The 143,635-nt window shown below is 40.4% G+C and overlaps 3 protein-coding genes across 6 annotated transcripts; 2 read left to right on the top strand and 1 right to left on the bottom strand.

Annotated features, from left to right (window-relative positions):
* The first annotated feature begins 836 nt into the window (after positions 1-836).
* TENT4B (terminal nucleotidyltransferase 4B) lies at positions 837-40,222 on the top strand. The gene is given in 14 exon segments (XM_054296354.1): positions 837-1,039; positions 1,041-1,096; positions 1,099-1,471; positions 21,891-22,014; positions 27,142-27,188; positions 29,946-30,066; positions 31,068-31,175; positions 33,124-33,252; positions 34,530-34,743; positions 35,103-35,229; positions 35,340-35,443; positions 36,922-37,109; positions 37,681-37,845; positions 39,040-40,222. Coding segments are annotated over 14 exon segments (2,040 nt in total). The 5' UTR covers positions 837-935; the 3' UTR covers positions 39,220-40,222.
* An 11,792-nt stretch (positions 40,223-52,014) lies between these two features.
* Positions 52,015-111,118, top strand: ADCY7 (adenylate cyclase 7). 3 transcript variants are annotated; one of them, XM_054296254.1, is made up of 28 exons: positions 52,015-52,082; positions 69,886-70,038; positions 79,042-79,586; positions 81,443-81,643; positions 83,677-83,838; positions 84,599-84,748; positions 87,001-87,149; positions 87,447-87,558; positions 89,866-89,993; positions 90,212-90,370; positions 94,188-94,320; positions 95,578-95,763; positions 96,989-97,032; positions 97,621-97,701; positions 98,623-98,695; positions 99,497-99,594; positions 100,234-100,318; positions 101,911-102,048; positions 103,183-103,245; positions 103,929-103,967; positions 105,252-105,409; positions 106,515-106,596; positions 107,155-107,310; positions 107,969-108,115; positions 108,555-108,662; positions 109,416-109,530; positions 110,051-110,175; positions 110,293-111,118. In XM_054296254.1, exons 3-28 carry the CDS (start codon positions 79,416-79,418, stop codon positions 110,437-110,439), a joined length of 3,210 nt encoding a protein of 1,069 aa, XP_054152229.1. In that variant the 5' UTR covers positions 52,015-52,082; positions 69,886-70,038; positions 79,042-79,415; the 3' UTR covers positions 110,440-111,118. The 3 variants fall into 3 exon arrangements, with proteins under 3 accessions (XP_054152229.1, XP_054152231.1, XP_054152230.1); XM_054296256.1 differs by lacking the exon at positions 83,677-83,838; XM_054296255.1 differs by lacking the exon at positions 69,886-70,038 and having other exon boundaries at positions 52,022-52,082.
* A 3,161-nt stretch (positions 111,119-114,279) lies between these two features.
* On the bottom strand, positions 114,280-127,742 carry BRD7 (bromodomain containing 7). 2 transcript variants are annotated; one of them, XM_054296306.1, is made up of 17 exons: positions 127,646-127,742; positions 127,094-127,302; positions 126,560-126,689; positions 126,125-126,182; positions 124,870-125,014; positions 123,623-123,733; positions 123,113-123,297; positions 122,224-122,347; positions 121,531-121,606; positions 120,909-121,016; positions 120,156-120,288; positions 119,284-119,395; positions 118,119-118,175; positions 117,208-117,319; positions 116,914-117,057; positions 115,707-115,850; positions 114,280-114,769 (listed from the first exon to the last, which is right to left on the bottom strand). In XM_054296306.1, the coding sequence occupies exons 1-17, from the start codon at positions 127,692-127,694 to the stop codon at positions 114,705-114,707; spliced, it is 1,962 nt and encodes a 653-aa protein (XP_054152281.1). In that variant the 5' UTR covers positions 127,695-127,742; the 3' UTR covers positions 114,280-114,704. The 2 variants fall into 2 exon arrangements, with proteins under 2 accessions (XP_054152281.1, XP_054152283.1); XM_054296308.1 differs by lacking the exon at positions 114,280-114,769 and adding an exon at positions 114,776-114,936.
* Between the last annotated feature and the right edge of the window lie 15,893 nt (positions 127,743-143,635).

The raw sequence follows: 143,635 nt of genomic DNA, 5'->3' as shown, positions 1-143,635 counted from the left end.
GGAAATGGTGCTAAGTCTTCCTTGCAAACTGTTCACTTCGCGGAATGCTTGAAATTGGAATGCGACTTTTTAATTGTAAACCCTCCACCTCCAGCTTCCTAAAGAGAAATCATCTCCCAGGCAATTCTGCAAGTGGGGGAAGCACCAGGCCCTTCGTGCAAAACGCTGGAAACTTTGTAGCTGATATTAAAGATGTTTTAAAGCTGTAGTATGAAAACACTAAAAATAAAACCGAGTCTGACAAGAACTGGTACTACTCACTGTTGCTGTTTGGGGTACTGTGTATGTGATGTATTTTTCCATCTACAAAAAATGCTGCACCTAGGCTGCCTCTGCCTCTCCTGTGGTGCGGAATGAAAGGCAGGAAGACCCTGAAATACCCCTTCGCGTCCGCACAAGAGTTTTGGGGTGGGGAGGGCAGCGGCAGCTCTCGGTCTGCCCACATGGGAACGCTGCTCCGGGAGTGCCCGAGCCGCAGCCCGGCGCGCTGGCAGCGGCGGGGCCGGAGCCGCGGCCGCCCGCGGGGCCGGAACGAGCGCTCGGCCCTGGGAGCGCGGCTGTTGCCCCGTGGGGCGCGGGGCCGCTGCGCGCCGGCGGCGGCCGTGCCGGGACTGGAGCCGGCGGCCCCGGGCCCCGCTCCGCGGCCCGGCCCGGCCCGGGGGCAGCGCGGGGGCGCCGGGGGAGCGGCCGGGGCGCCGCCGCCCCCCGTGCTGCGCGCGGCCCGCGTGCCGGCGGCTCTCCCGGCCCGGCCCCGCCTCGCCGCGCTCGCCAGGAGGGGCGGGGGCTGTGGAGCGACGGCGGCAGCAGCGAGCAGGCAGGCGCGGAGCTGCCCTTCCATAGGAGCCGCCATTAGCGCTGGGACCCGCTGACAGGGTCTCGGCGGCGGCGGCCGGCGCGGCGCGGGGAGCGGATCAGCCGGGGTGGGTCCCCGTTTGATGGATCCCCGGATAGCCTGGTTCCAGCCAGAGCAGCTCGGCCCCTCGAACCGCCTGTGGATGCAGATCTGGGAGACCACGCAGGGGGTCCGCAACCTCTACTTCCAGCAGCAGCAGCAGCAGCAGGAGCAGCAGCAGCAACAGCAGCAGCAGCAGAGCGCCCCCGCCGCGGCCGGCCCGGCCTCCCCGCCCGGCATGTACCGCGCCCCCCGCGCCGACCCCCCGCCCGACTTCCTGCCGCTCGAGAGCGCCAACAACCCGCACAGCCGCGGCCACCGCCAGGCCTCGCCGCCCCCGGGGGCCGCCGCCTGGGCCCGGCCCGCGCGGGGGGCGCCGCCCGCCGCCGCCGCCGCCGCCAGCAACAAGAGGAAGCGCGACAACAAGGCCAGCACCTTCGGGCTCAACTACAGCCTGCTGCTGGGCCGCGCCCCCGCCCCGGCTGACGAGCCGGCCGCCCGCGCCCAGCCCGGCCTGGCCGAGCCGCTCTACACCGGCACCCCCTGGAAGAAGAGGAACTACAGCCAGGGAGTCGTGGGGTGAGCGTCCGCGGGGCGGGCCAGGGGGGCGCCGGACCCGACCGCGCTCGGCCTCCGGAGAAGAAGGAGGAGGAGGAGGCGGGGGCCGCGGTCCTTCCCCGCCCCGGGGCCGCACGCCGGGGCCGGGCAGCGGCCGCCGAGGGGCCGCTGGGCCGCGGCACCTGGGGCGCGGCGCGGGCCCGGCGGGCGGCGCAGGGAGCCGGGCCGGGTCCGCGGGGTTGGACAGGGGCGGCGGGCGGTGGGTGCCGGGCCGGCGCCGCCCGGCCGTGGTGACAGCTACGCCCCGCCGGTGCTCGAGCGGCCTGTGCGGGGCAGCCCCTGCTCCCAGCGTCCCGCCTGCCGGGGCGGCGGCTCCGCGGGGCCGGGGCCACACGCGTGCGGCGGCGGTGCCCGTGTGCATGCTGATGGGGCGGGCACGCCTATCCGCAGGGACCGGGGCCCCGCCGGCCCTCCGCTGTCACCGCCCGTGCACGTGTTACACGCTGCCGGCCGGTGCCGCCGGGCTCCTCGGACACGGCGTTCCGCTGTCAGCGCCGCTTCGCGCTCTGCTCGGCGTTGTCGCTGCTGTAGCGCCGGGTGCTGCCCTCGCTGCTCACGCACGTGCGGCGGCCACAGGCACAGGGCCAGGGCCAGGCACAGGCACAGGGCCGGAGGCAGGCACAGGGCTGGGGACAGACATAGGGACAGGCACAGGGTTGGGGGACAGGCACAGGGCTGGGACAGGCACAGCATCAGGGGACAGACACAGGCACAGGACCGGGACACAGGCACAGGGCTGGGGCACAAGCATAGGACCAGGGGATAGACACAGGCGCAGGGCCGGCCCGCCTGCCCTCTGCAGCGCTGTCAAGCTCACCTCGAACCCTTTGTGCTGCCTGCAGAACAAATGCGTGGTAGGGACTAGAACTTAAAAAAACAATAATCATCTGCTGGTGTCAAAAGAAAGCACACAGACAGGGTAATTTCCCGGGGAGTGTGTTTTCTGAGACCTGACTGAGAAGGTCTGCATGCAGGCAGGCACCTGCTCTCAGAAATAAACTTCCATGCATGTATAGTGTGCAGTGGTTTTTCATGTGGGGTTATTAGTGGTTGTCGTGGATCTCTGGCTATGGAATACATATGCTGATCTGAATATTTTGTCATTAGTGTTTTTGTGTTAGCTTAGGTCTCATCAGCTGGCATTGCATGAGACGGAGGGCAGGCAATCACCTATCTTCTGTTTACCTGAAAACTGGTTTGAGCCCTCCCCTTTTTTGAACACAGTGATGGCTTTTGATATGGGCGATGCCCTGGATAAAGGCCATTTGGTAACATCTGTGGATTTTTTTTTTTTTTGTAAAGTCCACGCTTTTCAAAACATAACCTTTGCCTTGAACCCTTCAGGGTCTGGATGACGGAGGTGTATGGTAAGAGTTGAAGGCCTGGCAGACCTCACTTTAGAAATCAGTGGTGATTTAGTTGCATGAGTTTTTGTGTGCTCAGCTTGTACCTAAGGGTCCTTCAGACCCCTCAGGCAGGAAAGCAACGGCCTCTTTGCCTTCTGAAATTGCTGTTCTGAAAAATTTGTCAAAATGACTATTCAAATTTGCTGATCATTTAGGAAGACTAGTTATTACCACCTCTGGCTACCTGTTTCCTTGCCAGCTCCTGTGTTACCTTTATGCTGGGCTTACAATAATTCATAAAATGACACGGCAGAAGTGTACTATTTTAAGCGTTTTAGTCACTGTACCTTGGAACATTCTGCAAATTTCTTCACACAACTTAAAAGTAATGTGTGTAGAACATACAAATTTATTTAAGTTAGTTTTTGGACTCTGGTTGTATTCTGCCTTGTAACTTATTTACTTGGAGGCTGAGGAACATTTTTAGAAGTGCTTTGCTCTCTCTCTGTCTTGTAAATTTTTTTCTGTATTGAAGATATAGGAAAAGGGTAAATTTCAACAAGAGAGTAATAGTAATAATGGGGTGAAAAAAGACTGAGCTTCAGCAAGAAATTAATCACAATAATAACAACAACTTTGCCAAAGTATTCAAAGTGTTGCTAGAGTTAAATTTTGGTGGAATCAGTTTCAAACTCCAAGTGGTAGGACGTTGTGGAGTTTTTTTTAACAGTATCAAGACATACTCCTATATCTTAGCCTGCCTGTGTATTGACTGTGTAGTTTGTGGCATATATTTACATGACGCTGAGCTTCTGTTTCAGCTATTTCCTTTATTCAAAGCAGAGCAAGGTGGAGTGTCTCTCAAAAACATCCCTTCATTGCTTTTCCTAAATTACTGAAGTTTCTTTTTTAAAGAGTTATAACAAGTGTTAGAGGCAGTTGGCTAACAATCTTGAATGAAAAATTGTGGAAATAATTTCTAAAAGGATCAGAAGCTTCCTAGGAAAGCCTAGAGAATGCCTAGGTCCTGTGAAGGTTGCAGTGTGACTGACTGGCTGCTGGCAGGACTGGGTGAAACCTCCTGGAGCTGAGGTGTGACCTGAGGTGCTGCCTTCTCTCCCACTGCAAGCTTCTCTTTAACAGCTGCCTGTTCTCAGTCTACATCTTGAGACGCTGGGCAGCAAGCATGGATAGAGAGGTTTGTAACCTAGAAAATGAGGTTGTTGCTGAAGTAAATATTTTAAATTCGTTGTTTTCAATGTAAATTTCCAAAATTGTGTTGTAGCAGTTAATGGAAAAAAAAAGATACCAGCATTGCTATGTTATCATTACTTGTGTGTTAACAGGTATCTTTTTGTTCCCTGATTGTTACTATGCAAATTGTGAGAAAGTAGTAATGGCTGTCAGTGCTTTTCCCTATGTATCATCCTGTAATTTTGTTAAATTGATCACTTCAAACTATGACTCTTTGGAATACAACAGAATTGTGGAACAGTCCCACCTTCATGAAGATGAGACCAGATTTGCTGGCAAACACAGTTGAAAGCTGACATGTGGCATTCACATTTCCAGTGCAAGGATGTCACTTGTGTCGATGGCTGTAAAAAAACAGCTCTGAATATGCAATTTTATTGATCAGCTGTCTGGAAAACCACTCCAATAATTTTTAGCAAGTTGAACAGATTTTGTAAATGCTTAACAGTGTGCAACTAGCTGTCTAAAGATTTAGGTAAGGTAAACATGTTGGAATAGAGATTTTGGTTAGAAGCTAAGTAGCTGTTCAGTTAAATCTCTTTTTTTTTTCTGCCAGGTTTGAGAAATATACTCTCTTAGCTCAGGCTATATACACATATAAAGAGATAGTCAAATAATTAAAAAATAACCCACAACAGTATTGGGTTTGGTTTCAAGATAGATTTTTTTCTGAAGTATGCACAATATTCCTAACATTTTCCTGTGCTGAAATACATTCAATACAAGGGAGTTTTTGCTCTCTTGGAGTTAATGGTGCTGTTGTGTACATTGTATTCTGGCTTATCTTTAGTGTTTTTCCTTAGCCTAAGTTCTCAGACTTGCAGTTCTATTAATAATGCAGGTGTTTGCATGACAGGTACTCTACTGTGTTGTGGCACTCTTAACATGGTGATTTGTGAAATATCTCTGTAAATCAGTTGTGTAGTGCTGCCTGCAGGTTGCTTTGCACCAGCTTCCATGTCTCCCATCCTCTGGGGACTGTCATCAGACAGCAGTTCTGAAAAGAGCAGATAATGCAGGATATGAATGAAAAGTTTCACAGCATGAGAATGATGTAACTGTTAACTTAATACATACCTTTAAAGAGTTAAATTGAGTTTGCCTTGGCAGGGTAGTTAGTAGCAAAACTCAAGGATGAAGGAGTATGTGTGGGTTGGGGGTTTTGGACAGGATTCTCTGTGTGTGTGTGTGTATCCCAAGGGCAGCAGTAAATAATGTTGGTAGTGTCACAATTAGAAGGAAAGAAAAAGTATTTGGGATACTGAAATGTCTATTTTACGGCTTTCACCAAGTTTAGGTTGAGCCTGGCTAAAATGTGAGAAAAGAACTGCTGAAACGAGAAACCTTAAGTGCAACAAAACCCAAAAATAAAGACTTGCACTTAAGTTTGGCCTGTTTATTGTAGGTTTTTGCAATTCTTGTGCCAAAGGACAGTTCCCAGGAAGGAGATGTGGATTTGGTACTCTGTAGGGAGCTGTTTTCACAGCAATCTGCAGCTGAAGGCAAGAGCTCAGTTAATGTGTGAGTTTAAGGAGATAAATTTGTGGTGTGCACTGCTGAGGAGAAACATTGATTAGATAGAAAACTGCATTTTGAAATACTGAATGCACTTTTTGATGGAAACTTTGCCGTGAAAGGGAGAGAATCCTGTGACCCCCACAGGAGGGGGTTGCACACAGACGTGCACACACCCCCACGCTGCTGAGGTGGTTGGCACAGACTTGAGCAGACTTCTGCTTGTTTAATAGAAGGGTTCTCAGCATGTTATCCAGGATTGCTGAGGGTACCATGAAATAAAACCATAACTACTTTAGGGAAGAAGATAGCTTAAAGCCATAAGTCTTTGCTACAGAAATTCCATTATGAGTTTTTCATGGGAAGTTTGTCAGCTTCTCAGATCTTTTAGTCTCATTTTTGAAAGAAGCAAAGTGCATTAAGGCAGACACAAACCCATTGTCCCAGGTGTGAGCTGACCAGAGGACATGGAACCATGTTAAGGCAGCTGTCTGCCTGTGATAACTTACCCTGCATGTCCCTGGCTCTGTTTGCTCAGGCCCTTGCCATGGGAGCACGATTTCCATGTGGGCTGGAGCACAGACAGAAAGAGCTGAGGGTGATGTGAGCAGAACAAGTCTGTGAACCTCCAGCAAAATGTAAAACCAGCTGGAATTCCTGACTTGGGGGAAATCCAATCATTTGTGTTGGTTTTCATCATATACTCTTAAGTGCTTAAATCAAATGGAGGGTTTTTGCCTGATTTACTGTTACATTATTTGACACAAAAGCTTAATGAAGGTGAAACAAACAAACAGACTTCTGGTGAAACAGCAAGGTGTGTGCTGTTAGAATAACAGTAATCCTGTTTGAATAGTTGCACGTGTTTTGGATTTGGTGAACTCACGTACATTAAAACATAGGCTGCACTGTGAACATCACATGTAAAAAGGAGTTATTTGGAAAAATCCATAGGCACAAATCTGCTTGCTTCCTGAGAGAGCCTGCTGGAGCAGCACTCTGTGCTGGCTCCGTGGCTGCGAGGTGCAAGCGCAGGGATGTGACTGGAGTGCAGATCCTTTCCTGTGCCCGCCTGATGAGAGCCACTGTCACTCTCTGTCTCGTCCTGAGTCATGCCACAGCACCCTCCTGGCAGTGCCCTTGTGACAGCTTGTGCAGCTCTTGGAGGCAGTCAGCTGTGCTTTATGGAAGTGAAACCAGATATTTCCCACAGCCTCCTGTAGTAAGAAATTACTTCTTTTGGAAGGGCTGGGAGAGAGAAACAGGTTTGCTAGGGATGGAGACGTGGACTGAAGGCAGTTTGATGAAACCTTTTGAGAAATGTATGCTGAATATTATATAACAGTATTACTTGAGGTTGCAGGATTTTGGAATAGAGCCAATATTTTGGCGTGTGTTGTTTAAACAGTTTGAGGAGGACTTCAGAGGCTGCTGATTTCTGCATGTGCAAGGGAACAGCATGTGGATGTATTCCTGTGAAATGTTCTGTTTTCTCCAATTCATATCTTCTGTTTGGGACTTGGATACCTATTTACCTTGGAGTGGCTATATAAGGAACACAAGTTTGGCAGACTTTTTTTTGGTAGATGGAGATGTCTATATTAAGTAATAGGAAGAGTGTGTCATTCCCTCTTGTGTGCTTGCTGATTCCCAAGAGCTGCTGTGTGTTTTATGCAGCAGTATGCATTGAGAAAGGAGGACCTGTTCACCCTGAATCTTTATTAGTGTCATATCAAACCATGTTGGGGTTGTAGCTCTTACTTTTTAATTGTCAAACTGTTAGCATAAGGTCAGTTTTAGGAAGCCAGGTATCATGTTGTCAGTCCCAGGAAGCACAGATAAATGGAGACCTGTATCATGAGAGCACATTATTGCTTTTCTCTCCCCTTCAGTATTTTTTCTGCTATCTCCATATTATACTTTGTTGCTGTCCGTTTCTAATAATTTATTTAAAATTAGAATGTTAAATCTGTTTATCACTTTACGGATTCACTTTGGAAAATTTAAATGTGGTTTTCAGAAGCTGTGTGCATAACTTTGCTATTAAAATGATAGAATAGGCTAAAATAGGAGTACTTAGTATTTCTTTTTATTGATCTCATCATGTGGGGGTTTTGAACACATCTTTCAATATGGTGTATGTGCTCCCAAAATCATGCATATGCCAAAATTTCAGATGACTGTTGCTTCAAAGCTTTTTGTTTATGTTGTATGTGATGTACAACAGTGGTTCCTGTGCTCTCCTTGCTGGATGTTGGAACTGGCAGCAGGAGCAGGATGCAGCCTAGAGCCAGCTTAGGTGTTGTGTTGAGGGAGGGAGTTGTGCTGGTAGCGATAGAGCAACACAACCAGTGCAAATTTTGCATAATACATAAGGTTTGCATATAAGCAAATAAATGCTCTTGCTGTTCTTAGTGGGCAGTTGGAATGCTAATTTATTATTTGAACATGCTGGGAATTCTTAAATTATGAGTGTTTCTCTTTATGAATTATGTTTTTGGACGAACTGCCAAAGAGTGCTCAGAATGTCACGAGTATTTGAGTATTGCTTTCTGTGCCTTTGCCTAGAAATGGGGGCTAAAGGAAATATTTCTATAACCAAGAAAAAGAGAGGAAAACTGCTGAAGTTGATATGAGCTGCAGATGTTTTTCCTAGGCTGCAAATAGCTATAGCAGGAGCAGTTTGAACTTTAATAATTTTGTAACTTTAAGCAATAGATAACGCAGCAGGAATTTTTTTCCAGCAATACTATGAACTTGAGATATCAAAACAGGAGACAGACATAAATTAAGGGAACAGAACTTCTGTTTATAGGTTTGTACAAAACTCTCCTACACATCACTAGAGCCAGTATAAATCTTCCCAGTAACTTTGTATTGGTGATACTGGTGTGTTGTAGCATAGTCATGCAGTCAAGGTGTCAGTATTGCTGCATTCAGTACAGGTTTTCTGATCCTGCCTGTCCCTGATGGTTGTCTTCCTGACCCTTAGAGCTGTGTCACAAAATCTGTGTGACACTGAGCCACACAGATGGTGTCCCTTGGGGCTGCCAAGCTCTCAGGGTGGGTCATGGGTGGGAGGGCAGCTCTGGCACAGCAGCTCAGAGTGAGGGTGAGCTGCTGCCTCACTGAGGCTGGGCTTGTCTTGTGCTGGGATGCAACAGCATTTGTTGATTTTCTTCCTCCTGTAGTAACAATTAAGATTATTTGGCAGCCCTCACTCCAGATCAGCCTCTCTGACAGTCTCATAACATCCTCCATGGTATGACATCTACCTCTGACTTATTCAAAAGTGATGTTCAGTGGAAGAGGCACAGTGTTGCTACAATGCCTTGAGAAGGCTTTATGGTGTGCTATTTTGCATCACCATACTGTATTGCATGCATTGTGCAATTTTTTGTTTTGCATTGCATTTTTTAGGATTTTTACTGGACAGCAATGGTAACAAAGACATAAAATCAAAGTCAGTGTTTGTGCGCCTCCACTCTTCTGTCTTGTCAGTGTGATCTCTTATTGGAGAAATAGCCAACACTGTATTGAAGATGTTAAGACAGCATGGAGGAAATAGTATGGTGATTCTGCAAGTAATAGAATATAACAAGGGACAAATTCAAATATTAAAATCCTCTAGAGCTTCTAAATCAGGGAAATTAGCGAAATTCTATGATAAGTGAGAGGTGTATAGGTGAGTAGCAACATTGGCTCATGACCTTCACTCAGTGTAGATTCACTTTCAGTTACATTTAAGTACACCCATGGAAAGTGTCATATGATTTCTTAACAATTACTTTGTTTATGGATGCAGCAACACCCGAAAGAACTTGCACTAACCTGTCACAAATGTTAAGTATAGAAAAGCCTTTCTTTGAATGTCTTCTAAAATGCAGCATGCAGCAATGTTGTGCTGTAGTTTGAGAGATGACTAAGGTGATGATCTTTCTGTTTGAGTCACGGTGTATGGTCTCAAGACAGGGAGTCCTTAATCAAAGCTTGTTGACCCTGCCTGACCTCTTGATGCTGTGTTTAAGCTAGACTGAGGAAGTGTGATAACTTACTTTCTTAAGCTTTCCTAATTTTCACTGTTAATTTTAGAGCTGTTCACTTCCTATGTTACTTCAGGAACAGCTATATTTTCCTGTGTGCTACAAAAAGCAAGTGGTTTTTGTTCTGGTTTTGAGGGATTTTTTTGTTTGTTTCATTTCAACAGGGTTGTTATAAAAAGTATACTCCTTTTTATGCATTTGCATTCCTCCCCCTTATCCCTCAGTAAGATTTTGGCTTTAATCTAGAGTATGCATATCATTTCTGAAAGTGGTGTGAAGGACTTGTGCCTTGCATCTGGCGTTATCTCTTATGTATTCAGAGGCACTCCTGGTTGGCAAGCTTTGCACAGTTGCCAGTTAAAGTGTTGAGTTAAACATAGTGTGGTGAAGGAACTGTCTTGATCTGAATAATGGTCATGATTGCACATCATAGTCTTAGGTCACAGTACTGAGTCAGGCTGAAAAAAATTAGGTCCTAAGGTTAATTTTATTTAATTTTTGCTTATGCTCAGCCTTCTGGTTGTGCTTCAGCCTCAGTATCTTACACTCATTCATCCATGGGGAATGACTACTGTAGTAGTCATACTTGGCAGGTACTCGCATGAGAAAATTTTCATGTTGATTTTTGCCCTGAAGAACTAGTTTGTTATTGAGCTAAGCAGCTTCTTTAAATGTACCTCTGCTTCCAGCATCAGGTGGAAGAGAAGTTTGCCTCATCAAGCTGTTAGATTGCTTCTTATGGGATAGTTTTTGAGATGAGGCAGAAAGGACAGTACAGTCCTGCTTCTTTTGCTCTCTTGTAATTACTTTGCACCTAGTGGGCATTGTTTTCTGTCTAAATTTGAACTAACCAGTGATCTTCTGAAGCTGCTGTTGTTACAACCTGGACAAAGGTGACAGGGCACACACAGTTGGTAAAAGATAAAGTTTCAATGCCAGTAAGTAACAGTGTCAGCTCCTGGCATAGAAGTACCCAGGAGTAAAGAAGAGAAAAACTGTACTAACAAACTTCCTCCCTTGTTTTTTGTGCAGTGTGGTATTTGCCTGTAGGCAGCAAGTCAGTGAACATTATATGCTGTAATAGTTCACTTCAGCCTTTGCTGCTCTGAAGCAAACCTGCTGCAGGCATGCTGAAATGTGCTCTTTCAGTTGCTATTGATTCTGCTCTTTGTGGAGCTCACAGTGACCCTCTCATACCTCTCTTACAATTGCTCACTGCTGCATCTTCTACTCATTTTTTGGGTACACAGGACACTTCTACATAATCTTCTAATTATTTTTAGAGACTGTTTCCAGCAAGTGAGTCAGATGAATCTTGAGTGTATTTCTGAGAGCTTTGCACAGCCTTTCACTCTACATTTGCTGCTTTTGTTGTTCTGTGCACAGATGTGTCAATGCACATGTGGATGGTGTGAGCAGGTGTGCCAAGTGAGGGATGCCCCATCCTGAAGTGAGTTCCAGTAGTCACCTTTGTGATACTAGGTCTGAGTCATACCATTAAAAGTCCCCTTTTTTCCATCTTGTGCTGATTCTTCTGTCTTCATGTTCAAGCAAATCCCAGCACTTGAGGTAGCTGTGTGAAATCTTTACTGAGTCATTTTTCAGTATGGATTTCTCTTTTAACGTTTTGGACTCATGGGAAGTATTCCAATGCAGTATTTTCTAGTATTTTCTTCTCTACTAAACAACTTCTTGGTAGTTTTCTGACAGATGTACTAGGTGAAGCTTCAGGGGAAATAAAGGAGATAAAACCCCATTATTTGATCCTCAGGGTTAGTCAGGGACCAACTTCTCCAGATACTTGGAAGGATGTGATCTGTCACCTATGTTAGAAGAAGAAGCATTTTTTGCAGTTCATGACATGCAAGCTCTTAAGCATTCATGTTTATCACTGGGCTGATAGAAGTGACCATGGGAAACATTTTTCTGTAATCTGCTTAGGTAGTGTCCTTTTTTGATTGTTATTGTTTGTAGTTTTCCATCCTGTGACAGTAAGCAGAGCAAATGGAGGCTGTTGACTGCAAAATACTTTGCAGTGTTACTGCTCCCAGCCCATGGTGTTTCTGGTACCTGTGCATCCTGCCTTGCAAATAAGAGTATCTGAGGACAAGAGAACAAATCAGAATATGAACAGTTTCTAATATATACTTTTAAGGGAGCATAATACTACATCATGAATCCCAAAATGGATACTGCATTGTTTAATCTGAACATAGTTCACTGTGCACACCCCTACTGTAAAGGTAACAATTCATCAAAATAAAAAGTTACCTGAAATGTTCCTTGCACCTTTACCATAGTGGATGTGATTGTTCCTCCTCTTTCAAAGTGCACTCACTGTAGTTGCTTTTAAGCATTTAGAAGTGAGAGGGGGAGCTGCATCTGTGATTTTAATTTTGCCTATGACAGCAGGGCATCTGAGCTTGTATTGGTACTGTAGGAGAGTGTCGCCAAAGTCACAAGTAATAAACGGGTGATAAACTTGTTTCAAAACAGGTAACTTGGGGTCATTCTTCATTTTGCTCAGGGAATAGAAATTTAACCTACAAACTCAACCTTATGGTTTTAATTGTAATTGTAATAATAGCTTTAGATACTTTCATAAGAAGTTCCGAGGACTTCTGATATAGGAAATGTAGCAAAGTAACTTGGGACTTGGGGCTCAGTTTTGTATTCCTTGAATGTTCCTTGCTGTGCAAAAATCCCTTCTCTTAAAAAAAAAAAAAACAAAACCAAACAAACTAAAAAAGCCACACATCCAAAAGACTGTGAATATAAGATGCTGGAAAGGCTTAGGAATCTGCATTGACTTTCCAGATGGCATACTGGCACTTCAGATTTAATTTGAAAATGTTCTTATGCTGGAGCTGTAAAGTTATTAACGAACTGCAACTGTGGCTAGTTATTGGACTTCATATTTTTATATTAGATTATTTTCAGTTTGATGCCATGTTCCTGAAGGAGAGGTGTTGAGAGTTTTATTCTGTTCTTGGTTCCCCTGCCTCCTGAGCAGTTCCAGAGCAGATTTGCTGCACAGATGGACGTGCAGAGGGTTTCTGGAGCGAGCGGGGCGCGCGCGGGGTGCGGAACTGATCTGTGCAGCCAAGTGAGGGTGGGAGCCCCGACCCCAAACTGCCTTTTGCCTTGGCTTCCAGGTGAGCAGGGTAAGCCTGGCATCATGGTAGTGCCTCTTCCTTGCTGTGGACTTGGTTGGAGTAGACATTGAGAGTGTAAATCTACTGTGATGGAAGGAGACGGAAGTTAATAATTACATTGCTCTCCATTCTTTCATTTAACTAATCTTTCAAGTCAAATAATTTATCAAGTCATAAACAAGAATATTTGCCAGGCAGAACCCACTGTGTGTGTGGAAGTAGAGTTTTCTCCACTCTGTTGTGTGTGAGAAAATCCTGTGCAAGGCTTGCCAGGCTTCCTGTTGGGTGACCTGCTGCTGTGCACATGGTGGCAAAGGTCTGTTGCAGGTTTTTTGCTCCCATCAGAGTTTTCAGGTGGAGGTTTTTTCCCAAGCCTGTTATCCTCCAGCAGTACTCATCAGTCTGCTGGGAGTGTGTTAGTCTCGCCTCTGCCCAGATAGCATGTGGTGCCAGTTATCAGGAGGTCACAGATTGTTTGTTTATGTGATAATATTTACTACACTAACAAGACAGAAGCAATATACTAGAGCTGTATAAAGATCTGTGCTACCTGGCTTTATGGAGACAGACAGAAAGGCAGATTACCTGACCTGCTGTTTCCTTCTGGTTTGGTTTAATGGTAACACCATTGGTGTGATTTGCAAAACTGATGTAATAGACCTTTATTTGTTTTAAAACTCCCTGCTCATACCTGTTGTGCTGATTCAGAGGGGGTCAGAGCTATTGGTGTGTTACAGTAATTTAGTAGTTGTAGCTTTTGTTACAGTTCTAACACAAACCCAAATGTTGCTATTTTACTGGGAAAGGTTAACTAATTAATATTAATTGAACCACTATTGATACTACTTTTACTTGTTAAGCTCTTGTTTTAAAGCAAATTTATAAACTGTTGTTTGGTCTTTCTGAGTGCTTTTTTAAGCAAAGGGAATTGGCAGGCTGAGGAAATCCCAATTCCCCACTGTAGGAAAAAGATACTTTCAAATTCTCTGTTGTTTAAAATATTTGGGAATTTACCTGAAGCTGTAATTCCAGAATATACAAAGTGCATGCTAATACTTGCACTTTAAGACTTTGAAAAAAAAAAAATCTGTATTTTAAATGATGAGTTTGCAAACTGCATAGTCTGTATGTGCAACAGTTCCAGCAGACTAACACTGTTTTGCAAGTGAGCCAAAGAAAAACAGGGTGGCTGTATTTTATAGGAGATGTTAGAATTACTGGTGTGTTTCAAGATAATTAGATATTACTAGAGTTGCACTCTTTGTCATTATGAAATAAATCAGCTTCTTCCCATTGCTGCTCTTCCCACTTCGTTTTTCCTGCACAAAACCTTTTTCTCCTGCTTCATCTTCTTGTTTTGTAAGGACTTTTTCTTTCAGATCAGTTGAGGTAACAGTTCCTCTTTTTTTTTTTTCACTCCTCTGTTAGCAAAATGCATCTTCCATCACCTGAGGGAAGAGAAGCAACAGACTCTCACAGCACTTGCTTACAGAGATGGGAAGGAGGGATGATATGGAGATACTTTCCAGGGAAGAAATAGAAGGTTATTCCCACACATGCAGTGATTCAGCTAGATTGTTTTTATGTACAGTGTGATTGAAAAAAAAAAAAAGGCAGTGGGAAGTAAGGGTATTTCTCAAAACAGTCTTTCCAGTTGGCATTTGATGTTTTTTGCTGGAAATGCTGCAAAAAATAAAGAGCAAGACTGAGGATGCATATGGCATGGATTTAAAAGCCAGCGGATTAGTTGCCGAGTTACACTTCAAATCACTTAGTGGTAGGACTAATTGAAGCATCTGATTTATAATTAAAGTTCAGTAGGATTTTTCCCCCTCTTGAAAGACAAATTTCTGGAGGAAGAATTCTAGTACATCCAAGTGTACTTAGGAAGGCAAAGCACACAGTGAAATTTATAAACAGACAAAAAATGCTCACTTTTACCTTGGTAGGAAAAGGGTCTGTTACATTACTTCTGAGTAAAGAATATGCTTGGGAATTTTAGGCAGAAGTAGCTAAAATCAGTTTAAAAAAGAGAGCTCTCATGCTGATTGAAACAAAGGATCTCTAAAATAAATAAAAAACTGGAAAGATAGAGATACCAGTTTAAATAATTAAAAAGAACTGTCCACATTTCTTCTTTGTCCAGGATTTTTATGTCTCTACTACATTATGCTGTTTCCATAAAGCAGTGCTATTTTAGTGCCTTTTATGATGCAGTTAAACCCATAAGTTAATGTAAAATACAAAACACAGGTAAAAAATACAACATTAATTTGAGGGATTTGGGGGTAGTGAGTGTTGATTGGAGGAAGAAACAGGCTTTCAAATATTTGCACAGTATAGAAAGTGTAGGTCTTGTAGTGTAAATTTAGTGACTTTTTATCCCACAGCATTTGAAGAAACGTGCATAATCAATCCACCATAACTGGTGGAAGTGAGCAAACTATCTCCATGTTTTCAAAACTCAGTATCAGCGTGATCAGATTAATCCCAAAAGACTTTAGTCCTGGAAATAAGATCAGGGTTCCTCAATCATTTACATATTTGTAGAAATTTTGCTCTGCCTTGGTCCTAAAAGGCAATTCTTTGAATTTCACAGCAGATAACAAATGTTAATTAGAAAGGGCAAGCTGGTTTTGGGTAAACCCTGAAAGCTACCAGAGGTGTTTTTCTGGGTGTAGCTGTGCACTTTGAAGTTCTGCTTGCATCTTTCCACCCTTTGCCATCTTGGGGGGCTCAGGCTCCTCCTTGGGCTCCCCACAGCTCTGAGAAGAAGTGGCTGCTTTACCTGAACTGATAAAGGTGGTGGAATTGAGCTTGGCTAACCTTGCCCTGGGTGGATTAGGTTGGTTTGTGTAATCCTGTTATAACAGCCCCTGTGTCTGGGAAGGCAGGCACTGGTAACAAACACCTGGCCTACAATGGACAGGGACAGATATAAACCTCATTTGCCTACCTGTCAGCAAAGGGAAATTCTCCATTTTCATCTTAGAAACTTTACACAGTGGATATCCTGATTTTTAGTGATGTTTTACCCTGATTTTTAGTGATGTTTGGCAATCTTATGGCAGTGGAACACCTGTTTTTTCTACATGTCTGTTTTTAGGTAAACTGTGAAAAGATGGTCTGTGAAGCTGTATTGAAATGGGAGAACTGGAGAAAAAATGTGTGATATCAAAACCCCAGCTGCTTAAGATTTCCTGGTTTTGTCAAGTTGCTATTAGGGACATGTTTTGGGATGTTTGATTTTAAAGTTCCTGTAGGGCATATGTGTCTCAAAATATGGTTACTGTGTAACCTATAATATAGTGATATGGTTCAGTAACTAAGGATATAAAAATTGATAGTTAAAGTCTCTGAGGCTTTTGAAAATTGTTTCCTTTATTATGCATAATTTTATTTTCTTATGAGGACTGATGTGTCAGTCACCATGAAACTTAAGTGCCTATTAAATCACCTGCAAATGCAGTTAAGTGGTTTTTTTTCAGTAGCTTAAGCCAGGAAATATTAAAAGGATTTGTCGGCTATGGAGGCCCAGGTGGTAGGGAAAGGACCTCAGCAGATGCTTCATATTTACAGTTCCCTTCAGGACTCTAATGTTTGGTTTTGCCTGAGTTTGTAGGTGGGAAAATAATTTGTGATCTTTACAGTGTCTGCTGTTGTTCCTACTTCATTATTCAGCACATGTAGATGGTAATAGTAATCTAGAAAATATTTTATTAAACTTGTGGAAGAGCAGTGTTAAAATTGAAGGTTAATTTAGGTAGGTGTTGAATTCCCTAATACAATTGTGAGGGGGAGAGTGAGGATTGGGCTTTCTGTGTCTTTGCCTTAATACAATTGTTGTTCAAAACTATTTCAGAACCAAGTAGGTCATGAATATTAAGGGATAGAGCTTTGTTTAGTTCATGAAACTTATGAAGTTTTGGCAGGATTTACCAGTACCATCTTTTTCTTAGTAAAATTCCTTTGGAGGCTTCAAACTGAAGTTATTCTCTCTCCTGTGCAATGGTAGCTTTCCTTTTGGGAGTGAAGGGATGGATGCAGTTTGGATTCTTAAGTATTGATGCTTTCAGTGGCTAAAATACCTCAGGTTCCTCCTTCACATTCTTCTCCAAAGACAATTGCAATCCTGAAATACTACAGTGTTTCTCCTTGTTTCCTTCAATTTTTAAGGCTTTAAATTGTAGGAGCAATTAAACACTGTCTTTTAGGAATTAATTATCCAAAGAAAACTCAGATATAAAAGGCTCATTTAGTGCTGCAGGACTATGTTGCAAATATCCTTTAAAGTTTAAAGCATAGAGTTTGGGAAGATGAAAGTCACCTGCGTGTTCCTTGCTTGCTTCAGCCCACCATCCATGGAGTTTCTAAATAATTTAGATTTTCATCATTCTGCAAATGAAACTTCCTTCAGAAATCCTGCCAAAACCAAACTGTAGTGCATGAGCACTAGATGATTTCTTTGAGTGTACTTGGTATCCACTGTTTTAAATTATCTTCAGTGATGTTGCAAATAGCCTTTTGTGTGCAAAGGAATATATAAGCCCAAGGCAGAGAAGCTCTTTGGGATGGATGAGCAGAATTTTGAACAGTTGGAGCAGAAGCCATGGGTAACGCCCTGATGAGAGAAATTAGAACATGCATGCCTGCGTAATTTCTCCTGTGAAATGAAGAATAAAGAAGAGCCAGAGGAGAGTGGAAGTATAGCACAATTCCAGAATGTCTAAACCAGGAATTTTTTAACATACAACCAATTATTATGGTTAGTATAATACAGTGTGTTGAAACACAAAGCAACACTTAACTGCTATCCTCTGCTTAAGCAAAATGGGTCAGAATGATCTTCACCTCACTGGCTGCTCTGCTTTAGCAGGGCTGGGCTGTATTTAGCAGGGCTGGGCTCTGCTTTAGCAGGACTGGGCTCAGCTGCTTGGGACAGTGGGGGCTGAGGGAATGGTCTCATTCAGCCCCTGCTGTGTCTGTCGAGCTGTGGGCACTGTGTCAGTCAGGCTGGCTTCCTCCAAGCTGCCAAAATCTGTGAGGACAGTGGGCTGCTCATTTATTCTGCATCTGCATCTGAGTGCAGAGAAGTGACACTTGTAGTATCTCCAGTTGTGTTTCATAGAGTGATGTCCCTCCCAGTGTCACTGTTGGTTCCAGTTCTGGACTTGCAGCAGGAGAGTTGTGCTGGTTTAGGTGTCAGGTAGCTGAAGTGCACACATCAAGTGTAAGTGCTAGGCCACATTATCTGTGTGCTCTGCCTATCAAACATAAATTACATTCTGTTCATACATGATTATTTTTTAACTGATTGCCAGGCTTGCAGCAAGATTCATACTCCAGAACAATGTCTTATGTAAAGGAGTTTGAGATTCCTGAGTTTTACATTTAGAGCCCACAAGTTGTGCTACAAAATAAAGTAAGTTGTGATCAAACTAAGGAAATAATGTAATACACTGTGTTCCATAGTACTTGCTCCTCACAAAAGCTGCAGCTTTTCACCTACCTCACTTGAGTCTCACAGTCTTGTGTTCCTGGTGGGGCTATTTAGTGATGCTACCGTGGGAAGTCATTCTTGTGATTTTGCAGCCGTAGTTTATTTTTTAATGATACATCACTATCCCTCTCAGTGGGACATGAAATTAAATTGAGTGGCTTCTTTATAGTTCTGTTCTCGCTGTGAAATTCTGATGGAATCAGCTTACCAGACTTGAAAACAGGTGTGATGCAGGTAGAACTTTGTTTTAAAACATGTTTAGAGAAAGTGTAAGAGAGGTTTTTATTTTACTTTTCCCCATGTGTTAAGATTTTCTGAAGTACAGGACAAAGATCCACTTGTTTACTCCTATTTGCTGTAACAAAAATGGCAAACTAAAATGGCAAACTTCTCTTGTGCATGGCAGAGAATTCTCTCCATGCATCCTAAGTATGTGTTGGGTGTGCTTCAGTATGACTATAAAGCCGAATGAAATATCTTTCAATAGTGAAATCAGGTTTATTACAGTGTAATTTCTTTCTATAAACAAGTCTCCCTTTAAGGACTTTTATCTGAAATTACTGATGAATGTAATGGTATTAAATAATAAAATACTGTTATGATGCCAAAAAGAACATCTCAGTCTCTTTGATCTTCATTTTGGCTAAATATAGAAAATTTCACTAGAGACTTTTGTAAACAGACTCCATTAATCCTAACAAATTGTTTTGAAAAACAGCAACTGTAATAGATGTTGATTAAGACAGTGAATAACCTTGAGTTTTAATTTTCAATACAGCATGAGTTAACTCCACATTAATTGGAGTCACGCCTCTAAGTCATGTTGTACTGCTCTGAAATCCACGTGTGCCTACTTCTGTTTGTCTTGGCTTTAATTAATCATTCCCTTATTTCTTGGCAGCAGCCTGTTATTGGGCAGGGAAATATGGATCCAGGTGTAGTCTTGAGCCCCTGTAGCTTCTGCCTGCCTTCTGCACACCATGGCTCTGTGCAGCACAGGAGGTCCTGGCAGCAGGAGTCTTGCAGCAGATGAAACACAGATATGTCTGTACTATTTCCAACTGGAGTGCTGACGAGAACTCTCTAGTAGTCTTTAAGCCTTTCTTCTGTCATTGAAAAAGTTCAGATTTCATTTATTTTTCTACAGGTGCAGTGTTTACTAACGTTCTGTGCATGTGTAATGTAGGTTTGTGTGTTTGCACGTAGCTTAATTTTTTGTTTTGCCACAAAGCTTTTCATGACTACCTAAGAATAAGAGGGATCCCGTTCAAAGAAATGCAGACATCTGTTATTTATGTTTAGAAAAAGAAATACATCTGGTTCTGACAACACATCATTATTTTATGTGCTTCTAAAGAATGCAGCAATTGATATAATTATCTGGATTCAGAGTGTCAGTGGAGTTAATAAAGAGCAGTGCCCTGAGAACTGCAGTGTGTGTATGGCTTGGCTCTCTGTGCACTTTGGGGACCTCTTCTCTGATTGCTTTGTTCTTTCAAAGTTCCCTGATGGGACAGGGCAACAATTAACTCCCATAAAGCATGAGCCCAGGAGCAGCTGGGCCCACTAATGATGGGCAGTATAGATTTGTGCTGTGCCATGCATAAATTTCTCCCCAGGGATACTCCCTTGGTATCATCCCAGCCTGTCTCATGCCATTCGGTGCCCTCAGGCAGCGTGGTGTTGCTCCTCGTGGCTCACCGTGCATGTGGGCAGTGAGTCCTTGCTGAAAACACTGCCCCAGAGCAGTTTCAGGTGCCTTGTGGATGTCACCAGTCTGCTCCAGCTGGTCCAGAGGAGCAGAGGCAGAAATGGGGCTGTATTTCTTGATCAGTTCCCCACTGTGCAGCCCCTAAAGACAGACCTGACTCCCAGATCTTCCTGAAGCTGGTGTACCAATTACAGTTGAAACATAATTTCTATTTTCAGGAGTTTAATTATTGGGAATTTGCCCGTTTTCCTTGTTACTTCTGGTCTTGAAAGCTAGATTAATGGTCAAGCATGTGGAAACAAATTAGCAATTCGGTACACGTGGCCTGCAGTGGGGACAGAATGAACTTGGTCATTGAAGTGCTCAACTTGTCCTTTATCACCTACTTCTCACCTGGATCCAGTACTTGCACTGGGAAAATAACTGTGAGAAAGTTTAAATGCCAACACATGGAATAGCAGTGAAGAGTAGAACTGGCTGAGAAGCTGAAGGCAGAGTAGTCAGTCTGGTGTAAGGTTTGGAATGTGCACATTAACTGCAGGATGTAAGCTTCCAAGGAAAGCAAGAAAGCAGCTGTAGGAGGAGGTAAGAGATGTCCTCTGTCAGAGGGGTTTTTCTCTTAGCCCTGTCTGTATAGAGAGTTATGGCAATGGCCACCCCAAGCTGCCAGGCCATTGTGACTGTTCCCCTAACTTGGAGGGGAGGAAGAGAAGCTTGTGTTGTTCATAATACTGCAGTATTGGAAGAACTAAACACAGGTAGTGTGAGTTCTTTGCCTGCTCTGACTCTGTTAAACACAACTGTTGGATATTTTAATCAGTTTTATTGACACCTGTATACAGCTTCCAGTTATTAACATTTGATTTATTTAAGTGTGTGTGCAGTAGGGAAGTATTAGATTCCCCATCTCAGCTAAGGGCTTGGTCTTAATAAATTGCACTCGTCGGGTGGTCCCTCAGAGCTTTAATGAAAGATGCAGTTGTACTTGGTAACTAGAAACAATACATTCTTAAAAGATAACTAGCTATTACTGTAATGGTCATTGCAGAAAACAAATGAAATTAATTTAGTTACTCTGTGGCTGGAATTACATTATTAGTCAAGTTGATGATGTGTTTCTGGTACTACAGAAGCACAGAAATTTGTAGCACTGTATGAAGACATTTTTATTTCAGCTCTCATTACAGGCAAGCTAAACATAACTCACTGACAATGAAAACCACATGTAATATGGTAAATTATATATGGGTTAACTGTCAGTCACTTATTCTCTGAGCAATTGCTACTGCATGTGTACTACATATTTTCTGGGGTTATGGGGGGAGAGTACATTTTTAGTTTATGTGACTTCTATAAGCAGTAAAAGAAGCAGTTTTTCTAGCTCTAGTACTGGCACAATTACTGTCAACTTTTGCAAGCGTGGTACTGAATACAGACTGCTGCCTGAAGCTCCCTGCCTGGTGCCAAGGGGCTGACTAGGAAGTGTTTTTGTGAAGTGTGTACTCAGAGCTACAGCTGCGCTCATGGTTGAAGACTGAACCGTTTCTGTGTTATGCTGGCATTAAAATAGAGTGTGACTTTCAATGTGAATTCAAGGCACTTGGATTTAGATTTGCTTCCATGCTTTTAGCAAATCAAGTGCAATATTGACCTGTTGGCATAAGAAGCTAATTGGAACTAAATGCTACAAAGTGTTGTGAAGGTGGATTTTTTTAATTGCATGCTGCTCTAAAATTGCCCCTTAATGAAATTGAGAACTAGGAGCTTAAAATATTTTTTGTTAGAATAGTTGATATTTCATTTGCATGTGGGTTTTTTCTGATTATTTGTTCTTTCTCTTTTTATTTCTTTCTTAGTCTTCATGAAGAAATCATTGACTTTTATAAGTATATGTCTCCCAGACCTGAAGAAGAGACAATGCGGATGGAAGTGGTGTCCAGAATAGAAAATGTTATCAAAGAGCTCTGGCCTAATGCAGATGTGAGTAGGACACTGTTTTATTTGTTAATATGTAAAAGCAACATTTTGTGCCTCTTTACTTTATGGAATATTGAATATTGCAAATACTGTTTATTTTTCCATGCTAAACATAAAAAGACTTCTGGTGAAATGAGAGGGGTCATCTTTCTTACTCAAATAATGCAGGGTAACATTTTCTATCACACATAGGATCAAAGACAAGTTAGTCCCGCTGTAGTCAAAGAAAAGGCAAAAGGTGTGGCAATGTTCAGTCTCGTGAATATTTATTTGATAAGGTGAATGGAAACGTATCAGACATGCGTGTATGGATGTACTGTGTTTAAAGAAATCTTCTGAAACTCCTGTCTTTAGTAGTAGGGCTTTTAGTTCAAAGACTTGTGATCTTGAATAAATGTGTTAAGGTGGTGTACCAGCAATATCACATTATGTAGACCATGGTATTTTTAATGGACAGTTATACTAAATTGATATATTTTACAAATTAAAAAAACTCAGAAGTCTGTGTTTAGGAAGAAACAAATCTGTAGATCTGTGTGCTGAGCTGTGTAATGCCTCTTTCCGCTGAAGTTTTTGCTAGTGTGTACTCATTCAAAACAAGACCTTCTCCTATGCAGAGCAATGGGGTTTTTTGATAGAGGTTAGATTAAAAAGAAGACAGAGAAGTTGCATTTATAAGTCAGTATGGTTTTATGGGGACACAGTTGGGTTTCTGGCATAATTGAATCTAGTTTAATTATATTCTTCTACTAATATTGTGTTCATTTCCAGAATGTAAATTTCAAGCTGTAGTCATCTATTTGTAGAGAACAGTAGCTGAAAATCAGGGCTTGTTAGCCAGAATAGCAAACCAGATTCAGATAGCAGAATCTCTAGTATAAGGAATGCTCTTTGATCCTGCCACAGTAAAAGAGAGTGTTTTGACATGAGTGACTTAAATCCACTGTTCATTTCAAATCTTCTTAACCTGTTTTTTGGAATGCCTTTTTAGAAATTGGCAGAATATGACAGAATGTGAATTCTGTATAAGTTCTATGTATGGGATGTGTGGGTTTGTGTGTAAAATGTACTCACATTTTCCAAGAGGTTATTGTTATGGACAGTGTATCAGAGAGCATCATATGGAAGGAGCACTCTCCCCTCCGTGATTGCTGCCTTTGCACAGCTGGAGGGAGGTGTTTGAGTCATTACTCCACAGATCTGGCAATTTTCGTTGAGCAAATGCAGTAACCTTTCCATGGGAGCTGTGTAAGGGAGCAGCATGTGCCACAGGTGTTGCACAGCTCTCCTCTAACCCAGTGAGACAGTCAGGTGGACCCTAATCAAGAGCAGGAGTAGTGGTCTGGCAGGCACTAGTGCAGGAAACAGTGTGGGTGCCACACCCTGTGAATGCCTTGGAGGAGAGGATTTCACCAAAACCACTGAGGCTTCAGCCTAGAGATGTTGGAATTTCCTAGGCAAGTTTGTGTGCTGCAAACTTAACTAGGCTAATGGGGTGAATGGATTTATTACCAGGGGATCTCTCTTTGTTACCGCTAGCACTTTGAATGGGGCACAAGAACATACTGCTTCCAGAGATACTCTGTGGGACAGGCTTGATCTGTAAAAGTCCTTTGTATTAAAAGTAACTTTTTATGTACATATATAACATACATGTTTGTGTGTGTGTGTGTAACTTTACATCCTTGAGAAAACAGTCTTCCTTTAAGCTGCTGAAAGTTTTCTGTAGCCACCAGGTATTTAAGGAGGGGAAGCAAATTACGAGTCCTACCACAAGCGACAGCTGACCACTGGGCTTAGCTGTAACGTGACTGAGGGGAAGCACACTGTGTAGTTGAAAAAACAAAGTTCACTTTTCAATTAGTGCCAGTTAAATCTGCCAGGACTGTCTTTCTCCACTGTGCTTGAAAATGTTAGAGAGCGAGAGCGTGCCAGTTCCTTTTTCTCAAGTCAGTAACTGTTCTTCAAAGCCCAACTGCATTTTGTCTGCAGTTGTTACGTTGAGGAAGAATTCTCCTTTTGTATGTCCTTCCGTTTTCTGGAGGCTGAAAGGGAACTGAATTGTGACAGTAGCATTACTGTGGTGTTATTTTTCCAAAACTTATTTTGCCAGATCAGCTTGGGAACTGAACCGCTGAACTCAACTGTGTTCGACTTGGACAGTCTCTTGTAATTTTTCAGTCCTTTGAGTTAATCACTAACCTTTTGACAATCTGTGTTGGTTTAGCTACTTCTAAGATTCAAGTTTTGGGTTCATGCTCTGGGAAGGTGGAGTGTTACCTGGTCCAATGTCCTCAGCTCTAGCTGTAGTGTAAAGTGATGAGTTAATATTTAAGCTGTTCATTTTGAGTCGTTGATACAGCCAGACTAGCTTAAATAAACTTGGAAGTTAAACATACACATTTAGCTTGTAATTTCTCACTAAACACATAGGTAAGACATAAAAAAATATATAAATACATAAAAATCCAATACTAAGAAAAGAAAAATATGGCTTCATGAATTTAAAAATGTACAGAGAATTTACATGTGGAATGTGCCTGAGCACATCCTTTTTTTCCCCCCTCCCCTGTTCCACTTAGGAAAAGGCTGAAAAAGCAGATGGAAGGGGGGTAAAACTAGGTATCCTAAACTGTTACTTTATTTATAGAAGTTAGCAATTGTGTCATTTGCTCTCTTACTCAAGGGAATGTGCTTAGAAGGAAACATTCCTAGTAAGTGAGAACTGTTCTTGGCATCAGCAGGGCTCTGACCATAAGAAACACTTTAATTACGCTGAAACCAAACAACCCAAAACATTTAAATGAAAACTTTTTAAGACAAATATTTTTGACAAGTTCAGTAGGAATATTTGGCTACTAAACAAATAAGTACTTACGCAGTTGAATTTAGGATACATTTGTAATGGTATCCTCAGCTTCATGTCCATGTGACCACATAGATCTGAAAAGAGGGAATGTTACATATTTCACACACTTAAATTATGCAAATACTATGATTGGGAATGAAGGTAGAAAGATGAACTCTATTTAGTTCAACAAACTTCAGAAAATTCTACTGAAAGATGTAGAAGAAAAGGAAATTGAATTTGCTGTGGATTTTTTTGTTGTTGTTTTGACAGAGGGATTTTGGTACCAGAAATTTACCATGCTTTTGTGGGTTTCCAAGTTCTTTTGTGCTTAGTGAGCATATATTTGGACACATACTGTAATTAAAGCTCCTTCAGGAAGTGTGGAATTTATTATGAACAAGTTCACAGAAGTGTGGGATAAACAGTAACAATAACCTAGAGGAGTAGGAGTTATTGGAGTACTGTGAAGACTGAAGTTATCTTATGAGTGCAAATACAGATCTCTGTCCACAAGCAATAAGAACATGATCAGCAGCATTGGCACACCACAAAAACTAATGCTCGCATCTCAAGTCATAATAGTGTTCTGGTTTGGGATGCTTTCAATACATGCATGGCTAGAGAGCTTCAACAATTTAAATTCCAAATTGATAATAAATCAAAATATTTTACAATTTGTGTTCTGATTTCTCCACTCTTCCTCTTTTGTCTTTCCAGTTTTTGTGAGAGAGTGGTTGAAGTGTGGGTGTGGGTTTCTTTTTTAATAGTTCAGTGTTTCTCATACTCCAGATTATTGTAGAAGAGCAGATGTTGTCTCATTCCTTTTGGTAAAGGTCATATATGTTGTATCAGTAAGTTTATGAATACTTTCAGGGTTGTTTATTCAGTAAAGGCTCTCTTTGCTGTTCAGCTGAACACACTATTTTGTTTGATATTGTGAAAGCACATTTCGTTTTTTCCGAACCCATCAGTGGCTGTTTTATTGTGCAAAAGCACTTTTCTTGTGTTTTTGGTGCCTGAATGAATCCTGGTTTGACTGAACCCAGTTTCATAGAGGATACTTTTATTACTACCCTGGATAAACACAGTGATTATTATTATTATTATTATTATTCCATTCTTAGCTTTGTGATGCCTTTATGCTTTTATACAATATTGATGTTCATGCTGTGGCACCTCTCACAGTCTTTGCCAGTTTGAGAAGCTATGAACTGTCAATATTAAGTTGTGTATGTACTTTTTATTTGGCTTGGGGTGAGGGGCTAAGAGGAGTGAAGTGATAAAAAAATAATCAGGAAGAAGCACTCAAACTGCTTCTTAGTCTACTAAACTATTAAGGCACTTGCAAAACATCATCTTTTCTTCCCTTTTTCTTATCCTGAAGGGGAAAAACATAAAAAGTGGGTCATTGACATACAAATAGGTAGCAATCAAGCTGGTGTATGAGACTCATTAAAGCAGAATACTCAAGTCTGTATAAGGTGGCTCCAGGAAACACATCAGAAGAATGGCTGAAAATTAGCCCAAATGTGTAGATATTTTTTACTTTGAAGTCTCCCCAACCTCCCTTTGAGACTCAGCACATGAGTCTGACCTCCCTGCAAGGCTTGGCTAGGTAATAAGAGCGTGGTTTTGGACAGCTTACAGGGGAAGCCTGATGGTTTACACCTCCAGTGCTAGATATTACAGCATAATAAAGTAATTCTGTGGGATGTGAAGTTCTCTGAAACTTCCATTTGTTGTTTAAGCAGAAATAGACAGAGTTGTGGTACTTGCTTTGTAATGCAGAAAAAAAATGGGGCATGATGGAATTGGTTTTTTTTTAAGTATGCAAAGCAATGGAAATATGTTAGACTTCGAAATGCTCAGATACTGAGAGGTATACTTTGAGATGTGAAAACAAAAATCAAATTAAACTGATACTGTTTTTCTTAAATATTCTGCCATCGTTAAGCATTTCAAAATCTTGGATTCTGGGTTTTTGACAAATTTGGTCATGGGAACAATTTTTACATTGCAATGCAGTTGTTTATTAGAAAAGGCAAAGTTATTAATGTTTTATGAGTAAAAACAGTGAGGATCAGCTGTTTGCAGTACATTGAAGGTATGTATGCTTTAACAGATGTGTTCAGTTCCTGTTAGCAATACCAAAATCTACCAATGGAGGGTAGCAATAGCCAGCCTTTACAAGCAGCCTAATAAACTTTGTCTTCTGAAGCCTGAAAAATTTCTTAATTCATCCTATATGTTTTCTCATATATCCTTTTCTTGTGTTTCAGGTGCAGATATTTGGAAGTTTTAAAACTGGTTTATATTTACCTACAAGGTTAGTAATTTTTCAGCATAAATTCCACACAAAAGAAAAGTAACTTGTTGGACCTGTAACCCTGGGGTCATTTATCTGCTCTCCCTGCATCTGTGTTACTTGTGTCAATACTTGCTATGCTGAGCAAGTGTTAAGCTATTAGTTCTCTGCAAAGTGTACAGAAATGCAATAAATAAGACTATTGACTGTAACATGTGTCTATATAGATCTTGCATGTATCAGTAGAAGGTTCTGAAATACCATGTGGTCAGACAAGGCTTGTGTTGGAATTTGGCTTCATTAATGCAAAAAGAAGATGTTGGCCCTAAAAGAAAAGCTAAATTTTATTTCCACAGATGACTAAATTGAAACCTTTAACATAACATTGTTAACATTAGCGCTGAAGAAAAAATATTACAACAGAACTGGGTTTTTTCTTTCAGTCTTCTTTTGTGAAATCTGTACAGTAGTCAACATCTACCTTTTCCAAATGTATTGCTAGTTTTCATAAAGAGCCTTTAAGCAGTGACACTGGTATCTTCTGTGTAGAAATTGTGAGTATTTATGACAACTACATAGAAATGGAGTGAAATGCTTAAATGGTTGTAGGGGATAAACACATTTAAATACCATAAATCTGAGGATAGCTTTTAAACTGAGTTCCATACTTTGGGAACAGGAGGACATCTAGTACTGACTGCAGGTGAGGGATATCCTCCTCATTGTTCCATCTCCATTTGTAAAAGAAAGAACCTGAGAGATGCTTTAGTTCCTGCTTTAGTTTCAGGAGTTGTAAGGAAGTCTAATTTCTCACTTTTTGTTTGTAAAGCCAGAAGTGAGGTGTACAAATACTCAATATTTTCACATTTGGCCTCATTTCTGGCCTTATTAAAATTTATTTTAAATAGGCTTAATTAAATATGATTTGATGCTGGTAATGCTAGAGAGATATTCCTGGTGACTTGATGGATATTTTACTATATTTGCTTGATTGTTTTGAAACAGATATAACAAAAATGTTTTTCTGTTGTCATATACTGCCTTTCTTGAGTATTTGTTTCAGGTGAGGTTTTGGGGGAGAGCAAATGCAGATACTTCAAATGCAGTACATAAACCCACAAAAAACCTTCCTGTGGTAGTGTTTGCCACACTTTCAAAATAGTCATCATGGTCATTAATTCACTGTTGCCTTCTATCAAAGCTTCCTTCTGCCTTAGGTTTTCCCTTCCTTTTCAGTAATAGTTTGTTTAGACCTCAGGCTCTGGGGTTCAGAAAGGTCTGAAGTGTGTTTTTAATGCTGTGTCTCTGTTGGGATTTGCTCTGTATCCATTAGCTGAAGCTGCTGCTGAGGGTTTGGGCACTTTGCTGCTGCATCTCTGTGTCCCTTTGCAGGCAGTGTCTGTGCTCAAGGTGGCAACAGAGCTGCTTTTTCTCTCTTGGTGTGCATCAGGAAAATGTCTCCTGTTTTTAGCTGTCAGCAGTGGGTTTAACAATAATTCAGTTTAGAAGAGACATGTCCAGCAGCATTTCCTGCTCTCCAAGCCAATTTTGAACACCTTTCTGAAAGAGGCAGGTGCTGCCTGTCCTTGTCAGCCCAGCAGTCTGTGGCTGAACTGCTGCTTCAGGACACAGCTCATCTAGTGCAGGTACAGCTTCTTTGGGGTTGTTAAAGCAGTGGTGTTTGTCAGTCAGCAGATCTCTAGGATCTGTTGCAGGGAGAAGTATTTCTTAACTTTTTTGAGTTTTCTGTTACACAGTTTCCCATCTCACTGAAGCACCCTGCTAGCATAACTATAGGGTTACACCCTCACCTCCTCTGTGTTCCTGGCCAAGCAGGGGAATCAAAGGACTTGGGGAGCAAGGAGGGAGAAGCTCAGGATCGCACAGTAGCCCTCAGTGGCTCAGATGTGACACCAGCCACCTTTTGAGTTTGAGTTCAGGGATTGTATTAGGGTGTCAGCTTCCTGTGTAATGAAATGGTTTTGTGTGTGCCTAGGGAGGAAGGGTAGTAGGATGGAGACACCCCTTCAAAGAGCTGAGTTAATGAGTGAAGTTAATTAGTGGCTTGATCTTATTTAATAGCTTGTTGCTTCCTGAAGTCCAGGTTGCCATGTTTTCTTCTCCCTTGCCTTGTCCCTATTCTTGGTACTACAGGCCAGCAGCTTCCCCTGTGCCCTCTGGTGCTCTGATCATCCAGAAAACCAACTCAGAGATGCAAAGAGGCAGGAAATTACCCCAGAATGTTCTGTGGGTGCTTTAAAGGGGGAGTGAAGAAGGTTTCTGCCAGACCCATTGATAGGTTAAACTGATTTGCTGTGGATTAGAGAAACACCAGACCTGGAGCAAAGGAGGGTCATGCATGTGGGGGTAGAGGATGGGAAACAGGACTTTTCCTTTTGGTGTCAGGCTGTTAAATCAACATTCCTGATGAATACAGCCCAAAGGTGGTGATTCACAACAAGTTCATTTCTTGCTCTGAATCACTCCATTGAAGCTGATCCCTCTCTGCTCACAGTGTGGCCTGAGGAGACTAATTTTAGGTTTTGCAGCCTAATTGATTTATGTTTATCTGTCCCCTCCTCCAAGTAACCTGAAATGGTCTGTATTTCCCCAAGTATAAAAGTTCATCTCCAGCCATTTCCTTGGAAAAATCAGAATTAATTATTTGGTTCAGCTGTGTTCTCTCAGCTTTATTCGAGTTATGTATAGATGTCAATTTTTTGTGTTTTAAGTTTATCATTCTTTTAATTTGAATTAATATATTTTTTTCCTTTTCAGTGATATTGATTTAGTTGTGTTTGGAAAATGGGAGACATTACCTCTTTGGACCCTGGAAGAAGCTCTTAGAAAGCACAATGTAGCAGATGAAAACTCAGTAAAAGTTTTAGATAAAGCAACTGTAAGTTTGGGGGAAGAGGGTATTCCCTTGTTTTAAGCTGAATTTTTAATCAAATAAAGATGTTGGTTAAAAGAATTAATTTTTATAAGCAGTAACTTATTTTGTATATTAAATTTGAAATAGAACATAAAGAACTTTTTTATTTAGTATGATTTTTACTACTAACAAAATAATTGATACTTCAATAACAAAAGCATTTTTTCTGTTGTGGAAATTGTCTGATATTTGATATGCACAACATGTTGCTTTTAAGAGAGATTGGACTAGTCAGTGTTGTGCATTGATGTTTCTAAACCAGGGCATTTCTGGACTGAGTTTTTACATAAGTAATTTTTCTTGCAAGTAGGCAGGTATAATCAGTTTTCACATAGAAGTACTAAGTACAGCATTGTCTAAATAGGTAGTGGTATGTCTTGCAAAAAATAGATAAATTCTATTACAATTTCCTATCTTTTGCTAATTGTAAGAGTATTGGGATATCTAAGTCATAGCTGTTATTAGTAGAGAGAGGAAATTTGATGGTCACTCAGGTGGAGACACATCAGAGTACTCTCCATATCTTGTACTTCTTAATTGAAGTTCATTTTGGTGAGGAAGTGATGACCCCAGTGACATTAGTTGTGTCATTTCTGATGTCTCCAGGACCATTTCTCTGTTTCTCCAGTGTTTGTCTCCCTCTGGTGTCTGTGGTCTCCACCAGAGCTGAGCTGCTGCAACAGCAACTCACCCAAACCAGTCCAAAATAAATCACCTGGAAGGTGAAGCATTAAGTTCTGTTCAGCAGGACAGTAAATTGAAAATAGTGTTTATGAGTTAGAAAAGCCAAGTTTATGTAAACAGATTGGCAAGGCAATGAGTTCATTAATAGAAGTCCTGATTTCACTGCCTACCTCCTCTATAAATTCATAAAAACCTTCAGGTTTGCTAGTGCATATAAGTCATAAATGAAACCAAGTGTGTCTTGGAAATCTGTGTTGACTTATTGTATCTTTCTTTTGCAGGTACCTATTATTAAACTGACAGATTCCTTCACTGAAGTAAAAGTTGATATAAGCTTTAATGTACAGAATGGGGTTAAAGCAGCCCAGCTCATCAAAGATTTTATCAAGGTTAGGCAACACTCTCATGGAACTACACACAGTATTTGATAACTTAATTTTGTTTTCTGTCTTACTTTGATTGCATCCTTACTAGAGATATGCTTTTACTCTGTTGGTTTTTTTTGTCTGATAATGCTGAGGGATAGTCTTAAGTTGTAGATGTATTGCCTTAAAAAGCATGAAGATACTAAAATAGAAGAATAAAATATGGAGTAGTTTTAATGGTACAATGATTAAGAAAAATGCACTATTGCCTGTTTTAAGTGTTCTGCTCCTTTAACTGCAGTTCATTGAGCTCTGCACTTCAGAATTTCAAGATGTGAGATAGTCTTCTCATGAAAGCCTGAAGGTGGTTTTGTGTGTGAAAGCATAGAAAATCAAGTTGCCTGGGTTACTTGTGACCCTCTGGCCTTGGGTCAGGGGGTGAGAGGGGTCTGTGCCCCTGGGGGTGGAGCAGGAGCTGTGTGTGGCAGCAAGGACAAGGCTGCAGCCCTGTGGTACCCCAGCCCAAAGAGCAGAGCAGGTCTGGTGCCAGCAGCTGGGGCAGAGAAGTGGCCAGGGAGGATGTGCAGGCTGTGGGTAGGGTCAGCAGCAGTGTGGGGCAGCATGGACCAGGCTGACAGTGCAGGGCAGCAGCTCTGGAGCAGAGTGGAGGCACTCCCAGCAAGGCTCCCCACATGGTGCTTTCCCACAGGGCTGTTCTCCCTGCAGGCTGAGCCAAGGCTGTGCAGCTGTGCCACACCACAGCTGGCCCTGAGCACGGGCAGCTGAGCAGGAGGTGGCACAGGCTGCTCTGGAGGGTCCTTTGTTTGACTTGGAGAAAACCTGGTGTGTTCTTGCCGAGTGACCTTGTTGGTGTTCATGAGGCACTCTCTAACACTTGCAGGGCATTCTCTTGGGTCTTATTTTGTCCCACATAATTCAGTACCTTTCTGAGATGTCATATTTGGCATTAGGCTTGGAAATGCCTGTTTGTCTTCATCCACGTTGTTTAGGAAATCCGAGGCAGTTGGAGCCTTTATTAAGGGTGTGCAGTTTTCCAAGAAAAATCCCATCTCTAAATTTTGGTATATACTGATATTCAACACTTCAGCTTGTGACTGGAAGTTTTTAATAGTTCAAAATCTTCAGTTAGATAGATAGGGATCTTCAGTTAGATGGGACTCCCAGTACTCACCATAAGGCTCCTGCAGAGAGGTTCTTGGCAAAATTCTTCTTTCCCTTTAATCTTTTTGCAGTCACAGACATAGTGATCCACATTTCGTCTGTGACACTAAGGAGCTTTTTGGCTCTGTGTTGATAAAAGCAGTGATCTTATTAATCCTCTTTGCCCCTCCCCTGTGAGGGGTGTACAGAGTGCAGGCGTAGCCCAGCCTCCACTGCTGTCCCAAAGCAGCCTCTTAGGGGAATCCATGCACATAAACCCTTTAAAGAACCAGTTACCCAAAGGTATTTTGCTTTACTGAAGATGTTATCTGGGTGTACTAATTTGAAGGGCTTTCTTTAATTCTGGGCATCCAAAGTACTTGCAGGACAGAAATCTCAGGGCACTTTGAGCTACCTGTCAATTGTAGCAAGAAGGTTTTGTTACAGATGTCAATATCCCCACAGTTGTTCCTTTGCCATACTTTTCACTTGCATGAGAAAAGTAAGTGTGTATATATATATATATATATATATATATATATATATATATAATTATACTTCTGATTTTACAATGTAATAACTTTTTTCTCTTGTTAATATCTGCCACCAGAGTGAAACAGGTAAAATACCTGTGTTGATTGTGGGCAGGGCATTGGCTCTTCTCCACAGTTACTAAAAATAATAGGTTAGATTAATGATTAGATTAATGATAGTTACCTTAAAGGCAAAATATAATAAAACATGGTTTCAGTATGCTCTCCATTGTATGCATGCATCACAGTATTGTAACAGCTTTGTTTTTCTCTTTCAGAAATATCCTGTGTTACCATTTCTAGTTTTAGTATTGAAACAGTTCCTGTTGCAGAGGGACCTTAATGAAGTATTTACAGGTGGAATTGGTTCTTATAGTCTCTTTTTAATGGCTGTCAGTTTCCTTCAGGTAAGTTCAATGGAATCTGTCAATGCCATTGTGCCTATGGACATCACCTTAAGAAGGAATTTGATCAACCCTCCAGTTTAATAATTTAAGCTATCATTTTTTGGGATTGCACCCCCTTTTCATTTAAAATTAGATATGTCCCATCTGTCTTCTGTTCCTTCTCTGATGCTGATACTTTTGGTACAAAAGGTGTTTAGAACATCTGTTGGTGTACCAATGCCAGGCACTGATATATATGATTTTGATACACATGATATGACGTGTGTCATTCATGGTAAAGCAACTTGAATATTGTATAACTTGCTTGGAACAAGTTCCATAAGGTTGGTGTTAGCTGCAGCTGTCCTTTATAACAGTCCTGATTGGTCTCCAGGTCACACACCCTGTATGTGCTTTCACAAATGCAGTGTAATCTTGGTTCTCTGGGTTACTAAGCTGATATCAAACAAACATCTTTTGCAACTTTCCCTTAAATCTAATAGAACAAAATGCATGAGCTGAATCTATATTGTTGTGCCTGGGAGAGGGAAATACTGAACAAATATGAAGTAGCTGATTTCTGGCTGTATCAGCCCTGTTCTTTTTCCTGAACTACATGTTATACATAACTGTGTTTGCAAGCGTTATGTCCATACTTTTCCAGACTGTAATTCCTCTAAAATCTGAGCCTGGAACTGGAGCTTGGTGTTTGCTGAGTGCCTTTGCAGTTCCCTGCTGAGCACAAAGGAAATAAGGGCAACATGCATATACCAAAATCTCTCCTAATCCATGTTCTTATGTTGAGTAACAGCACTTCCATTTGCTCATTAAAAAGTATTTTTAAAAAAGTTAAATTTCATATCTGTTACAACTCTGAGCTGGTTTTGTCCGCTCAGGCTGCCTCTCAGGCTGTTTCCTTAGCAGTGGAGGGGATCCTGTGTTTAGCTGTGCACATGGGAAGGCTGTATTTGTATTGCAGACCCAGGTTTGTGAGGTACAAATATCTGCTTTTGCACAAGAACCCTGCCATTAGTGCTGGAAGTTCACTTATTGGACTAAAAGTTCAAATGCACAAAGATTAGTGTTTGACAGCCTTTTTTTGAAGAGGTAATTATTTTATAAAAGTTGTCATAGCATCTTATTTATAAGATGCAAAACTGCTTAATCAAGGGAAAATACTTTATTTAGACATATCTGTTTTATGATTTTTTATTACTGTATTTAGACATGTTTTCCATGAAAAAGAGAAGAACTTGAAGTCATAAAAGAATGATTTTTTTTTTCTCTCTTCTTAATAGCTGCATCCCAGGGAAGATGCCTGTATGCCCAATGCCAACTATGGTGTTCTTTTAATAGAGTTTTTTGAATTGTATGGACGTCACTTCAATTATCTGAAGACTGGAATCCGAATAAAGGATGGTGGCTCTTATGTTGCCAAGGATGAAGTGCAGAAAAGCATGTTGGATGGCTACAGACCATCAATGCTCTACATTGAGGATCCATTACAGCCAGGTATCCTCAGAAACCAAAATGGAGTAGCACTACTTTTAAATGTTTAATAAATGCACTGCAGGGGGTTTTTTTCTCTTCATGTATTGCACTTGTACTCAGAGAATTGCTGGTCTGGACTTCTTTCCATTTAAATCTCTGTAGATCTTTTAAGCTGTTTATGCTAAAGAAATATATAAAAAAATACATATACAATTATGTATATGTATCATATTTCTGCTTTATGCTAATCCTGTTCTACAAGAGGTGGCTGCAGTTAGTTGGGACTTAAGGGCAATTTTAAAAACAGATTACTCTCTCGTGCCTGAAAGGTGATAACCATAGTTTCAATCATACTCATTTATTTATATTCTTATTTTAAGGTAATGATGTTGGGAGGAGTTCCTATGGTGCCATGCAAGTGAAGCAGGCTTTTGATTATGCCTATGTTGTTCTGAGCCATGCTGTTTCCCCAATAGCTAAATATTATCCTAACAACGAAACAGAAAGGTAAAATCTCCAAGTCTAAATCTCAAACATTCATTGCTTATATTTTTCTGTGTCTAAAAATTAATTGTGGTGATGGTTTTGTTTTTGTTTTTTTTTTCCCTGGTTTGCAGTATATTAGGGAGAATAATTAGAGTAACACAAGAAGTGGCCACATACAGAGACTGGATATCCAAGCAGTGGGGAATGCAAAGCAGAACAGAATCTTCATGTAATGGTGAGTTCTGACTCAGCAGGGATGAGGGGGAAACTTCCTGCACATTTTGCTTGTGTAGATTTTGTTGTTGCTTTTGCCTCACATAAGTCTGTGTGTGCATCTTACTAGTAGTTTCTTCTTTTTTTTTTCAGCATTCATGTCTTTTCATCCAGAAAAGTCAAATTTGTATAAGACTAAAATGTCCCCATCTTTATTGTACTATAATAGATTTGGTTAGTAGAGAGATCTGTAAAGAGTGCTGCCTTCCACAAAGAGATTTTGGGAAAACTTCCAATTGAAATTACCACATTGTCAGTGTCATGCTTCCTTTGTCCTTTAAATGTGGACAAGGTTTTAACAAGAATTGCTCGGCATGTTAGTTTAAATCTGAATCCTTGAATTCTGCATTTTTAATAGTAATTTTAAAGTCTAACATACGGTATGTGTGAGGAAGAAATACTTAAGCCAGGATTCACTTTGTAAGTGGAATAAGTCTTTTAAACAGAAAAGTCCTGAGATGTCAATCATGATCTTGTTTTTAACAAATGGAAACACAAAATCTAGCCAGAGAACTTGGTGACAATGCCCTTTGGAATCACCTTTAATCCATTGCCCATCTTCTGACTTCAGCAGCCAGTTGCCACCCTCTCTTGGTGCAGGTGTATCTGCTGTCTGGAACTTTTTTAACTAGAATTAATTTTCATGCTCTCCAGTTAATTTTAGAATGTTTCCTGTCAGAAGTGTTCTCTTGTTAGCGATTAATCAGAGAAGATGTTTCAAGGACCCGTTCTTTTGGCTAGGCTGGGATTTTTTTAACTTGTTTTTAGAACTTGTGTGAGTGATTTGTCAGCTGGATGTGCTCTGTGCCATTGGAGCTGTCACCCTGCAGGCCCTGAGCTCCCATCACCTCCCTTTTAGCTGCATTTGTGCACAGACATCATGTAAATCTCTACCTCCTAAGTGTCTTATTTCTGATAAAACAGCAATCAAAAAAGAAAAATAACCTTGTATTAATAACCCTGTAACAGTAAAAGTGGTTGTCTTGTTGATTTAGTTCAGATCTAAATTCCAAGTTTTGTTTTTTTAAGGCAGAGCTTAGTGATATATGAGAGTTCTGTATCTTGAATTTTCAGTATAGGAAATCCTACAAAGCAATGAGGCTTATTTGGAGTTCATCTGATCCTAGAAGCTCCAGCAGAAGAAAAATTGGAGTTGCTGGGTACTGGGCATACAGAATTTAAATCTCTGTATTTGAGTGCTGTTGAAGTGTGGCATGGAACAATCTACAGCAGCACATCTGAACTTTGCTGCTGCCTTCTTCCATATCTTCTGTTCCTAATTTCCATCTCAAACCATGGGCAGTGCTCAGTGCATTAATGTCCACCTGCTACTGTGGATGTAACATGTATTTTGTATCTTTGGGGCTATAGTAAATAACCCCAAGGCAACATGTTTTTGCATTTAAATGTGTGGTGATGCTTCTCTTTTGTTTTTACTAGGTAATGGAGTAACCTTGATAGTAGATACTCAGCAGCTGGACAAATGCAACAATAATCTTGCTGAAGAGAATGAAGCACTGGGAAAACCTAGAAATAAAACTTCAGAAACACTTAGTAAACATTCTTCAAATTCTTCATCAGGTCCTTTATCATCATCATCATCTACATTGTCCAGCTCTAGTGATGTAGTAAGTACTGGAAGTTTTCTGACTCTGCTTTTTAAAATTTCTTTGGGTTTTTCACCCTCTGATTTATATTGTCACAAAATACATTTTGGGAGCTCACAATCCTAGTCAATTAATTCATCCAGAATCCTAACTTGCATAAGATGTTAATTCTTATGCAATTTCTACACATACAAGTTGCAGTGTGTTTTTGACACAATACATGTAGAAAGTGAATATATAGACACAAAGTTTCACTGCCCTCTTTTCTCTGGGAAAACTGTATTTCAAAAGTAAAACAGACTTGTAATCCTAAGCCACATGCTTTAAAAAACAAACAGGCCAAAAGCTTTGAAAAAGATCTTTGTTTGGGAATTTTACTTAAAAGGCAAATCTCAAAACCAGAATCACACATCAATACATCTTTAAATTTGTTTTACTTGATAAGAATTCTGGATTGAAAGAATTTTAATATCTAGTAAAGTAAACAAGTTTTCAGTTTTGTCCACTGTTAACTTTATTTTTAAAAGAAAATTCACTTTTAGAAATACTCACTCTTAAGAAAAGCTCACTAATCCTTTACATTTTCCTGAAGGATTCTGATGGAACACCTTGCAAAACCTCTAAACAGTTGAGTTGTCGTCAGTCTACCACAAACAGAGTGGGGTCACAAGAAGTGTCACTGGAATCCTCCCAGTCAAGTGGGAAAACACAAAATAGCCAAACAGCCAATACATCCAGCAACACGAACAAATCTCAGGTTTGTGAAATGTTTGAAAACAACAACTGTGTAGATTATTTGAATATTACACATATCCTCCATGGAAGGGTAACTTGTTCTGGAAAGGGAGCACTGCATTTTTCACCTCCCTTTTGCCCCATTAAAAATCTCCCAGCGCTGGTTGTATCTAAAGCCACCTGGTCCTCTGTTAAGCTTGCACAGATGAATTTGCAACCGTGGCTTTCCCAACTTTAAAAGAGATGAAGTTGGTCTGACTTGTACACCAAATTTGCCAGAGGTGTTCAGCTGTGTTGCACCCATTTCCTCCTTTGCAAAAAGCACACCAGCCAAGTTTTGATTGCAAAATATGAGAGATGAGGTGTGCCTACACTCAGTGAAAGCAGTTAGCAAAAATGTGTGTTTAAAACTCTGACTGACTGCTCTTTTAGCTGTTGATACTTGTTGCTCTGTCTTCCACTAAGGGAGGTGAAGATTCTTTGTGATAGATGACATTCACCCTCATTTTCCCCTATGGCCAAACATCCTTATGATGACAACTATCAGAACTTACGCATTTAGGAGATTTTCCAACTGAGGAATGCTTCAATATTCTGAAAATATTCTATGCCTCTATATACAGTATACCCTGGATATATGCAGTTTAAATTCTTGCACTTTTTCAGAAATTGGGTCTTTATGTTTGAAACATAGTCCACAACCTTCTGGAATACTTTCCTTGAAAGTAATTCTGAAGACATGCCTCTTATCTGCTGATGATTTGTCTTCTAACAGGACAATTCACACGCCTGGCCTTGGCTGTGCTATGGGTGTGTGTTTGTATTATTGGGCAGTACTAATTCCAGGCTGGAACGTGCATGCCCATGATCTCATCTCTGAAAAGACGGGGTATGTCAGATCATGGGCATGCACAGATTTGAGCAATCTTCCTGTGCTGTCTTGGATTATGGACATTTCTATAAAATACCTTTATACTTTCCAAAATTCCAAGTGCTCTGCCCTTCTTGTTAGGGGCTAGAGATGAACATTTGTTTGCAACCGCCCGGGTGGGAGATTGGCCCTGCAGTGCTGCTGTCCCAGGTTCCCTGTGCCATGGCAGGTTTTCCAGGCTGTTCTCAGGGGTCAGCATGCTGGTTGTGCAGGAGCAGGGCTGTGTGACTGCCATGCCTCATTCCCACTGCAGGGATTGCTGACCATGTTCTCTTTCCTCCGCAGCACGGATCCGCACGGTTATTCCGCTCCTCTAACAAAGGCTTCCAAGGTCCAACAAACTCAAGCCATGGTACCTCAGTCACAAACAAACAGCACCAAGGCAGCAAATCACACCATCAGTTTTTCCACGGCAAAAAGAGGAAACACAAGAGGGATGCAGCTCTGTCAGACCTTTGTAGATAGTTGACTACTTTAAGACTGTTCTTCTGTGTGCAATGATCTCATGCTACAGGATAGTTTGATAGTGACTCCTTGGATCTCTTCTGGAGCTTCAGACTGTTCAGACATAGATTAGCAACTGCATTTTTTTTTCCCAGCTCGCCACGGAACGGAACATGAAGATTGATCACTGCAAAAAAACAAAAAAAAGAAAAAAAAAAGAAAAAAAATGGAAAAAAAAGGAAAAAATTAATTTTTTAAAATGAGGAAAAAGGCTGCTCATTTGATAAGTCATATGCTACAACAGGGTCATTTAGGATATAAAAGCTTGAATGTAAAATAAATGTATTTCCCATCAGCTCATGCTGACCTGTAGAGATAGTACTCAGTGTGTCTAGGGGGTGGTAACAAACAAATAAAACACAAAAAATAGGAAAAAAAAGGCAAAAAATTGTATTTTGAGGGAAACCCAGCCTTTAAAGGTGAAAGTAATTTGTGCATGATTTTTTAATTATTTTTGCATATACTTACCATTTTATTGTGTATATATAGATGACCATATAGGAAAACTGACATTTGTAATAGTGGATTTGTTAATACTTTTTACATAACATTACTGTTTAAATTGTAAACATAAATTTTTTCTCAGGATTAGTTTGGAAAATAATCTGAATTGTCATCTTAACATCCATATAAAGAGACATTACTAGTTGTATTGCTCAGATTTTCTTTTCTTGGCATTTGGAAGATCTCATAGAACTTTTGATCTGCAAAAGCTGTTCCTCTGAAAGAAAGGTTTATGGTGACAAATGAAGATTTTCATTTGTATAAAGTGTACATGTACTTTGTGTAGACACTGAGCTTGTCATCTCTGAGAAGTAACCTTCACCTTGTTTTCTAGAGTGCCATCATTTCAGGCAATGGGGTTTTATAGTTGCATCCTTCTCTTCCTCCCCTTAGTGGTCTCTCCTCGACCCTTCCTTCTTTTTTTTAAGGAAAAAAGGAAAAACAAAGGGCCACTCGGGGTTTGGGGGGGTTTTTTTGTTTTTTGGGGGTTTTTTTTTTTTTTTTTGATTGATGGTGATGATTGTTTTCTTTTTTGTTTTCTTTTTTTTGTTTTCTTTTTTTTTTTTTTGTTAAAAAAAGAACTAAACAACAAAAGTCAATTTGTTACAGACATTTGCATTCCTAGGCTGCTTTAATCCCATGCCTCCTTGTTTGTGCCTTTCCTCCCCCTTCCAGGTCTGGGTTTTTTTGTCTTTTATATTTTTGCTAACTCCTGTAGGAGATGATAACTGTTGAAGCTTTAAGTAAATTTTACAATTAAAGTATTTTTTCTCACTCCCCTCTTAGGCATTTTTATATATACACTTAATTATTAAAAACAAAACAATTTAAAATAATGAAATATACTTTATATTGCCTTAAAGACCCAAACCTTTCACATCTCCTAATATTTCTTCATTGACCTAGTTCTCATTTCATTGAAACTCCACGTGTGAGGTTCAGTCACATCACAAGTCTAGGTTGCAGTACCTTTGATGCCATGAATGCGAATGAAATGGAAAATTGCACTCACAGGCATAGTTTGGAACAGGAGTGGGGACACTTCAGTGCTAGAGAGTTAAGTGGCATTTACTTTCACATATTTCTGTAAAGAGGAGAGTCTGTACTTGGCATACCTGGCTGTATTAAATGCAGCAGTTCTGAGATGATGCTTTTATAAAAAGTACTGTTAGCTTTGAGAAACTTTTTATATACATTTACAGAATACTACAGACCAACCTGACCTTTATGGGCACTAATGAGTGCAATGATTTTTAAAGTAAAATGAGACCAGAACCAATGTTGTCACTTAAATTAATAAACATTTTCAATGTGTTAAAGTGTTTTACTTCAAAAAGGAAAGTATATATATATATTCCAAAAATACAGCAAGTCATAACATTTACTCCAACACTAAGCTTACGTGATGTTAATTTGACAATTTTTTTTTAATTTTTAGAGTCATATTTTAATTTGATCAGATAATTTTATCAAGATGTTCAGCTTTTCTTCATAGAAACTAGTGAAAGTTGTACCACATTATGCATAGTCACTATTTATTTTGTTTTAGATTATTGTGAATGTGTAGACTTATGTTCACCGCTTAGGGAACAATTATTTATAAATTATATTAATCCAGTATTGTTAGCTGCTATTAGCAAAACTGTTCCAAAACTTAATACTTGCAAAGATCTGTATCGCATTTACCACACTGAAGTGTTTTTAAAAGAATCACCCTCATTGTTGAAAGCAAATGTACTCCTAGGGTGCAGATATTAGTGTTCCAATAAGCATGTGATAATTTTAAGGTGGTGGTAGCGGGAAGATAATCTTGATTCCATTGGGAATCTTAGGTTTGCCTCAATTTATGGTTTTCATAAATTTAATGGAAAAAAGCTTTTCCTGGACTGCTCAAGTTTCTTTTTGGTAAACAGTATCTTTCTAAAAGAAAAAGAAAAAAAAAAGAAAAAAAAAGAAAAAAAAAAAAAGCATGAAGGAGAAATTGAGGTATTTTACATTGCCTCAAATGACCAGCATTGTATTCATAAAATACTGTATATCTTGCAAAACTTTATTTAAACGGAACAGTTGAACTGTTCGTTTTTCAATCTGAAGTAAAATACTTTCAAGACCTTTTAGTTTGCCTGCTCATTTGTCTTGTACATTTCATCTCTGTATTTGACTCAAGTCTAATTCCTTTTTGAGTTTCAATACTTTTGTGAAGATTTTGTGAATATATGAAAAAAAAAATAAATGTTTAATCTAACTACTGCAGTTTATCACCATTCTTGACACCCTGTCTTCCCCTTCAGAGCACGGTGGAAAGAGTTTCTCAAGTGACATTTTTTGTAGGATCAGGGTCCTTCCCCAGCTGAGTTCTGGGCCCTCTGCCTGGAGTTTGGAAGCTGATTTTGTTCAGGTGGCCCTGGTCTGCTGGTCTTCCTTTCAGGAAAGCTGGAGCAGAGTCTGTAAGCTTGGGAATAAATGGAAGATTATACATGTGTAATGATTTCTTAATGTATGATCTTTGTCTAATTTTCATCCTCAAATACACAGGAAGCTTATGGAAGGATCCATTTGCCTTGTCTTCTGAAATCAGCTGTGGGATGGTGTTGCAGCTGCAGGGCAGCAGCTGCTCAAAGCTGCCATGCTGAGGGGGTTCTGTAGAACTATTCAAGAGTTAATTGGATTTACTGGCAGCTAAAATCCATGTTCAGCAGTTCCTGAAGCACAGCTGATGTTACTGAAGTGTATTCTTGTCCTTCCCTGGGAGACGTGCACATACTGCAGGTTCTGGTACTTTTCCTTCTGGTACTCCACTGCACACCATTGGAAGTACATAAATAATCTGGAATGTTTGTATATTGTCCTGTTTGGCATTAAATTGATTTGCTGAGACTCTTTTAATTAAAAAGAAAATTGATCAAATTGTGTTTATGGTTAAAAATCTTTGTATTTTTTAATTGACAGTCTTCCCCCTTGTGGCAGAAAAGAAGCTGAAATGTAAGTAAATCTGTTTGTGAGACGTGATTTCTATTTTGTCAGAATTTACAGCTCAGGTTTTGAAATACTAAATCCAAACTTGTTTTCCTAGAACTGAATCTTTCGAAAATAATTGTAGTCCAGTGGCTGGTGACAACTTTTTTAATGTCCTTTCAAAATGGACCTTTTCCATTTTATGTTTGGAATCATCATGAGTATATCTTAAATATAAAGTGAGCAGCTGGTTAGAGAATAGTCTTACCTGGAAAATGTATTGTAAATAAATGCAGCTAGCCATTTGACATCTTGATGGATGCTAAAACTCATGATAGATCTTAAAACAGAACGTTTGACTACAACTTTACTTTGTAAAGGGTAAAAGCCATAGGAGATAAAGTGTGCCTTTGTTGGGAATCTTGGCCATGCTCTTGGCAATAGCCAGGTCAGAGGTGGCCTGTTCCATTTGTTCCTTCCTGTAGCAGTGCAGGATATGGATGAAACAAGACTAGAAAAAGAATTTGAATTTTATTTTGCTGTAAGTTAATTGCTGAAAGTTGATGGGATCCTGAAAATCATTTAAGTACACCTATTAGAAGGGGAAGATGAAAAATCTTGGGTGTCCTGTGCATAAAAGCCACTTGGAGGAATGCCATCTTTCTGCTTCCAAGGTGCATGGAAGTGAGGTGCTATGGGGTTCTGGTGGGTCCCTTTGCTCAGGCACTGCCTTGGGATACCAGATGACCTCAGCAGTGAATCTCTTGCAGGTGTCTCTGCTCTGTAGCAGGTCTAAATAGCTCTTGGCATTTGAAACTTGCTGCATTGAGTTTCCTAATCCTTTTTCAACTCTGAGCCCACCCTTTGTTTTTTGGTGCTAAATGTGACATCTTTCAAATGCTGTCCAACAGGTTCTAGGGAAGCACAAAGGGGATGCAGATGATTAGTGCTTTAAGAAGGGTATTTCCTGCTACTATAGCAGCTCTTTAAAGGAAAATAGACCAAAAACCCTTTGATTGAGCAGGCTGAGGTAGGAATACAACCCCTTAGCCCTCACATATCCATATTTGAATTATTCCATGTAAAGTATTTGACAATCTAATGTTGGGATGTGTGGCTGTTTAATGAAGTCCTACTTTCCCATAGTGCAAACCTCTGCCAGAAAAAAAACACTTGACTGTGTGCAAGAGCTGGCTTGTAAAGAATGCATTTGTGTGGTGGTAGAGAAATCTGAGGAACCATGAGTGCAGATTTGGTGAGTGCTTTGCTTGTTTAAAATACATAAAATGCTCTTGTGCGGGTATATGAAAAGACCTTTGCTGCTGTATGAAGCAATGTTTGACTCTTGAGCTTAAAGATCATTAAGCAATCAAATGCTTCTGAATAGCTGCTAGTGAAACTAATCTGCTCTCTGGGCTGCATTTTCCCAGGTCTAAAGTTCATTTGTTGTGCTAGATTTGGTGACAGCGAGATCTGAAAATAATCCTGGTTCAAATTGCTCATTTATGCTGCCTGGCAAAAATATCTGTTCTGAACTTAAAGCTACCATCTTAAAAAAAGCCAAAATCCCCAAACAAATACATCTTCCTGGTTTGTACACAACATATTATTGCACCAGCAGTGTGAAGAAATATTTTTTTAAAAAAATAACATGATGTGGTTGAGGTGAAATGTGCATTAATGGTTGCTGTTTGCATTTCCCTCCTCCTGTGACCTATTTCCAAACAGGACTGTTGCTCATTCTTAGAATAAATAGGAGACTGATTAAGGCTGGGTTGGGGTTTTGTCCCTCTTCACTAAAGTGGATCTTGAATCAAGCTGCTTTGTGGTTGCCTGGTAATCAGTAACTATGAAAAGACATTCTCGGTCAGAAAAATCAATGGCTTACCCAACAGCGGGTAGAAATCTTTCATATTGTCTTCCTTCAATGCATGTTTGCTTTTCCTTTTCAAAATTTTTCATGGCACATGGGAGGAATAACTTATAAAATAATGTATTATTTCTATAAGATTCTTTTCATCCCAAAGTGTCTTACTAACCTGATGTTATGATATCAATTTTATCCATCAATATAATGTCATAAAGCATGATTACTGACAATTTCAACTATGTCTGACCTGCAGTGTGTGCCACCTCCTGAATCACTTCTGTGCAGTGTTTAAGCCACCAACTCCATCTACAAAAGGTAGTTTGAAGGCTCTGGCTGTATAATGTTTTTTGAATGCAAGCAGTAGCACCTTCAGATAGTGGTAACTACACACAGAATCCCACTAATCTAAGGGTAGAACTGAGAAAAAGGAAATTTGTTAATTTGTTGCAAAGAAATATTGGGACAGTGTTAGTAGGGTGGAAGGCCAAGGGGGTAAGGGCAATGCTGGCTCCAAGGGAGAGGCTGCCCTGGCCTTTCCTGTCGTGCCCAGGGGCAGAGACCACACTGCCCTGCACCTGCGCTCCTACACCAAGGGCTTTGTAACTAGTCAGCGCTTCTGAGCTCTCCAGGTGAGTCACGCGTGGTCTGTCAGAAGCAGAACAAACTTCTTGGGGAGTACAGGCAAATACAGACATTGGGAATCCAGAAGCTGAGGCATTAATGTGAAAAATAAACCCAACCTTTGTAGTTACAGAGAACACTGGTCTGGTAATTTTACATTGCATGGACAGTCTGAAAAGAACTAAAAGAACAAACCAAAGCAACACCTAAATCTTTAAATTAATTACTGCACTTAATTTCTATTGAATAAAGTGATATTTCATGGTACAATTTTAGAGGAGAATTTTTAAACTAAAAGCTATAGAAAAGAATAATAAGTCATGAAATAATGCAGTTCTATAGTTTCTGTATTATGTAACTATTTTGCTAATTATTACACTTAGACATAAAAACCCGTCCACAAAAACCCAGTAGTTGTGAACTATAATTACTGTCTTTGGACATTTGTGAAAGTCTAATGTTCTGGTGCTGCTTAGTGAGGGAAAACTATAATAGGCAATTGTGATGAGCTGGTGAAACACTAAAAGGACATAAATTAGGACTGATGTTTATTTCTCAAATGTCATTATTGGAAAGTTGTTAGTTTTCATTTCTTCTTTAGTGTCTTCATCAGTGTCTCAGTTTTTACAGGCTTTTCCTACCGTGGTGCCTCATCTGGCCTGCACAGCACAGCACATCACAGCTGTCCTGTATCCCAAACTGGCTGCTGGCCTCCTGGAAATAAAATTTTATGAGCTGCATGGATTCTTTTTAAAGAACAAAGAGTATCCATTTTGGATACAGTCCTATTTGAAGCTAGCCAGTTTTTTTCCCAGTTCAGTAGTTTATCCACATTGAAAAAATTTTTTGTAATGCCAGTACAACCAACTATCATGTGCACATTCTTAAGCACCAGACAATCCTTACCTCATGGAATTAATCACTGCCCAGCTGATTTCAGTTAATAATGTGTTGTACTGAAAACAAATGTAGTGAAGATGCAGAATGAACAATTTTAATGTTACTATGTAAAAAATTCTAAGATTTTATTGCAAAGGAGAGAAATCTTTGCTGTTGGAAATTTGAGGTTACTCTTCTGCCTTACTCTAAGAATCACCACAGCCTGGTTTTGTTGAATTTAATCGGAGTTCTTCCACTGATTTCAGGATATTAAGAAAGTATTTTCCACTTTAGCCCCTCTCAGGTTTGGGGCAGTTATTATATTGGTTTGTTTGAAAATACCAGCTGCATGGAGGAGAACACACTGTTTCTCAGCATAGAGGAAAAGAAAGGGAGGTCTATGTTTTTCTTTGTATTCTCTTTTTATTTGTATTTTCTTTCTCTTTGTATACTCTTTTAAAATCCCCATTGTGATCTAAATAAACTAATCTTCAAGAAGTAAGCTACTTCCAAAAGGTCAATGAGATAATATGAAAGGCTACATCCTCAGGTAATAGAAATAAATTTTACTTTGTTGGTTTCACTGTAATAGGGCCACATTGATTTAATCAGATGAAGTTTGTCCACACACTTTTAAAATTGATTTGTAACAGGGATGAGAGGGTTTGAGTTTGTTGTGTTGTTTTGTTGTTTTTTGGTTTTTTTGGTAAATCCATGTTTCCTAGTGGATTCTTTTAGAACTTTGTGTTCTACAATTGTATTCCAATTTACGTAAGAGCATTTTCTCCTAGTAATATGCATTGTCCATTTGTTCCTTACTGATTTTTCCAAAGTATTCTTCTTTTCTTTCCAGTATAGAAGTTATACTAATGCAGGTTACTAATGCAGAGATACTGAAAGTGTAAATTGAAAACAGTTAGCTAAATAGTTTTATCATTTACTGTGAACATAAAACGATCTGTTCTTTTCTGTGTTCTTCAATCAATAGCATCTTCCATTTTGTGACAAGCTCCACCTGCAGTGTTAGGGCCCCTAATAGGGAAATGGCTTCTTTTCATTTATTTTCCTTTCTTGTGTAACTTACCAATTAATAAAAAGAGTGACTCCTCAATAAAGACCATCTAACAGTTTTCTAGGAAGCCACAGATTGGGTCCTCTGTCGTTGTTGAGAGTAATTAAATTTCTAGAAGAAAATGTTCCATTTTATTACAGGTCAGCTTCAGTATACAGAAAGATTTAAAGTTCAGGCTGATCTATAGCCCTTGGTTCAGTACAAATCACACCTGCAAGTCAGGTAAAAAGGTTAAAGCAATTAACCAGCCACAGATTGTTCAAGGAATAGTGCATTTTCTTGTTCTGAAAATAGATAGAATCTTAAGCATGAACAGGAGAGGAGATGCAGGTGGTTTTTTGTTTGTTTGTCCAAGAATTCAAACACAACTTCCTAGCCCAGGTTCTGGAGCTGCAAGTGATGGGACTTGTATTCCTAAGTCCTTCAGTTCCTTTAGAAACTCTGCATAGGCTCCTCAGTCACACACTTTTTTGCACTCTTGGTACCTTCCCCAATTATCATTTCCCAGTGCTGTGAGCTTGAGCTAAACTGTTCACTTGAGTCTTTCTTTCTTTGTTGTCCCACTAACTTTAATGAAGGCTGGAGTGCTGGAAAGCACAATCATATTTCCAAGTCAGCCAAGAGTCTTTGACAACTTTAAAACAAATAACAAGAGAGCTGAATAGCTTTCATGTCCCCAGAGAAACATGTACGACATCTATTGCTCTGCTTAGAGAAAGCAGCAAATTATTCCCCAAAGTTTGGTCAATTAATCCAAAAGCCAAAAGTGCAAACCACAATACAGCAGTGAGACTCTGTCTTCTCTTTGGCCAGACTGATGCAGTGAGATTCTCATGCATTTAGCAGCATAAACCTTAGAGTCTTCAGCAATTGATTCTAATATTGCCCTGAAAATAAGGGTGACAGCAATGTAGCAGCTCAAAACAGTGTCCTCCTACATCCTTCCTAAGCATGTCGTGTCTAGCAGGTTGGGATTGCTCTATTATTAGATATCTTTACAGGAAATAGCAAATAATTTACTCAAGTTGTTTGTCTCATTCTCTAAATTGATCAGTGGCCAAAGAGAGTGGAGTGTGTGCGGATGCACACTGGTAAATAGATGCTAAATCTCATCCAAAACAAACAAACAAACAATTTTCTAATAAATACTTCCTACTGTAGAGTTCATTTAAAATATTTCATTTCTGTCTTTCTGAATCAGAATCATGAAACTAGTGATGAAAAACAGAAATTATGGTTGTCTTGGTCACGGTTTCTGGGTATTTGAGGAACTACAAAAAGGCAGCATGGTAAAGCATGCTACCCTACCCATGCTGTCATGTTCCAGGACCTCAAAGGAGTATTTAAAAGGAGTGAATATATTAAAAGTCTACTGCTAATTTTGCAAGTACAACTTCACATATTGTGGTACTTTGTATAATGTCTACCCCACAAAAGAGTCTGCTCTATAATAATTTTCAGATTTTTCCTAAAGGTTTAAAAGAATACTTTCTGAGGTTATAAATATATTTCTGATTTGCTTTTGTCACATATTTATTTGGTCAGCAACCACTTCATGAGTCCTAACTGACTCATTTATGGGAACTACTGAAAATCTGAGTGTTGATACATTTTGCAAATAAAATTATTTAGAACTAAATAAATAATGAACACACAAACTGAAGGCAGGTTCAACCCATGGTGACTTTCTAAGAAAAATGTAAACCCCTCACATGAGAATTATACTTGAAGTTTACTGTGTTTTTCTATCTCTGCTTCTTTTTAAAATTGTGATCTTTCTCTGTCTCATAATGATTCATGACCCTGGATATTGCAGCAATTTAGACTGAAGCACACATCTGAATTGTACAAAACAGGCTCCTGTAATGCTCTTTAACTCACTTCGCAGATACATTTGTTTTAAACATCCTCTCTACAAATAATTTACACAGAAAACTAAAAATTTTGTTTTATTAGATTTTTATCAGAAAATATGTTGCATTTTAACAAAATCTCTAAAAGTATTTATGATATTGTTATCCAGTTAAATCTTGAGAAAGATTGGATTTGTGTGCTTAATACTCTGACTTCATACGCTCAATATGTTCATATCATTGTAGAGCTGTTGGATATTTTCTAAGCAAGAACTTGAAAATAATAAAGGTTGCTTGTCTGTGAAGAAAACTTTCACAGAAGCAAATACAACCCTGTGCTGTACTCAAATTTGGGCATTTCAGAAGGACCTCCAATGAAGGACTACATATCCACAGTATCTGACTTTTACAGCTACCTCATATGCATAGGAAATTTATTTTGGATTAATTTACAAGGGCAAAAAGTTAAGCCACTAAAGGCACAGGTGAGATGGTGACACTGCTCACCCAGGACAGAGCCCCGTGCTGGGTGGTGGCGTTAGCAGTGCACCGGCGCTCTCGGCAGTGCCAGCTGCTCTCCAGTAAGGGGTGGTAGCACCTGCTTGTGAGAGCCACCCTGGCTGTGCCTCGGCTGCCGGCGCTGAGAGAAACCTCAGCAGCACTAAAAAGAGCAGGGGAAGTCTGTATGGAACACGTGCAGGAGGCAGGGAGCTGGATATTCATTTCCATATATATTGGGTTTTTTTCCTTTTTTTTTTTTTTTTTTTTTTTTTTGCTAAAAAGATGTTACAGTAATTGCTGATAGTTTAAGAGTAATCTACACAACAGTGTACATAAAGCACTTGGAATGCTTTGGAGCTGCTGCCATTAAAAAGCCCTACAACGTCAGCAGTCGTGTTGAATCATGCAGGAATTTTAGATCTTACTCTGGGATAGCAAATTCTTTTTGTGGGTATACAGAAATAATGTTAAGCAATCTGTGTACTCGGAAGGTCCACAAAATTCTGATGAAGTGATAAATAGAGTCCATCTGTTCTGAAACTACTCCATTTATGATCTCAGCAGAACAATGTATTTTCCATTTCCTGCAGTTTTTAAAATGTTATTATCTAATCCAACGTCCAGTGAAGACAATTCTTTTAAACAATAATTTTACTGGAAGATCCTTCTTCTTTCCCCTAAGAAATGGTCTAAGCAGCCTGTGTGCTACTTCCATCTGAATGCTCCTCTAATTTCTGAGTGCTTTTGGACGCTAGGTCCAAAACAGGAATGGGAGGACCAAGGTATGATTAGGTACCTAGCCCAAGACTGCACGTAGCAGCGTTGTAGGGCAGGGTTCAGAGGTGCAGAGTCCAGCTCTCCTGCTGCTCAGTCCTGTGCCTCAGGTACGTAACCACTTCTCCAGCTGTATTCTTTATCTATTGTCTCACATAGCTGAAACTGGATTTAAATTCCTTCCCAAAATTCAGCCTGAAATCATCCTAATAGCTGGGCAGTCTCAGACAACATAGCCTTTCCCATTTTCCCAGCAATGTTGGAACAGGAGCTCAGAGAGTCGTGCTTGTGATGTGTGCCCTGAGCTGCTGCTCCCTCTGAGAGTCACCTGCAGCACATCCCTCGGGCCTACGGAGAGGGGAAAGCACCAGCTGGCTGGCAGGGCACAAATACAAACTGTATTTGGTTACTAAGGTATTGCTGCGGTCATGCTACATCCATGGATGACTAACACACGGCTGTGGCTGCAGGTAGCCAGGCACACACCTGCCTGCCATGGGCTGTGTGCGGTTGCCAGTGACTAACAGCTCACCAGATAAGCTTAATCCAAAAATCCATGGAAATCAGCATTTCTTTCTGCTGCCTCCAGTGAGCTTTGCATTGGACTTGAGGTGTGGTGGAGCCAGGCTCCGTCTGAGTTAGCGGCCATATGTTGGAGGCTTGATGCTCTGAGGCATCACTGCCAGCCCGGTGAGGGTCCCAGGGAACAGTCTGGGAGACCCAGTGGGGCACAGGGAGCCCGGGGCTGTGGGGTGGCACAGCCGGGTCCCCCAGTGGAGCACAGGGAGCCCGGGACTGTGGGGTGGCAGTGCCAGGTCCCTCAGTGGGGCACAGGGAGCCCAGGGCTGTGGGGTGGCAGTGCCAGGTCCTTCAGTGGGGCATAGGGAGCCCAGGGCTGTGGGGTGACACGGCCAGGTCCCTCAGTGGGGCACAGGGAGCCCGGGGCTGTGGGGTAACATGGCCAGGTCCCTCAGTGGGGCACAGGCAGCCCGGGGCTGTGGGGTAACATGGCCAGGTCCCTCAGTGGGGCACAGGGAGCCCGGGGCTGTGGGGTAACACGGCCAGGTCCCTCAGTGGGGCACAGGGAGCCCGGGACTGTGGGGTGGCACAGCCGGGTCCCTCAGTGGGGCACAGGGAGCCCGGGGCTGTGGGATGCCGGGTCTGTGGGATGCCACGGCCGCGTCTCTCATGTGCAGCCCGGCCAGGTCCCTGGTTCCCGGGTGCTGAATGCCTGTGACGAGGTGGGGAGCCCTGCCAGAACCACCACGGCAGCGGCCAGATGTAAAAAAGTGGCTGTAAACTTTTGTATTTTTCAGAGTCCCGGGCAGAATTTTGTTTCCACCGCTGCACATCGTGAACGCTGATGGGGGGACACACGGACTCCCAGGCTGCGCGGGACAGAGCGGGGCAGCGCTGAGGGGGGAGCGCTGACGATGGGGGAAGTCCCTCACGATGTGGGGAGCCCCTAACGATCGGGGGAGCCCCGGACGATGTGCGGGAGCCCCTCAGGATGTGAGGAGCCCCTGACGATGTGAGGGAGCCCCGGACGATGTGGGGCAGCCCCTCGGGCCGTGCCCCGGCGGGGCCGGCGGCGCTCCCGGAGTCGGAGGAGAGGCAGAGCAGGAGGGGCGATGCCGCCGCGGTCCCGCCCTCGCCGCGCCGGGGAGGCTCCGCGGGCCCCAGAGACACCTCGGGCGGCGGCGGCAGGAGGAGGAGGAGGAGGAGAAGGAGGAAGAGCAGAGCCCGGTCCAGCCCCAGCCCCGAGCCGCTGCCTGCTGCTCTTCGCCGGCCGCAGGTGAGAGCGCCCCGGGAGTGAGGGCTCGGGGGTCGCGGAGCGCGGCAGGAGGAGCCGAAGGCTCGATAGGTTTCCCGTGTAATGGTTATTTACTACCTCTTATGGCACCACTTGATACACTTGGGAACGGCGAACAAATGTTGAGGCCCGTAAACCTTTTCTCCAAGTTTATTTCGCTCAGAAAAGGCGGATTTAGTAAATCTGCGAGGCCTGAGTATTGGCACATGAATGGAGAAGTTGGGGGTGGTCTTCTACGCTCTAAAGCCAAAAGCTGGCTTGGTTTTAGTAGAGGGAATTTTAGATCTTTTTTGGATTGCACTTTTTAAACACAATAGGGTTTTTAACTGCTGAAGGAGGTACTTAAATACCAGTGAGAACTTGAAATATCAGGAGTTTGCGTTGTTCCTTTTTGCAGAAGTTTGGTTTGTGTCTTGTTTTACTGCTGAATAGGTGAGTTATTTCTAATCTCCATGGGATGTGTTATGGCATTTTTATAACTAGCGTTAATAGAGGGGTTAAAACACTTTAAAACATGTAGTTCAGCATTGGGTCTGTTGCTGGGATCTGATGTTTGCCAGTGGCAGGTGAAGGATATCTGGGACAGGGACATGTCATCACCAGCGACTCAGGACTACACTCAAGTCTGTAAAGCCTGAGACTTCTGTCATAAGCAGTAAGGATGTGGTCAGCACAAGTGCTGAGAACTGGGCAGAGACACTTTGAAACCCTTTTTGGACACACAAAGTAAATATGCAGTGTAGTGTTTGAATTTGGTTCAGCACAGAAATCTGTTTCTCTCCTGTCAAATGTCTTATATTTTATTTATATTGAGAGCCTGACATGCTTGGTTGTGGCCCAAGACAATGCTGTGATAAGTGCTATGCAAATACAAGGTGGGGAAAATCCGCACAAATGTACCCAAAAACTTTGGATTTGATTCTGAAGTGGTTGAGATTTATTATAGGAAATAAAGCATCTAGGCACTGCAATATGAAAATTTCTTCATAGTGGAAAATAGGCTGTAAATGTACCTGCTTCTGGTAGAAATTCATGGTGGAGAAGTTCAAAGGGTGGTGATTTTTTTTGTTTGTTTGGTGGGGAGGTGGGGGGGGTGTTGGCTTTTTTTTTTAATAGGAAAGAGTGCCCTAGGAACTTCTAAAAGGAACTCATCTCAAGGGGGAAAAAAAAGAAGAAGAAAGAAAAAAAGCAAAAACCGGAGAACTTGTTTACTTGATGTCTTTATGTCTAAAAAGGAAAATTACTATAAAGAAATTCTGTAGCTATTATATATTTTGAAGGCTAATAACAACACTTTCCAATACTATTTTAAAGCAGGATTCCAGGACAGCAAGAGAAAAACTCCAGGAGGGTTTAATGCTTGTGTCTAGGTGAAAAATAAATAAATTTTTTGTTTGTTTGTTTAGGTATCCTGATCTTTCAAATCTTAAGTCCTGATCTGGAAGGATTTTCATGATCCTCTGTAGATGGAAAAAGAATTTGTTGAGGTGTTTTTGCAAAAGTGGCCACACCTGGACAGTGTCCCCTCTCCAGAAGTGTGGAACAGACACGGAGGGGCGTGTGGAATACCTCTCTGAAAACAGTAAGCCAGTACGGATTTCTGATGGCCATTATGGCATGTTAGTTCTGCTTCCAGAAGCCATTAGTAACAGCAATTAGGGTCATTGGGGGTTCTTGGGGTTCTTGTAAAGCAGCCATTAAAGTTCTTAAATTTTTCTTAATGAAGCTAATGCCAACGCCGTTAGGAGTAAACAAGGGAGAGGCTTCATTCCCTGATGTGTGTGGGTATTCCCTAATGTGTGTCGGTATTTGTGTCCTCACGGCCGTGCTAAGTGAAAGAGCAGGTGCTGCTGCACAGCTAATTAGGTTAAGGAATAAGCCTAGGGATGATGATCACTGTTTCATGTCAAGGTGGGTGTTTGTGTAATTGCCAGTTGCTCTTAGATTAAAATCATAGAAAGAGACAGTATTCCCCATGGAATTAAAATAAAATCTCTACATTGAAATCTTAGATTTATTCTTGTGTTCCACCTTCGACTTGGGTTTAATGTTACAGAACTTAGCAAAATTACTTGTTGTAACCTATTATGGCATTTGTAAAATATAGGGTGAAATATTTCACCCAGTTATTGTTCCCGCAGTCTTACAGTCTGTGCTGAAGCTACGTTTTATCTTCCTAAGGATAAAAAGGAAAAAGGATCCAGACTACTTGGATTTGTTCCAGATTAATACAATGCACTCAGCATCTGCAAAGCTTCCGTATTGCAAGTGTCATTTGGGATTTTTCTGTATAGAAATACCCACTCTTTTTGTGTAAATCGAGGAGTGTTTTACTGCCCTGGGAGGTCGGGCTGGGGGCTGAGGTGCGCAGGGCCAGCAGAGGGATGGTGGGGATGGTGTCAGGGAGGCTCTGTGGAGCCGCTGTCCCTCGCTGCCCTCCCCTGTTCTTCGCTCTCCGCCACCAGCTGAGCCCGCGGGCAGCTCCGGACACCTGGGCACCGCCACAGCCGTACAGACCTTCCTTCACCCCGCGAGGCTCTCCGGGTGAAAGCCGGCACCTGCCTGAGCCAAAGAGCTTCTCCTTCCCTAGCAAAACCTGTCAATATTCAAATTGTGCAGCGCAGGGTCTAAAACGCCATTTGAGGAGTTAACCGGTTCTGTCAAAGGCTGAATACCTTCTATAAAGAGGGGGATAATCTGTTAAACCAGCATCTGCACAGTTTCAGGATGATTGTTTGCTGAGCTGACAGGATGTTACAGTGTGAAATAGTTTGTAAGCACTGTGCTCAGATCATCTTGTATTACAATAAGGAAGTGTAACTTCTTCCTCAGGCCGTTACAGCAGACTTCACCAACAGTCTGTCTTGTGCTTGCGAAAAAAAAAGAGTTTTATATTTTGCATTTTGAGAATAGTAAAGATATAGATCTTGGATTTCCTCCTACTCTTACAAAACCAGAACATTTTCATCCGGAAGAAAACACTGCCTTAAAAAATTAGGAGTTTTACAACCCTCTTATCTCATAATAAAAATCATTATCATTGTTACCTGCAGAGACTTGGAAATCACTTGAAGTAACTGTTGTTGTTTGTCTTTCACCTCTGGCACCATCCTATCTTCCTGAGGCTCCTCAGACAGGATCCAGGTTCTGTCTCTTGGTGCTGAGCAGCAGGGTGCTCCATATATGCAGGCAGAGGGACAAGCTCCATACATTGGATTTTTCCTTTGGAACTGTTTTTCTTCGCTTAATAATAACATATGACAGCATAAATGTGCTGTAATGATATGATATTTCCTGCACACCATGTGTAGGTTGCTGCTGCTGAACGTTACCTCTTCAGTTAATAAAATGAGGGTGTAAAAGGTGGAATGATTCTGTCTAGATTACTCATAGGTAAACAGCAGAATTTAAATAGAACCTGTGGCTGTTCCTTTTCCCGCCACAGCATTGCTTTACCTCAATACCTTGGAATTATGACATGTCAAAATGTGCCCTTCATCAGCTTTGTTTTGTGTAGTCTCTTTTCAGTAGCACTTTTATAAAAAATAAACAAACCTTCTCCTCTGTAGCAGCCAAGCTGCTGGTTTGACTTCTCCAGCACAGGGCCTGCAGTTCAGAGGCTTCAGGTCTGTTGGTGCTTTAAAGAAGGAACAAAGTCAAAGCTGGCTCTCCTGTGACAGCAGGGCTGTATGCACAGCTTTTCCTAAGAGCTTCCTTCACAGCTAATGGCCAAAATGTTCCTCTCTTAGCAGCTGTTCTGTAATCCTCTTTTCAGCATTTAAAAGTGGCTTCTGGTCTGTAATTAGAGAGAAGGAACCAACAGGGTGTGTTTAGCTTCTGTCTGTGGGCACAAAACTAAAGTGAATAAGCAATGATTCTAGTCAAACACGAAATAACTGAGATTACCGAGGCTGCGCCTGGTGTAAGTCAGAGAAAGGGGACAAGTTTCTTTGAGCAGAGCTGGCTGTTTCTGGCAGCTTCTCCCCCAAGTGCTCCTGTGTGCTGGTTCACGCCGTGTCTGGGTGTTTGCTGTGCTCAGGTTGCTGCTGGAGCCTTCTGGCCAAGGGAAGGGAAGGGAAGGAGGTGAATTTCAGGCTCATTCTCCGGTGTCCTGTGTCCCTTAAGGGCACTGCAGGGCTTTGTCCCACCTCCCGTTCTGTGGGATGCGCAGACAAGTACTGTTTGTCATGCAAGGTGTCATTCAGCACACAACAAGAGGAACGGATTTTTTTGAGGTGTTCAGCAAGAATAGCTGTACTTTTTTCTTTTAATAAAGTTGCCTTGTAAATGGCTTGTTATAAAGCCCCAAGCTTAGTCTCAGAATCAATACAAAAATGCTTTAAAGGGCTTTAATAAAGTTGTCAGGTCTTGAGACTGCATGCTTTATTTCAAGGAAAGAGACAACATAGGTAGACAAATGTAGAAATAGTTTACCTGTGACTGTTTAATTTTGGGTTTAGGTTGTTACTTTTCACTCCATGAATTTTTGTAATGACTAATAGTGATAAGTTAGCATGTCAATGAGTTGAATAACATATTGTAGTATGATGCTCTTCATTTATAATATAGCCTGGGTTTCAATATTTACTTATTTACTTAATGTCCAGTCTGGGACACTCTCTGCTTTATTTATGTAAAAATATGCATTTATTCACGAAGTTTTTGAAAGAACTAGTTGATGATCAAACCATCTAGCAGTGACTAATTACTGGAATACTGTTTTCCATCCATGTAACCAAAATGGTGAGGGAACAAGCATTCCAGTAGGATGACAGAGCACGTGGAAGGGCTGGGCAAGGAGTACAGCTCAGAAGGATCTCACAAAGGTGGATTGGGACAGACTGAGCTCACTGGGGTTTATTTAAACTCAGCTGAAATTAATGGAAGTGGTGATAAAGCCCTGATCACTTAAATGGCAGATATTCTTAGCACCTGGCTCAGGTCAACCTGAGCCCATCTGCTGCGGTGTTTCAGGCAGGACCTGCTTGCTCAAACAAGCTCAGGCTTAGTCAGGCTGTGGGGAAAAACCCAGACTGGGTCAAGTTGAGAGAGGATGAACTTTGTGCTGGAGCTTTTCTGTGTGTCTTTCTCTTTTTCCCTGTTGTTGCTACTGGGCACATAGGGGAATGAATCAAAAAAATAAGTTGCAGTAGCAGAAGAGAATTTTGGTTTCAATTTTCTCATTTGAAAGGAAGTTGGGGTGCTGCTGTCAGAACTTTCTCACTTCCTGACACTCTTTGCCTGACCTGCTGCTCCTCCTCTGCTGGCAGTTCCAGCTGTGAAGATGACAGGTATGTCAATGCCAGGGAAAGAAACATTTCTTTATTTGTGAGAAACATGTTTGTTGCAATAAACTAAGATAACAGAAAATGTGTTAAATATATGTCAGCATTACTAATACATTTTCATCAGGAACTGGGTTTTGAGGTTAATATTTATCTTCCTCTAGATTTGACGTAACTACCAGTCACTTTGTAGTGTTGTGAGCAGATTGAGTTTTGGGGCCCAGTTTTGCTGTCATATGAAGTATCCACCTTGTTAATGATTTTTCTTTTTTTTTTTTTTTTTTTTTCCTAGTAAGGTCTTATGTCTATACAGGAGGGAACAGCCTCTTTTGGGAACATTCTGGGAACTCTAAATCCCTTTCTGATCACTTTTTTTGTTACAGTGACTGATGATTGGGTTTAAAAAGTGGGGTTTTTTCCTAGAAATAGATGACTTTAACTATGAACACAGAAGTAAGCACACTGAAGGCTGTGATTTTTAGGGTGCAGCTAAGCTGGCTCAAGGAGCAGCTGTCACTAAAAGCCAGCAGCTCTGTTCACTTCCTGCCCCTGTGCTTCCACCCCACCCTGGAGTCAGCCCTGGTGCTCATCTGACCTGCTGCAGGGATGATTCATGAAGCTAAATGGACAAAATGCAGGTTTTTTTCATAGGATAAGCATTTTTGAAGTATGATTTTTTTTTTCCTCTGTAGGAACAGAACAACCAGGCAGAGGAAGTGGCCAGAACATATTGTTGAACTTCTAGAGTCAGACAGGGACAATTCCCTTCTCGTCAGTGGTGGCTGTGCTGTGTAATTGAGCTCCTGGTTATGCAAGTAGTAAGTTATACTTCTGAAACATGCTGGAAAAGTGACCTGGACTCTGTTTTGCTTGAAGGTATTGCCAGCTGAATTGTTATCCCAATTTCAGTATTTCTTAAGAGTGAGCTCTGTTCCTCTGTTTTACTTGTACAGCAGGAAATAAACATAAAAATATTTCACTGTAGTACTTTTAAAAAATCATCTTTTTTTTTTTGTCAAGTTCCTGAGGAGTATCCTGTTTTGAAAGTTGTAGTTTTTACTTATTATTTTTAGATTGTTAATTGTAACAATTACAAGCCCCCTCCTCCCTCAGGATGCTGCACTTTTAAAATAAGGCAGAAGATGCTTTGTAGTGCTACAGCAGCAATTGAGCTGATGTATATTGTGATTTGCTTGGGACTGTGCAGTGTTGTGGCACATTAGATAACACAAAATTAATGTTGGAAGGTACTCAAAGCTAGGAGATGCTCTGAGAAAGTGAGAACTTGATTTGAAAGCAGTACAAGCACCATGATTAGCTTTCAAAGAAATAGGAAACCCCAGTGTAGTGACTTGGTAAGAGCAGTTTGATGCAGTTTTTACAGTGCCACAAAAGGCAAAATTCCACACAGGCTGTTTTATTTTCCCCAGTGAGCTGATGTGTTGATCGCTTGCATGTTCAGAGCTCACTGGTGGAGCTGTAGAACACAATTCAGTGACACAGGCTGTCAGTCTGAGCAGAGCTGCATGTGGGTGTTAATTGCTTCTGGTCAGGTGCAGACCAATTATTTAATAATCTTTCTAGATAAAAGAGATCAAATTGCAATTAATGAATAGTATATTGGGAGTACAAAGGGGAAAGTTTTGCTTTTCAAAATTCTGGGCAAATTTAAGCAAGAAATAAGAGTTGCTCTTTTCTGATATTAATTCTGTATTCCATAACCTTTTGTCAAACATGTTTACACAGGGAATTTGGATGTAGTTGTAGCTAAACTGGTTTATCAGAGTAGGATGAAACACTTGTTTTACATGTTGAATTAATTTCTGTCCTGCTTTTGTCCAGGCAGCTGTACGTGGAAATAGATTCTCCTCTACTTATTTTAAACTGGATTGTCTGTGGTTAGGCTTTTCCTGGAGCTCTCTGCTGCCAATAAAAATGTATATATGTAAAGATACATAAACACCTATTGGTATTAATAAAGAAAGCTAAAGCATCAGTTCTGAAGGCCACAGAATCCAAAATATTGTGCTTGTTTTTTATCTTTCTGAATGGCAGCTCCATTGTATTCTGTGTATCAGTATCCCAGGCATCATCCTTTGGGCTTGTGCATTTACAAACAGCCATTTTTTTAAGAAGCAGTAGCCAAAAAAACCCCTGAACAACCAAACTTACTGCTTGCTGTTAAGTCTGAGGAATGTTGGTTGTACAAAGTGTGGGAGCTCTGGGAATTGGTAAGCCATGGATCAGTTGTTGCAGTTTTTACATGCTATAAAAATGTTCTCATTAGAAATGGGTTTTCACAACATGAAAAAAGTGAGATTGGGGGGAGAAGGAAGGGTTTCTTTAAGTGTGCACTGCCCTCACAGAAATGGGATGGGTTGCAGGCAGAGGAGACCTAGTGTTGTTGTATTATTATTGCATAATGATATTCTAGTGGACTTGGGGAGAGCTTTCCCTGACCCAGAGTCAGGCTTGGGTGAGTGCCCTTGATGGGAGGGGACTCTGGAGAGACCAGAAAGAAGAAGGCAGCAAATGTCTTCTGAAACCTGGTGTATTTTAAAAGCACTTCTGAAGCAGCTGCCTAACACATTGGAAATCAGGTTATCCAGAAATACTTTTAAATTGTTGTAACCTGAACTGTGCTGTCAGAGCAGAGGCCTGGCAGTGGGCAGGGGAAGTGTGCCAGTTCTGAGTGGGGAACAACTCCACCACTCTTTCCAGCCTTGTGGTTGAATTTTAATAAGTTCTCTTTTTGTATGCAGCTTAGTGATGCTATCACCCTGATTTGTGCCTTCTTTGCAAGACACCAGCCAGCTGTATTTGTGTCCACCCCATGTGCAAGTGCTTTAAGCACTTCAGGGTTCTGGGTGCTGCCTCTCTGCACTCACTCACTGAGCCTGGACCTTGGGAACAAATGACCTGGATATTAAAATCAGTTCTGACTCTGTCTTTTTGAAGGAAACAAACTTTTCTGGAGTCCCATGAGCTAGAAATACTTAACTCTTGGAGGCATGAGGTAGCTGACAGTCACAAAGACATAGAGCTAGTAGTGGGGGGAATTTTTAGAGAAGTTTTCCAGGTGATACTAGTGACTGCTGTCAGTGCAAAACAAACCATACAGCATGCTGTTTGCTGAATCTTCCCTCTTTGAAGTGTTTAGGATTTGGTCAATGCTTCCCAGGGTTCCCATATCCCTGTTCCTGTACTTGACAGCCCAGCACAGGCTTTTCTTTGCTCTGTGAGAAGGATCAAGCAGCCTTTGATTCCCGTTCCCTGTGCTGCTCTGTGACCCTCTGGCCACTCACAGACCCTCGGGTGGTCTGTTGCATGGTTACTATACAATTTGAGTTCAGACCTGAAAAACTGGTTTTTAAATGCACCACCCACCTGTTCAGCTAGGGAACAGCCAGGGGATTGTGGATGATCTTTGTTGGTGTCTTATTCAGCACAGGAGACTGAGTGCTGCTCCTGCCTCAGAGCAGTGCCATAGCCAGCCCTCCCTGTGTCCCCTGTCACCTGAAGGACTGTTAACTTTTTAAAGAGCTTTAGTAATATCTGGACAAACTTAAGATATGTGACAGCCCCAAGGAATTTGTGATTACAGAGCAGAGCTTCCTCACCTCCCCCAGCAGTGCGCACAGGCTGCCCAGATATCTTCTAACATAAATGTATGTTCTTACACCAGGGGAGCAACATGGTGATTATGGCCACACTCATTTTTAGACAATAACCTGAGAATGGCTGCACAAAATGTTGTCAGGGGGTAAATTAAAATGCCTTAGTTATTACCTGCGTATATGGTTATCCAACATAAGGTAAATGTGAGACAAATTATTCTGCTTTTCTTTAAAGGAAGCTGTGAGTTTGCATATTGGCAGTTACAATGGGAAATTTTACATGCTGTTAATCCTCATGTATTAATTGATCTGCTGATAATTAGTTTGTGTAACTAAGTAGGCAGTTTTCTCTGCCATGGTAGCCTTCAAAAAAGTCTTTGATAATTTGGGCAGATCATTTGTAGCCCACAAACTATATTGTGTACCTTTTTATTGGAAGTAAAATTTGAGTCAGAATGATCTCAAGATGTAGTTTTCTCTAGTTCTAACCTGCTTGGGGTGATTGCTTATATTGCTATAAAGTATTCATTAATTATTTTTTCCTTTCTATGTTGCTATATAGCTAACAGCATGAAACATAGGCTGCAGTGAGTTTTTAATAACATGATGGTAACCTGAGGGGTCATTGCACCTTCCTTGCCAAGCATAGCTTTTGCTTATGAATTGTTTACAAAAAGAAAAAAGGCTTTCAGAACTCTATGCTGATTTCTCACTTGTCTTATGACTTTTTATCACCTTTGACCTAAGGCAAGTTCTCCTCTGCAGTTAAATGCTAAAAGCTTTGCTTAAAGCACAATTTTGTGATTTAGGGTTCACTAAAAAAGTCTACTAACATTAATATTCTGATAAAACACTAATGCTGTGTCAGTGGGCCTAAACATTCTTATAATTGCCTTCCTGTCTTAATGGAGAAGTCAGCAAACTTTTCAAGACTTTCTTAGGACCTTGAGTTTTTTACATATATTTCCCAATAGTTTCAAGCATACTAGTTGAGACAATATATGGTGAAGATGATATTCTCTGTTTCTGGACTGTGCCACAGGGTTTGGTATTGATGCAGCTACCTTGGGTTTGTACTGTAGTTTGCTTGTGCAAGAGACTATTTTCAGGTCAGAACTAGACATACTGCCAGCTCAGAGCCAGAGTACTGACACAAAAATCTGCCTTTATTGATGAACTTCCTGGCTGTTCTTTTGTTTGACTGCTGCCAGAATGAGAATCTGCCTTTTCTTCTTTGGGATTTCTTGACCCTCAGTCTGAGTTTGTTGCTGCGTCATTGACTGAATCATCCCCGTTCCTCAGACTGACCTCCTCCTGATCCTTTCTGCAGGGTCATAAAACCAGGCCAAACTGGGAGAATCACCCAAGGGCTCAGAGCAGGAGCCAAGAGCTGCAGGGGGGAGCCCCTCTGGTACTGGTCTGGCTCTGGGGAGGTCACTCATGCACGGCCCTGTCAGCGTCCCCTGGGAGCCACAGTTTGTGCTAACGTCCACATTCGTCTCAGCCAAAGGAGGAAACGTTAAAGGAAATTGATAAAATCTAACACCACTTAGAAAAATTGATGTGTTACTTACTATATTTGCTGCTATGAATATATGTTTTTACAAAATCTTAAGCTTTGTTTATTATGGCTGATTTGAGTCCTTGCTTTATGTTCACGGTAAGGATTTGTTTCCAGCCATGATGTTGGTAAAGTGGACCTCTAGTATTCATAGTACATGTAAAATCTCTCTTATATGTAGTTTGTTTAATGTGCAGCTTTGATTTTACTTTTACTTTGTTTGTCATCCTGTCTAGGAAATCAGGATTTCATAAGTCAGTGGTGTGGGTGGAGAGTTCAGCGAGTGTAGGTTTCCATGTTCATCATATTTAGACACTAGCCAGTGTCTAAATATAAAACTTGTCTTAATGCTTTCTGAATTTGTGCTTGACGTCTGCAGATGACAGTGTATGGTATGTTTCCTAATGGGACACTTTTTTCTTGTACCCCACTGGTTTTCTTTGAACGTCACTTGAACTTCTGCACATTTCTTGCAGATCTGCTGCCTCCCCCACACACGTTTTTATGAACTCCACCTAAAGCTGGGAGCTTGTGTGAAAGATATAGAAAGCCTTTTTCTATGCTTGTCACTGAACACTTTCAGTGTTTTGTTTCAAAAGACACTTTGAGTGTCTTTTCGTAAAAATGCTGTGGAGCAATTGGTGTTTTGAGACCTAAGTTTTGACTGTTTGCTTATTAATGTCAACTTATTTTATCATCTTGGGTTTCTTTGTGCTTATATATGCTTATAGGTATATTGAGCAATTAGACACTGATGAAATTATTGGTATAGTCCAATGTGTGTGTGCCTGAACAGAGTAACTGCTAGCAGTCATTTTAAGGAGTGGATTTAAACAAAAAACAAAACCTACCAGTCACTTTCACTTACATTTTATTCCTTCTCTTCCTTGTTTTAGGTCTGTACGCTTAGGCTTAGCATGGTGATCAAGTACTAGAAGGTTGGGTGTAAACCATTGTTTTATGATTTAAATGAATGTTACAGCATTTTTATGTCAGTATGTAATACATAGAGTGCCTGGAAATGTAGATTTGCCTGTTTCATGCACAGGTAAGGTCACTGAAGGGTTACATATGATTTTCCCTACCCTGAAACACTTGGATGTTAGTTCCTGGATGAAGTGGGCTGACTCAGTGATAAATATGAATATGGCGTTTGTCATATTGTGCATTATATTGTATGTTAGTGGTTTCTGCTTCATTTGTTGAAATTGATTTATAACCAACAAAAATAAATGAAGTGTTAGTGTGTGGGGTTTGGTTTGTAAATATTTGCAGATTGTGCTACATCAGAAACACTCTAAAAATGTAAATGTTTGGCTTTTTCTTTCTCACTGTGAACTCATGGGTCTTTTGAGGCTGGTAATCAAATGCAAAAAATACTTGGTTTGGAGATTGGCCTCTAGAAGGTGTGCAAGATAAAAAAGCATATTAGAAGCTACAAATTGGTCACAAATGATTGCTGTTTTTTCTGTTTGTATGCTTAACTCACTTCTGTCTAAAAGAGTGAGCTAAACTCTTCCTTTTGGTGTATTTCTTGCCATGCAAAAATTGTAAGTTGGAAGGGAAGAGCATCTTTTTTTTTCTCTGTGTGAAATGACTGCGTTTTTAGGTAGCAGACTTGAAGTGTGTTTACTGGTGGAAGCATAAACCTGGCAGTCAAAAGATGTGAGTGGTGCTCACAGGGTGATTCTAGCAAGTCTGATTTATTTCTGGCTTTTTCATTCTGTGAAATGTTGATAGAAATAAGAGTACATGAGGCCTTATTTACTCATCCTGGAAGCTCCCAGACAAAAGTGGAAAGTGTTCTGGACATTAACAGTAATTTGGCTGCTGGAAGTTGCCCAAAGTACTGGCAGTGTGTTCTTGCTCTTACAGAAAAATAAAGTAGCAGCTCTTCTTTCTCTCCTAAGCGTATTTGTGTCTGGATCCTGCTCAGCAGCCTGTTGTGAAAGTCATCACTTCCAATAGCACCGTGCCCCAGGGACCTCCACAGGGCATTGACGGGCTCAGCACTCACTCAGAGCTGTTGACACTGCTCATCTAGAAAAATGATGCAATTACAGCTCTCCTCCCCACCCTGGGAATGCATCTTGGATCTCCTCATTCAGCTTTCAGAGGTGGGGTGAGCCAATCTGACTGCAGTGAGTCTTCCCTACTTGCATATATTTATCTGTCTCTGTTTTTTACAGTCTTGAATATTTCCTGCAGATCAGACTGTGCATAACTGAACTGTTAATGGCTTTTGTCATGTGTTAAAATAGAGAATTTCAGACCACCCTGACTACTTGCTTGGTGCCAAAGGCATTGAGAGGTCTGTTTTCTCCTGAGGAGCTGATCTCTTCTGTTCCTGGCTCTTGCCTAGCATCTCTCTGGGCTGTTCCTCATCTTGGGGCACATGTGGGAGCACACTTCCTCCCTCTGACTTGGGCTGAGGAGCACATTCCTGCTGTCACCTCGTTGTTCTGCCTCTGCTCTGCAGCCATCTGCTCTCAGCTGTGCTGGCTGAGCTGCCCTCCAAGCTGCTGTGCACCATCACTGTCCCTGTCTGCCTCTTGGGCAGAAAGGAGCAAAACCTAGGAGAGACAAATGGTTATTTTTGTGTTGATCTGTAGTCCTAGAAACAGTGACATGCACATACTGAAAGAATGGTGTGGCAGCAAGATAGGAATAAGTGGTGGGGAGGAAGAGGGAAGAGGAGGAGAAACTTGTTGAGCAAATATTACTGTAGACACCCCAGTTGTGGAGCCAGAAGCAGGATCTGTGATAATTTTATTTCTTTAAAATGAATAGCAAAACTTCCTGTTTCTGTTCATTAAACTGACCTAAACCCTGTGTGTAGGGAGGATGGTGATTTATGAGTAGGTGTGAAGCTGTTTGCAGCTGAGCACATCCCAGACACCTCCTGTTCCACACGTGGGCTCCCCTGTGGGTCAGGTGTGCTGCTCGGGCAGGTACCCAGCTGTACCTGGGCAATAAGGCAGTGTCAGCCACAGCTGCACCTCAGAAACACTGCTGGGGTTTCAGCCACGTGACAGGGATGAAAGGAACCTCGTGATTCCATCCCCTCTTCTGTCACACCATTGCTCAGAGGGGCTGATTCCATTTGCTGCTGAAAAGCTGGTGTTAAGGGATCCCCGGAGGTTCTGTGAGTGAATTTACAGCTCTGGTTGCTGTGTTGTTTCTGTAACCACCATGTCTGACAGTGGGAGCTGAAGCATGGGCATTCTGCTATCCTTAACATTATGCATTCTTATCTAATTATATATTTATTTTTGAAAATATAATGCTATTACACAATAACTTAATTATTATTTTATGTGATATTTAAAGCCCAGCATTGTGCTTCCTGCCACAGCTGAACAGACATTCTCCTCCAGGAATTATATGTTTCTGGAAGCATGAGAATAAAGTCCAGCAAATATTTAAGTGCCAGCAAAGATGTTTGCTACAATAACTTTTTATAGCCCAAAATTATCTGCATCTTATAAGCTTGGAACTATTCCTTGGAAATATTCCTAAAATGTCTTGTGAGTATTCGTTTATTTTGTTTGCACCTTTTGTGGTTGGATATTGGTATTAGGTCAGTTCCTTCAGGAGAGAAGAAAGGGGGTACCACACACTTGGAGTCTGCCAGGAGCAAATCCATAGGAGAGAGGAAAGAAATGAATTTGAGTTCTTTCCTTTAAACACATTAGCTGTCCTTCTCACACAGGGGCTAAGGGCTTCAGAAGATTTTGAGAATTTGTATTTTCACAAGATGGAAATATCGGATTACAAGGGAGGAAAATAGCTCTGGAATTTACTGTGTTTTAACTACAGGATGTGGTTATTGAAATAATGTTCTTGTGCTTTTGGCAATAGTTGACTCTCAGGCCTGCTCTTAAATTGTGCTGAACAACTTCAGTGAGAGTTAGAAGTAATTTTGAATGGCTGACACTAATTAAATGGGTGATTTGTGCTTCTACAGGAGCTCCCTGATGTACCAGGGAGGAATTGACCAGTGAACTCTCAACTCTGGCTCCTCTTCCCAGACCTGCTCCTGACGTGCTTCATACATGGGTTTTGGTTGAGCACTTTCCTTGTGTGTAGCTGCTGGCTTTTTCCTTGGGGCTCTGTGCTCAATGCAAGCTCTGTGAATCATGGCTGTCTTTAGTAAACTACCTGAGGTTGGATCTTTAGGCTATGGCTTATGGCCATTAGTAGTTTGTATTTTGTTGGGGCATAGTATTCATGAAAATTTGTTTTTTCCTTCCTCAGCATCTAAAGATAAACTTGGGATGGATGAGTTGTGTAGCTCAATTACATTTTCATTGAAAGATATTGCTTGTTCTTAGTTTTGAATGGTTACTTCCTGGATTGTAATTTCTCAGTTGTTGGCACTTAAAAAAACCCCTCACTATGCCATTTAATCTGATGGTGAATAGTTGATGTTGCATTATTATTTTGGTACATTTTCTGTCTCCTTTGGTTGATTTAAGTCTCCCTAACATTAATCAAGGACTGTATTTGTTACATACACTACTGTAGTTGTGTACTTCTCTGTATTCTAATACTCCAGACTTCAAACAAAGGAAACATCTGGAAAGTAATAGGGTTGCTACAAAGTAACTAAGTTACCTTTTTTAATACTGTAAAGTTTTGAGGGTTTTTTTCCACTTTTGACCAGTTTTAGCTTGATAAAGTTCAGAAAGTTAAAAAACCAAAAAACCCCAAACCACCAAAACATGGTAAAGCAAATCTGTGCTGCAGGTGCTGCATTGATCCAGCAGCTCAATGCCACACAAAGAACAATTTGGTAGGTGTGAAAGGCAACTGCTGCTGTAGCAGCAAGGTGCAGGGCTCATAATGTAACTGGTTAAATGTTCTTCAGTCAAAATGAAAGCGCCCCACAAGCTGTTGCTAGGGAAATAGGTGCCTGTGGTGAGTGCTGAATGCAGAGAGGCTTGTCTGTCTTGCCGATCAAAAATTGGCTCCAAGTACTTTGTGTATCACTTTACTGCCGGAAACTTGCTGCTTATCAGCAGACTGGTCTGTGCCTCTGAGGAACTTCAGTTACAAACACAGAGAACCTTTTTCTTTTTTAACTCTCTTCTCTTTACATTTTGATGTGAAGTATTTCTCCTGTGCATTATCTTTGTTTATAATGTCTGTGTAGGACAGGAATATCCCCAGGATCTGATCCTGTGGACACTTCTAGGGAGCAGCACCTTCATCCCTCTGTAACTGAAAGGAATCTTGCATATAACTGTTTATTGAGGGCTCTGGACAAAATAATGCTTTTAGACATAGATTTAAAAAATTTAAAAAAAAAAGTCAAAGTCAGTGAAACTTTGTCAGCTTGGTATAGTCATTACATTAATTCTCCAAATCACATTGTAATTCTCTAAGGTGTGTTATAAGTATGAATTACAACTAAGCACCTTCATAAGCATGGGGTGATTTTTAAAAACTGTCACAGTTTTTTTTTTTCTAAAAGCACTCTGATATTTCTGGGATGCTCTAACTATTCAGCATCCTCCCCATGTGCTGCTCTCCAGATGACACAGGTCCATTTCAAAGGAACACAAGGTATCTCTTGTGATTATCAGAGACTCATCCTTAGTGCTGGATATGTGACACAGTGAAAGTAAAGCAGCAGCTCTTTTGGGCATTCCAAATTGTACATGTAACAGGTTTAACAAAGTTTAATTTTTATCTGCTGTCACGCATGCACAGACACAGCAGATTCACATCTGCCTTTTCAGATGAATTCTCTGAGATCTCTTGTGGCTTTTCTTCTCATCTCTCTCCAAGGTTCCCAAAAGCCTTTGTCAGGGTTTTGACCTTTTACATAACAATCTTTTCCATCTTTCACCCAACTTTTGTGAATGCTGATGCATGTAGATCTTGGCTAGGTACAGCTAACTCCTGGCCAAAATCTAATGGAAATGGCCACAGCTGTCCCAGGACTTAGGTGTGGGCTGGACATTTAACCCACTGTGACAGAGTGTAGTGCCTGTTTTGAGTGCTGGTTCAAGTAGTTTGTATATTTTAGCAAAAATTAACAGAAAATGGCAGTAGATTTACTTCAATTCTTTTTGTGTAACAATACTTTGCATCCACTCTAATTTTATGCTGATTATTTGGCAGTTTCCTTTGCCTTCTGCTTTCCAGAGTGGATCCCCAGGGACAGAGCTTTGGGATGAGCAGTGAAGTTGATGCTGATACTGTCTCTTCCCAGCACAGCTATTTCACTTGAATCAGGCTCCTCAGTGCTATCTTAATTCTGATTTCCTGCTCTGGGCCTCTCTTTGGGTCACTGTTCAACATTTCTGTGTAACCATTTACTCCTCTTGGTTTGTGCCCCTGGTGAGCGTGCACTGGATTCCAACAAGGAACAGTGAGGAGCCAGGGCTCCTGCCAGAGCCTGGTACTGTGCTGAGGTGTTGAACTTCTTTGGCATTTTCTCACATCTGAAGAGCTGTTCCCAGAATGTGTATGAAGAGGATAAAGCAGGAAGAGAGTGAGACAAAGCCAGGAGCTGTTATGTGTGATATGAATTCCCCTACCAGATACCTGGTCCACTGGCTTCAAGGATGATACCCAACCATGTCTTTGTCATCTATCTAAATGGAGACACAATTTTCTGCTCACAGCATCCTAGGAATATGCACTTCTGCCCTTTGGTACTCCAAGACAAGCAAACTTAGTGTCAGAATCTCTTCATTTCCACACAAGCACTAGACAAGTCTTTATCCAGAGTTACAAGGTCCAGGGAAGGAATGTTTTCCTGGTGTGCTTTTGGGGTTTTTTTCCAGCTGCTTTCCTGCCATATTGTCATATTTGCTGATCTGCAATATTTTAAATGGTTTTGAATTATATAGTTTTAAATTTAAGTTACCCTTCATGGTGTGTCTTTTTTTAAAATTGCTGCTATTTGATCTTATGTGTAACAAAACTTACTGGAAAAGTAGAACTTTCATTACCTATGATGCTGTGAAAGTTAGTTAAACATTCTTATCCTATTTTTAGCAGAGTTCCCTTTGCTGTCATGCAGGCCTTGCTTGAAAAAATGTTGGGATCAGTTAGCATAAAGACAGTGCCTCTCATCACTCTTGAGCCTTCTTCTCAGAAATTTCCAGCTGTGATTGTTTCAATCAGGTTATATTCATGTCACAATACAGCTAAATACTTTTTCTTCTGCTGATTGTCTGAGTAAAGGTTCATAAAATGTATGATGGAGATGGAGTAGATTATTCTTCCTTTAACTATGAAGGGAAGAAATAAAGCATTACTAATGCCTACAGTGGTCCTTGGAGTAAAGATTCCCTGTCTTGTTGCAGGCTCCCACGTGTGGTACATCAAAAGATTTAGTGTCAAGTATTTAACCTGGGTGGGCTGCACTCACTCTTCTGTAGGAATTTGAAAACGATGGAACAGACCATGATGGAGTGGAGAAATATGGATTTTGCCAATGAATCCTGTGTCCTGTAATGGTAAGCAAACAACAAGCATGGGTTTGTTAGCAGTGGTCCCAGTAAATAAAAGCCTGGATAGTCTGCTGTGCACAGCTCAGCACTGCAGTGCAGGTGGAGATGAGGTGGAAATGCTTTCCCAGTGCTGCTGGGGTGGGTGAACTCCCAGCCCTGGGGCTGGCTGGGCACTGAGCAGGGCAGCCTTCACTCAGCGTTAGAGATGCCTCAGTTTGGAAGGTTCTCCTGTAAACCTCCTGGGGCTGTGAGGCACCAGCTGCAGGCTCTTTTGGGAAGTGACTTCTGCCACATCCTGAAGATTTGCCATGTCTGTGGTATTATTTCAGGTCTGGAATTAACTAGTTCTGCTTTAATACTCATTAACTGGCTTTAGTATCAGCAAATCCAAAGGATAAAGCTGCTTCAGGAGAATTTAATTTGCAAGTGCCTGCTTTGTTTTAGCTGTGCCAGGTGAGATATCCCCGTTTCCCCTGGTGAGTCAGTGCTTTGCATAGTGCAAGTGGCCTCTTGGCATTGGGGATGGCTGTCAAACAATCTTTGGAAATGGCAAGATGAAAGATAAGATGAAACAAGAAGAGTGATAGTGATTAGATCTGTGTTCAGACATTTTAGTATCTTAGTAGACAATCAGAACTTAGTGTGGAAACAAAATTCCATGAGGCATGTTGGCTGTCACTGGACAGCTCTCACTGCTTCCCATGGTTCCCTCTTTGTGATCCAAAGCACCTGACCAGGCCCTTGTGAATGCTTGGCTCCTGTGGCCCTTTGTCTGGGTCAATGAAAAATATGTGTGCAACTCCTAACAATTTTTTAGTGTGTTGCTGTCAAGTGAGACTGAAAAGAGAAGATTTCTGAGGTTTTCAGTCCTTTATTATTGTTTTATTTCAGAATGACTCCACCAAGGACCTTTCCAAAACCAGGTACTGCATTTTGGAACAGTTTTTTAAAAAGAGTTGTGGGTGTTTGACAGCTTTGTGTCCTGAGGTAGGGTATGCCTCTAGAAACAATGCTTCCATCAGAAAAGTCTGTCTCTTTGGTGGTGTTTTTAGTATTTAACCTCCAAGGGAGGGAACTTCCTTATTGCAAGTGTTACTTTTAGTTTATTTGGCTGTGAAGTACGGATGTGGTGGTGTAACAAATGTTGCATGATTAGTTTTGGGGAACATTAAAATTTCCCTGTACTCAATAGTATAGAGAAATAAGATTTTTAAAACAGGTATTTGGTAGGACTTAGTATTGAAGTACTAGTCATTAAATAAAAGGGGATTGGATTTATTGTCATTATTTCTGTCTCCTTACCTTCCCCCTTCTTCCTTAAATTGTATGAAGGCTTTGCTTTAGTAAAGGACATTGTATACATTAACAAAAATATTTGTGCTGCAGCACCACCCTGCAGTGCCCTGCTCCAGGTACTGAGGCACAGTCACATTCTTTCTGTGTCCATCTCTCGGCCTGGGAGAGATGAGGTTGTTAGGGAAGAGGCGAGTGAGCAGAAATTCAGCTAGAAACAACACTATGTTTGGCAAAAACATTTAAGAAAAATACTTGGCTCTGTAAAAATTAGCCTGAGACAAAAAGAAAAATCAAGGAAGCCAAAGTTGTTGTTGATATCAATGCATTGTTTGAATTTCAGATGCCAGTTTGTGTTTCTGTTCACTTCAGTGGGGTGGGAATATTGTAGGGAGGAGAGAGAGGAGCCTCCTTCTCTCTTTCACTGGTTTTAGATGGACCTGACTGAAATGGGAAGTGATTTCTTATCTTACTCAGGGCAGGTGTTATCTTTTTCCTGCCCTGTCCCTGCCATATTGTGATTGCACCTGCTCTGTGCAAATACACTATCTACCCTAGACATGGGTAAATAGCATTGGGTTTCTGTACTGAACTGTGCATTCCCCTCAAATAACTTTGTGGGACAGAAAAAAAAGAAAAAAAAAATAAAAAGAGCAATGTATTATGCCCATTACACTCTTTTTCACAGTGATTTTTTAAAATATTTTGTAATTTTTTCTTTTTGCACATCTGTTGTATCTAGTGATAGAAGATTCCAGTTACAACTTGGTAGTCTGACCCTGCCACATCTCTGCTTCTTGACTGCTTTACTGAAATAGATTATCTGAGGCATATTCAAAATTTTGCCAAACAGGTGACAGAGAATTCACTCTAGGTGTAATGAACTATATTGAGCTTAGAAATCTTGTCAGCCTGAGCTTTTTGTTTGCTATTTGTTATAATTTGTTATACTATTGTTATAATTTGGTAATGCCTGAAAAAAAAAATGTTCACCTTTCTTGAATTTTTGTTTCATTGCTGATTTCAGTAAAGGCTCAGTATTACCTAGTGTGATGCTTTTTTTTATTTCCTTAAAAAATAGATCCTCTGAAAATGTCAGGAGTTTTACTTTCTGTGAAAATCAGGGATATTCTTGTAGAAATTACTGGGGCTTAGACACACAGAGACTCTGTCCCTGTTCCTGTCTTAGCTGAAAATATTTTTCTGCATGGTGTTGAAGTTTAATGGTCTGTGTTTCAGGGTTTTTTTTCCTGCAGTTTATATAGCTCAATATTAGAGGTCTTAGTACTTTGAGTAATGGCACAAGCACACTGCTTTTGATATAACTAAACTAAAATTACTCAGTGAAAAGCTATTCTGGCTTCTGAGGACACTGTGTTCAAAGACATGAATTTTAAATAGATATGAAAACTGAAAGTGTAAGGGGAATATTGACTTTTGCAGTGGTAAGTTCAAGTTTAGATCAGCTAAAGTCAAAAAGTCTATCTGTAAGATCTGACAGGGGGTCAGGAAGTCAAGAAATAATCACACACCTTGGTTTTGAAAGATGCAAAGCACAGCTCAATTCCCTTCTGGTGTGATGTCTCTTTTTACACCCCGGAGTTTGCTGCTTATGAAAACCAGTATTATAAAAGGGCTGCTTCCTCCCCCACCCTGCTGAGCCAGACCCAGCACTTAATTATAAGGCTTAATAGATTTGTTGGTTGAACCATTATGTGTTTTCTCAGTAAAAAGTTCCTTAGAACAGTAGTAAACTCTCCTGTGTAGTTCAGTTGCAGCAGTCTGGTTATATGGACTCTTCTTTGTGTTCTACTGACTTGGTTTGTGAGCTCTTAAATTACCAAAAGGTTTTCTGAACCATATTCTGTCACCATTTTCTGTCCTACCTGGATCAGTAGCACAGAGATTTCTTTCTGTGACTGTAATCTTTTTCTTCAAAGCACATCCTGTAATAACAGTGGTATTTAAAAATGAGCAACAAGCACCCTCCCCCTGCCCCCAGCTTTAGCAGTGGTATTCATGTTCTTTCCTTAGGCTGTGGACCTGTGAGAAGTGATGGGTCAGTTTAAGAGCTCACTGCTGTGCTTGCTTTCCTACTTGTGGTTTGCTCTTCCTTTCCAAACCCAGGGCCAGCTGAGGAGCTCATCTGTGCCTCTGCTACCTGCTGCACTCCCCCACCCCAGAGGGAAGTGTCCTGCCAAAACTGGCTCTCCATGCTGTGTTCGGTGAGTGGGCTCTGCAGAGAGCCCAGCAGGAGCTTGGTGCAGGATGGGGGCTCTGGCTGGGTGAGAGCTCCTCCTCCTCCTCCTCCTCCTCCTCTTCCTCCTCCTCCTCCTCTGCCTGGCCAGGGCTGGCTGGTGGTGCTTATGAAACCACAGCCTCTGTTATTTCACATCTTCCACTTGTACAGGAGACTGAAAAACTCTTTCCAAATGAAACAACTTGTTACTTATTCCTACTTTAAATAGCACTGGAGAGCAAACATTATGAGAAGAAGCAATCGACTGAAATAAGAATGTAAATTTAAAAGTTCAGTTTCCATGCTTTCTTTGCAGCTCATTCAGCACTATCATTGCTGTGGCTTTCAACGTTCAAGGGCAAACCCTAAGTGATGTAGTGTCACTGATTACTCTGATGTGTCAATTTTTTAAAAATGACGGACTAATTTTGTATTGATTTAGTGTTTTAATGTAAATATAGTTCTGGGTGCTGATGTGTTGAAGTGGGTATGCTCACTTTTTGAGAAAATAGAAGGTGAACGTAAGTAAGATTTTTTTTTCTGTATTGCAGAAGAAGCCCTTCAACAATTAAATGTAACTAAGGAAGGTGAAATTTCACATGAAAACTTCAAAATATGTATTAAAAAAGGTTCACCTTTGTAAAGAAACTCACTGCTAGCAGACAGATCATTGAAAGCACACCTGCTCTCCACTCGGTACTTTTGCATGGGTAGAAGAAGCTAAAGTGGCTGCAGGGTAGTGTTTGAAAGCAAAGTCTGAAAGGAAGAAGTGTTGTCTTCAACATGAATGGTATTTCCTGTGGTGTGTGTTTGTATTGCTGAATTTCATTTCCTAGACTGAACTAGTCATGGAGTCCGCTAGACTGAGATTATTTTTGCCTGAGATTCATAATTCATCCACTAATCTCCTTCAATTATTCTATTGCATGTTTATAGATTCCTGATTCCCTTTTAGGATCTGCTAATGGGTAATTACAGTCAGCAATCATTCTTGTCTTGGAAATTGCTAAAGTAATTTCAGAAACATTGTTGTTATTTGTGTGAAACAAAAGATGGAATGGAAATCAAAACTGTACTGTTTGTCTGGTTCTGTATCAGTTAAAGATGAAAAAAGTGTTTCTGCTTTCTTTTATACAGAAGTTTTTGAGAGGAATAAGACAATTTGCATAGATTCATTTGGTTCTTGCTATTAGAGCTTGTTTTAATATTTCAGACACTGCTCTTTGGTAACCAGGCAGCTCTGGGTGATCAGGTCTTGAGCTCTGGGCAAATGAACAGCTAAGAGAAAAAATAAGTTATCCAGATGGTTACTGTGAGTTCACTTGTGAATATATCAGGAGCTTTGAAATTAAAAACAGAACTCCAACATACTTGGATTATGTTTGGAAAGGCTTTAACTTGGTCAGGAGCTGCTGTGAATAATTCTCCTGAGAGAGGGAATAGGATGTGATCGCTGGCTGTCTGTCCAGCCTGGTGTGTGAGTGAGAGGGTGGCAGGAGGGTGCAGAGAGTGAAAGAAGCCATCCCAAGAGCTGTTCTGTTGTTTTCAGTCTGACTTCTGTCATTCTTTCTGTTGCCCCACCGTGCAGTGCTGAGGGGAGGCTGCTCTTTGTGCCAGAGCTCCAGAGATGGGATGTGGGATGTGACTTTGTGCTCTGCTCTCTCCATGTCTTGGATTCTCTCCCCTTTTTCCCTGCCCCAGCTGCCCTCACACTGCTCCATGCAGACAATCTCTGGGGAGGAAGGGGCTGAAATACATCAACACCCTTGGGCTGGTATGTGTTTCTTTACAACACCTGGGCTCTACAGGCTCTGTACAGACCATGCTATTCTGTGGCTGTTGAGCCTTCAGAAAAGGTGTGTGTCTCCAGCCAGGTCTTCTGGAAATGGGTGGATTGACAAAAAGCCTGGTGGACAGTTTTAACTAGCAATGGGAGAATAAAAGAGTCTCAGTCCAAGCCTGGTAGGCTAATGAAATAATAATTGCTTTTTGTATTTTTGTGTCAGTAGGAGACTGGAGAGTTTAGCAGTGCTTGAAAGTTTCCATCTAAGGGGAGGAAAGCACAGGACAATACCTAGATTTGTGGGAGATAGAAATGTTGTCTTTTTTGGTTGCAGGTGAAAGGTGGCTGTGTTTTGTCAGGTCTTGCCCAGCACTTGCCTAGAAGAGGTTCTGGTGCTGAATCTGAGCACATTCTTGTTCCCACTGAAACACAGTAGATTTGGAAGGTAATAGATGTTTTGGTTCATTTTCTGGAAGGTATTCTGTTGTCCATTTTTTTTTTATACCTCTCACATGTCCAGTGTTCTTACATATTCACTGGGGAAAAATTCTTCATGTTAATTGGCTGGCAAATGGCTATGGAGCTCACACAGATGTGACTGAATCATATTGGTGTGTTTGGTGGCTGCTCCCAGAGGCTCTCAGTGCAGTTTCTAACCCTCAGTGCCAGGGCTGCTTCTTATAGGTCCTGACCTGGGTGACAATTCCTTCTCTTTTTCATCCAAACACAATGAAGACTTCTAAAGAAATGAGACTTTTTCCTGATAAGCTGCTGATCAGAGCTCTGTGGCTTTATGGCAACAGCCCAGATCCAGTTCCTATTTGGCTCAGTGTGTTTGCCACTGGTGCTTCTGGGAGTGTTCTTTGGTTTTTGTGGCCTGTTGCTCTTTCAGGGTTACACCTCTCCTGGTGTGTCAAAACAGCAAAACTTCCAGGTACAATGACCAGAAAGAGTAAAAGTGATGCTGTGGTGCACAGTGCTCACATGATCCTTAAATGTATAAAGAGAAGCATGGTGAGTTGATCTTTTTCCCAGTGTGTGATACCACCCATGATAGAATCTTTTTCTCTCTCTCAAATCTACTTTCTACATTTCCAGAAGGTTGATGGAAAAAATTCAAAGGAGGAAAGATACAAAAAGTGGGGACTTTTAAAAAAGGAGGTGGTAGTGGCAGTGGGGCATGGGATGCAAATTGAAAGTAATTTGGAGTGGAATGATTCACCTCAAAGTAGCATTTATGTGGTGCATTATGGGTTCTTGGTAAATCAATAAAGGACTGTTGGGGAGTTTCTTTGCCTGGTAGAGTTCTGAGAAGAAAATTGTATGACCCAGGGGTCATTCATAATTACTTGCAGTGCATATCTACAGAGATCAGCCAGGAAGAAACAAATCAATGAGATATCAATCTCTTTTTAATTAAAATGGCCTAGGCTATTGAAAAGACATGTCTCTTCAATCTACTGTCCTGTAAAACTCTTCAATAATATGCAGAGAGAGTGCCAAGCTGACACTGCACCCATTTTTCATTTTTTGAGCATCAGATAACTGAGCCACAGCCACACAGTATAATCCTGTAGAATAGATGTAGTTCTTGGTACTGTTTTTTCGTTGACATAGTCAGGAGAAATTAGAGAGAGCAAGCTGTGAAGTAATTTTTCCTGGATTTTAATATTAAAGTAGCCCAAGACAGGATAATTTGTTCCACATAATTGTGAATTTATTATTGCTTAGTAATTAATAGTTGTTTTTTGAAAATGGATTCTGCTAATTGGAAAAATAAAGTTCCCTCTCAAAATACACCTTTATCATAAAAATTACCATCAAAATCATATTTCTGCAAGTATATTAAAGAAGATCTTCATTGTTTTTGATTTGAAATACACTTTTAGAAGGAACTAGGACAGCAAGCCCGTCATCTCTTTGATGCAGTTGTTCACATCAGGCAGAGTGAGTTCCTGCACCCCCAGCCCCATGGTAAAGGAATTCCTCAGGATGTTTCGTGAGCTGTCTGCCTCTCTGCTGCATCAGAGGCCAAACCTCCCCACTGTCCTGGAGTGTGTTGTCTTTGTTACTGAAAGACAAATTCAGATTGGAATACTTGCCCCGTGTGCACCTTCTGAGAGTTTCTTCTTCAGGAAAAACTGGCTTACACCCAAGTGAAGTAATAATGCAGTTACCTTTGACTTGGAAAATGCAGTAAAACATGATGCAAATGTTTCAATTTCTTCTTCATCTCCTTTAAGTGTCAGTGGGACACTTTCTGAGATTCACACTTCTTTTCAAGAGCATTATTATGCACATGCAAATGGTGTGAGCACCAAAAGAATTTTTTAAAGTGAAAAATGGAAGGATTTTAATTATGATGAAAAGCTCAGTAATTACCAGTACAGGTGAGATATTAGGTATACCATTAACTATAAATGGGAAACATTCAATTTTATTTGCTTATTATACATATATAGATATTTATATTTTAATACAAATGTCAGTTTATTCTGGGTATTACTGAATAAGAGTGATGCAATATGGGGGTTTTTTGTGATTAATCCAAGTTTGGGGGATGCTCTGGAAAGAAGTTCTAGTTTCTTATTTTGCAAAAGTACACTTTTTTTTTGATCCGCTCTCACTGTTGATATATCTGGTTTTGCCTTCTTGATCATTAATAATTGGATAGGATGTTAATGTTTGGTTCTATTTACCAGAGGCAGAATTGCTCACTATGGTTTCTGAGACTTTTTCCTGCTTTTAGTGTGAAAGCAGCCTGAATGCGTGTGTGCAGTTAAGCATTTGGTTTTTGAAAGTAACTGGCTGGGGTTTGGCTTTTCTGAGGAAAAAAAAAGAAGTGAGGTTTAGTGGGTTCTTTCTCCCTGGAGCAGTGGCCTTGGGCACCATGGTGACAGCAGTCAAGTGGCAAAGAAGCTGTGGTCCTGTTATCAAGTTTTAATAAGGCTTACAAAATCCTGTTTTTCATGCTTCCCTCCATCACATCCCTGTGCTTCTTTTTTATGGCTCTTGGCATTGAATGAACTATATTAATGAACCTATTTGAAAAACACTGGTCATTAGAAATGAACAATACAGTTTATTCCCTAATGTTCATTGTTAGCAGAACACATGTATTGCTTTGGGAACAGTATCACTTAAAGTGGAATGAAATTTACAGATCTAGATACTTAATATCTTTAAAAAAAGTTTAATGAATTTTGGCTTGGACAGCTGTATTCTTTTCTCATTTTTCTATGCCCTAATTAAAGTCTGAAATTAATAAAAGAGGATTTCTTGATTTTTAAGATGCATGTTTTGAGAAAGAATGCCAAGTGTATTGCGATTAAAGATTATATACACACACACACAGATGCACACAACTTCCAAGGAGCTGTGAGCATTCAGTTCCCCAGCACACTCACAGGAGCTGTGTCATTTGCTCAGAAGGAAAAGCCCCATGTAGCACAATTGTACATGGAAATGTTTGAGCTGCCAGGGCAGGGTGAGCAGAGCAGCCCTTGGCGAGTGCTGCCCACGCACGAGGCTCCCGGGCTCCCACCCACCACAGCGCGCTGCTCTTGCTCACTGGCCACAGCATGCAGGTGGAAAGTTCAAGGAAAGTTTAAGGAATAAACTCTTTTTATTCCCTCCCCCCTGGGGAACATTGTGTATGATTAACTATGAATTTACTAATCCTGTCTCTCTGCAGGGTTCATCCAAGGAAGTGAGGCTCAAGCTTATGGAAAGGAGTTTGAGACTTGCAAAGTAATAATTAAAAAAGCCTCATGTCAAAAACACCTGTCAGCACCAATGCAAGTTGATCTGGAGCTTCATGCTTGGTGCTGATGATGAATTGCCTGTGGTTTTGGGGAGGCTAATTCTTGCCTTTGATTGCATTGGGAATCTGAAGCTGCTGCTCATGAGATGTAAAACCAGAGAACGTGGGTTACTCGGTGTGCCTGAAGATCACAGAGGCAGCAGCCAAAGGACAAAACTTCTCTTTGAAGCAGTGGCTTCAGCTGTGTCACTGTGTGCACTGGGAACTGAGAGAAACGGCAGAAATAGCAGCCAGCCTGGGAGAAGATGCCAGCTAAAGGGAAATACTTCTTCAACGAGGGCGATGAGGGCAGGATCTCAGACCCACTCTATGAGAAGTACCGCTACACCAGCCAGCAGCATCCCCTCCTGCTGCTGCTGCTCTTCATTGCCATCCTCTTCTGGGCTACTCTGATCATCATCTTCTTTGTTACTGCTGTGAGTAAACTTCTTTTGTGTGTGTTCAGTGTTTGCAGAGAGGATAAGGAGTCGCTCTGTCAGCACACTGAATCTTTTTGGCTGTGTAATATTTTGAGCCTCATGGTATCAAAGTTGCAGTGCTGAAAGATATCAAGGAACCGTGCATGTATTACTGTGTATGATTTTGAAACGGTGGGAAGAGAGGAGAGATTGTCAGGCACCTGCACAATTACTATAAGGATTGTTTTTCTATTCTATACATCTGTATTGTATGTATGTACATATGTATTGTATTGCATTCTATACATCTGATCTGTATTGAATGCTAGCGTATGATAGTAAGTATTAAAAGGGCTAAGGAAGGAGCAAGAACAGAAGCTAAAATGTCCTGCATTTCCCATATTATGGTGACTTGTTGGTTTTTCGTCAGATTATTCCTGAGGTGGTTCTTTTCTTAAAAGATTTGCAGATGTTATTTCCTTTTTTTAAAGTATTTTTCTTTTTTTTTTTTTGTTAATAAAAGCACAATAGGAACCTCCTAGTACAATGGGTGATCAGTGGAATCAATATTTAGTTAACGAAGAGCGGTGATCCTATAGGCATAGAAAAGATGCAACTTAAAGATTTTTTTTATGTGGTGTAATTTGATTTTTGTAAAGAAATTTGGTGTTGTACAAGCTCAACTGACAGCTGGTAAGAAGAGGAGTTGATTTAAAGATAACATTGTAAAAAGGTAGTAAAGTAGCTGTTATAATGCTTCATTGCCTTTTAACTCTGCTTCCCAAACAGCTTCATGATAAAGGGTCTTCAAGTCTCTCCTTAGCAGCAAATCAAATCTTACCAATTGCACTTGCATCCCTTTTGCCTTTTCTTTCTTAGGGAGGGAAGAAAAGCAGGAACACTGTTTTTAACAATTTATCTTCCATGAAACTTAGAGCACTGTTACACTCCTCTTTAGCAAAGTTTGAACTCTAAATCCATTTCTTTGGACATATCTGCATTATAGACACAGTGTAGTTAGAACTTAGTGGTTTGGGGTTTGCCTTTTAAGCTGCTTTGGAAAACAATAGCAGTGGAACTGGGGTAGTGTTGCAGTAGGACCTGAAATGAACGACACGCACAAGATGAAATGTCCAAAGCAAGAAGAGGGCAGTTTATTTCCAAACTCCTGTATTTATTGACTTTCAAAAGTGACCATGGATTGGGGGATGAAATTGCTGCCTCTCTACTACACTGGTCAAACCAACAGTCCATCAATTTTCTCCTCCTCCAGAAAGGAAAGCAAAAGGATCATTATTTACTTGAAAAGTGCGTGAGAAACTCCATTACAAAAACGTAAACACCGGAAGGCTTAGAAGAACTTAGAAGAAGAGGGACAGGGTAGAATGAGTGGGTATAATAGTATCTATTATATTAGCTCTGTATGTGTGAATATCAGAAAGTGTTCATGCTGCCACAGCTAGTCTATTTAAAAATGCAGGTGAACTTATTTCCGAGGTGTCCAAGCTGTTTCCAGGGCAGTATAGATGCATCTTTCATTGTTCTGAAGGGGACATTTGTAGCAGCTGTAACCCTTTGTTTTGCCTTTGCAGGAAGCTCATTCGCACCTTGCCTTCCTGACTGTCTATAATGGTATTTATTATATTAGCTCTGTAGATGTGAATTCAGAAGGTGTTCATGCTGCCACAGCTAGTCTACTTAAAAATGCAGGTTAACTTATTTCAAAGGTGTCCAAGCTGTTTCCAGGGCAGTATAGATTTTCCTTTTTCTGGAGGGGACATTTGCATTATTCCTTTTTCTGGAGGGGACATTTGCATTATTCCTTGTTCTGAAGGGGACATTTGTGGCAGCTGTGACCCTTGTTTCCCCTGCAGGAGGCTGGCTCCCACCTGCCGTTCCTGGTGGCGGTGTGCGCGGCGCTGGCGGTGTTTGCGCTCACGTACCTGCTGCTGTGCATGGAGTCCCTGCTCCGCCGCTGCCTGGCGCTCTTCGGCCTCGTGGCCTGGCTCTGCTTCCTCACCGTGGGATACGTTTCCCTCTTTGAAACAGGGAGTGACTGCCAGCTGTGGGAGCAGGTGGGTATGCTCTGCTCATTCGGGTACTCGCATGGGGCTGGTGGTCAGCTGTGGATGTTTTTCTGTGCTTCAGTCTTTCAGGATATTGTAACTGTGCTATAACTCTTCTGAGATTTAGGTTAACCTCTAAAAACTGGCTTCACTGATTTGTTGCAGTTATTTTAGTTGGTGTTCTGGATTATAGTGAAAATGTATTCCAGTGAAAAAATTGGATAATTGCATAAACCTATGTGGGAATTGCATCTGTAGTGATGAATTGCATTTTTCTAATTAAATTGGATTTTTATTTAGGATTTTTACTAAATCTTAATTACTATTAATTCATCTCTGATTTGTTTTTGTTTTTTTTTTTTTTGTTAATAATACTTGCTTTGTTAATTTATTTGGGTCAGAGAAGTGTTCAAGAAATGTATAAAGGACTCCAGAGCTGGGTGTGCCCTAGGGAGCAGGTTTTTAAGCCAGTGTGAGAGGTGAAGTGAACAATAAGGATTAATGACACATCCTGGCATTGCTGGGTGTGGCTAAACTTCATTGCTTGCTATCTCTGATCAGAAGATGGGTGATTTCATGAAGCCAAAAATATCATAATTTGTAGGAAACTCCTCCTAAGATCTCATAATGCAAGCAGAAGAGTTTTAAGTAATTTTTATCTTGTTTTATGAACTCTGCCCCTTCCCTTCTTTATTTGAATAATGAAAGATATAAATTATCAGTTAAAGAACCCAAATCTGGTTTGTATTATGGCCTGGATCCAGCACTGTACATTTAGAGTTGCTGTTTGGTATTTTTTAACTTAAGGAAGTGGCTATTACCTTAGGAACCACCCCCCACCCCCAAATGTGTTGATCCTAACTATAAATGCAAATACGTAACAAAGCATGATTTGGTTTTGCTGCTTTCAGTGCTGCAAGCCAATGTGGTGCTGTCATGTGGTAATAATTCATTCATATTGATTTTAAGTCTAAAATATAAGGACGCCCTACTCTGAAAGTGAATAGATTTACTTCAGAATTTCATCTCAAATTATGAATTTATCACTAATTAAAGCTACTGTTTATATGGGGTATGGCTTTTGCTTGTCCATCCTTTTCTTGTGCTTCTAAAACTATCACACAGCATTCAGAATGTTGTGTGATGGGAGTTGCAAATATGGCAGAAAAAAATGTTTTTACTCCAGTTAAAGTAGTAAGATATAGACAGCAAACTTTTATTTGCCTGTTAGTTTGACTGGGACAGCAATAATCAGACAGTCTATTCTGGGAAAATATTTAAAGGCAGACTGGACCTTGAGACTTCCTCGAAGGAAGCTCTTGTCTGGAGTGGCACAATTTAGTTGCTGTGATGCGATGGAGCTGAGCCAGGAATGCTGCAATATATTCCTCTGATCAGGGCTGTTAGTTTCCCTATGTATATAAGCTGACAATAGTAACAAGTCTATAAATATGAATTTAAGTTTTACAAACCTTCCCACTGATCTGGAGCCATTCAGTTGTGCATTTTATAAAAGGTGTGCAGCTAAATATGTGGTTAGTGGTAATAAAGGTTATTCTCTTGTGGGAGGACCAGGAAGTATTGGTTGGATTTTTGGTTTTATCAAACATGAAGCAAATATGCACATGTGACTGGGTGATGTTAAAATTAGAAAAATATCTTCCAACAGGTGAGAAATCTGATTCAGTATTGCTAGCCTTGTAACACACTGTTCCTGATTTGTGAGTACAAAGTGCATCCAAAGTGCATCTCCAGCTGTAAAGGATAAGTTCAGAATAAAGGGCAAGGACAAAAAATTATAGGTGATATGTCACCTTAACTCATCTTGTCTATGAACCCATAGCTGTTAATCCCTCAAAACTCTTAGAACTACCAGTGTCCTTATGGTTTTAACTGTCTTTTGAAACATCAATATCTAATTGTTCAGCCTGAAATTGAGTAAGAATCCCACTGCTTTGCTTCTGTTTCTGTAGTGATTTTTGGCATTTACCTAATAACATGTATGTGTGATTCTTTCTTATTTTTTCTTTTTCTTTCCAAAGGTGCCATTCTTTCTCTTCATAATCTTCACAGTTTATACCATGCTACCTTTTGGGATGAGAGGTGCTGTTATAATTAGTGTTGTTTCTGCTGTCTCCCATATTGTTGTTTTAACTGTGGTAAGTGTAACATCTGAAGGAAATAAGGAACGCGTTCCATTTCAGGTAAGGAAATAGCTTGGTTACATAATGAAATACTCTAGTCAAGCTACTCTTTGCTTTTGGCATAACTATTCTATTAAGAAAAGTTCCATTGATGTTTCAAGTTTATGGATTTGGAGCTTGGGCCCAAAATCCCTTAGGCTTTTTGTAAAATTGCAAATTTTTAATCTACAGGGCAATTTTGTTTTTCTGGTTTAAGTGGAAAAATCAGGGCTGTTAAATTAATTTTTAAACTAAGCTGTTAAAAACATGCCTAGCTTAGTCACAGTCACTCTTCCCAACTTGCTCTCCTTCAGGTGGGTCTACCCACCTCCACCAGGCACTGCCCACAGGGTGGATCACAAGGGCCACTGCTGCCCTGGGGTGTCAGAGGGGCTGGGAGTGCAGCCTGGGAGTTCAGGGCCCCAGCACTCGTCACCAGGGCGTGCTCATTAACAGGAGCCCCCCAGCTCCTGTGTGCCAGGCTCCACACAGCATGCTGATGCAGCAGTTTGTGCACTGCTTTTCCACAAACCAAACACTGGACCTGCAAATAAATGTTGAATGATAGCATAGCATTTTCTGTTTCATTATTGTGACTCTGAAAGTCAGATTGCATCTGCCAGGTCCATCCTGGGTAATAGCAACAATGATTTGTTATGGGATGGGGTAAGAGGAAATGAGACGTGGTCTGGGATTGACTGTGTTTTATGGGACTAATATGTGTGTTGGTGAAGTATCAGTGACTGCCCTGTAGTAGGTAAATATTTTTCTTCTCGTGCAGCTCCTTGCCAATGCTGTAATTTTCCTTTGTGGCAACTTGATGGGTGCATTTCACAAACGCCAAATGCAGGTTGCTTCATGGGATCTGTACAGATACACCTTAAAGTGCATCCAGGTCCGAATGAAACTGAAGATTGAAAAGAGGCAGCAAGTGAGTGAGCTAGCTCATGTTATGAGTTGCTTGTTTTCATTTCCAAAGTCTGCATAAATTCATAAGGTTGGTGACTAATCCATGTTGAAAGGCTTGGTCCAATCTTTGAGATACCCACCTAGTGTCAAATATAAAAGTTGTGCCATTTGTAACAAAAGAAGGAAGTTAAAGGGAGGAAGCTGTTTTCTGGGGCTTGTCTACATGAAAATCACAGTATTTGTAACAGGAATGCAATTGCCAGTCATTTTTAGTTCCTTTTTTCCTAGAATAAACTGTCCCTGGGACTGGCTAAGATAACTTAAGAGGACATATCTTTAATGCCGTGAAATCACTTGTAAGGTAATTCTAACAGTTAGTTTTATGGCTCCCTTGGTCATAATTTTTTGCATTGAATTCTAAAGTATTGTTTGTTCTTATATTTTATTGTCTCACAAACTGCTTTTCCTTTGCTAAAAGGAGAAAATTGGATGTGAAGGGAGAAAAAGAAATAATGTATTAGATTAAAATATTTATTTCCATAAGCTCCAGTGGTATTCAAAGAATAAACAAGCATGAATTTCTTACTGAGGAAGTTTTGTAGAGAGATACCAAAGCTGAAACTGGGGCACCTTTCCTGGTACAAATAGGGTTTAGAAGTGCTCTACAAGGCTGATGTGTATCGTGTTCTCTGCCCACCAGTTATTAGATAAAAAGAAGGGGCTGAGAAGTGACCGCCCTGATCAAACCGGGAAGCAGAAAGTGCCACACTGCTAGTGCGGTCTGTTCTCTGATGCTAATCTTGGGAGATGAAATGACAAATCTGCAGGAAAGCCCTGCCAGAATTTCCCCACGCAGCTGCTGGGGAAGCCTCTGATCACCTTGGGCAGCAGTGTGCTCTCATTTCCTGGGCAATGTGCTCGCTTCCATGGGTGTTCAAGATTTGATTTTGGGATTGTTTGTTTTAATGGTTGCTTGTTTGAAGTGTAAATGTGCTTGAGTCTATGGAGGGCTTTCTTTTCAACCATGTTGCAATTTGTCAGGCAATTCTGAGTATCCTTTCTGCCACCCACTTCTCTGTGAAAAAGATGTGAGAGCTGCAGTTCAGGGTTCCTCACTGCTTCCTTGAACACTGTGGGATGTGTCAGCCTCCCAAAGGCCCTGTTATATTCCCTGGGATTCGGCTGTCAGTTTAAGGTCTTTCCCAGGGCTGACTCTCCTAGTACCAAACAGTAGGTGAGGGAAAGGAGGTATTTCTAGTTCTGGCATCAGTCTCAAGATAAACTGCTGCCCATACCTTGTGCAGACGAGTGCTCGATGCTCAAGGACTGTCTCTTCCCACTGTGATCCCAGGATATTTCTTCTTGGGGGCAGGCACTGGTTAAACAACCCTGGCAGCTCACTGCTGCCTGAACAGGGCTGTTGGGCAGCCAGGGAAAGGGGACAAGGACTTGGTCCCAGGGGACAGCATTTAGCATTTTTCTTGGCTGCAAAATGTGCTAATCTTGCTGTTGATATTGTCTGAAAAAGTTCCTGCTTGTAGCTGCTCCACACAGCATTTCCTCTTCCATCTCTGCGGTGGGAGAGCCCTTCCTCACTCGAAGTATTCTCTTTTTTTGTCATCCTCTTCTGCCCAGCAGCTTACCAGGGTCTTCTTGAAGAATGGGCTTTTGAGTGAGAGCCAGTGTAAAAGGGTGTCCTGAATAGTCAAACAATGGAAGTGGGTTTGGAGGAGTCTGTTTCTCTCAGTTCAAAAGGCTTCATTTCTGTGGCATTGCTTCAGGTTAGCTATAGCAGCATGCAGCTGACACTTTTGTATCTGCTGCTGCTTTTCCAGTATTTGAGAATTTACAGATATTTTAAAAACGGAATAGATTGTTAGGTACAAAACATAAGCTTTTACAGAACTTTTATCAGACAATGCTAACATAACACTGACATCAGGGAACAAAATAAAATGTAATTTATCCAGAAAATGTAGTACTGAATACTGACATTTTGTGTGTGTGTGTGTTTCGTGGTTACAATAGAATGTCACCCCTAGGCCACAAGGAACAAAAGAAAAAATATGCAACATAAATGTGAAATCAATAATTTGGAGAACAGCAATGTAAAAATGTCTTCTGGAAAACCTGACATGCATTACTCAAAAACTATTTGAATAAAGGCATTTTGTTTTGGTTTTTTTAATGCCTTCTTGCAGTCAGTAGAATTCTGCAGTTTCAAACTTACTGTGTTAATAATTTTGCACAATTATTCCTACTCTCACTTTTTAGGAAAATTTGCTTTTATCCATCCTGCCTGCTCATATCTCTATGGAAATGAAGCTGGCAATCATTGAGCGACTGAAGGAAACTAATGATAACAGGCAGATGCATGACAACAACTTCCACAGCCTATATGTAAAAAGGCACCAAAATGTTAGGTAAGTGGAAGCCCCAGAAATTGATATAAACTTCTGATTCGTATCAGTACCTATGGTCCAGTGAAATTAAAATTTGAAGGCAGACTTTGGGGCTGAAGTGAGCTTCTTTCCTGCTGTGGGAAGATAACGTGTGTTGAACTGGTGTGCCGCCTTTTAAATCAGGGGAGATACTTGAACCCTTTTGCTGGAGCTGTTTCCCAAAGAGGAGAGAGAGGTGTTTTCTGTTAAATACATTTCAATAGTTATGCTGACTGTGGAATTGATGTGTCACTTTCCCTGCTTTTTCCTTTTGTTCAGCATTCTTTATGCAGACATTGTAGGATTCACTCGCCTTGCCAGTGACTGCTCTCCTAAGGAACTCGTAGTGATGCTGAATGAACTCTTTGGAAAGTTTGATCAGATTGCAAAGGTAGGTGTACAGTTTGTGCTGCAGGATAAAGGCCTTTGGAAAAAGAAGTCTTTTTGCACAACAGGAGGCAGCTGGGTGTTTGTCAATAAGTCAGGAAGGCAAAACTGCTTTTGCTTTAAAGCTAACTGGAAAAATCACATTAAAACAAAATGTAAATCAAAAATGGGAACTGTAACAAGTTGCTACTGTAATTCCAGTTCTTGGGTGTGGAAGTTTATCTGTATCATTTAGGAAATTGTCTGATGGTGGTAAGTGATTGCAGCAGGGCTGTGGGAGGTTCTGTGTGCAAACTCCACTGAGGAGCTTTGCTGTGTTCAGCTTGCAGGTTTGTTGGACTCCACAAATGGAGAACTCTCAGACACAGATCTAAGTTCATAAATTCAGAGGCATCAGGCAAAGAGTTCTTTAGCTCAGGAGGGAACTAAAGAAGGCTTCCTGTTACTAATGGATACTTACAAAAAAATGTAAGGCTGGGGAGCAGTTTAAAATGGTCCCTGTTAAGACATACCATCAATACTGACCCTTCAGCCTGGCAGGAATTGTTACCACTTCCAGGGGCTGCTTGAGGTTAATTTTTTGTAGCAGTCATCACAAACTCAGGTTTTCTCAGGTTTTTAGTTCTCACATTACAGGGACTGTATCATCTACATGTTTGTGTGTTGTGTTTGTGAAATCCTAAAAATTTGGAAAGTTGGAAAACTCTAAAATTATTAATGTAGCAGAGGAGTGAAATTGTTGTAATTAAACCCTTGTGGATTTTATTGAATAAATTCTTAAATATACCACTGATTAAAACCTGACTAAGATGCTAGTAATATTTTGGCCTAAATTACATGGCTAATTTTTGCATTTATCTGAATTCAGTTGTTGTTAAATGTTTGCGTACTGAGAAATAAGTTATACTATTGCAATTGTATTGTTGTGAAGCAGCTATAAAGACAGAGTAAGTTATGTCATCTTAGTTGCCAAATGGTGAAATTGATTCTAATGCTGAAGTACAAGCTGAGGTTAAACACATTTGGTAAGGCTTTGTAACTGTTTTGCAGACAGAAAAATGGAAAAAAATCTAGATTTTGAGTGATGAGTTTCAATTTCTCACTGCTGTATGCAAATTGCACAGAAATGTCTGGATTTAGTGAGTCAAGGTCTTTTGCAACTCTGTGGTTGAGCTGTGAGAAGAGGTTCCTGCTATTTGTGCTATTTTTGTTCTGCCGGGGAGTATTCTGTCATCTTTTCCACAATGTGCAAATCTTGCAAGCTCCAATTAACCTAATAAAAATTGATGGCTGAGCTGGACACTGAGCTGGATGCTGAAGTGCAGCAGCTCTAATCCAAGGCTGGTTTTCCCTGCTGATCCCTCTGAGCTTGTCACTTGTGGCACTGCTCAAAACCCACTGGGGTGGATTAAGATGTGGAGAATGATGGATGTTCCCTAAGGCTTTAACTGATGAGGGAGAACAGCTCACTTTGGGAAATTGCCACATATTTGGGCTGATTTTGGAGCTGATTTAGGAACTGTGTTCCCACAGCAGATAGTGTTGAACAGCTGGAGCTATTGGCTGGCCCAAATTGAGCCATCTCTGCTTGTCAGTCAAACATTACACAGCCTTGCAGAATTAGTCCTGGCTTGCTTGCAACCTTTGTAGTTAAAATTCTTCAGTAAAGTGTTCACAAAAGACAGTATCAGAGACTTTTTGCTCTCTCCTGCCAGTTATTGGCAGCAGTATCCTCTGTTGCACAGTTAGGAAAATTTTTTTTTGCTACCATTTAGTATTGTGGGTTTTTTATTAACAAAAGCAAACAGTAGTGTGTGCCAGCTTACTGTTCATTCATGTTTGAAATAACAAAAAACCCCAATTTTCATCTGCACAACTACCAGGTTGGGCATCTGAATTTCCAAGTTTTCCCTCAGTGCTGGGTGGTTTTATGACACCTCACACTGTTACTTATGAGGCTGCCATGTAAAAATAGAGGGAAAACTGCCCATAAATCAGATGAAGATTAAAAGATAGATAAGTATATTTCATCTTTTAGATGGTGAATTTTGTGACGGTTTTATTTTATTTATGATTTTTTCAATTTCACACAGTTCCAACAAAAAGGCAAGAAACTAACAAGATGGTTTTATTTCAGAAATGCTTAAAGTGTCATTTTTGTTCTCTCCAGTGAGCAATGTCCAGGCATTCGGACATGGGGCAGAAGAAGAAAGCTTTGTTTCAACAAGGAGTGAATAAAGCCTGACTTTCTGAAACTAGAACCTTTGGAGTTAATTTTTGGTGTAATAAAATGTTTGGTGTAATTTTGCAGGAGAATGAATGCATGAGAATAAAAATCCTGGGCGACTGTTACTACTGTGTGTCAGGCCTGCCTGTGTCCTTACCCGTTCATGCCAGGAACTGTGTTAAAATGGGGCTCGACATGTGTGAAGCAATAAAGTAAGTGTTACACAGAAGGCTGATTAAAATATAGATACTGTGCAGAAATTGAGATTTGAGATATTGAATTAAGTATTTTGTTTTCTTGTCAACATTCAAAGTGTATTTATTAGCTGTAGTTGCATAGTTCTGACCGTAAGTTTTGCACCAAGTGTATGATGAGACAGGAGGAGGAGATGAAATGTCAAAGTCTGCTCTAATCCCCGATGCCTCCCCAGGCAGGTGAGAGAAGCCACGGGCGTGGACATCAACATGAGGGTCGGGATCCACTCCGGGAACGTGCTGTGCGGGGTCATCGGCCTCAGGAAGTGGCAGTACGACGTGTGGTCGCACGACGTGTCCCTGGCCAACCGCATGGAGTCTGCCGGAGTGCCGGGGTGAGCGAGAGCCCTCCGTGCGGGGCCGGGCTCCTTCCGTGCGGGGCTGGGGCCGAGTGTCCCCTCCGTGCGGGGCTGGGGCCGAGTGTCCCCTCCGTGCAGGCCTGGGCTCCTTCCGTGCGGGGCTGGGGCCGAGTGTCCCCTCCGTGCAGGCCTGGGCTCCTTCCGTGCGGGGCTGGGGCCGAGTGTCCCCTCCGTGCAGGCCTGGGCTCCTTCCGTGCGGGGCTGGGGCCGAGTGTCCCCTCCGTGCAGGCCTGGGCTCCTTCCGTGCGGGGCTGGGGCTGGGTGTCCCCTCCGTGCGGGGCTGGGGCCGAGTGTCCCCTCCGTGCGGGGCCGGGCTCCTTCCGTGCCGGGTCCCCTCCGTGCGGGGCTGTCCCCTCCGTGCCCTCTGAGCTGGGCTGGCATGGCCCCGGGTCCATCACTTCCTCACCCGGGGTGGTGGATATAGGACAGATGTGTGCTTAGCAGAGCTGTAAAATGTTCGTATTTTCCGATTGCGTTTTCAGCGAGCTATAAAATTCTATTCTTAGGCAAGAGGCTGCTTATTGACCATCCCTTCATGGGAGAAACGTGTGCATTGTGTTGACTTAGTTAATCCATGCTGTACACAGGGTAATTCTACGTTTGTGAGTTTAGTCAGAGAACAGTTGTGCTCCTTAGGTCAACAAGGCCAAGCTGTCTTTGCCCAGCGTTTCTGCGAATGCATCGATCAGCTCCACTTGATTTATGTCAGCTCTACATTCACCGCTCAAACCTCATAAGCAACTCAGAAATTAAAATGCACCCTGATGGGAGTATCCCAGCAAGGAGAGTGTGGAGCTGTTGTTTGTTGCGCATTTGCCATGGGCAGAAGGAAGGGAAGGGAGTGGTGCTGAATGGGAGGATTGAGGCAGAGCAGGGGTATAACTTACCATGAGCTGCTGCTCAGTGATACAAGGATTGGAGCTGAGGTTGGTCTCTTGTAGTCTTTTTAGGACACTCATTGAACACAACAAATATAAATGTTTTTCAAAACCATCAACATTTTCATTTTCTTTGTTTAGGAAAGTATATTCTTTTCCTGTTTTCTAAGTTAAATTTGAGGATTAGAATTCATCTAATTCATCTAAGAAACCCTCTTTTTTTTTTCTTTCTTATTTCAGTAGATTACACAAAAAAAGGCCAATATAGGACTTTTTCTTTTTTCATTCCCAAATCAGACCATGATTTTTTTTTTGTGTCATGGTAGTCTGTGCAGATTGGTTTCTTTTATTAAGTGTTTCTAACCAGGGACATTATAGCTTTGCTTATTATTTCTATACCTTAGATAGCTTTTAGGTATATGCTTGTAACTTATAACTTAAAAATTAAAGTGGTTTATTAAGTGATAAGAGGTTATGAATATTAAAATACTTTGTTGCATTGGTCACTGAAACAGAAAGCTACTTGGAGCTTGGTGAACAGTTACACCACCAGCCAGGCTGAAGGGTTTACTGTGTTGATTCAGCGTGATTAAACAAGAATACAGAGTTGTAAAGTTTCTTTTGTTGGTAAAACAAACAGCATGACTCTGAATATGGCACAAACCCACACTTTGTTAGTCACGTTTGGGACCTTTGCCTAATCTTGAAAACTCTGATTATTCCTGTATGCTTGTCAGGTTTATAGTTGATAAGCTGCTAAGGAATTAAGCTGGTTTAGTTTGTCATGCTGATTCGGAAACATTTTTCTTATTACTTCCTCTACCTATAGCTGTGTAGTACTCACTCATCTTGAGTTTCAAAGCCGGCCAGGGGAAACATCCTCCACTTCTGGAAGACTGAGCCTGACAGGGTGGAAGGGGTATTATTCACTATGGAAGAGTTGTGTTGTGTTTTTTTTCTACTCTGCAAGGAATTATTTGTTGGGAATTCCTTAGTCCAATGTCAGCTAGTCCTGCTCCTTTGGAAGCAGTTTTGCCATTAGGAGCCAGCCAGAGGTTTTGCTTAAAAAAGGAAGCATATCTACTTTGAGTTTCTGTAAATGAAGGAATTCTAAAGACTTTTGAAGGGAGGGATGCAGGAAAGCTTCTAGCTTTTGAAATATTTAAATATTTGAAATATTTTCTGTCCAGTGTCAGAGTAACCTTGTTCATCTTCCTTGTGATTTTGAAAATTACTTACATTCATAACAGTGTTAATCCACTACTAAAGCAGAAAGGAGTAGCATAAAATCAAAACTAGAAGTGCATTTATGACCATTTCTCTCTGATGTGTAAATGGCTGGAGGCTCAGCACGTGTTATTCTGCTGTCAGCATGGGAGGCTGGCACAGTGTGCTGGGTGTTCTGTCCTGGCACAGCAAGGGCAGCAGCGCGTGCTCCAGCTCGCCTGGGAGAGCAGCTCTTGGTGATGTGCTTATCCTGGAACCCAGGGAGCAATTAGGAACTGCTGAGAGATCACTGGCACCTAACTGGAAGAGAAGTTGGCAGGAAGATCAGAAATGTCCTACACAGTGTGTGGTTTGTGGGAGAGGGGAGAGGAAGCTTGGTAAAATGTAAAATGATAGGTAGTGAACAAATGTGCTGCTTTTTGGAGGAAAGGGAAAAGCACAGGAAACTTGCTGCAGCACGTGGCTGTGTTTTAAGGCTCAGGGCACAGACATCACCCAGAACACCCCAGTCTCTGTGGAAAAAAAATATGCTTTAGAGCAAATATTAAAATTTCAGATTTGAAGGTTCACCTTAACTGCAAAAGTGTATAGTCAAGGTAACAATTAAACTATTTTTGAGAAAACTACCAGTACACAGACAAAGCAGGCACCTTCTGCAATTCAGGTCTTATTGTTGGATTCAAAAGTACTGAGGAAGTTTTTATTCCTCCTTCTTAGAAGCTACAGCCAGTAGTTTTCTGGTCTTGGACACATTATCTTCATGCAAACCAATGTCCAGCTTTAGGAAGGGGAGGTGGATAGAGGAGTGATTCCCTCGCTCTCTGCAGTCAGGCAGCAGTGCTGCACACTGCCAGCTTCCATTCTGGAATTGTGCTTTCCCCAGCCCTGAGCTAATGGGCTGTAGGACAGTGTCTAACCCCTCTGTGCCAAAGAAAAGTGAGAAAAGCATGGGGACATGAACAATGAGAAAGTAGAACTTAAGAAATGCTATTTTATGAACTCCCTTCAGTCTCCTGTTGAGAAATTATATGGAAAGCTATTACTCATAGCTTATGTGGAAATACATGATTTGGGATACTGAGTGAAATAACATGTAAGGGGAAGTGTGAATAGGTACAGAAAAATACTGGCTGCTCTCCTCAGAAGTGCATTGCTGTTGTTGCTGTGTTGCCTTTTCCTTGGATTGTTTCAGTCAGAAAAGGCAGACTTTCAGAATTCTCCTCAGAGTTAACAAAAAACCTTCCCCAGTTTTCTTTTCCCAGACTCTGTGTCTCCCCCCAGCCTCATGCATTTCTAGCACAAAGCAGTCCTTGCTTGTGTTTTGTTCATGAGTTTTCCCTGCAGCTCTCACAACCTGCCTGTGAGCCTGCCTGTCTTGTGAGTCATCAGATCTCCTTTGATCACATTTCTTCTTGTTTCATTTACTTCCCTGCTTATTTCAATTTAATTTTGAACCAATACTATCTCATTATGGGAAGTGTTTTTTAGGGAACTTGCTATGAATGATGTACTGTAGTAAAAGATTGCAAATACAATTTTAAGTACTGGCAGGATTTTTCAGTTGGCTGCCAAAGCAGGAGATGTCTGAAAAGCAGAAATGTCAGCAGGGGCCATTGAAATGTAAATGAAATGCTTAATGTGACCTTTCTGTGAGTGTTTGGGTCTCTTGTTCTTTCTCCCGTTCTCAGCCGTGTGCACATCACTGAAGCAACGTTAAATCACCTAGGCAAGGCTTATGAAGTAGAAGAAGGGAATGGACACCTGAGGGACCCTTACCTTGAATCCATGAATATCAAAACCTACTTAGTGGTTGATCCAAGGGTATGTATTTGTTTTCAAACATATATATTTATTCAAGTGTATACACACATGAGTACATAGGTGCACACAGCTTTTTCATTCAGATGCAGAATTGGAGCATGGTGTGAGTCACCTGAGTAGCTTGGATTTGGGAGTTCAGATCTGAAAGCACATCCTGCTTCTTTATGACATGCCTATTACATTGAAGGTAATAAGTGTTATGCTGAAACCTCTTTTGTGACCCACTTAAAGTAAAAAAACATAGTTGACTATGTATTTTTATGAAGTGTCTCAAAAACCCAGGTCAAAAGATGAGGAATGAAAGAATACCTGTACTGTGTGGCCACTTGCAGATAAAATAGTCCCTGTAAAATAGCATCAGATGTGTTCCTCCCTATCTGAAAAGGAAGATTGACCTTCTGTTCAGAGTGTGAAGTTAGCAACTGTGGGTTGCTCCCTTAGAGCTTGATGACTACAAACACCTGAATTATTGCTATTTTGAACTGGCTTGTGGTTGATGAGTAAAATGTTTCAAATGAAAAAAGAATGCAGATGAGAAACTTCTTTGCTTCCTGATCTCTACAGGAAGGAATAGCATAGAGCCACTTTTAATTAGCAAGAACTCAATCTTATCTTGGCTATATTTTTCATTACTGCAGTCCGCCCCCAGCTACATGCAGCACATATTCTCAGAATGAGGACCTATGAATATTATAATGGTCTCTGCTCCCTTGAAGATACTTGTGAAATGTTAGAGAATTATCAGTCATTGATGTCTTGGTTTATTCTGTAGTTCTGCAAGGGTATTGCTGTACACACTCTCTGTACTGCCTGACTCAGCAGCTGTGACACAGATATAATCTAATGTGGAGTCTGTAATTTGTGGGATCTTCTAACCACTGTTTTGATACACCCCAGCAGCTCAGGAGTTTGGCACCTTTTTCCTCTGCTGTAGTGCTGACTGCAAGGGAACTGTATCTGTTTGTAAGATGCTATGAGTCCTTGCATCACTGTACATAAACCCAGAGTTTTTTGCAGTGTTGCAAGCCAAGTCTGGTGAAGGCAGCTGAAGCAATTAATTTTGTGTGCGCTGTGATTTGCTTTAGCTCACCTTAATTAAATGGGATAAAGGAATTGAGGTTGGCTGACATGTTGCTGATGTGTCCAGAGCCCTCCAAAATGGCGAGATTTGAGTCTTAAACGACTCAACACGCAGAACTTCGGTATTTTGAAATTTGCCTGAATTTCTGTTTTGTCCATGTGTTTTCTTTCTGCCAGTCCAAGCAGTGCCTCTCAAACAGCCACGTCCCCAAGGCGCGGGTGAACGACGGGCTGAAGATGCGCGCCTCGGTGCGGATGACGCGCTACCTGGAGTCCTGGGGGGCGGCGCGGCCCTTCGCGCACCTGAGCCACCGCGACAGCGTCAGCAGCGACTGCTCGGGCTCGCAGGGCCGCCGCAGGAAGGTCAGGGACCCAGGCTGCTGCAAACTGCTCTGCAAACTGCTCCAGTGCCACTCCACACCTGCCTGTGCTGGCTGTGTGGCTGCTCTGACCCTTGGTGTGCAGTGCACCCAGCTGAGGGGCGTCTGTCCCTCGCTCTCTGCAGTCAGGCAGCAGTGCTGCACACTGCCAGCTTCCACTCTGGAATTGTGCTTTCCCAGCCCTGAGCTAATGGGCTGTAGGGCAGTGTCTAACCCCTCTGTGCCAAAGAAAAGTGAGAAAAGCATGGGGACATGAACAATGAGAAAGTAGAACTTAAGAAATGCTATTTTATGAACTCCCTTCAGTCTCCTGTTGAGAAATTATATGGAAAGCTATTACTCATAGCTTATGTGGAAATACATGATTTGGGATACTGAGTGAAATAACATGTAAGGGGAAGTGTGAATAGGTACAGAAAAATACTGGCTGCTCTCCTCAGAAGTGCCTTGCTGTTGTTGCTGTGTTGCCTTTTCCTTGGATTGTTTCAGTCAGAAAAGGCAGACTTTGTGACTTTCTCCTTCTGTCAGACCTTCACCATTCTCAGACTGCCAATCTCTCTAGCATACTATAATCTAGCATATCCTCAAAGTAAAATTATCTATTTTTCCTATTATTTTTCCCATCTTGAGATCCTGCCTTGTCCATGTGGTTTTTATAAAAAAAACAGATGGACATACTCAATACTTAATTGAAATGTATAGAAAATAAATGGTCTCTCCACATGGTCTCCTTGCAACTGAATTTTATCAGCAAAGAATTTTTAAAATCAAGAATTCTTAAGGTTTTTAAGATTTTAAAATATAAGAAAACTAATTTTTCCTTCCACCTTCCCTTTCTGAAAGGTGGAAGCAGGAGATGTGCATGCGGTCAGGTGTGGTCCTGGAGCCACAGCTGTAGTAAATTTTAAATTAAGCATCCATTCAGATGTGTTGAAGTGGTTCCCAGTCTGCTTGTTTCTGCTGGTGCTTGCTTAATTATTTTGGTGTGTAGAGAAAAATGAGAGGGATGATCTAACGATCTTTTTTGTCAGAAACCACTCACTTCTCACTTGTTAAAGCAGAAAACGTTGCTGGAAAGGATTGGTTTTTAGAAACATTTCTTTTATTTCTGAATAAAAATGGTTTTGGTAGTTTCTTGATGTTTGTTTTCCATAGTTGTTTGCTATTCAAAGAATGTGTAACTTATTCTGAATTCCTATTTTATTTAGGAAATACCTTTGTCTTCTACTGGGCGCCAGAGAACTTCTGATAGGTTTGTCAAGTACCTTATTTTCTTCTCTTTTTTTTTTTTTTTTGGTGCTCCTGTGCTCCTCTTGCAGTTCAGTGTGCTGTAAGGATGTCATCATTTGGTTGATTAATCACTGTGTGTATGGTAGTCCTGCCTTAGAAAGGTTAAGCTAAAGCTTTGGCCTTTGGAAGATTTCTCAGCTCATGTCTGTAATTGTTAGCAGACTCTAAAAGGAACTTCTTGTCTTACTGTCCGTCCAGTCATTCAGATTCCATTTTGCTTGCTGGGCTGCAGCCAGCAAATTTATATTAAAATATTACAATGTGATAAGAATTGTCAATGGTACCCACAACACTGAGTTAAGTGAGGAGATGGTTTTCACTTGTGGAACATTCCCTCAGTTTGTCAAAATGCTGTCTTGAAAATGCATTATTTGGGTAACTAGAGAAATGCTTAGTAAAGTGCTCCTGGGTGTATTTTTTAATCAGTTTGGAGCACTTTGGTTTAACTTTTCCCTGGAGGCTTGCCCCACTGTGTGCTGAGTAAGTGTGCTCTGTAGCCATTACTTGTTTCTGACTAGCATTTGTGACACAGACTTCTTTTCATCCTCAGAAATTCATCTCAGAAGGGAAGGATAGAGGAAGATATTTATGATGAAATGATGTCAACCATTGAAGGCCTCAGCTCAACTACGTATGCAGTACTTTCATTTATTCTTCATCTTTTCTTTGAGATTTACCTACATTTTCAATTTAAGCCTAGATATAAAGTATATGTATAAAGTTATCAGGGTTTTTGTCTTGCCCTTTTTTTCTCTTTGTTTTTATTTAGCTTTTGGTTTATTTTTTAATTTGAATATGAAACTGTTACTGCATTATTTAGCAAGAAGCCAGTGATCAGTCTTTCTGTTCAAAGTTTTCTTTATTAAAACAAGAAGTGTCATGAGATGGGGCACTGTTCTGAACAAAAAACTATGTAGAAAGTCAAAACAGTTTTGGGGGTAATAAAGTTACTTTAGTGTCTGGTCCACTGAAGGCAAATGGTCTGTCAGGGGCAGGTAATTCCTTTGGCCCTGCATTTGCATTTAGAAGCAGACAAACACAGGCAGTGTGTTGGTGGTGGTTTGGGTTTTCTTTTTTTTTTGGTTTTATTTGTTTTAATTTAAAATACAATATTTACATTCCTAACAAATTCTTCAAACACCGAATTGAAGAAGAAAAACTCTTTATTCCATCTACATTCTAGGAAGGCTGTACCTCAGATATTCCTAATTGGAGTCTGATATTATTTAGGGCAAGTTTCTGGAGGCTGTGAGCCCTCTCTAACATCTGCTGTTACACTTTCCTATTCTTTAGCCTTAAGGAAGGTTTGGAGCTACATTTTTCATGTAGCTTAGGCAGATGTTGCTGTCTGTGAGTGTTGTGGCTCTGCCTGTCAGATGAGTAAAAACATCATGGTTTTACTGCTTTGTTCTGCAATGAAACATAAAGACCTTGCAGAAGCATCAGACGTGTGTTGGGAGTGGCCGTGGGTCTGAGGTGCAGGATGATTCTGTGTCCTCTCCTTGGCCCTGTGTGCTCCTGCTGACCCACCCCTGTCTCTCTCTGGCTGCAGTCCCTGGTGTGGCAGGTCAGATGACTTCTGTGGATTCTCACTGATCTTTGCAGAACCTGGTCTTGAAAAAGAGGTTGGTAAGAACAAAATAATCTTTTCTGGTCTTTGGTTTGCCCTTCAGAGCAGGATAAGAATATGTTTGAAATGTTTCATTCTGAAACTGGATTCTGAAGGTGACTGCACATCCTAAGAGGTTTCTGGTTACTAATGGAAAGCAGATTTCAGGAGTGTTTGAACTGGTCGTTCTTCCTTCAGAATGAAAATTCTGAGCTTAAATGAGATTGTCTCTAATCTGTGGTCAAATTCTTGCCATAAGGGAGTTAGTGGGAGTTTGATAATTTTTTTAAATAAATGACTTCCCTCAAAAGTAATGAGATTTAAAGAAGGAAAGAAAAAAAAACATTTCTGTATCCATAATGAAAACACTTTGTTTGCTGTGGCTGTTTCATTGTAGATATAATACTGCTATTTTTTAGGTGCAGTGTAGCTTTTCTGTTTGAATAACTGCTGTTAAATTTACTGTGCTGTGGATGTAGTTACTGGTGTGGATCTGTACATACACTTTAGTTTACTTCTGTGTATGTCCTTTCCTGATAAGGATTTTGACCATGGGAATCTGTGGAGAGCTGTTTTACATACTGCCTGGATTTCCCTCTAGGTTGGAAATGTAGAAATTATCCTTTGGCCTGGGCTGTTTTTCTTGAACAATGTTCAAGTGATTGGGTTTTCTTTGGTGATGGTCTTTTGTTCTGTTTTAGTGTATTTTTAATAATGCAGTATAAACTTGTATATATGTGTCGTCACAAGAATGTAATAAAATAAAGAAAAAACACCCCTGAAAGGGCCCTGATGCTTTGCTCTCTCTGTGTTTCAGTACCGCACCATTCCTATTCTGAAACTCAAGAGTTACTTTGTGTGTGCCAGTTTTGTGTTCCTCTGTATATTTGTGATCCAGATGCTTATCATGCCAAAGTAAGTGCTGGTATTTTAATTATTTATAATTCAAATTAACCAACAGCTAAAGTGAAATGCATGTGGAGTTTCTTTTTGGAACTTTTTGGAGTTCCTGAGGGGTTAAATTTAAGAAACATACATTCATTTACCCCATGGTAAGGGATTGCATTCATGTTGTTGGCATAAGAGCCAAGACATTAGTATGAAAATAAAATAGAAATATTTCTTTAATATTTTGTTTGCTTAGTACACACAGGGAGGAGGTCAGTTAAGTAAGGAATATCATTTTATAAGAACAGTTGGCTGTAAGGCCATTGAGCAGTAGGAAAGTGGGATTTCGCTGCTTGAACTGTGCTCAGTGATTCTTTTCTGTAGAGTTACAAGGAGGCAGCTTTGAGCTGCTAGTTGCAGCCCAAGAAACCAGAGGATGGGTAATTCTGAAGTGTATGGCACCTTTGTTTATCATGGCTGTTGCAGTGCAGTTTCCATGTGGTTTATGCACTGGACAGTGGCTCAGGCCATCAGAGCAGAAGCTCTTAAAGCAGAGATTGTGCAACAGAGCAACCGTAACCTGTGTGATGTTACTGTTATTCAGTGCTATTTGAAGAAAAACTGTATTTAAACTTGGTTTTTTTAGTGCTCTCTTCTTCTGTTTAGAACTGCAGAACTGGGAATTTCCTTTGGAGTCGTTGCCATCATCATTGCACTTATTTTGTTTGTGTGCTTTGCTGAGAAATGTCTGGTAAGTTTACTTTAAAAAACACTTCCTGTTTTCAAAGGGGGATGGATATATTTCAGCAACTTGGTCTGTCTTTTAGGCTGATGAAATTTTAGTAATTTCAATAGGAGTTACAGGAGCCTTGAACCTCAGGTTACCAGAAGATTCCATTGCCTGAAACAGATTTTCATGTCTGAAAATTCTACCAGTAATTCAGAATTATTTGAGTGCAGGAATAGATGGGTAGGAGGGAGGACATGGGGTTGGTTTTATAAAATGTATTTCTATGTTTGTCATTAATAGTAATTTTGGTTGTAAATAGTGTTATTCTCTATTCTGGAAACAGTATTGAAATAAGTTGGAACAGAAGATCTGTTTTCATAATAATTTATGAAGTGTAATGAAAATTGCAAACATATGAATAATTTATTGGCAACAATTTCATGGCTGTTAGAATTCCAAATTCACCATTACATCAATTGGGACACTTTGCACTTGTAGTTCCTTTTTCTTTGCATTATTAAACACATGCAATTACTGTTTAAAAATATATAGTGACAAAGAGAGCCCACAGTGACAGAGAGTTCAATGATACAGAGTGAAAAAAAAAAAGAAAAAAAAGGCCTTCTCAGTTCAAGAAGTGCCTGGGGGCAATGTGGGGGGAGAGGGAAGGGATTTTAGAGAAGGGATTCTAGAATGTTCCTTGCACTCGTCAAAGCTGCACTGTGCCAGAGCAGGGACGTGCAGCAGCACTGCACTGCAGCACCCAGTGAGGGGATGGAGCTCTCCAGGGAGGGAAAGAGTCTCTTACAGAGCCATGGTCAAGCTGTGTAAAGGGGAAGGAAAAAAATAGGAGAAAATTACACTCAGGACATGGGACAAAGATTTATGACTCATTTAATTGTATGGTTAGACATATTTATGGATTTTATGTATGTATGGTATTTGTATATGTATAAACATGGATTTTTGCATATATGTCTGTAGAGGGAGAGAGAGGTGTGTGTATATGCATTCATGTGTTTTTTCTCCATGTGTAGAAACACATGGACAAAATAGAAAATTCCAGGACTGCAGTTGCATGAGACTTGAGTTTTATGCTTGGGAGTGTTTTGATGTAGTCAAATAACAGAATAATGCTTGCAGTCATTAAAATTATGTGCTTTACTGGATTTTTTTTTTCTATAGCAACAATTGGAGGACATAAGGATGGCAAGAATGGGGACTGTCCAGAGTTAGTTTCAATTTATTAATCTGAACATGTAGTTCCAAATATTATAGCTCTATTACAGAAAGAAAAAAAACCCACAACATTTTTACTTCATTTTATTAACTTTTCTCTATAACTTTCAAACAGATCATAATTCTGTATTTTTAAAGCACGAATTCAGAAAATTTTAGCACCCAACCCCTTTGAAGAAAGGAAGCATTGTCTCTATTTTCAGCCAGGGAAAGGTGTTAGACATTGACTCAGAATGAGAAGATTTTAAATTAGAATTCCAGTGAAGGTTCTTGACACTTTCCTGCAGAAAAAAGGTCAACTTTATATTTAGAAATATTTCTTCCCCTGTATCAAAGTGTTATCTGTTACTGAAACTAATTAATTGTGTTTACAGAAGTGCTGCTCAGACCAGTGGCCTCCCCTGCGCCATCTGTGTGCTGTCTCAGAAAAGGTGGAAACAATGCCTTTGCTTAGGCTGCCTCTAGCAGTCATCACTATAGCTGCCTTGCTGATTATAGCCATTTTTAACTTGGTAAGTAATCACATTAATTAATGAACATATTGTAAAATCCACAGTTTCAGTAACTTCCTGCTTTCTTTTCATCATGTACCAGATTTTGCTGCTTTTTCTAATGCCTGCCTTACAACACGAGTTGATTTGCACAGGGATAGTGCATGATGTCAAATAGAAGCATTAAAAATAAAAGCTCCTAGTTTGTGGAACTGGAAGTACACTTGATAGACTTCAATTCTACAAACATTTCTGGTTTTCAAGACAGTACTTATAACAGCTCTTGATTGTAACCCTCCTCACTAAGATGTTTCCTGTTTTAATGGGGTTTGAAATGTTTGGCAGTGGCAGGCAGCGCTTTATGCAGTTCACTGTGGTATTTGCACTCACTGGTAGTAATGTGGGTGAGGGAGGGAAGAATATAGCTTGGCTCTCTTCTAAAAGCAAAGGCATTGGGGATAGGTGCTGCTGGAGTAAAGTGGAAATGGCATCTGTCTTTTAAATTTAGTTTGAATATTATATTGCACCCGGGGCATGTACATTTGAATAACTGTGCTGGGTTTTTTATTAAAACAAGCTCTGTGTGTTAACAGTTCCACTTAACTGATAGTTAACTACCAAAACTGGTGTCCTGATCCCATGTGTTCTTTTGCCTTGCCATTCTTCTGATTCCATGGGGAGTTCCTTCTGAAAGCAATACTGCAGAAAATGCTCAATTTTCTTTCATAGGGTGTTTTTTGCTGGCTTAGGTCCTTGAATTGACTCACAGTGGTGTCATGTGAACACCACCAGAGACAGACTGAAAGAAAACAGGAACAGCAGCTGTGAAACCGGGGGGTGAGACAAAACCACATGTTTCTGCCAGATAGCTGCTAAATTAACATGTCCATAATGTAAACCTTTACCCCCAATTAGAAAATAAGTAAATGTTAACCTTCTTGCAGCTTGTGTGTGCATATATGTTTAGCATAACTACATGGGATGCAATTGTATTTCAACATTTATTCAATAGCAGTGAAAAGACAACCAGATCAACACTCTTTGTAAAATATATAGGGAAAAAATCAGTGATTACCTGCTAATTAGTTTGTATGCTGGTTTTATTGATTTGTTTTGCTTTGTGGGTTTTTTTTTCTTCCCCTCCAATAAATCAAGACTTCCGAAAAGAACAAGCCTGCCAACTTTACTGGATCAAATGACCTGAATGCTACCAACTGTGTGAGTAAAATACCATCTTAATTTCTGGGATTGAAATGGAATGAGTCTTGGATGGTGGGTGTAGAATCATAGAACATCCTGAATTGGAAGGCACCCACAAAGATCATCCAAGTCCAACTCCCATCATGTAGGGTGATGTCATGATGGATGGCAATATTTTTATATTTTTTCTTTTTATTTATAAAGATAGGGTTTCGGGGTTTTTTAACTATTGAACATGAAGACTTGCTCATGGCACAAGGCAGTTTTAAGGGATATTTTGTATTTTTGTATGTAGCTTTCTTGTGCATCCTTTTGGGATTTTCAGAAGTCTGGAGTATTCATGTATAAAACTGAAGTTTTGATTTATTTGGTCTCTCAGCATATTTGAAAGGTGTTCTCCAGCATTTCTGTAATAGTAAATCCAGCACTTACTAGTGACACAAAAGTATTATTTCAGGAAGTTTCACTTTTTTTATCTCTAATGCTGAAGTGGTGTTCTATTTTGAGTTCATCCAAATATTTGGGATGCCCCTTTGTCACCTGGCCACCCCTTTAGATGATGGACGTGTTTTTGAATTATGTGCAGCAAAGTGTGTGAGGAGCCTTTCATTCAGGTGCTTATGACAAATGATAAGTTAAACAAATGAAAAGCACATTTCACTCACCTGGTGATTTTTTGTTCTTGCATGTTTGTACATCAGGCTTTTGAAAACACAACTCATTCCTGCATAGAGGAAACTGTAAGTAATGAAAACATCTTACTTAGGCCTGATCTTTGAATGTGGTGTACATTACTGACAAATGGCAGGTTCTATTGCTGTGTAAAAGGAAACTTTTTTAGATATCTGACAGCATAAAAATTGTTCATGAAATCAAGATAATTCAGCTGCTGTTGTTGTGCTAAGTAAAGTATTGCTTTGCAGGTTTTAGAAATTTCAAACTGAGAAATAGGTCTAAATCTTTAAGGAGAAAACAGCAGAACAGGGTGATGATAATGTTTGAGTCTGAAAGATGAGAGCTGTACTTGCAAGTGTCCCAGTAAAGTGTGTTTGCAGAGTGAAAGAGCTTAAGTGGCTGACAGACCTCTCTTAGGATGACAAAGTTGGTATAATGTGTGATACATGGACTCTGATTAGGAATTGCTTCATAAATTGTTCTGGTTTCATTCACTTCAGTAGAAATGTTAATTATTTAGCCAAGAATCTCACAGTTCTGTAGTAGGCCTGTGCTATTACAGATGGGAAAACTGTGCATTGAGGAGCAGAAGCTGAGGTAATTTTGGAGCTGCTTGTAGCCTGAAGTGTGCCAGCTGAGCACCCGACACCTGTGCCCGTGGCTGCAGGCAGCAGTCCTGTCTGCACCACACTCTTGGTACTCTTGGTACCATGTTCGGTGCTGCCAGCTCAGGCTGACCTTGGACACCCTGCCTGAGCTGGGATTCCCCTGGCAAAGTGCTCAGCAATTCCATAATGGGGCCAGTGGCCACAGCTTGGAAATGCTTCTTAGCATCAATCACAGTTGTTCTGAGGAGCTGAGTCTCAGGCTGGATAACCAGCCACAGTCTCCATGTGTTACTGGTGTGGGGCTGGGGATGGGGCATCTGCTCTAGGTTACAATGGGAAAGCACAGTCAGAACGGGGTTAGAGTGCTGGACTTGCTGGTTCTATGGACTGTGAACCTACTTTAGATTATTCTCAAACTTTAAATAAATAATTATTTGAATTAATAAAATTCAGGAGAGAAATTCTCAACACTTCAGTTTTTATGTGGCATTGCTTACTTATGTTGATTGGTTTTTGTTTAAATATTTTTGTTTACCCATAACAAATTATAAAAGTAAACTAAAATCAATATTAAGTTCATCCTTTTAGTGCCATTAAAAATACAGCTTTAAGTGATTGCAATATCTTTGCTTTTAATTGCAGTGCCCATGAACTCAGAGCATTTCTTGTGGTTTGAACATTTCTTAGACATAAGTTCTGAATAATGCAAAGACTCTTTACCTTTACATTCCTCTTTTACAGTATTATGCTTACTGCTGTATATTGGGGTTCATTGCCTGCTCAGTATTTCTTCAAATGAGCTTCGAACTCAAAGTTCTCCTCCTGTCCATTGCTGTGACTGTCTACCTCATCATTTTCAATACCCTTCAGCACAAAGACAACTATGGCAACAGTACCAGGTGCACTGTAAAGTTTCTCATCCTTTTATGTTTCATTTAAGGAAGTGTTAGATTTTTGTGCACTTACTGGAATATTGAAATATCAAAATCATGTAAGCCAGACAGTGCAAACCTTTCTGTAAAGTTAACAACATGGAAATTCTATTAGACCATGCCACCTTTTTTTACATATACTTTTTAAACAAAGTGTATGTTCTCTGAAAAAAAATCTGTCATGTGGCTTCCGAGATCCCTAGGAGCCTTGGATTACATTAAGGACTGGAGAGTAGAATATTAATGTCATAGTAAGGTTGATCTTAAGTTGTGAAGAAAAGCCTTGCTAAAAGTCTGAGGTTCAAGCTTGGTAGTCATGGTTGGTGAACTCTTACAGGTACTTTGAATAGTAACAGTAATTTACCTGATCTAATTGCAGAAACTGAAAATACTGAAGAGAAATCACATGCAAAGGCTTTACTGTTAGTTTTGAACTCTTTCTGAGATTCCTCTGCATAGTCTCATAGTTGAAGATTAGAATAATTTTATTTTGCAGGGGCTGTAACCTGTCAGCACACCTTAAAAAAGCTTGAGTGAACTTAATCATTCATATGATGAGAATTTAATTTGCATTTGTAAAAAGTAATATATGTGGTAAGACTGATCTTACTATGAAATACGAGTGGTGATTCAGATACAGATATAATTTAACTACTGTCTTTGTCTTAGGAGTTCAGGTTTTTAATTTGTTATTGTTGTTCCTTCCACAAATAAGAATGTTTTTTACTACCTCAAGGTTTTGTTGGCTGTGTTTTTGTAGGGTGGTGTGGGGTGGGAGCTGAAACTCAGTCTGGTGGAAATTAAGATAGCTCCATTAAGATAAAGCCCTGATTACTCGAGCATCTCACAACAGCTACTGGAGCAAGGTTTCAACACCCAGTGTGCTGTGATGTGCCATGCATCATTTCATGTGTTGGACTGGCTGATAATCCTTTCTGGGTGTTGGGACAGGACCTGTCCCCAGCCAGCCAGTGGCACAAATGGACAGTGACCCTGTGGTGCCAGTCTGGACAGACACCCTCTTCCCTTCTCAAAGCATACAGATGACTTTGTATTGCTTTCTTATTTTCAGGTTTTTCATCAAAGAGCCAAGGATAATGACTAATTTATATCTGGTTCTGTTTTACATAACCCTAGTTTTACTTGCAAAACAGGTATGTATTTAAAATGCAATCCTGTAGTTCCTTTACTTGCAGCAAGTTGATTTAAATAAAATGCAAAAGTGTTGTTCCTTGAAATTGTACATTAAATTAGTATATATTTTTATATTTTTTAATATTCTTGCAGATAACACACATATAATTAGGTTTTGGTAATGAAAGAATTTTTTCTGTGAAAGGATGGGAACATTTTTCTAGTTTTCAACCGTGTTTGCATCACAGTTGTGAGAACTTCCTGGTTCTTTCAGTTTTGATCTATCTGTATTTATATACCAGTATTCATTCTAAATCAACATAGCAATTCAAGATAAAAATAATTATATTACTAAAGTGTCATTTTGGTAAATACACCTGATGGTATCAAATGACATTTGGTCTTAGTGGCTGCTTCATATTTTTCTGACCTTTGCTCTCAAAGCACATTTTTCATAACTATATAGACTCAAAAGGCCTTCAATAAACTATTGCTACTACACTTCTTCAGAAAATTGCCTTGTATTTTTCAGTGTGCTATTTTATGGATTTAATTTGTCATATTTGATCTCTTTGCAGATTGACTATTACTGTCGACTGGATTGTCTGTGGAAGAATAAGTTTAAAAAGGAACATGAACAATTTGAAACTATGGAGAATGTTAACAGGCTTTTGCTGGAAAATGTTCTTCCAGCACATGTTGCTGCATATTTCATTGGAGAAAAACGAAATGAGGTGTGTTGAGCCTCCCCTATGTGAAGGACAGCAAATTGGGTTTCTGTGTTATATAGTACCCATGATGTGAAAAAGAACACAGACTGTAAACTTCTGCAATCTTTGCCTCTTGTTTGTATTCTGAGACCTTTGTAAACCCAAGAACCAGATGGCCTCAAAAAAATGAAAGCTTCTAGTGTCAGTCCCTGAAATCTGTTCTCAGAATTAGTAGTTCAGCTTCAGGACACAGTTTAAGTTTGGCAAATATTTAAATGAGATTTACTGCTTTCCAAAGACTGTACTTTACCAGAGAGGATAGGCTATAGTTTTTAGAGATATGAGTTGAGGAGCATATAGTGTCTCCCAGAGAAAAGTTCATTGATAATGATTTTTTTTTTAAGAAATATCATTCTGCCAGCATGTCATCAGAGAGAACAATGCTGTGTCTCAGAAGAGTGACAGTGTCCAAGTAGATGAAAATGTTTAAGGTATCTTTAAGGAATCTCAGGTTTTCCTTAGGCAAATCCACTTTGTTAATGTTTCTGATATAATAAGAGATGTGGTTGACTTCATAAAAAAGCTGTCATTTGATTACTGGTTACAAACAATTATCCTGAGTGTGAGCACCTGTGGGGGAATGTGGCTGCTGACAATCTGTGGGTTTATTGCTTTCCTTTAGGACTGGTACCATCAATCCTACGACTGTGTCTGTGTCATGTTTGCATCAGTACCAGATTTTAAGGTGTTTTACACTGAATGTGATGTCAACAAAGAAGGCTTGGAATGCTTGAGGCTGTTAAATGAAATCATTGCTGATTTTGATGAGGTAATTAAGCTTCTGTCATAAAAGCACTGGATTACATATTTAGTGCAAAATGAATGTTTCACTAGATCTGTGAGCATTAGAGGGGGAAAAACCATTTTTATGCTGTACTAATATTCTGACTTCAGCCTTGCAACCTTGAAAGATATTTTCTCATCTGGTTGGGATTTTCAAGTACATCATCTAATCTATTAGAAGTATGGTTTGAGAGTCCTGACTTTAGGGACTTTATTTCAGTACTTCAGTGCTTTCATTTCTCCTGTGAGTGGGTAGAGCAAAACTGTGAAACTAATCCTCAGTATTTTATCTAATCTTCATGTGAGTGATAGTATTGCTAGAGATGTTTAATGCTTATGGTGGACAGTATAAGATTTGTGGTTAAATACTACAGTGAAATGAGGTATTAAAGTCTCAAGTGTTTGTTTTCTTTCCATTCAAACAGCTCTTGTTAAAACCTAAATTTAGTGGTGTTGAAAAAATAAAAACAATTGGAAGTACTTACATGGCAGCAGCTGGTCTCAGTGTTACACCAGGCCAGGAGAACAACCAGGTATGTTGGCTCTGAATCTGCCTTCAGAATTCTGTGGGTGCAAAGGTGTGTTCAAAGTAACAAAATGTAACATGCTATGCAAAAGTAAATCATGACCAGTGACTTTGTGAAATGTGGAAAAAGGTGACAAAATTATATTGTCTCCTGTTGAGTTCACTATTTATCTCCTAGTTCTATTTTATTTCTGAATTAAGGTTTTCAGTCTGTAATCCCAGCATACCTTTTACATCTTTCATCTTTGATTCCAGTAGTTTAACATTCCTAGATGCATAAGAGAAGGGCTCTAATAATAAGGGAGTCAAAGTGTGGGAGCCAAAGAAAAGGCCATCTCAGAGCTGGACAGTAGCTTTTTGTGATACCTGAGAACTGGCACAGAAAGAGAATCCCCAAGTGCCACATTAGGTCTGTTACCCAGAAGAATTAATACCAATTTCTCTGGCTCATTTTCAGTATAGCAGGTTTGTGTATGACATTAAGATGCATATAATAATATACCCAAAATATGTAAAATTAAAGGTGAAACCCTAAAGGACAGAGAATAATTTGTTAGAAAATTTAATCATCTCAGGCTTGTTGCCTCATAAGCATCCCAACTGTATTTAATGGAGTTTTTAAAATTCTGCATTGACAAGGATGAGTGATCTCATCCTTATAAACACTCCAGTCACTCTAGTACTGCTTTGGAGTAGCAGCCTGACACAGCCTTTCATGTTGTAATTTGGTTCTAATTAATCTGTGTCATGACTTGCACAGGATAGGGAAAGGCAGCACGCTCACATTGGGATTATGGTGGAGTATGGGATTGCCCTGATGAGCAAACTGGATGGCATCAACCGACATTCCTTCAACAACTTCCGCCTCCGTGTGGGTGAGTTCTGTTTGTGGGGTGTGACTCCACAGCTCAGGCAGGTGAGAAAGGGCAGGATGAGGTAGGTCCAAGTGCTGAATAGCCAAAGGCAATATTGTCTGGTCAGCTGTTCAGACAGGCCAAGCTCCTCCATGGATGGGCTTTTTCTTATCACTGGAGGGAGCAGCAGGAAGAGTGCAGCTGGGTGACTTTGGAGGAAATGGAGTTAGTGACTGTTGACTAAAGACAGCATTGTCATTACAATGCTCATTTCTGTATATTAAAAGTAGAAGAGCAAGAATTTTGCTTTGTGCCCTAGACTTCCTATTTTGCAATGAGTGAGTCACTTCACATTTCCTGAGCCTCAGTATGAATACTTACATAGAACAGCACTAATACTGATTGCTAGAAATCAGAGTTTGCAGTGTTGCAACTCAGTGTTGCAGAGTTAAGCTTTGGGATGTTTTTTCCCCTGAAGCTACAGCTAACACAATCACATCCATTTCTACCTCAGTAATGACACCTGCCTGTGTTTCTGCAGGGATCAACCATGGCCCTGTGATTGCTGGTGTGATTGGTGCCCGGAAGCCTCAGTATGACATTTGGGGCAACACTGTTAATGTTGCGAGCAGAATGGAGACCACAGGGGAGCTTGGCAAGATCCAGGTAAAACTATGAGCCTTGCAATGTCCAAGGCATTAGTTCTAATTGGTTGTGGAATTTTGCTTTAATGTGAATAATCAGAAGAATTTCACAAGAGTTTCTAATTCTTTTCACACAAAGGTCACCGAAGAAACAAGCAAAATACTACAGGAGCTGGGATACTCATGTGAATGTAGGGGACTCATTAATGTCAAAGGCAAGGGAGAACTGAGGACTTACTTTGTTTGCACTGAGACAGCCAAATTCCAAGGCATGGGACTGAACTGAGGCTACAATGAAGTTAATCAAAATAGACTTAGATCTGCCTCCCTTCTGTGAAGACGTAGAATTTCCCTCCTTATGCGAAGGACTTTATTCTAAAAACATGTATATACTGTTCCTATCTCTTCTACATCTCAAGATGAGAGAATTTTTTTTTTTTAATAAAGAAGAATTCTGAGAAGTTCCTAGAAGATACACAACCATCAGTCTGAAAAAGACTACACTTTCCTGAAGTAATTTTGAGGATTTACCTGGAATTGCCATGAGGCATTTTCAGTTAGTTGCTTTCCTTACCTGCACTGGGAGTGTTAACAGCTCCGGTGGCAACCAGTGTGGATGCACTGTAGAACTCATTCCCGTGTTAAAACATTCCATTGCCTGCTTGACACACACCTGCTTCCAGTATTGTGTTTGTCCTGATGTGTGTGCTGATACTGAGGGCACTGCTGTCCTACTTTTAATGCTGAACACACTGCACAGCACAAGACAGCTGAGTAATGGGAAGAGGAATGCAAGGAAGCTCAAGTGTCACATGATAACTGTGCTGAGCTTTTGGGAAAAAACCTGAATTGCTCAGTGTGGGGTCACTTCACCACCCTGCCTCCTTCACTGCAGTACCTTGTGTTATGCAAATGTTTTCATGACCAAGAGCTGATCAGAAATAACTTTAATCTAGTTGAGTGTGTTTACATTATATCACATGTTCTCCTTTGTATTTCTCTGTAATTAGTGTCTGTATGTACATTTTGTTCTGTCATGGTAAATCTTTAATTTTTTACTTTAAATTTCAAAAAGTACAGCTGATGGTGAGGAGCACAGGGATCAGGCTCTGACAGCAGCTGCTGTTGCTGATTCCAGCAGGAATTCTGATTCTATGCTGTGTTCTTGAGGGCACTTAGAGAAGAAAAAAAACAACTGTTCTGAATTGCTGGGAAGCTGAAGAACAGAATTACTAAAATAGTATTAGAAACAGTAGCAGATACTGTATAAACAGAACTGTATCTGTGGTGGGGTTTGCTTTTTTTCCTGTTCTTATTTCTATGATTTGACCAGCCACTGGCTGGTTTCTACGCCTTTCAAAGGCAGTGCAGTTTTTTTCATAAACTGGTTTTGAAGGTTACAAAAGGATGTATGGAAAAAATGTGTTCATAATGAAATGTTTCAGCAGAGCCCCAGTACTGGAAGTATGAGTAGAGCATTCATAAGATCATTGTGTAAATTAGTTTAGTTTGTAAGGTTTTTAAGCTGTTAGTGTCCTTTGCTAATTTCTACATTGGCATTTTTTACTTACTGCAATCTCCAAATCTGTTTGCTGTTGATGGAGATGACAGGAGTTTGTAAGGCTGACACCTTGTGCCCTGCTATGTCCCTTACCAAGGATGGGCTCCCCCTTTCCCCATACACCAGGTTAGGGCTGGACAGCACAGTGACTGGGGAGTACAACACCTGCCTGGTTGAGCCTTACTCCTCTACAAACAGCACTTCCTAATGCTTCTGGGTTTAGCACCAACCCATCCTGCACAAGTGTTTCAGCAGTCCTGTGCTTCACTGCTGCTTTCTAATTACTGTGTTATTTCTTTAGAAGAGGAAGGGACTATATTTCAAGACAGGAACAAACCTAAATATTGTCCAGCTGTGGATTAAAAATCATATGTGTCGTCTTTGTCAGTTTTGTAGATCAAATCTATGTGTGTAGTAGGTCTCCAACAGAAAACAGCATGTAAGAAAACCTGAATTTGAGGTTGTGAGTTCAGGCATGGGCTCTGCTGAAGAAAGAAGTGACATACTCACTGTTGTGTTAGTGCAAGTCAGTGTTGTAGCTGAATAAACCTTCAAACAGCTTTTACTACTCTTGTATGTTGTGTATTTATAGTTACAGGTGTTTAGCAAGCATTTCTTTAGAGGTATTTATTGTTTTACAGGACCATGCATGTGTCAAAGGCTCCTTTCAGCAGTCCTTGATGTCATGTCAGGTCAAGTGACCATTTGTCTCATGTATCTATTTTGAAAAGTGCATTATGCCTATAAATAGAGCTGGCTCTGAAGTGCTCCTGTTCTCAGACCTAGTAGACTGTAGATGTGTTATCTATGAAAGAACATTTGCTGTCTGTAACAGCATTTGGAAATGCTTTTGTTTACATGATGTTGCCTGTCAGGCTGGTAACTTATTTGGGGGAAACTTCAGCTCAACCTCATTTGCAGAAGTGGCAGGAAGAGCTGCAGCTTCCAAAGGGGAAGGAGTTGGGTTTGGTTGCAGGTTTAAAAAGAATGCTCACTTGGTGTGCTGTGCACAACCTTCCTGGAGAAGTTAGAAACTGTGTGTAATGAAAAAGAGGATGACTAATTTCTCACCAGAATTGGAACTGTATAATATGAGAGCTATATTCAACCATAGAAAAAGTTCAACTTAACAAGCAACTGTATTGAAATAATTGTTTTCAGCAGTCCTGAGATTGAACTGTGAAACTTAACATTGAAGAAACAATCGTGGTGGAAAAATCTTCCTTGCAGCATTATTTTTTTTTTCTTAAGTGGAAAAAATGGCACTGTATCTAATTTGAAGAGCTAATAACATCTGGAACTAGGAATCTGGTTTAAAGAACAAACTTTTGTTTTTACTATGAAATAAAAAGCTTATTGAAACATGTCTGGTTTTGCAATTATTTTTATGGAGATACCAGTGAAAAGGAGGTATGTTTTTTATAGTGCTGCACACTTAGTGAAAATGTTTTTACTGATAAACTAAACTCAGTATTTATCTTTCTAAAAAATGTTGCCAGTAGAAAATGCTTAGAGTGACATCCACGTGTTCAACAGCTGATGAGAAATACTTCTGTCAGTGGCAGCCACCTCCTGCACCATCTAAAAGGTGAGTGATGGGCAATGAGATGCTAGGGAAGGAGCCTAGCTGGCACATTTGCCCTGAATCTTGTCTTTATCTTGTAGCATGAAAATGATTTAAATAGTCATAGAAGAATTCATTTCCTGGGGTAATAATTCAGCTGCCATTACCTAGAACTGAAAAAATTCCAGTGGTGACTATTAAGTCTTCTGGGACAATTGAAACTACTGGAGAAAAACCCAGGCTGACAGTTAACAATTTTGCAATATATTTTAGTAATTGTGAAAGTTTAAAAACGAATCTTTCTGCAGCATTTTCAGAGAGGAAGGAAGGGAGGAAGGAAGCAAGGCTGATGTTGGCCAGAAGACTGAGGGGAAAGGGTGGAATTCACAATACTCAATAATGTAAGTTACCTCTTAGTTCAGTTCCCTGCCACTGCACACATCAGCAATGGCTGGAACCCTACAGCTCATTCCTCTTGACTCCAGGCTTATACTGGAATCAGGGATTAAAAAAAGCAACATTCAGAAACAATTAAGGACACCTATGGTAGAAGCCACATGTGCAGCACTGTGTGATGGTGTGAGAGCAATGGGGAGCACAGGGAAAGCCCACTTGGGTGTGCCACTGGCTGCACCTGTACCCAGGCAATGCTGGAGCTCTGTGCCTGAGAGCTGGGCTGCTGCTCTGCACCTCTGGTGAACAGGGCTGTGAGAAGGCTTTCTGATCAACAGGCCTAGAACCATTACCCAGGCATAACAGTAAGAACTGCCTGCCTGTCTCAGAGATGACTGTACCACATCCATGGGGTACTTGTACTTGCTAACAGTAAGTGTTAGTCTCACTTTTGATCACAGGTCTGAGCTTGCCCTCCAGTTTTAGGATACTGTAAGTACACAGCTTACTGTATCTAAGAGGAGATTAATCCACATTCAAAGTATCACAAAGCTGAGCTTTTGTTAATTCATCACACTGCACTAGTTTTGTATAAAAAGTTTATTTCTCTTCCTCATGTCTATGAGAGTTGCACAGTAATTTTAAAAAGGGGGATTTGCAGACACTAATGATGTTTGCACTAACCAGACTCAGAGACAAGTCTATACATTGCTTCTAGAAACTTTTGGTTGAGTCCCTGCACCATACATAGGCACATTGTCAATATGCTTTGACGTTTCCAGACACTTGGTAATTTAGGAAAACTTAAATGTGATAGAGGAGCTAAAAAACATTAGAGAATGCAAAAAGAATAATTTAGTGCATTTACATAGCAGAAGTAACTAATACAAACCCTTCAAAAGCCATCAGCTCCAAAATTTAATAAACAAAAGTAGTTTAACACACAATAAACACACGTGGTGAATGCACCTGAAGGACGTTTACCTGGTTCTTAAACAGAATCAAACAAACAACTGTAAGCTGAACAGAATCTTCAGCTTGTAACTGCACCACACTCGTTTTCAGGAACAGTGATGGTCTTTTTAGGCTCTTCAAAGTCTGAAAGTTGACAACAGATAGCAGGTCACTGACCACAGAATGCTCAAGTGAAGACATGCATTTACAGCAGATCATGCCTCAGCTCATTTGCTTTTTATGCAGTTAGGTGTTTGCTCTTCAACAGTCCCAGAAAATCCTGAGTTTCATTTGGTTCTGTTACAAAGCCTCTGTGTAATGTTATGGAAAAGAAAAGGCTCAATAATTTTGAAATTGAAATTTCTTGAGCAGTTTCCTTAGAAATAAGAATGAGTTCCTGAATTAATTCTGCTCTTTCAGTTAATATGTTATTTAATGAAAACTTTCATAAACCACAGATTGAGTAAATTTGTTATGTGAATTATGTTTTGTGAGAGGAAATTCTTCCTGCCCTACCCTAACTCTGGGTGCTCTTTTGCTGTGCATGTTATAAATGGGGAAGGATAGGGTCTGGCACTGATTCCACTGACCAGACTCCCTAATCCAGCAAAAACAGCCACTACTTTTGGCTGGATAGGGTGAGCTGAACTCACACTGTCAGGTTCCAAAGCATGACAGCTGGCCAAACTAAGCAAAAGGAGTGCACAGCCAAAAGCCTGGAGAAGAAGAAATCACGATGTTCTCATTTTAGCAAGTGAGGAATTTTAACTCTTCTCTTGCAACCTCAAGCAAAATGGAAAAACTAAAATTAAATGTATTACTGAGATTTAAAATCTGGCAGCGCTGTAAGATGGACTGTAAAGTAACCATGTAGCTGAACCAAAGTTCCATACACACAAAAGATTCAATTTGGACTGAGACCAAAGGCAACTTTCCATTTAAAACAGAATTTAAAAAGGAGAGAAGAACTGAAAATTGGAACCACACTACTGCAAAGTTTTACCATAAGCCAGTCTAAGGATTTGCAGATGTGGTTTTGTTCCAGCTGAACAGATGCTACAAGATGTTTTCATATACTCACCCTCTGTCAAATCTACCCAGCTGTCCTCTGTCTCAGGCAGAGGGACGGAGATTCCCATTGCTTTGCGGATGCCGTAGGTACTGACAATGTCACCGGGAGTCACTTGCTGGGCCAGCTCCTTCAGGTTATTGGTTACTCTCTCCGCTGGGAAAGACAAGAGGATGTGTTTATATGCCATATATAGACACCAAATTGCTGGATCACTCTGCAAACAGTGCAATTATTTAGTACAAAGGCAACTATGTTAAATAATATTTCTAGACCAGAAAAGCTGTGTTGTTCTGTGTGCAGCCATGCAAGACATCCTGGGAACCAAGAGACAAGGTGAGAAGAACAGGAGGAATGAAACAGCTGCTGGCCAAGGCTTGCTGCCATCAGGAAACACCAGAAGTTAAAGAGTAAGTTAATGAAAACTGGGCCACACATGCAGCAGCTGGGAGAGGGCTGGTGGCACCCACACAGCACTGCTGTTAGTAATAGCTGGAATCTGGGATTCAGCACAAAGCTTTGGATATAAAGAGAGACTGTTCTTGTTGCTACAAATGTGGTTTTCCCTCAAGAAGGAAGCCATAAGTAGTGAAACATAAAAAAAGATAGTATTTGATCTGGTTTAGAACTTGGTCATATTTCTTAAGTAATAGGGAGATTATCTAATCACATGCATGTGGTCTAGTTTAGACCATGAACAGTCTTGCACAAGTCAGTTTTACTTGCCAAACAGGCACTCTGCACACAGTCCTGTCTTAGAGGGCTAACAAAAGCTGTGTAGCTGATCTGTGAGACAAGCAGGTTTGCACAAATAACTAAAGAATGTATGACTGGTATTAATTACTGTAACTCAACAGACTGATAACCAGATCCAACCTGAACCAAAGCTGGCTTTGCAATAATAACTTGGTTACACTTAAGCAGACCTGTTCAAAGACACTGCAAAACTCAGGGAGTTATTGGTACTTGGCTATTGTCTGCCCCATGGCATACAGAAGCTTCAATCACTTCTAGGGACATTTAGGAATAAAGAGGGAATACTTGTAATTACTATTCAAGATTTTCATCTGGCTTTACATCCAAAGAAGTTTAAGTTAATCCTCTAGGCCTAACAGAGCATACCATCTACACTACAGCCCTTGAGATTTTTTTTTCTTGGAGTTGATACCAGTTGGGACTTCATCAAATCTGGACGAATGATCAGAAAAAGTGTATTTACCCAAGTGCATTTCTCTGTAAGATGGACCCAGAAGACAAATCATATTAGGGGGTGGTTTTGTGCTCAGTCGTTCATTTTGAGCATCCTGGAGTTCTCTGAGCAGCTTTGTTGTTTCATCAAGTTTCCTTTGGAAGATTTCAGCCTCTGTTTAAAGAGACAAAGAAAGTCCTGACTAGTAAGATCTAAGTAAAGTCTATTTACTTTATGATACAAAATATTGTAAGGGACTGAGAAACTGAAGGAGTTACAGACATATCAGAACTTTGACTACCTCAGGAAGGAAGGAAGACTCACCTTCAGAATCAAATTCTTCTATAGGCATGCCAAAGTTTGTAACTGCCTTTAGAGCTGTCAGTCTGTCACTATTAGCAGTGTCCAACCTGGCAGCAATATCAATTTCCATAATCTGAAAAAAAATCCCAGCAAGCAATAATTTAGATAATACTCAGCTCAGCCTTGAAGCAACAAAATTGTCTGGGGAAGATCAGAACACAAAGGTGAAGTTAGCCTGCTCTATAAAAGTAAGTGAACATACAGAGGGAAAGCTGAAAAGACACTCTATAACTTACTGTTCTATAGTTATTGTTTACTCATTCTATTTCATATGCAAATAGAAAACAGCATCTGCCAAAACCATTGGGGATATGCACAAATAATGTGGTAACTTAAGACCTGCATCCCAATTAAAAAACAGTTTAAGAATTGCTTCAGCTCACCTAAAGTAGATTTTATCAAAGATCTGGCTGCAGATGAAGAGGTGCTTCAGGAGAGCAGCCCTAGAACTGCTTTCTCTAACTGAGCAAAGTTTGGGTGGAATGATTTGAGATCTATAATGTATTGCCCATAAGGGGCACAAAGTGAGAACTTCTCAAAGACTGCTATGTATCATGTGGCATCTTACACTCACACTACAAATTCAAGTTAAACAAAACAAGATTAAGATAGAAACAAATCTATAGCTCCAAACAACCCCAAACAAAAATACATAAGCATTTTCTTCCAGTTCTCTTAACGTAGAGTTAAGACATAATGTTTTTGAGAACCTTATTCTCCTCATGCCTACAAAGGGGCACACAATTTTCAGAAGATTTGCAGCTTGTCCAAGTCTCAGTGTTGTTGTACAGCCCTGAAAGTTTTAGGCCATTTTGTAACTGTGAGCTTGGACAGGTTGGTTGGAGAAGTTAATTAATAAGGAAAAATTTTACCTTTACATCTTTCATTGCATCACTTCTTTCCTGTGGGCCTTCAGCTTCCTCACATGGCTGAATAAAGAAAGGATTTTTAAAGAAGGCATTAAAATTACTCTTTTAAATTCAAAGTAAAATCTTATAAGATGCCATATTTTAGGTAAGTATGCAATGTCATAATGTGCTTTCACTGTAAAGTAAGTTATAATGCAGCTATTTTTTAGGGTCTTTCTTGGGGTACTAATGTTTACTGAAATACATTTTTTCAGCTCAGGTTTTATTTCTCTTTGCAAAGTTCACAGTGATGTCACATCAGAGACTATTTACTGGGGTGCAGGAAGAAGAGGAAGGGTGGTTATTAGAGGCTGAAATGTTTTTTGTTCTCTATGCAATTGTATTTCTCTTAATACTGCCAGAGTAAGAGGCCAGACCCTGACAGTCAGTGCCACTACTGGGCACAAGAAAAGAGATAACGTGTAATGCTAAAGGAAAGGTGTGAGCTGAGGCAAAAAGGTCCACGAACTTTTTCTAGGATTAACTTAGGTAATATTTGACCCTAATCTACAATCTGTTTATTTCAATAGCTGGCATTGATTTGAACCTCAAAGCAAGACTTCTAGTTAAAAGGAACTGTTCTGAGGAGATTTTCAAATAATTCTTGGATTGTCAATTAAGGTTATCAAATGAGCTTCTTTGGTTCCAGTTATGTTTAGCATGGACAGGACTGGAATTTCCTAAGACCTTGAAGTCACTGTTCAGTATTTTTACATAGTACATGCTTGAGTACAAAAGCATGGTACCAAGTAAAGGGAAAAACTACATATTAATTCACCTGAACTAAACAGGGGCAGCTAAGAATGTGCTAAAATTTTAATGGAAAAAAAAGCCTGTCAATGATCACTTTATTTTTAAACAACTGCTTATTGGTCTTGAAACAAGAGTTAGCGATAATGGACAAAGAATGGGTAATTATATCTCTATGTACAATATGTCAATATTCACTCATTAACAATACAATAATTCCATTCTAGAAAATCCTGCCACTGAAGGCAAAGACCAGTCTTTACCTTTCAATTCTATCAGTTAAAAGGAAGGCCATCAATAGGATCAGCATCATCTTTCTCTTGCTTTAGAGCTTGTGTGCTAAAACCAAAGACCAGATAGTACACAAATCCACTCTTACCATTTCTAGTTCTCTGAGAGCTCTAGAATGTCCTCCTTTAGTTAGAACATCCAGCAAACTATCAGCCATTAAGAGAGGATAATCCTGGGATTTCATAAAAAAATCTTGAATACTGAAAGAATAAAGATAGTTAAGGTAATTACTTTCATATCAAACATTTAATGTAAAAACATTGCATAAGGTCAAACCAGTATGTACAGCACATAAAACACAAAAAGTAGCACAGGATCTGATCAAAATGGATTGCTTTAGTTTAATCATGCCTGCTTTCTGTAGCTAAGGAATCCAGTCTGCATGGGACACTGGAAAACTTGGAAAAGTGCAGTGTCTCAGGCAGCTGCACCAACACAAAACCAAACTTGCCCAGGCCCTTCACATTTACACTGTACTAAAGAATTGCTCCTTTTCCTAAAAATTTGTATCACTGTGCCTGCTCCTTGTGCAATTCTCACAAAACAAAGGTACTTTGACATTTTTATAATCAAAACTAAGAAACCAATATAATTATTTTTACAAAGCTGTATCTCATTCAAGGCAGTAATTAACGTGAAAAAACCCCACCAGTTCATACAAACATTTCTACAACTCAATATTCTGGCTTTGAACATGAGTCCTTCAGTTATAAATACATCTAAGTTTAGACAGTTTACTCCTAGGAATCAGCAGCATAAAAATTCTTCCATCTTGGCTAATTTCACTTCAGAGGCAGGCTCTTCTACTGAAGTCTTTGTTTCTAACACAAACAAACTCCTGTGAGCTCTAAAGACAGCAGGGCCACCCCTCCACAGCAAAGCCAGCCCATCCTGCAGAGAGTGGCACACAACTGCCTCTGTCCTTGGGAGCTGTACTGTGCACCCTGCTTGCTGGGTTACCTGGAAGATCCTTGGTTAGAGTCTTCCCCATATGTTGAGTAGATTAGGTCAGAATCTTCTTTGCTTATGTTGGCAAACGTTGAATCATATGTTGGTGCATAGGAACTGAAGGGTCCATAATTCAAGTATGTCACTAATGAGTAACAATAGCATTAATTATTATCCTCCTTTGTATGCTTCAAACAGAAATGAGAAGGGGCTGTAAAACAATCCTCAAGAAAAAATTTTGAAGGAATGTATTTCTTAAGGAGAAAACATGCCTTCACAGAACACCATCTGTTCACAAGGTAACAATTTGTACTCAGATCTAAACCAAATGCATTTGTATTTGCAAATATGTCATTAACACCACTGTGAGCCTTAGCACAAATGAAGAGTCTGATAATGGAAAAAGGTTCTCAGGCCCACCCTGGCTCTTTAAAGCCACTAAAAACCTTTCCCCATCTGGTTGTTTCTCTTCTCAATGTAGATAAAAAGTAAGTGTCTTGCCCTTTTGTATGTGTAACTTAAGCTGGACTCTGTGATGCGCTGTTTAATTGTGCAATGGATACAAAGAATCACAGAATGGTTTGGGTTGGGAGGCACCTTAAAGATCATCCAGTTCCAACCCCTCTGTCATGGGCAAGGACACCTAATAATGTGCTTTATCTTTAGAAATACTTAGTTCCAAATTTATGTGCCAGTAACAAGATCAATACACTTTGTTTATATAAGAAGAAAGATTTGTATTTTTATAAAAAAATCAGCACTTACCTGGAGTAACTTTGTTTCTTTTATCTTCTTTGAACCCCTGTAATGTATTAACTCCTGACTGAAGCCTTCCTGCTGTCATTCCCAGCTTTACATGGCAGTAACCTGGCTCTGCAATAGGACATACCAAAATACAGAAACAGAGAAGGCTTACAAAGATGACCAAACTCATTTAATACTCATAGCTAAGAACTCAAAATAAACAGGACATGGCTCTCAAAGTGTGCTTTCCTATCCAAATGCTTCATGCTAATGATCTGGGACCCAAACAGTTCCTAATTCTAAAACATCTGTGGCCTTCTGGCTCAGCAGACACTGCACTCTGTACATGGACCAGAAATAAGAGGATCCCAAGAAATTCTCCAGCAGCAAAAGTGTTCTTTTGCAGCTTCCACAAACAGCTGACACAAATCAGAGAAGCAACAGCACTGAGGGCATCCACCAGCTGCTCCTAACAGCCACAGCTGAGGCACATCTATGTGATCTCTCAGCTGCAGCTTTTCCAATCCAAATCTTTATCAGGCTGGAAAGAGGCATTCAGTTCTTGGCCAGGATTTGCTCATCTGCCCCTGCAAAGGTGCCAGGTAGGTGGAAGTCACTTGTTCCCTGAACCATGCCAACTCACCTCCTGCAGCGAGGTCAACGGGGTTAAGAAGGCCCAGGGTTGTTGTACCATCTGGTTTTCTTCGTTCAAATTCACACTGAAATAAGATTAGACTATTTTAATTTACATAGTACTTGAAATTCATGGTCCTTAAACTAATGAAAACATTTAATGAAACTGTCCTATCTACAGGAATAAGAAAGGAAATCAGTCATTCAAAATTGAGTGCTGCTCTAAATTTTTACTTTCACTAGATAGTTTTATTATTGGTATAGGCACAAAGAATTAAGATATTATGATAAATATTAATTTTTCTGCAGAGGCCAAGTGATAAAAAATGTAGAAAATGAAACAGGCATAGTATTACCAATCAGAGTTTCTTCTCTTGTAATATTAACAACCTTTGGTCAGGTGTGTGTCTGTGTCAAAGCTATGAGATTTTTTGCAGGTCAGATTTAGTTTTTTGAGCTTTCTACTATTCATATTTTTCTATTACTTTATTGAAAATTTTAGCTGAAGTTGCTCTGCTGAAGAAATTCAGCATGCATTCAAATTGCACTTTTTTTTAATATTATGATGTTACATAGATGATCGATGGTGTAAAATGGTGTAAGCTGCAGTAAAAGCAGGTATGAGGTTTCAACTGGTGTAAGAGGTCAAGGAAACCTGATTTATGGAAAAGGGAAAGGAGCTACCCAATCCCCCAGTGCTTACCTGGCTGTTTGCAAGGCGCCTGGTTAACTTCCCTCCGGACTCCTTCACAATCCGATCAATCTGCTCCTGTTCCCTTTCCAAGCTATTGCTCCGTAACTTGTCTTCAAGCAGGTCTTTATCCTTCCTGTGAATGCACCCACACAGCTTAGGGACTAGCTGGACACCAGCTGGCTAAATAACACACCAGGATACTCTGACAATAGTTTTAGCCAACACTGTACATGGTTTTGTAGACAAAACAACTAACAACAAAAAAGAGTGCTATTGAATGTGACTGTATTTAATACAGCTGGGGAAGGCATGTGACAAAGGCTTACATTGGTAAACCTTTACAGTTAATAACTGTAAAGGTCTCTGTAAAGATCTCCTACAAAACTAAGATACTCTTGGAATATTGGATGCTCTCAATTTTAGTATCCATTATTTATTTACCATCTTCATATCTGGTATTTCTAGAAATGAACAGCTATTTCAGAAAGTACCCTTTCTGTAGCTAGGCTGCTGCATGTTTCAAATACAACTACTATGTAAACAAACAAAGAAAAAGTCATCAAAATTGGTTATGTAGCTTTTTACACCAAAATGTTTAAAAGCACATGTTTGCAAGCTTTCTCCAAAACTCCATAGTGTCCATGAAATGGACACTAAACCAGAAAATAATTGTTGATGAACAGTACATGGTTACCTACACTCAAAAATGATTGTATCGAAAATTATTCTAAACTTATTTGGTTTTAATAGATGAGGATGCTTTATGTCAGTTTTGATCCCTTGAGATGAAAATGTCTAAGCAGTACCAGAGAGAAACCCACATCCACTCTACCCTAAGTCATCTTGTTTCTGCGCCATTTAAAAGGTGTATCCTACAGTGACTCAGACAATACTTCACTTTTTGTGCTCTTTGCTGGGTGTTTTGAATGCTTTGGTGTCACCATCCATAGGTTCTCCTCTGTCTTTCCCAGGACCATTTTCCTCTTCCCCAGTTTGCTGCAGATCTGTCTTGTCCTTCTGCTTCCTTGTCTTCTGCAGGTCAGCCATGAATTCTATACTTTGTTTCAGGCTCTGAATTCTCTCCTGAATAACATCAAAATCCTTTTATTTGCTGCTTCAATTAATCTTTTTGTAACCTACCCATAGAAACTCATTTTATCTGAGTTCTTTGTTACACTAGCAAACAAACAGAATCTAGAAGGTGAAATACTAAATGCAACTATTTCTACAAGGACTGATCTGGCAGCAATACTAAAACAATGTACTATTTATATTCCAATATACAAGCATTTGACAAATACCATGCAAGGTTTTATTAATTTTCAAGAGATCCCTGTAAAAGGGATAAACAGAGATCAAAAAAAGAAGCAGTATACTTTTGAATATTTTGTTTGGTGTTTTTTGTTACCTGGCTAAGTATCTTCATCCCTGAGTGCAGCAGTTTTTTTGCAGCTTTGTAGTAAATGGTATCTGGTTTGTTGTAAATCATTGCATTATTACACATCAGTTTGAAGTTATCCTGTTCAAACATGAATAATTTTGGAATGAAAGTTAATTTTCCAGTGTACTATACTGATATTTGTGTTGCAAATGGGGTGTCTTGAGCTTTAGGGAAAAAAGCTTAGAAGAATACTTTTAATTAATGAATTTAAGAAATCTATTAAAAATGTAAACAAGGATAAGTATGTAACTTTGTTTTAAGACTTGAATCTATCAACCCAAAAAACATTCTTAAAGGATTCTTAAGTGTTCAGTACTGTTTGTAGTTTTCAAAGTTTTAGGGAAGCCCTCTTAATTACAACTACCCACCTCCTGGCCACTCAGCAGTCATTAAAACAAAGTGAAGCAACATAACAAAGGTAAAGAAAAGCTGCAGTGCAAAGTTAAGTTATTACAAAGACTATCCCAAAGTTTTAGTTACAATGAAGAAATGTGTGCTTGTTTGAAATTCAAGTGAGCTAGAAACTGCACTTCTATGCTCACTGCAGCCTCCTCAGGTGAATATGTTTTATCACATCCTCATCATTTACAAAGTTAAAATGAAAAACTAACCAGAAACAGCTGTTACAACCGGGTATGCTCTTCTTAAGTTTTGGAGAACTAAAGAATGTGCAAGAAAATAAAACCAATGCTATTAACTAACATCTGCCTAATTGATAATTACACACAATCTAGCCCAGTAAAGAACTAGAGTATTTCTGATGAAAAACAAAACAAAACTAGGCCCTACATCTTTTAGAAGTTCAAGGAGGTTTTCAAACCAGGCCCTTGAATCCCTTAGGCACACCACAGCACCAGGACAAGTGGCTGCTGTCAACAGGACCAAGCTCACAGTGCCTTCACTTGCTGATCTGACCAGAGTAGCCTGGGAAAAGTAATAGATTTAAAATATGCTGAGGGACAAATGGACAGACTCCATGCAATCCTGCACAAAACCTGAAACCATCTGCATCTTTTGGAGATGCACATTTACAAACCAGAAGAGCTTTCTCTTTTACAGTCAGAACTTACTTGCTCACAAAAATTCAAGAAGAAACATTCCTTGAGGCAGAAGTACTGATTCATTTTGGCATCTTTCTATTCCCATAAAATACTGCCTTCAAGTCAATTGAGCATAATACACCTCTGTAGTCAAAACAAAATTCAAAACATTACCTTTAACTCTTCTATGGACTGGTACCCATTGTTCTTGATCTTCTCTTTCATGGTACTAAAATCCATTGGGTTTTTAATGATCATGGAATAGCCAGGGGCAATAAAGTCAGTCACAGGAAATGAAAAGAAAGAACTTGGATCCTTTCTGTGAAGAAATGAAAGACATTTTTTTTTTTATGTTTCAACTTATAACAAAGAACTGAGTTTAGAATTAAATAGAAAGGAAATAACTAAGCTAAAAAGAAATAAGAGCTATAAAGAGAGAAACAGCTTATGTCAGCATAATCTTTCCCTTTTAAGGTTGAAAAGATCTCATGTGCAGATCCATGTACCAAAAAAGTACTACAAATACATTTCAAAGTTCTTTCTATATTTTGATAACTATCTGTATATCCCAGAAAATTAAAAAAAACCCCAAAATTTTTTAAAGGTTTTACATTTTAACAAAGGTGTTTTATACCATATTAGAAATAATTAAAAGTAAAAGAAACATACAGAATATAAGAATATTCTTGTGTTTCATCGCTTAGTCAGAAATTATCAGAAGGGAAGAGACAGTTCAAAATCAAAAGTGCTGCTTTTTGTATGCACAGAAAGAGAGCCAAAACTAACACAGGCATCTTTTGATAGGTTAAGTTTCTTGAAACTGACATCACATCTAGGTCTTGACAATTTATGGATAAGAGAAAACTTGCAAACAAAGTTTCAAGTGAGACACCTAAAGGGAAAGATCTTCCAACCACTCTTGCACAAGATGCAGATAGTCTTAAAGTCAAGAAATATTATCTTAAATAAGAGACTATTTGAAAAAGCTGCAGACTTGATTGTTTTAACCAAAAGATGTGGTTAGTAAAACAGCAAGAGAACATGGTTGAAGTTTTCATACTTCCTTTTCATAGTAAATAATGCTAAAATAGGAGAACTCAAGGTAAAAGAAACTTTGGCAAGTGAATCATACTCTTTTGTGCCTTCCTTTCAAAAGGTTCCTCTAAAGAAAGCATCATGTTATTGGAAAACTTTCCTGGTTTAGAAAGCTTTTAAAAACTACTATGAACTTGAAACTGGAGGTGTTCACAAGAAGCCTAAGCTGAAGAGAAGTTCTAAGGACACTTTCTTACACTAGCATTTAAATGCCTACAACAGCCCTCTTGGCAATATATTTACCAATATTTTCACTCAGCTTTGTGTGTGCCCCTTCCCTTACTGGATGTTATTTTCCCTTCACAGCTCTGCAAGCCTGTAGCACAGACATTACCTCTGCAGCTGTCTCATGAGTTGATTCAGAGCTTCCTGAAGTGGTGTCTGCTCCACCTCTAGACCAAAAACAAGGAGGGGGAGAAACAGTGTGAGGCAGAACTGACTGCACTTCCAAGATATCAGAAATCAACCAAACAAAACTGATGCACCTTGAGAACTCAGTATAAAGAAAAGAACAGAATGGCAAACCCCACAATACCTGCAGGGGATCTACTTTTCCCATTGCCCTTACTTGACATTCTGCTCACTCTGACAGAAATACCAAAGGAAGTGTACAGAAACCTAATTCCAAACTTTTGTACGAGATGGAGAAAAACACTGAGATGGCACAAAATGCCAAGTCACTTACTACAAAAGTAAAGAAAGAACAATAAAACATGAGTCAATTACAAAAAACATGAATTAGCAAAAGAAATTTCTTTTTTCCCCCTACCCTCCGGCTTGGATAAAGAGCTTGTCAGTGGTTTCTCTGGTGACAACTCCATTCTGACCGGGGTCTGACATTTCAGCTCCTGCTCTCCCTCACTGTCTCCATGGTCTCGATCTCGTTTCTTTTTATCCTCCTGGAAAGATTGTTGTGGAAATGTAAGAGCACTTGCAAACCCTGCATTATTTATGTACATAATGCTCTATAGATTTTTGAAAACATATTCACAAAGTTTAAAAGATAAGAATAGTTTGTAAGTGCTTAAAGATTCCGTATTCTTTATGTACTGTCTCCATCTGCTGGACACTGAAATAATTCAGCCATACAATGCAATGTATCGCTGAATTAGTTGTTTAGAAAATGTGACAGCTATCTGGTGTGTATTCTTTAAAAATGAGACAGGAACGCCTCAAACACCGAGGCTGAATGTATTCCAGCTTAAGGATACGAGTTACAGTCATATCTGCTGACCTTCTGCTGTGAAACCTGGAGAAAGTCAAAACATATTTTTTGCTAAAATGCAGTAGCATGAACACATACCTTAACTTTTCTCCTCCTCTTCTCCTTTTCTTCACCAGGAACTTGTTTTTCTCCTTTCTTTCTCTTTTTCCTTTTTCTGTCCTTGTGTTTTTCATGTTCAGATTTGTCTTCGTAGAGGCTGGAATCAAGTCCTGCATTTCCAGTGGACAGCTCAGCAACTTCATTTCCTCCAACTTTCAGCACCAGCTTCAGCGGCTTTTCTACATATTCTTAAACCGGCAGAGAAACAGGCTGTGTGAGTACCAGATAAAACACAGTCCCGTCCTCAATAACCCCGCGATCGCTCCTCTTCCTCATCGCACCGTTTCCTCATTTCCAGTCCCCGCAGCTGCTTCTCCCCCGCGCAGAGCCGATCCCGCCGCCCATCTCCCTTCCCGGGCCCGCGGGCGGAGCGAGGGCCCCGCTCCCGCAGCCTCAGCCCGGAGCGCTCAAACAGCCCCGGCGCTGGGCCCGGCGGGGTGGGGCGGGCGCCGCTAGGGGCTCCGGGGCCCGCGTCCGCTTCGGGCCGCGCTGCCCGGCGGTCCCTGCCCGCCCACCCCCGGAGGGACCCACCTTCGTAGGGATGTTTGTCCGACTTGTGCTTCTTGTGTTTCTTCCCCATGGCCCCGGCCCGGCCCGCCCGGGAGAGGCCGCGCTGTTGAGGCGGAGCCCGGCCCGGCCCCGCGCGGCCCTCAGCGGGCGGTGGAGGCCGCAGCGCCCCCTGGCGCGCCGGAGGTCTGGCGCAGGGCAGCGGTGGGCGGGTGAGCGGCGGCGGGGCCGGGCAGCGACGGGGTCGGGATCCGCCATCCCCGAGCCGCGATCGCCCCGCGCCTGTACGGGCCGAGCTCCGGGCATTTCCCCTTGTGAGCAGCCCCCTCCGCTCCTCGGGCAGCGTCTCCTTTCCAGAGCCCTCACGGCATCCTACCGAATCGGAGGATGCTCAAGGCTGGAAGAGCCCTTTCAAATCATCAAGTTCCGCTGTCAAGCCGGCACTACCCCTAAAGCACATCACCTGAGCCACATGCACGCACCTCTAAAACACTCTAGGGATGGTGACTCCACCACCTCCCTGGGTAGCCTGTTCCAAGGCCAAATCACCCGAATAGTGATTTTCCCCCCCCCCTTAAGATCTATCTGATTTAACCTGTCCTGCCCCTGCCCGCAGCCTCTCCCGCCCTCTCCCTTCATGCAACAGCCAGCAGCTCCTCGCTGCTCCCCCGACGGTGCCCCTTGCTCCCGGCCTGAGGCGCGCCGTGCCCGCGTCCCTCCGATCCCAAACTTGGGAATCCAGGCCAGTGCAGCGCTTCAGAGACTTGGGCAGGATTCACGGAGCCACAGAATCACTGAGGCTGGAAGGGACCTCTGCGGCCCTCCAGTCACTCCTGTGACCGATCACCACCCTCCCAACCAGACCCTGGCACTGAGGGCCACGTCCGGTCTGTCCCTGAACACCCCCAGGGACGGTGACTCCACCGCCCGAGTACTCGGCCTGAGTCCTGCTGGTTGGCAGAACCCGGTGCCGCAGAATGTCCCGTGCCGTGTCTGTGTGTGCCAGGGGCCGAAGGTGACAGCAGCGGGCGGGTGCTGCGGCAGTCTGTCCTTCTGACAGCAGAGTTTACTCTGCTCCCGGCTGGATGCCCTGCGAGTTTTGCCGGCTTCTCGGCTGCGATGTGCCCACCACCTGGCTGCTGCTGCCGGCCGGGCTCTGGCTCACCAGACCCTTAATCTGGAACAAAGGCTCGCTGCTCCTGGAGTTTGAGAACCCGTGCCTAAATTTGTACCAGCGAGGGGAGCAGAGGATGCATCCACCCGAGGAAGAGCTGGCAGAGGTGTGTCGAATCTCTACCCATCCAAGGGACAGGTCTCTCCTGTGCCCTGGCAAACAGCAGCGATGGCTGCGCTTGTCCTGCACAGGCTGGTACAGGCTATGCCTTGCTGGCTGAGTGCCTAAACCTGCTCACTAGTTTTGAAAGCAAATACTTTACAATCAGGTTAAAACTCTAAGGAAAGTATGTATATTGTCCATTACAGGTCAAAAATAAGAAATTCTGATCTCCTAGAAATGCTGGAAGTTGCCCATTTGCCTTGCATGGGAGTGCTTCCAAAACAAGCAACTGTTTTTCAAAATTGAATGCAACGCTAGTAGTATAGTCTTTCAAAGTTAATAGTGTATTTTTGCTATTGTTTAAGCTGCAGTCATTGCTGTTTCAACAGCACTGTGTAGGTATTGTTTTCTGCCAAGACCTCTTCAATAGTGCATCTTGAAATTTCACTTCTCTGAAGTCTGGAGTGCAAAAACAAACTGTTTCTATTTCAAAAGAGAAGCTTTAATTTATTCCCACACAATAGTCCAGTAAGTATTCCTCAAGTTTGTTGAATCATAAATGATGTTTTATAGCCAAAAAGAAAAAAAAAGTTGTTAATTAGAAATTTATGATATGTATGGCTGGACAGCGATACAAGGGTTATTTTGAGAGGTTGTGAAGATCGAGAAAATCTCTTGTCTGCTGTCCATTCAGTCACTGGGAGTGTAATCAGATGTGACAGCTTTGTTTTGCATTTTTGCTGGTTACATTACTGTCATTTGGTATCCTACTCAGAGAATTGTGTGGGTGGTGCTCTGGAGTAAACCACAGCTTTCCTGCTTGATCTTACTCCAGTAGTTTGAAATTCAGTTTTAATGGACGCAGTTGTTCTTCTAATTCACATCTGGATCCTTTAAAACTCTTATTGCATATGCAGTGAATGTTCTTAGGCACACTTTAGTGAGAGGTAGAGGGCTTTTGCTTGGGATATGGCCACATGTAGAAAATACAAGACTAGTAAATATTTAAAGGACGTGTTTTATAGAATGAAAGAATGTTGCTATATCCTCTGTTCCCACAAGAAGATTGGCAGAGTTTCTAAGGTTTTTTCTTTTAAATATCATATGGTAAGATCATTTGTTCAATTGTTATTCTGAAATTTCCTGACTAATCTTCTCTTGAATTTAATAAAATCTCAGGGAATTACACACAAGTGAGTAATGTGAGACCTGGCCAATACTGAAAGCTGCTAGGTATGTGCTTCAACAGCATCCTCTGGGTCAGAGAAGGATATTTCTGAACAGTTAGTCCTCACACACACCTACAATACACACTGGCTTTGCCACCCTTGTGTCTAGCTGTGCTTTCCCATTAGAAGATCAGCATTCCTGCCCCAAACCCCTCCTACCCTAACTGGGCATCGTGGCTGAAACACCATTGGTAAGCCTATGAAGGGTTATCACTGATAATAGAAAGGTGAGGTTTCATTCTTTTTGGTTGAATGTGCAGAATTAATAATTTCAACTCATTGAATATTTTCTTAATCTGTGTCAAGTTTCTAAAGCACAGATTTTAACTGAAGAGTGAGAGACAATGATGTGTGTTGTTATCACTGTAAGCCTCTAACAGAGAAAATGTACAAAAATAGATCATTGAGTCATGAATGGTTTGGGTTGGAAAGGACCTTAAAGACGCCCTAGTTCCAACCCCTCTGCCATGGAAAGGGACACCTTTCAGTAGACCAGGTTACTCAGAGCTCCATCCTGTCTAGCCTTCAACACTTCCAAGATGTCCAAGTGTTTGCACATTAACCTTTTCCATCTCGTAAGGAACTTTTTTTGAGACCTGTGGAAAGCATGAGATCATATTAGTGTATATCAAATATTAGCTAGACATCAAATACCATCATTATTTAAATTAGTAATGTGGATTTTTTTTTTGTTTGTTTTGGTTTCTGCTTCAGGAGGAAGAGGTAGATCCTGGTAACAGCAGAAAGGTGCAGAGGCTGCTGCAAGGCACAGGAGGAGAATGTGCCAAAGTCTTTGGGAGCAGGTTTCTGTGGATGCACAAGCACATGGAAACCTGGGATGCTAAAGTCACTGGGAGGTTTTCATAAGTGGGTTTGGTTTGTAGTCTGTGACACATGGAAATTTTGGAATAAAGTTTTTGTGACAGACATTAATTTTAAACCATTATTTTACCCCACCACACCTTTCTAAAAATACCTGAACACATGTGGCTGAAGTAAAGAATGCAGTCAATATTTTATTGATTGTTGAGTTATTAATATGACTTTTGAATCAGTTGCTCATTAGCTGAAAATGTGATCAATAGAAATATTTTCTTGATTTTGTGGGTACTAAAGGGACATTGTCATTTTCCATGTCCTGATAAAATCCACTGTGACAGATGGAATTTTTTCCCTTAATTTGAAGAGACAGTCTCATCATTATGATGCATTTGCTCTTTTTTCAGTTTAGCACTGAAGTGTTTAATTCATTTACTCATGAAAACAGGCAATTATCTGTTTCTACCCCAAGATCCTTATGACTATAATAAACTTTATAACAAGGTTGTAAATCAGTCATAGGGATGATGATCTTATTGTCCATAAAGCACTCACATGGATCATGCTCTAAGATCTCTGTGTGTGTATATTTGTACAAATCTGTGTTTTGTAAATACTTTTCCTGTGACCTTGCCCAAATCCTGCTGGCACCTCTTTTAATATCTCTCTTTTGAAGTGATTTTGTGCATCTGAAGAAATACCTTGTTACACACCTCTGAATTAAAATAGCAAAATTTTTGCTAGACATGCATGAAATTGCATTAAATTTAAACATTTATGACCTTGGTTCTTGGCTGCTATTGCTGCACAGGTAGGGAAAATTAAACAGGATTCAGCTGGATCCTCATGAGAGAGGAATGATGGACAAATGGGATTTATCCATCATCTCTGCTTTTCCCTAGTCAACTGGAGCGTATGGAGAAAAAGAAAGGAGAAACCTGAACAGCAAAGTTGGAACTGAAGCCTATTTTAGCAATTGCGGCAGGTAATTTCCTTGGGGAGGAGAGATGTTGCTGGCAGAGGGCACTAGGTTATATGTATATGTATTTTTTTTTTGATCAAAATATGGACTGGGTTTCCAGATAAAACCACACCATTTGGTAGCAGCATAGGGCTGGGCATTGGAATTGAGGATGGAAAGTTTGAACTCCAAGTTGAACTGATAGGTCCTTTGAGATGTAACCAAATTATATTTACTCATGATTCTCAGCCTGATCCCATTGCCCTCACTCATGTGTGTAGTCCTGCTTGTTTCAAATATATGCAAGATTTGATTGTTCAATTAAGATATTAAAGCCAGTTCTGAACTTCCTTGATTCACATACTTGGCCAGACTTTAACTAAAGTCCTAAACCTTTGTTTTCCCTATGTATTTTAATTACTTTTGTCATGTTTTAAATTGAATAAAATATCTGAAAATGCCTGTGCTTATAGCAGGCACATCACAATCTCCATTAGATATATATATTACCCAAATAATGTGAAGAGAAACCTTTTCCTAATAAGTTTAAGTTCTGTAAGAGGAAAAATAATGATGAAATTTGTACTTGTATTAAATTTGCACTCATAAGCTATAATAGGAGAAAGTTTAAAGCAAGTGTCTAGCTGAATGTCTTAGATGATACTCCAGTTAATTTTTTTTTGTTTAGGTAGCAATTAATCTTATTAAATTAAGTCTTGTTTTGTGTAGTGGTGTCTCTGGAGGAAGCACATTTAAAAAAAATAAGAGCATTATGCCACTTGGTGGTGTAATATGCAAAGGAAAAGCAACTTGTCATGTTCAAGAGAAGGAAATTTACATAATAGAGAATTTTTGTTTGCTCATTATCTGATTAAGCACAGTACAAGACATTACATGAATGGTAACTTTTTAAAGACCTTTAATTTCATGCAAGTAGTCAAGCAGATTTTGTAGGATAAATTCTGGGTTTAGCTCAGCTCTTTTTGAAGGTGTTTGCATTCAAGCTATTAATGGTCTGTTAGTTGGTTCAGAAATCCTGATCCAGTTCTCTGTGGGAAATGTATAATTTAAAACTGGACAGGGCCACATGGGATCTGCAGTGTCCCCCACTATGTAACGGGTTTGGTTTTCACCTGCTGGAGTCTGGTGTCCCTCATTCACATTGCCAACAGGTGCAGCAGCTTCTCCCCAGGTGTTTGAGCACTGATGAGGAGCTGGGAGGAAGCACTGCAGGGCTTTGGGGATGGCTGGAGCTGCACAGGCTGTGACCAGAAAGAGGGATTGGCCACCAAGAGCCCTGTGCACACGCAGGTGAAACACATGGACACTTGTGCAGGGAGCCCCAAAGGGAGGGTGATGTGTGCCAGGGCAGGTTGGTGGGGCCCATTCATATTTCTCCATGCAACAAGAAGAATTAAAGGTCCAGTCTTCTCTCACCTTTAGTTTAAACTTCTTTAAGGAGGGTATTTGGGTCTGCAGAACAGTGTGTGCATAGACTAAATTTTATATTGCATGCACTGGTGTTCATGTGAAGGGAGAAAAATGAAGTTAAAAGAATCAGTAGGATGCCACTCTGCAAATTCTAGCAGAAGTAAACAGTTTCTGTGCTAAATGAGGTCCATTAAGGAACATCAATGTTAGTCAAACTATTGTTCTGAAGCAGTAATCAAAATTTTTTTTCTGAGGGAAATAAAAATGAGGGTAAAAGGAAGAAGTTTCCATTCCTGTTTGACAGAAACATCAAACTAACAGTTAAGTTTTATTTTCAGATTGAGGAAGGGAAAAATAAAGATGTTTTGACTGGTATTTGGCATGAGTTTGGTTTGGCTTTTAGTCTACGACCTAGAAAAAAATAAAAATTAAGAACAACTTCAGCTGGGCTGAATAAACTGAAGATTTGATGCAGCTTTCTCCTTGATGACTGTACCATATTTAGGTACTAAATATGAAGAAGTAGCAGCAGTAGTAGTAAAGTAGTAGTACTTGCTCATGCTAAGAACAAGGAACCAGCACAGTCCTAGTAGGTACCAATGTACCTGGGACCTTGTCCTAGGTTTTGCTACATTTCCCTGGCAATCCAGAATGTGTGGCAGAAGTGAGACCTTCACATGTTTTCTGTAAGAAGGGGCTGACTCTAAATTGGTGCAGGCTGTGCTCTGGTGCTTCAGAAGACAGCCAACACCAGTGATGGTTATCTGCTGCTTATAACGCTTGTTCTTAAGGATAATGACATCCTGGATCACATTCTCCTGGAATATCTAATGCACTCCACAAAGTTTTGCATAAATTAGAGCTGGAATATTTTTAACTTTCCCCCCACAAGCCAGGTGGCAGATAATTGATCCTCTTATGTTACACATTCTGTCTCCTGAAACTTCCCAGTGGTACTGACACCCAAAGATGTAGTGTGGATGGGAACTTTAAATTTGTAACATGCTTCTATAGCTCCTGTGATATGCTCAGTAATTTTTTTCTCTGAGTGAAAGCTTGGAGGAGAGCAGCATAAAAAGGATGTGCTGTAAGGTCACTTGACCCTTTAGATTACTGATTGGATTTAAGCAAAAGAATATATTTCTATATCCAGATATTTTAATACCTGCTGCAAACCATAAATCTCTTAGAAAATACTAAGAATTTTTGGTTTAAGCCTTTTTTTTTTTTTTTTTTTGGTTGGTTTGTTTGTTCTATACCCATGTGGCAGAATACAGTCTTTAGAAAAGATTGGCTTAGGTCAGAAAATGACAATTGCAGAGAAAATTAAATGAAATGAAAACTGTGAGAGATTTGTCTGGCTGGGTTGATTTACTAAAACTCTGAAGCAATTTTAGTTCTTTCAAAGTCTCTGTGAATAACTAGCCTGATGTGGAATGAGAGGGGAGGTGGATGCAGTCTGTGAGGAGGAACATGGCTCTGCTGAGGCCTAATTATGTTTCTGTTATACTGCACTTCTATTGAGAGGGTTTGCTGAAAAAAGGTATGAAATGACAGCTATATGATCATTTCTTTCACCTTTAATGAAAGAACCCTAATTTGCTTAAGGGAGATGGGGAAGAAGTTTAAGGGTTTAAGCATGGAACTGTTCAGATGGAGTCTGTTTGGTTAGACCAAAATTCCTTATGTCATTGCTCATTAATATTGTTGTAGCAAGTGTTTATGCATGAGTGTCTGAGAAGAACTGGGTGTGATCAATTCAAAATGGCCTTGTCAGACTGCATGAAGTGTTCTCTCTGAGATATATATGGAAATGCATGTTTTATAATTTATTCTGACAGGGCATTCACGTTGCTGCTTAAAGTATTTCTCCGGATCTTTTCACAGTAGATGATCAATTAGTGCTTTACTTGTTCTTTCTATTAATTTAAAACATGGAAACGACAATATGGCCACTTCTTGTAGGACTTTTGTGTATGCTGTGAAATGAAATCAATCAGGCCAGTGATCTGTCTGGTTCTGTCCCCAACAGGTCCTTAGAGAGCTGCCTGTGGTTGCAGTGCCTTCCTTCTCCCCACTCTGGTAGAAGATAACTGAACCACAGCCCTCTGGAGGCCCCAGGGCAAGAATCAGAATCTGATCCTGGAACTGGAATGGACTTTTCATGCAGGTTTTTGTAAACTCTTCCTTCCCTTCTGTGGTCATTGTGTCTCCAAAGGAGACTAAAAGTTCTAAAAATTGCTTAACCTCTTATGAAAGTTTACATAGAGTTGCATTAGGCAATTTCAATGTGTGGTGGCATGGTCTGGATGCTACAGCCCAATGCTGGGCATTTATTTATTGAAGGACTTTGTCTTGCATGTTGAGGATGAAATGATCCACTGGTCTCTGAAATTTTTAGCTCCTCTTTTGTTTTTGACCATATCTCATGTCAGGTTGTTCCCCAGGCTGATTGGACAAGAGGGTGCTTTCACATTCAGCAGGGTTTTATGCTTTTGTCCATCTCATTCACATCCTTGTTTTTCTATATAGGAAAGCCTGAATTTCAGTCATAGTTACACTTATGCCAAATTTTCTTGGAAAGCCAAAACTGATTTTGTTTAACCTTAGAGCAAGCTAGCCAGTGTTTTTATCCTAAAATCAATGTATTTTCAGTCATATAACTTCTTGCCTTCAGAGCTTTTTTTTTGTTTCTTTGTTTTTGAAGTAGCAATTCTTCATCCTTCTTGATACAGGCTATAAGGTGAAATAGTGCATCCCAGAGGGTAAATTCACAGAAAACGGAAGTATACAACTTGTTTTAAGGTAATGTGGTTATTCTAGTGGATAAAGTCAAACTTGTTACATTTTGAATGCTTCGTATAGCCATCTTTTTTTTTCTTTTAAACATTGTCTACATTGACATGTCTGAACATCAGAGATATTGCTAAATGTGGTTTCTGATCCCAAGCTACTCCTTAATGCTGTTGTTCATGGGAAGCAGTTCAGGAAGAAGTGCTACCCATATCTTAGATGGCACTTTCAGAATCCTTGCTGAACCACCAATATTGCTGTATTTTAGATAATCTGTAATGGGAAAATGTTTTTCTGCTTCTTGTAGAAACTGTTTCTCATGTTGCAAGTGGATGGTAGGTAAAAAGGGCAATACAACTTCAGAAAAAGAATTTAATTTTTTTTTATTTGATTTAATTGCAGGCATAAATATAAGAATCAGTTACTCAACTGAAACTTTATATTTATTGCTACCTACCAGAATTTGTACACTTCACATAGACTGAGTTCCACTGGAGATGAAGTGATAACTTCTGGCTGTAAATTGTAAATTGCTTTGGGATAAAAGGTACTGCATAAATGTAAATCGTTACCTTATTACATGCAAGTCTAGCATAGCATGGCTTTCAAATTACTAATGAGTATTTCTTTGCAAGTCTGATCTCTTTTTAAAGATAAAATAGCACTAGGTTTATTTAATCATCCTAAAATGTTCTTATCTGGCACATTATAGTAGTTATTTTTACAGCTATAAACAAACATTATTGAGAAGAATTGCAGGATAAAATAAGATAAAGTTTACAGTGTTTTTCTTAATCTTAATGTTTTGATTGCCAGTCAGGTTGCTTTTTTAAAAAAAATTCAACTCAATATTTTATTATAATATTTACTGAAACACTTTTTTTTTTTTTTTGCTTGTTTTTTTTAACAAAATACTGAAGTCAAAATGTCATATAATCTATTCTGGATATGCAAAATGATTAAATATGTTAACATCAAAAACACTCTGAATGATTGTTTGGGGATATTTAACTGAAGTACTGATGAATACCATTAAACATATCTCTGTATAATTTTTATTACTTCATTTCCTTCCCCCCATTTATATGTTTGGCTTTCACTAGAGTGAAGGGAGAAAAGTTAACAGGACTCTAATTTAAATGAGAGTTTTCACCAGTAGGTTGCAAGATCATTAAATTCTTATCAGTCTAATTGAAGTTTTTAGAAAGTGCTAGGATCTCACTTCTACTTGACTCAATTTACCACTCATTTGAGCAACCAAGAGAAGACAAACAGGTGTTCACATAGCAATGACTGAAACTTGACAGGTAATATGCTTGAAATGACCTTGTTTCACAGACTTTATTCGAGGAAGAAATGGATGAAAATAACAGGGTTTTAAGAAACCATTGCTTAGGAAGAGGGCCATAGCTGAGCATGTCTTGGTACATGGAGCAAATGGGGACAAAATTCACAGATAATTGGAAAATTTGGAGTTCTATTAACAGTTGTGAGAAAATCATTGAGAAAAGCTTAATGAGGAAAGATATGACAAAATAGGAAAAAAAAAATCCATAAGGCTTCAACTGTGATACAAGAGGTTCCCAAAACATGTAAAAGCTAATTTTTGTTGGACACTGAACTTGTAGCAAGTCTAGCATGGTTTCATTTTGTGCTGAACTACACTTTGTTAATAATATGTACTTACAGATTTTTAACACTGGATGGTGTATATAAAAGATGAGAGTTTTATGCATGTGCATTTTAGCAAGTCTAATTTCACTCTCAGAGCATGTTCACATCAGGTAAACACTGTCATTCTGTGTTTTGATTTGATTCATTATTATTCTGACATAATTTGTGATGTAAAACATGGGAAGGGAATAATTCTGGTACAGCAGAACATTATATGGTGGAAACTAGGACATTTTCCTGAGGTCTATTGCTAAGCCAACCTCATGGCCAAGAAGGAACAAAAACCAGGGGCTTTGTGCTTGATGTGAGCACACATAGATGAGACAGGGTGAAGGGATACTAAATATCTATAGTGATCTGTACCAAAGTGGTGTTTTGGTCCTGTATTGGTGCATCTAACAGAGCAGCAGTGGGGACAGAAATGATGTGGACCTGCTATTAACTATTAACTCACAGTTTCTGCAGAACTTTTTCTTGGTCTGTGTTGCAGTCACATATTTGGTTTGCTCCAGTACCACAGCAGCAGTAGGAGCCACTCTACCTTAGATTTACAAAAACTTCTAACAGCTTTCTACCAATCCCCTGGTGGTAAACTACAGGCTGCCATGGTGTCTTGGGAATAAACAGTGAAAGAGTACAGACAAAAATAGTAATGGTTAATTTAGAAACTCTACTCCCAGCTCTTTCAGAGTCAGGGTTCAGAATTCAAATGCAGAATTGTACATGCAATATACAATATACATATTGTTTATGTATTTTGTATTGGCTGTGATATTTGCTTTTACGTTGCTGGGGTAGGAGGACAAAGGAGTACGTGCAATTTTGTTGTGCAATTTTTGAAATTTCTTGCATGAAATTCTTAATGATTTTAATATATTGGAATATTTAATGGTATTTCCTACATATGGCTTGGCTATTTTAATTTGTATTTTTAAGTACTGTACAATAAAGATGAAATTAGTAGATGCAGTAGTCCAGGTGCTCTATATTTAATCAGCTTTGCCAAGGAGTGGTGGAATGAGGAGTTAATGTCAGAGCCAAGGCAGAGAGGCCCACTACGGACAGGGAGCCAGGGTAGGGGAGAACATCTCCAATTTTACAAGTGGCTTGTCTTAGGCACACATTATATGTTGGGGTTGCAGGTCTGTTGAGAAAAAACAATCAAAGGAGAGGTAGAGTCTGACCTCAAATCTCACCTAAACCTTTAGTTTAAAATCAGTTACACTGATTTTTTTTCCTCCCTCTGATCTCACAAACTCTTTATTTTATAACAAGTATTACACCATGTTGCCTCTTCATTATTTTTGTTTTCTTTCATCTCTTGCTGAGTGTATTAATTTATTTTAGATTGTTGCTCAGTACATGATCTTGAAAGACGTATAACACTAAATATAAACAAAAAGTAACAGCCTGTTCTGTGAAATGATAATATCTGCTAAAAACTGAAGGATGTGAAGTAGAACAGCTTCATTCTACTTGAAATTATTTTCTGCTTTTACTACAGTTTCCCATGTAGGCAAATACAGAAAAAATACAGAAAAAACTGCTGGGTAGATAAATCACCATTTCTTGGTTTATCCTGTTCTTTGGATATATAAAGATTATGAAAGGCTTTGGTCTTCAAAACTAACATGCAGATGTTCTACAGCTGCTTGTTGATGCCTGACTCAACAATGCCTGAACACCTTTTTACCCGCCTGGAGGTGTCATGGTGTATTTAACTGAAGTGATTAAAATAATCCTTATTTTGTGAAAAAACTGTAACTCATAAAGTGAATCTGAGCATTTATTAAGGATGAAGATAGCATGAAGTAAACAGCTTTTAAAAGGGAGACAACATTTATTTACCTTAGGCTCTCTAGGTCCTGTCAATATCACTGTATTAAAGCACTTCACAAAAGTACAGCACTTCCTGAGCACAGTGACGTATCAAATAGTCTCCCCAGGCTATTGCAGAATGTCAGAACTTTATCATTCTATCAAGGATGCTTATTTATACACTTCACAAACTGATTTAATAAACTAGAGTAGTTGTTTTTGGAGAGTAAATTTGGAATCGAAATCCAGATGACTGTTCCACTATTTTCACCTGGTTTACAGAGGTGAATAATTGCCTTGAGTATGCTTCAAGAACATTTCATTTTTTAGTAAAAAAGTTGTATGGGCTGTTCTTAAATATTGAAAACATTTTTTTTCTTAAGTTCTTTAGCAGATATTCACTGACAGAGTTCTGCTCTCATGCTGTATAGGCCCCTAGATACCTGCAGGTGCACAGTTTGTGGTAGTTGGGAGTGGAGCTCATCCCCAATGGGCTGCAGCTGTGAGCAGCAGGTGAGCAGCACTGACAGCAATGAGCCATGGAGTGCCCAGGGGCACTGAGCAACCACCAAAGGGAGCAGAGGGCACACAGGGGCAGGGCATTGACAGTGAGGGGCACACAGGGGCAGGGCATGGACAGTGAGGGGCACACAGGGGCAGGGCATTAACAATGAGGGGCACACAGGTGCAGGGCATTGACAGTGTGGGGCACACAGGGGCAGGGCCTTGACAGTGAGGGGCACACACGTGCAATGCATTGACAGTGAGGGGCACACAGGGGCAGGGCATTGACAGGAGGGGATAAAAGGCTGGGCTAAAGAACAAGAAGGGCAGATGCTTGCAGCCTTCTGAAGCATCATGGTGTTACTCTGGATGAGCAAGCACTTGAAGCCTTCTGATGAGGTAAGGTGTTACTCTGTTTGGGGAAATGCTTAAAGCCTTCTGATACTGTATGGTGATGCTCTGTGTGTTGTGTTCCTCTTAACTGTGCCATGTGCTGTGACAGATACCCACTGTTTTTACAATTATAACCAAAGAAAAAAAGCAAAACCAAATCTGGCTTGTTTGGATAAATTAGGTAGCAAGGGTGTAAATGTGATGACTTCTTTTAGCCAACAGACAGCTGGTTAAACCTATCCAGTTAGAGTCAGAAAGACTCTGCTAATAGATTATAAACCCCTTTATTTTAGAAACAGCATTGACCATAGGCTTTCTGTTATTTTCCTTATACCAAGAAAGTTTATTCTGTGAATATGAGATTCCTGGCACTTTGCAGCCAGGATGAGCTTCTGTTTTTGTTATGCCACCATCTTGGCTACCACATAAGAGAACTGCGATCATGTTTTACAAAGGGTAAAAATACCTGAATCGTTGTTAGTATTGGTGGTTGGTGATTTCCTTGCCCACACCAACATGTTCTAGAGATCTTGAGTTGATAGAAGTACTTACTGATCAGCAAGTGAGAAGAGCAAAAAAGGCTAGATTGTTGCTCCTCAGGAATGCTATAGTTCAGAAATGGCTAAGTGCTTCCTCCTTGGAAGAGTGTAGTTGGCCCACAAGGGGAAAAAAGACTATTTCACTCTTTTACAGTTAATTGTTAACATAACTCCTGGAGTATTTTAGACAAAATTCAATCAAAACTCAATTTTGTTTTAGAAATCAAGTTACTTTAGGATTACTTCAGTGCAAACAACAGAAGAATTTGAGCTCTCTGTTGGTTTTCATTATAAATAATTCTGAGTTCTGTGCTGTAGCCTTCATTTGCCAATGAGTGATCTAGAGCTTCAGCTACTGAAAGTTCACAAGAAATAAGAAGATGTATTTTGTATCAGCTGTGAGAATATGCTGTTAGAGTGGCACCTGTGCAATCAGTAAGTTAACAGCAGTATCCAGTTTATTGTTTAAGTCCCAAGGAAGGCCAAACCTGAGGCACTGCAGCCACACTTCTGAATGATTTGTACTGCTCACATTCAAATCCATCTGCGTAAATAGGCTTCCTTGCAGAATTTAGATGAATAGAAATGCCTCCTCTTTGGCTTTATTAATGTCATCTATTTTTAATAGAGGGGAAAATTGAAATAAGTTCTTTATGTGAAGTCTGTTGAGGAAAGGAATCTGGGGAAAAAACTTAAAAGTTAATTTTTTTTTAATCTTGAAATCTTGTGCTTAGTAAGTGTTTAAAAATTTCTGGCAGTCCTGTTAGTAAAAATAATTATTCACAGCCTTCTGGGTGTTGTGGATCTTTTCATTTTATATGTTCAAAAGAAAGGGGGATTCTTCCAAATCCTCAAATGTACAAAAGTACATTAATTTCATTTTCATCACATTTCTTCATTGCATTAGATTTGCATGGATTTTTAACCCAGAGATTTAACAGTAGTGTGGGAAGACAAGTTCCTCCTTCAACCTTTTTTTTTTTTTTCTTTTTTTCCAGGAGGGCATTTTGGGTCATTTTAGATGAAAGAAACCTCAGTACGTGCTATTATGTTGGTTTCCTGGTTCAGTTATGGGTCATTCTCTTGAGGACACACAAAAGAGAAAAATGTTGGCAACTATATTGGACTTCTGGGTTGCTGTGTTCCTTTCCATTTTAGCACAGATTCTAGTTAATACTTTAGAATAACATGAACTTTCCTTCTCAGATTACTCCTGCTAACTGATTATCCTTTTGAGTGGAAGGATATTTATTAGTGAGGGCTGATTATGTAGGACTCTCCTGGTCAGAGTAACTGGAAGTGATGGATCTTGCTTGTTTGACCAGCGGAATTTTGTTCTCCGAGAAGACAAAAGACTCAGACAATTTATCTAAATGCAAGATAACGCTGCAATTTAGAGGAACAGTTCCAGGGGCTCCAAACTTCTCCAGCTGCTTTCATGATGCAGAGGCTGTGAGGATGTCCACCAAACAAGGATTGTTGTCATGAGGCCTTTGATTTAGAGCTCAGTGTAATGTGAAAGCACAAAGAGGGAAGACTGGGAAGTGTTTGCAGGAAAGGGAAATTCTGGTAAATTCCACTGCTAGTGATGAGTACCTAAAATATCTTATTAGAATGAACAATATATATCTTTTGGATAAAGGAGTTTTCCTGGAGGAAAAGGCTAAAGTGATCTCTTAGTGTGAATTCTGTGTTATATCTACTACAGGTGCTATGGCAAATCACATTACTCTTTTAAAATAAATTATCTAAGTTAATTAGAACATGTAGATGTTGTTAGCAGTTTACATGGGTTCTTAGGAAGAACATATTCTAAAACAGAAATGTAGAAATTTCTGGTGTCCATAACAAATGTGGTCATATTCCTTCTTCCTTATTTATTTTTAGCCAAGTGTTTATGTTTCACTGCCCTTTACTATGCACACAACCACTTGCTAGATATTTAACGATGGGTCTGTGACTCTGGGAGTGACTGGCACACTGAGTATTCTCAATGACAACTGGTACTTCATAAATGTAGGCTATTAATAGCCAAAGGGCTTTATTACTTGTTCAGAGTTTTGCAGACTGTTTCTGCTAAGAGAAGAAATTTTGACATGGTAAGACATAAAAAAGCTATTTCTTATTCACCGAAAATACCTGTAGTGCTGTTTATCTAAACATGGCTGGGGTCAAACTACAGCAAATAATTTCTTGGCTTGTAGTTCCTATTCCTTTGTTTCAGGGAGTGCACTTGCTCTCACACTTTCTTGCAGGGATGTATTACCATGCCTTTCTTCCTGTGCCCTTGACTTTCCAGCCGCCTACTAATTTTTTTTGCCTTTGGCTGCTTCAAGTTGCCTTTATAAAGTTGGATATGACTGCCAAAAATCTTCAGGCTGATTTTAGCATTGAAACATGAAGGAAAACTTCAGCCCACCTGGCCCAACTCCTAGGACTTTAGGGCTGTTGGGAGTGATGTCTGCCTTTCTTGGCTGTTACCATAAAAAAAGGCTATTTTTTATAGCTGCTCTCATAATGTCACGTATCTCTGGTACCTGCCAGCCTGCAGACCCTTTAGAAGACCACCACTAAGTC

The sequence above is a fragment of the Melozone crissalis genome, unplaced genomic scaffold (genome assembly GCF_028551555.1).
Source record: "Melozone crissalis strain CALT ecotype California unplaced genomic scaffold, PUWL_Pcris_2 ptg000007l_1, whole genome shotgun sequence".
Classification (NCBI taxonomy): Eukaryota; Metazoa; Chordata; class Aves; order Passeriformes; family Passerellidae; genus Melozone; species Melozone crissalis.
This window is presented reverse-complemented; position numbering and strand designations above follow the sequence as displayed.

Bases quoted from the DNA above. Each gene is read 5' to 3' on its own strand.
- ADCY7 (XM_054296254.1), top strand. From the start codon at position 79,416: ATGCCAGCTAAAGGGAAATACTTCTTCAACGAGGGCGATGAGGGCAGG. The intron at 100,319-101,910 runs GTAAGTTTACTT...TTGTGTTTACAG, and splicing joins GCTTTGCTGAGAAATGTCTG to AAGTGCTGCTCAGACCAGTG. The intron at 110,176-110,292 runs GTAAAACTATGA...TTTCACACAAAG, and splicing joins GGGAGCTTGGCAAGATCCAG to GTCACCGAAGAAACAAGCAA.
- BRD7 (XM_054296306.1), bottom strand. From the start codon at position 127,694: ATGGGGAAGAAACACAAGAAGCACAAGTCGGACAAACATCCCTACGAA. The intron at 123,298-123,622 runs GTAACAAAAAAC...GATGTTATTCAG, and splicing joins GGATGAAGATACTTAGCCAG to GAGAGAATTCAGAGCCTGAA. The intron at 117,058-117,207 runs GTGAGTCTTCCT...CTCTTTAAACAG, and splicing joins AGAAGAATTTGATTCTGAAG to AGGCTGAAATCTTCCAAAGG.